Source organism: Cyprinus carpio, chromosome B7 (genome assembly GCF_018340385.1).
Source record: "Cyprinus carpio isolate SPL01 chromosome B7, ASM1834038v1, whole genome shotgun sequence".
In the NCBI taxonomy this organism is placed as follows: Eukaryota; Metazoa; Chordata; class Actinopteri; order Cypriniformes; family Cyprinidae; genus Cyprinus; species Cyprinus carpio.
This window is the reverse complement of record NC_056603.1, coordinates 21,641,262-21,785,440: the sequence shown is the minus strand read 5'-3', so window position 1 is coordinate 21,785,440 and position 144,179 is coordinate 21,641,262. Positions and strand designations below refer to the sequence as shown.

Below are 144,179 nucleotides of genomic sequence, written 5' to 3'. Positions count from 1 at the left end.
ACTCTTTCATCGTCCCAGACTCCACAATGGGTTTTTCTGAATGGAGCTTGATTAAATCCTCTGTGTATCATGGGTCCAGTCCACACAAGCTCAAGATACTTTCATATGTTTTAGTCTATGCATATAAAACACACCAGTTACACCCCCACTTGATTTTTCTTAAACTGTAAAAATTTCTTTAAAAAACACGGCTGCTAACAAAGTTAAATGGGACTACAGGCCTGTCAGAGACATCATTAAAAACATCAGCACCGTAACAGTTTATCAATTTACAGTATTTTCCACCAGTGTATACTTATGTAGTACAGCCTCAATTGTAGAATAACCAATTAAGAAGTTTCCCGTGATTTTATATTGTTGTTCAACAATGTTTTTAGCTTTGCCCCAAATGCAACACAGTCTTCGATGGAAGATGCTCGCTTATCACTTTCCGCACTGATGGAGGTTCCTGAAATAATTTTGTATATCCACCCTAACAAAACGATGTGGTACTTTATTCACCAAAATAAGCTTAATCTTACTCACCATATCCAAAAAACTTACTCACTCTCCTGTTATTTAATAGATTAAAATGTACTCAGAATTTTATTTAGCCAGTTAGTGGAGACACAGTTTTTAATTAAAAAATATTCATATTAATCAAGGATTTATTGACTTTTAATGCACCTGTATTTCAAATGTACAGAAATATGTGCTTTCTATGTAGTTATGATTATTTCATTTATACACACTATACTATTTATAAATTCAATGTCTCAACTCCAGTTTTTAGTAGCTTGGCTCTTTAGTTTTGTATTTATTCCAGTTTCTTATTTGAAAAGGTTCGTAGCAGCATGGATTAAAAATTCATGCAACAGAATAAATCTTTTCTCACCAAAATGTAAGCTTAAAAAATAAGTTTGAAAAAGCTGTGGGAAGTATGTGGTGGTGTGGTGGGGATTTACTGCAAAGTGAGCCACTGTGGTGCTGTAGCTCGTTTCTATAGCCTAAGCTTAGCTTTTTAAGTTCTAAAAAAAAAAAAAAAGTATTTAGGCCTTCAGAATTCATCAAAGCTATATTATTATGTGAAGATTACCTTGACAGACGTAAAAACGTGTAAGCTCTTTAAACTATAATTGAACATATCTTACTTTTTGAAGCATAATCCAAAAGCCTAAGTGGAAAAAATCCTGGTTGGCCTTTGGCTTCCAGGGAACCAGTGTCATGTTAACAGTCCCCCCCATTTTCAGAGGCTCTAAATGCACTTTACCAAAATAAATATAACTATAAATGAAACGCCTCATTTTATTTTATTTCGCTGAGAATCCTTTGCAGGCAAATGACTGCCTTCATGGTGCTTTTAAGCAATTTTTTACAAAATTTTGAAATCTCCTCGCCTATAGGCAGGTATACAACCATGGCAAATGATAACTACCAAACTGGTTGATTTGGCTAATTCTGTATCGTTCTCTGATGGATTTGGTTTTATAGCTTGAAGCCTCAACAAATGTTCTTGCCTTTCTCTGCATGGAGAGCTCCTTTGACTGCATGATATAGTAGTTCACAGCAACAGCTTTTTAAATGCAAAATGGCACACGTTAGAACTTCAACCTGTGACCTTTTAACTGCTTAACTGATGTGTAGAAATAATGAAGGGAATGTACTTTACATCTGTCTGCATGGAATGGCTTTTTAATCAACTGTCTCAATTACTTATGGTCCCCTAGAAAAATTGGTAAGTGAGGTACATATTAAAGAGCTGTAATTCCCTTAACCTTTCCTCCAATTGTGTTGAGAAATACCCTCAAATTAAAGCTCATTTCATAAAGCCCATATTCATTATACAACTGTAACTTCAATGATGCTTTGGTCAACAGCTAAAATAGTAGTAAAAATTGTTCCTCCTGTGTCCAAATATATATGGACCTAACTAAATATATACAGTATACATGTATATGTGTGTTGAAATAAGAGATAACACCAAAAGATATGTGTATTATAGAGTGAGGATTTGTAAGGAAAAAGTATAATTTTTCCTAAAAACCTAGATATACCTGTAAAACTTAAAACTTTTTTTTTTTTTTTTTTTACTTGGTGGTAAATCAACTTCATTTCCAATAACTAGTACATTTATTTTATTGTTTTGAACATATTTGTTTATTATTGCCATAAGCTACATACAGGCAGGTTACAGACAGGCATTTAAAAAAACTGAATGCATCGTGGTTCCCCTGGCTAAATGCCAAATATTCTCTGCCTGATAACTTGCTGTGCATAATATGGGTTTGGAAAAACATGAGGGTGAGTAAACGATGACAAACTTCAACTAATCCTTTAACTGATCTTAATATGACCCATTTGTGTATGTGTTTGTATCGGTATCAGATGTCTGACCACACGCGATTGGCACTGTGAGAGACTCCGTTCACCCTTACTAGGAATGCAGTGAGAGAGCATACCATCTGCCATATAAAACATTCACAGTCAGATGGAAAGAGGGAGAAAGTAACCTGCTTCATTTATTAGACTTTATTAATTTATTAATTATCCAATGTCTCATTGCTCTCTCTGTTCTGAAAACTATTTTCATAAGAATCCTGCTTTTAAACTTGATTTCAGTTAAAACAGATCATATGTGACCCTGGACCACAAAACCAGTCTAAAATGTGTGACCCTGGACGTAGCAATAGCCAAAAATACATTGTATGGGTCAAAGTGGTTGATTTTTCTTTTATGCCAAAAGTAATTAGGATATTAAATAAAAATCATGTTACATGAATATATTTTGTACATTTCCTACTGTAAATATACATCAAAACTTAATTTTTGATTAGTAATATGTATTGCTAAGAACTTCATTTTGGACAACTTTAAAGGCGATTTTCTCAATATTTAGATTTTTTTTTTTTGTACCCTCAGATTCCAGATATTCAAATAGTTGTATGTCAGCCAAATATTGTCCTATCCTAACAAACCATATATCAATGGAAATCTTATTTATTCAGCTTTCAGATTATGTATAAATCTCAATTTGAAAAAATTTACCCTTATGATGACTGGTTTTTATGGTCCACGGGGTCAAATCTGACTATCTTCAAATATACCTGTGAAATATCTTCTGAGCTCTTATACTGTAAGCCATGACAGCTGGGGGAACTGTGCTCCAATAATTTAGTTTATAAATATGTAAAAAATTTATATATATATATATATATATATATATATAATATATATATATATATATATATATATATATATATATATAAAACAAATAGATTTTATTGATTTTTATTTATTTGATTCTGTTTATCTATTCCATTTCTATAGGGTTTGCAGTAATATAATAGTGTGGGTAATAGAGTTACATTTTTGAGTTTAATAAATGCAGTGACCCTTATGTCATTTAAAGCTGTATGAGTTTAGTTCTGAGACATTTCTGTGTCCCGATTGAAGTCAATACAGCGAAAACTTAACTATATTTTTGGCAGTATTATTTGGACATTTCCCAATGGCAATTTTACCTAAGGCCAAGAACATTGCATTGGATTTACATCGAATTGGCCAGAGAGTTTACCCATGTATCTGTGATGGAAAACATTTTGACTATACATTGTTAATCAAAACAGCCATTCAAAAGTGTGGGATCAGTAAGATTTTTTATTTTTTTTTATGGAGTCTTGTATTCTCACTTTTTTATCCATTTAACACATCCTTGGTATTAATAACTAAAAGTATTAATTTCTTAAAAAAAAAAAAAAGAAAAGATTCTTACGACCCAGACTTTTGGATAGTAGTGTATATTTAGCAACACAAAAATTCTATTTTGAATAAACACACTGTTCTTATTAAATTTTTATATCAAAGAATCCTGTAAGAAGTATCAAAAGTTCCCCAAAAATATTAAGCAACAAAAACTGTTTCCCAGCATTGATTATAAATCAGCATATGTGATTTCTGAAGCATCATATGACACTGAAGACTGGAGTAATAAATTATATATTAAAATAAGAAAACTGTTATTTTAAGAAATTGCAATAATATTTCCCCAAATTGTTTTGTTGATCAAATACGCTACAGCATTGGTTAGCGCAAGAAACTTATTTAAAAAAAAACATCAAAAAATCTTATATTTATTTTATTTATTTGATGTGATGCGATTTCTATAGGGTTTTTGATAATATAATAGTGTGGGTAATAGGATTACATTTTTTAAGGTGTAAAGTACATTGACCCATGTAATATTTTAAAACTGTATACTGACTTTTAGTTCAGCCATAGAAACATAAATGAAGATATTTTTCTGAGACATTTCTGTCCCGATTGAGAGTCCATGCAACCAAAAGCACGTCACAATTCATTAAAGTTCATTAAAACATAAACATAGAATGGAGTGTCCATTTGTATGATGAACAGATTTTAAATTTAGGCTTCTATTCATTTATAAACAGGTTGAGGCACATTAATCAAAGTGCAGCTGATGCACAAGAACTATACCTCATTGATTCCGGCTACCATATTTTTATGTGACCAGTGTATTGTATGCGATCTGCGTTGATCAATGTTGATATATGAATAAATCTTAAATGTAATCTATTTCATCATATAAATCATTTTTTGAGTTGTCAGTTTTAGTTAAATGGACTGGGAATGGATGGACTAGCGGGAACCTGATTTTAGCAAGTGTGATGTTCCTAGATCAACATCTGTGATTAACCTGGAAACAAGATGTGAAGAACCAATCAGATGTGAAGAACCAGTTTTTTTATGAAGTTTGAAGCTTACAAGCGGTGTTTGGTGCTTGTACATCAGTCATCATTCATCCATCATTTCCTTTGATTTTAGAAATTACTAATAGGTAAAGGTTGAAGTTTTTTAAAGGTGTAGAGATATGGTCAAAGAGACTACATTTTTGGATACAATGTTGTTCCAGAGTCAACAAAATATGCTGACCTAGGAACACATCTAATTCAGGACATGGGACCGCAGTCTATCGCAAAAACTTTTCTGTGTGTGTTTGGAAAATAGATTAAGAAAGCCTTAAACAAGGGGGGCTACAGATGTGACAGTTCCATAGTATCAACAGTTTGGTACACAAAACAAGTGTTAAAGAGATGGATTCTCATGCGAAACATGCCAAAGAAAGTTGTAAAAATTATTTGAACCGAATGAAGACGAATTTCTGTTTCCCGCCAATCTTACTTCCAAGGGGTTGGTACAATGGTGCCAGTTCAAGTCCTCACCCGGGAATGTTTCGAGGACAGTGAAGCTGGATCCGTGTTGTGAGTCGAGTCGGGTGAAATTGAGGTCGAATTCCAGTCAGTTTCGGCGGCGGTCGGATAGCAATACTGGCAGCAAGGCATACTATACTCTCGATATGGACCTTTGCTAAATGATGCAAGAAAGGTGCACAAATGTTAGGATTTTTAGGTGTAATTCATTAACTTGCTGCTTATAAGAAAAAAATGAGTAGTCATGATAACGGACGGTTATAGACTAGTAAGCATCTAATGTGCAGTTAAAATGTACCGTGTTAGCTACAGGCGATGGATCCATTGATTCCGCCATGTTAATCACTGGCTTGCTGCTTCATACAGATCGGGGCTTAAAGAAAATCGAGCTCCCCCACTGGTATTGCGATATTGTGGTGGCGTTCATGTGCATTCAACTAGTAAATACGATCAATGCAGAGATGATTTAGGCATACCTGAAGTTTTCGGCTGTGGTTTTTTTGATCGTGGATCTAATGGCGTAGGCGATGGTGGAACTCCGCCTATGAGCATTTCTCTCGGAGAAACCGCCCAGCGCTTCACGCACGTCGACCAGAAGGAGAGAGAGACCCGCTGCCAGCCCATCGAATGCGCGCTTCATCGGGAAATCCTCTGCAGCTGCATAGGATTTGTTGAGAATCAATCTCCAAATAAGTGTGTTACGGGATGTGATGGAAGAGGTTTACCGTGTTCAGCCCCCAAGAGAACCCAGCGTTACCACGAACAGCAGCGGAGTGTAGCAGAGTCGCGTTTGGGTGTTCTCGTCGGCATTGGCAGATGGCGAATTTTTTATAAACAAGGCCCAGGTTGAGTGCTGATTTGCACATGGTTTGCTATTAAAACATGGGCGGCGTGCCAGTGATAAAAGACCCCCATTCATGTAAGGTACAACTGCATCGAATTTCTGCTTTTGTTGTTGGGAAATCAGCAGCATAGAAAGTGAATATATGTTAATGGAAACAACACGAAACATCAGTAGTATAGCTCCACCCATGGCACACCTCCAGGAGGCGCTCGACCTCCCCACAGGCTGGTATTTACTTATTGTTTGTGGTCGGTTCAATCCATGTTGGCACTCAGATCAACCTAGTAAATACGAATCAAATACAGAATGATTTGACGCACCACCAGTATTCGGCTCGGTTTATTTTTTTTTTCGATCGTGGATCTAATTAATGACGTAGACGATGGTGCACGCCTTACAATTAACGAACATAATTCTCTCGGAAAAGCACGCCCCCGCGCACGAGACGTCGACCCGAAGACGTAACCGGCAGGCACCATCAATGCGACTTCTCGGGAAATCTCTCTGCGCAGATAGGATTTGTTCGAGCCGGCCTGCAGTCAGAGTGTTTTTGGATCTGAATAACTGAATACTCACTCCCAATACAGTGTGCTTTTGGATGTGAGTGGAAATTTTAAAAAACAACGCGTGTTCAGCTTCCCAAGACCCAGTCGTTACCCGAACAGCAAACGGGTGAGCATGGTGAGTTTGGTTTTTCTCGATCATTTCAAGTGACCCAGTGTATTAAAGACCCTACTTGCATGATATAGTTACAACTGCATCATATTTCCTAGTCTCTTTGGTTGGACAAAAGCACATAAGTATGAATATATGTTAATGGAAACAACCACCCGAGCCATCAGTGTACACCTCCCATCAGGAGCACACGTCCAGGATATTTTTTTTTTCCCCGGAGAGGAATCAGAAATGCTCGTATTTTTTCTTTTATAAGTATAGATAACAACTCAAGGATGTCATTACGTACTCTCCAGGTAACTCCAAAAATACCCAATGCACCTGTGTCCAGTTGTTAATGAAAATCAGAACGCAATGCATCTTGGTCGGGAAGGCAGGAGATCCCGCATTGTAGCAAACACCTTTTGAAAGAGGCGTGCATAAGAGGACACGGTACAATAATACTGTACACGTAATTTGAAAACTATGTGTTTTATTTTGCACATTTAGCAGGTCAGACATCTTCGGTTCCCACAAATACCAGGAAAATATAATGATCTTTAAAACCAGCATCCAGATCTTAGAACCCCTTTACAAAAACATTATTTCTTTGACCATTGTGTTCTAAATCTTAGTCTATCTTAATGGACAACGTGTGGATTTGGCGACCCAATATCAACATCCCATCCAAATCTAGAGAAAATCACCGTACTGTGCTTAATGCTGATTTGAGGCTTAGAGCGTAAAAGCTAATCATACTTAGCTAGATCGTATTGCACAGCTGGCCAGAAAACTAGTTTCACAAAATATAACCTCCAAGTATTGTTTAGGCCATTTTGCCCTTGCAAGCACACCCCGCTGAGTCCACCAATAAACACGCAACCAAAACCCCTACTAAAACAAAATGCTCTCCTTTCTACATAAACCATATTATTTCAGCTGCTGCTTTATATCTGCTTTTCCCTTCTCTTTTTGGTATTGATTTCTTTTTGACGCTTGGTTTTGGTCTGATGATAACAATCAGCAAAGAAGCTCTACCACATATCGCTTCGCATACTCCCCGGTGGTTTTATAGTTGAGTATTGGCCATCTTTTCCAGTAAGCACTCCACCTTCTTTTGTACAGTGATGACCGCGGCTAACTTTCTGGAGAGGACCGGGTCTTGAAATAAATTATGTAATCATACAAATGCCTTTTGACATGTTGCATCAGCGTCAACGCAGTGTCCGAACGACAAGACAGTAAGAGAAAAAGAAAGATGAGGTTACCCTCAAATGCTTTTGTTGATTCTCTTAAAAGAAAAGCAATACACCGTCCCTCCTTTGTCCCATGCTTTGACACGCAGTCAACAACCACCATGCTCTCAGTCCACACAGGCTTATCATCATAAGCCAAACTAATTAATATCTATACAAATACCCGCCATTTTGGCCCGCTGTCATGGGCCGCTTCTCATAACACATCTATGAATCCTCCAGAACTTTCCTTCGTGGCCTAGACTCTATGCACTGGGTCAGAATCGAATGTGGTCGCTGGCTGGTGGCGTGCGGGGTCACCTGGGGGTGTATCGATTCTCTTTCATGTCTCAGAGGCTATATGAAGACACCAGCAAGAGTCTTGACCATCAGGTGCCTAGAAACTCATGCAAGCTTCAAAACGCAAAGGAAAAAAAAAAAAAAAAGAAGAATATATTTTTTCACGTGAGCTTGCCCCTTTCATTTTAAATCCACTATGCTAACAACCTTTATCTTATTGAATCTAAATCTTCTTAACGTTTATTATATTAAATGCTGTGAGCCAGCCACTTCTTGAAGTGTCATAGTCTGTTCCAATCACTGTATATCCTGATGGATTTCCCAGTCAGAATATTTAAATGAAGCAAAGATTTTGACTCTTGTAAGTATAGAACACAAACCCGAGATATGCTGTCATTCCGTGACTGCCCTGTATCATTGTATAATATTCAGCAGTGTGTATGTGTGTGAGAATGAGGCTGGGTGTTTGTTGGAGTGTTTGCATGTTTGCGACGCAGTTGCTAACTGCGACTCACGCAAAGAATGTGTTTTCTCTCTTCCTCTTATGTAGGTGATCTCTTTGTTTTAGTCCTCATATTAAAACAATAATGGCCTATCCTGCGATGTTAATGGGTAGAAGTTAACTTAGCTAACAGACAGCCTGGGCACGTTCGTATCTAGGCATGCTATCCCGTGCTAGTCCTTTCAGGTGGTTTCGGGACTAGGGAGGTCTCACAGCTATAGGATGTCATAGCTAGAACTCTATGAGTATTTCACTCGGGGTTTAAAGTACTAGGTCTCTGTTGTTTTTTGAATACCTTGAGTATAGTCACAATGCCTTGCTTGGTGTGTCGTCTTTCTGTGTGATTAAAAGATTTAAAACTTACAATAAACTTCTTTTTAATGTACTGTGATGCAACCCATTGGGCAGTAGAAATGCTCTGATATAGCTCTCAATTAGAATGATGCGAAGCATTTGAGTGACTAAATGGATAGCAACAGACTATTTGCTATGTCACACTGCCTGTCACTTTATTTTCATTGGGCCTTTGACTCACATGTGCCCCATCAAATTCATTGTATTCTAAAAAACAAGTTAAACACTATCTTAAGACGTAACTTCGTCTTCTAATAATTATTTAGTAATTGGCGGCATATAGACGAAAGCTATTGTAAGGTTCTTGCTAATAAATGTGTTTATAACAAACCGTTTTTATACTACATTTTGTCAGTTATGTCTCTATGTAGGTTTCATTTAGATCATTTAGAACTGAAGTATAATTTTTTGGCAGTATTATTTTTGACATTTTCCCTGTATTGCCAAGTTTTACCTAAGGCCAAGAATATTGCATTGGATTTACACTGAATTGGCCAGAGAATTTAAGGGATTGTAGCAAGAGATAGAAAACATTTTGACTATACATTGTTAATCAAAACAGCCATTCAAAAGTGTGGGATCAGTAAGATTTAAGTTATTTTATTTTTATTTATTTCTTTTTTTTTTACGTTTTTGATTATTTTTTTTTATTTTTATTTTTTTAATGGAGTCTTGTATTCTATTTTTTTCATCCATTTAACACATCCTTGGTATTAATAACTAAATAATTAAAAACTGTTTCCAGCATTGATTAAAAATCAGCACATTGATTTCTGAAGTATCATATGTAACTGAAGACTGGAGTAATAAATTATATTAAAATAGAAAACTGTTATTTTAAATTGTAAATATTTAATATTTCATAAAATTATGGATATATATATATATATATATATATATATATATATATATATATATATATATATATATATATATATTTATTTTATTTTTTTTTTTTATTTTTTTTTTTTTTATTTATCAAATAGATACAGCATTGATTAGCATAAGAAAAAAAAACATGTTAAAAATCTCACTGATACCAAACTTTAATATATTTATGATGAAATAATGTATGAATTTTTAAATCCAGTACTAACTAATATAATCCGAACATGATATTAATTTAAATTAGTCTAAAGCTTTTCCTCAGTGAGATCTAGAATTTAGATACTGATCGCATACAGTGCATGTGGCTTACATCCACATGAGGTTGCGTTTGTCAATCAGCTTCTCAGAACAGGTAACTCACAAACAGATGCTTGAAGACTTCCTTTAACTGTGTGTGTGTGTGTACTTTTGAACTCCCACTGCAGGAGCTTGCTGTTTACTGTGACTGCTCTTGACTGAGTGGTGTTAAATGGCTTTCTGTGTCTGATAGTGTGTGTGTATGTGTGTGTTTGTGATATTCTGTCATTGAGCTGTGGGTTCTTTTTGTGTTGTCTCTCTGGGATCTCGCTCACCCACTCTGCTGCCTTTTTCATCTCTAAAGCCACTTGGCCTGCGGACAGGCAAGGAGAGAGAAAAGAGCAATGGACAATCGCGAGGAAGAATGAATGAGCTGGAGAGGGATTCCAGGCAGTGAAGGGATCTGCCATGGCCACTTCCCCTGTGGGATCGGGCCTTTTTTCTTATTTTGTCCTCCCACCCCTTGGCATTATCCGGCATGAATTCTTTACGGAATGCTTTGGTACTGCTTAATTTACATGTATGCAAAAAGGCTTTTAATGTATTTAAATCTTGGAAGATGTCTCAAAGGAAACCCATAATTCCTCTGAAATATAAGCCCTTTTGAAGGTTTTATCTCGCTCTTTCTCTCCTAGCTAATCTCACAGACCCCTCAGCATGCCACAGCAATTTTGCTTCTGATGCTCCAATTAAGCTTTGCATTAGCATAAAAACAGCCTTTAAAGTTTTGCCCTTTTCTATGTATGAAATAAAGAATAATATTGAATGCTTGACCATTTTACAACCTTAAAACAACAAATGTCTTTGGAGCTTTTTCACTTACAGCCTACTTCAGGGAAATAAAAGCGGCTCTTTCTTCACTGTTTCCATCAGCTTTCGGATTGAACGAGAGGGAAAAGGTGGGAAGAAATCCCTTAATAAAGAAGACTCAACAGATTTCCCTACTAATGAGCAGAAGCTGTTTTGAGACATCTCAAATTCTTCTTTCTTTTCAAATGAAGGTTATGCTATAAATGTTGTACATGCCGTTCTTACCGGACAGCAGCTCTGCAGAAATGTTGTAATTGCCATGCAGTTTTTGTTAGGAACCAATTAATTAGCATTAGGGCTGCACTCCAAAGCACAGAGCAGCACATGGCAGGATTTCATTAGCCAATAATGTGCAAATGCCACTCCAGGAGAGGTCGCATAATTCTTTGCAGATTTCTTGCATGTTTGTGTGGAAGTTTAAAGCATTTCTTTTTCTCTTTGCCCCTATTCTCTGGCATGTGGGAGGCTAGGGAACATTCCTGTCTCACTTGCTCTCCATTACTGTCTCTCTCTGTAAAATGGAAAACTGTGGGAACCACGGACCACTCCCAAAAAAACACTCAGCCTGAGTAAAATCCTGTCCACTGCTTAAGTATCATTAGTATGCTTACATATACAATATATGGGCATTAAAGTCATCGGATGCCCATTTTCCACAAGTTGATATGATTCTTTAGGGTCTTATTGAATAGTCCGTAACATAGTTTGGTTAATTTCTCAATGGTTGTGTAAAAAACACCCTTTTTACCCTGTCAAAAACAGCTCTTTTCAGAGCAAGCTGTTTTGTAGCATTTTCCTTTAAATGTTAATGAGCTCTGCTGACTCTGCCCCTCTCTTCTGAGCCACTCTCAGAGAGACTGTTTACTTTAGCCGCATTCATCGAGAAACTTGCTAATTAGCACATTATTAGGAAAAGCGATTTGCAAAAGATTCGCCAAAAAAACCTTATACCCACTTTTTCTGTTGGTGAAGCTGGACCACGAATGATTCATGTGAAGATAGACACATTTAGGTAGACCGGGGCACATTCCAATGTAATCTTGCTCTTCCGCTCACCATCAGGTTCGATGGGGGGCCAGGACTGGTGTGGCGGCCTGTCTACATCCAGCTCTACGGCGCCACTTGCTGGAGACTGCTGCCCGGATGCGGGCGGGGCCGGACACAGGGGGCTGCCCTGCGGCGACGAGCAGGCGCTGGGGCACTGCAGCTGGTGGATGGGTGGATGCAGCAGCTGCCCACTGGGCAGAAGGTTGGACTGCCTCAGTCTGCTCCCTGTGCAGCCGAGAACCGCTGGGCTAGATTCTCGACCATGTCACCCAGAAGAGGCCCGGTCTGGGACACAGGGGCATTAAAGGAACCGATCTTTGTTGGCGTTCCTCATTTCAACCAGACTCAGCCAGAGATGGCGCTCCTGGACCACAAGCGTGGACATTGCATGACCCAGAGAACCGCGCTGTGACCAGGTCCGCAGCTTGGAGTCGCGAGGTCAGTGGCGGTTCGGAGTTCTTTCAGAACTTCGGATCGTGACAACCCTCGTGCAGGTCCTTCAGTGCCTTGGCCTGGTGCACCTGCAGTAGCGGCATACCGTGTAAGGCGGGAAGCTTAGCTTCCCGCCCAAGCCATATAGGCACTGCTGGTTAGACCTCAGGCGCACGCCTATAAGCCGGAAGGAAGCACCGGGTCTCCCCGCCAGCAGGAGGCAGACTTAGGACACAGTGCGTCATTACTGCCGGGCTCCACTGGGGAAATCACCGAATACCTCTTAAGCTGCACCGCCCGTCGAGGGTGGGGGCGGGAGGAGGAGCCCACCGGCGAGGAATCTGGCAGTAAAAGGTGGCGTCCATGACCTGGTGAGCTTCGTCATGCACTTCCAGGAAGAAAGGCACCAGGATGGAGCCACCTCGAGAAACCAATCATCCCGGCTCGAGGGGCTCAGGGATGCGGTGGAAATTTCCACTCGATCCCTACCATCTCGGCCCGGCCGGAAAGCATAGCGGTCATCTCCGCATCCGATTCAGGCTTTGCCACCATTCCAGAGGGCGGCAGCGCCGCGAGAATCTTCATCGGACAGCTCTCCCAATGCTGAGATCGACATCTGGTCGGGGGAGGCCCACTGGATGGGATACTATGCCCTTTGAAGAGGGCCCAGCACGTTCTGTGGGTTGCTCCACTGGATCGGAGCTGCAAGAGGAGTGATGGTCCCCAGAGGGTTGGTTCCCTGCGCGGGGGTTTGCCACCACTGTAATCCTCAAACCACCCGCGCTACTGCTGGAAGTGGTTCTCATCTGTCGGCCGCCAGAATGAGCCCCAGATCACGGCAGCAGCAACAGGACTCTGCTTCCCTGGAGGTAGCGGGAGCCTGGTTCGCAGCTCCGAGATGGTCATCTTCCCTGCAGTGGGAACATGACTCATCCACGAAGGCCACCTCAAGCGTGCTTGATGCCCTGACACGCGGAGGCGGCTTGTCGCGGACTATCACCCGCTGCCAGGTAGCCCACCGCTTTCCAGAAGCGCCGCGGGTGAAACGGCATCCTTATCAGGGCGCATCCGCTGCCTTTACAAAGGCGCGACCGATGAAGCTCTTTTAGAAATTTGCTCTTTAGGAAATGCTCTTTTTTAGTGCTGATTAGAATGGGGAATTGCCCGTATAGCTAGCGACAGGGGGGTAGTGTAGCCTGAACTCGCCCAACGCGCTTGACTCGGGAGCGACCGCTGAAGCACTGTCTGAGACACAGCGGCTGAACCGTGCAGGGCTTCGTAGTTCACACCGGGCCACGAGTTAAAGCAGAGCGATACTGGCCTTCGGCTCCGAAGCAAAAAGCTGGTATGCATTGCACCTGCTGACTTATTATACTCCACGCTGTGATCACGGGCAGATGGATGCAATACTTGCGTACCAATGTGCATTGGCTCGCGAAGTTTACACTTTCGAAGTAGATTGGTCTATTGAGGCGACATCCCACCCGCGTCGGTCACCGGCGTGATGCTCCGGAAGTGATGACTGACTGAAAGGGGAACCAGGCGACTTGTGGAAATCAACATTGTCAAAAGTACTGTACCCAGCTTAAACCTTGCATTGAACATTGAATTGACCATTTCTTTAATCTGGCAGAGTTGATTCAGAATTATGTTCAAGATTTACTCCCGCTAAAACAAGTGAACAGCCTGGGTTCCCTGGTACTTTGTAGTCCAAAATAAAGGGGAAATAAAAGTGATGCATTAAAGCATAAACACAAAAAATATATACTTTAGCATCTAGTTTAAAAACCCATGCGCCGCCAAGTGAGTAATAAAGAACAATAGGTTTTGAAATGTTTTAAAACTGGGTTTCCAGAAAACTGCCAACCGGGCACTACCTTATAAATAATCTTATCAGCTGAGGATGTTCCACTTTTTTTCGCCAAGCTGTTGTCATGTAACCCCACTTTGTCATTTATTTACTTGCGCTTTTATGCAGCCTACAGCTTAGTGTGAAAAGAACCTCAAAAAGCACCAAAGTAGAGAAAAACAGAGGAGAGAATGAAATGTTCAACCTATTATTAGCAGCTAGTCACTGCGGACTGACTGTCTGCATAAGAAAGTGATTTCAAGCTGCGCTGGCTGTCAGCTGGCATGGCGGCTCATTTGTAGATGAGCACACTCTCTGGATTTCTAACCCTGTGCTTCAGTCGGTATTGGATGTGAAATCAGTCAGACTCCCAGGATTCTTTTTAGGATCTGTGAAGGAGGCATGGAGGATCAAAGCAGGCCAAGTGGCTCAAAATTACCTTGACCATCCAAAGCAGAGCGGACTCTAAAGAAGGTAATCAAGATGCTGCTCCATGGTCGCTGAGCAGACCTCCAGTTAAAGAATCTCACATCAAAGAGGATTGGAAATCTTGTCCCTCTCCTCCCTCCCCTCTGTGGGCTCCACCTGAACATTTAGCCTTTGGTTTCGGCTCTTTCTCCTCCCATCCTGTTCTACTCCTCATTCTAATGTTTTAAATTACCCATCCTTTTAAGTAAAAAGCTGTGCTGATGGAGGCCATTTAGATAAGTAACCCGCTCTTCTTGTCCCTATAATGTCTCTCCTGCAGCATAACATGCTGTTTCTATTTTAGCATTCTGTTGTACTATGTAATTCCTCTTCTTTTATGGTTAATACATGCTGTTTATGCGGAAAAATAACACACCACTCATGGTACTTTTGATATGAGGTGATCATTACTGCAATACACTCTATTCTTAATCTGTTGTCTTTTTTTCTCAGAGATTCCTTTGTGTCCCTAGCTATGATAGAAAAGATGCAAATAGCCAATAAGAAAAAACAGGACGCAGGAAATGTCCAGGTATATATTAGTATACATTCTTTCACATACTAAATCTTGTTTACTTGTCATCGAAGCTTGCTGTTAAACATGGTGCGTTCCTCCTCTTTCAGTCGGGTCACTTCCGACGCCACGCCGGGTGACCGAATTTAATTGGGATATCGGGCCGGGCTAGACCAATCTACTTCGGAAAGTGTAAACTAGATGAGCCAATGCACGCCATACACTCATTACATAACTAGCTGCCGCTTGATCACAGCGCGAGTATAATAAGGCAGCAGGTAATGCATACCAGCTTTTCACTTCGATCCGAAAGCAACAATATTGTTCTGCCTAACTGTGTCTAGTCGAACTACAAGTTCAGCACGCCTCAGGAAGCATCGTGATAGTTACGCAGGACGGTGCTTCCAGCAGTGGTCGTTCCCGAGTTGAGTGGCTTGCGGACTTTCTAGCATTTCCTAAAGAGCAAATTTCTCTAAAAGAGCTCCACGGGTGCGTCTTTGTAAAGACGACGGATCGTCCTTATAAGGATGCTATTTCACCCGTGCGTTTCTGGGTGCGGTCATTACCTGGCACCGGGTGATGGTCACGATCGCTGCCTCATGTGTCTGGGCATCAAGCACACTGAGGTGGCCTTCGTGGATCAGTCATGTTCTCACTGCGGGAAGATGACCATCTTGGAGCTGCGAACCAGGCTCCGCTACCTTCAGAGAGGCAGAGTCCTGTTGCTCGTTCTGGTGGCCGACAGATGAGAACCACTTCCAGCAGTAGCGCGGGCAGTTTGAGGGTTACAGTGGTGGCAAACCCCGCAGGGAACCAACCCTCTGGGGACCATCATTCCTCTTGTACCTCCGTTCCAGCGGAGCAACCCGTGGAACGCACTGGGCCTTCTTCAAAGAACGTATCAGCGGTATCCAGTGGAACTTCCCCCGACCAGATGTCAATCTCAGCATTGGAGGGAGAGCTGTCCGATGAAGATTCAGTCACACTGACACCCTCAGGGACAGTGGCAAATCCTGAATCGGATCCGGAGATGACAGATATGCCTTCCTAGGCCGCCGAGAGGGTAGGGCTCGAGTGGAAACCTCTACCGCGTCACCTAGTTTCAGTTTGCCTTGGTCTGATGAGCTTTGATTTCTGCTGTGATATTCAGATGGTAGGGTCAGAATTGACCCTTTGCAAAGACCCCCTTCTTCCCCCCTTAGTTATTGTTGCTATGTCCGACAAACCATGCTGCTCTCATGACACACATCATTTTCTCATACAGTGAAAAATACATTGTAGAGCAAAGAGGAGACTGACAACGTGCCAACAGACACGACAGAACAGGTTACTTCTTGTATGAAACAAAGTCTTAGCTTTCAAATTTTATTACTTTTTTAAGAAATTAAAATAATAAATACCATTTTGTGGCTCTTTAATGTGTCATGACAGATCGCTGTAGCGCCTCAGTTCAAGCGGCATGTTAAATGAACATCTTTTCTTATTTACTTAAGCACAAAATAAACATGAATGAACATCAGAATGTATTTTATTTCGACTGTGGAAAGACGTCAGTACACACAATTTTTCAAGTTTACATCCACCTACGTTAATCTGCTCTCCTGTCTGGTTTGTTTGTCAATCATGCTCCCTGCGAAGGGACAATTTGGTGAAAAAAAGAACATACCTTGTGATGCTGTCACAAAGCCATTTAAAACAATCAGTTCACTAATCAAATGGCCTCCACAGTTACCAGATCCCAATCCAACAAAACACTTTTGGGTTGTGGGGGAATAAAAGATTTGCATCATGGATGTGCAGCCGAAAAATCTGCAGCAACTGCATAATATTTGTCATGTCAATATGGACCAAAATCCCTGAGGAATGTTTCCAGCACAATCTATGCCACAAAGAATTAAGGCAGTTCTAAATACAAAAGGGTGTCCAACCTGGTACAAGCAAGGTGTACGTAATAAAGTGGCCAGTGATTGTATTGTGATGCTTGTGAATAGCAGTTAACTTGCTACTAAGTGCATTAAACTGAATTCTGAGTATCTTTGGTTTACCCTTACCTTTACATATAGTGGTTGGGAAAATTCAGCCAATCAGATTAGCGTTTAATAGATCAAGATTTTTTTTTTTTTCCAAATCAAACCTTTATCCAACTCCCCTTTTTAAAAGTGAGAACAGTCTTGCATGCACACAAATAGACACACACCCCATGTTTTTATCACTAACAAAGCATCACTCCCCATTTTAATAACCATGTATTAGTTCATGTAATCATCCACAGAGGTCATTGTACTGGTTATGTGTGGTCTATAAACAGCCTGGCCTTTAGTCTGTATAGAGCTGTGCTCTAAAGGGTCCCGTGTTAGAAGCCGCAGAAGTGCCATTCAAAGCTGCAGCTGTTTTGGCTGCTAGATGATGACAGCTATAACTGATGTTGATGTTGGCATTTATCTCCTGCATCCTCTCATGCAAATGATCCAGAGCATGGTGAAATGGGTCAGGGCAGGAATGGAAGATGATATGTGCTGCACGCTGGGAGCGCGTGTCTGTCTAGATGCATGTTCATCTGCATGTTGTCTGTGTGTGTGTATTAAATGCCTGTAACAGTTTATGCACTGCAGTCTTCAGAGAGCCTAATGAGATATTTAAATTTAAAAATCACAGAGTGAAAACAAGAGAGAGAGTAATTAAGACAGTGTTTATTGGTACCCCTTAAGGTCTGCTCCACTTTGCTTATTTGAGGGGGTTTGTCACATTAAGGGAATACCAAAAGCTTGGCTGTATGTATTAATTTTCTTCACTAATCCCACTTGTGCATAGTGGAATAATATCTTGTATTACAGTGAAGTATGTGGAACACAAATATCCTAACAGTAGCCTGATTTACAGCCTCATGGCAGTCAAACATAATTGCCCTTAATTTGACAAGATGCTCTTTCCAAACAACTGTCAATTGTTGTGTAATAGTCTACTCAGCCTTTTCTTTTCAAACAAAGTAAGGTAGAGATAAAACAGAAGAATGTGTCAGAGATTAACTTGTTTGGGTTCCACTGAGACAATGAGAGATAAAATAGAAGATATAGGAAACAATACAACCCTACAGCGAGAGTGCATCCTCCCAGACATTCCGCTCTGCCGCACATTTCCCCATCGCCAACAGACTGCCAGAGCTGACATCACTGTGGAAACACGCAGAGGCCACAGGCCCCTCATCGTCTGCTCTCAATTACACACACATTCAGTGAAAAATCCTCTGCACACTCATGGTTGGGGAAAGGGTTTCAGAAGGTTATTAAACCTGCTAGAAGACCTCCTCTAAATAAACCTGCTCATGTGGGTCAGCCACAGCAGCCATAGAACTAGGAGACCCTGGACAGACCAACACACTTTGATGGCGCTTACAGCCAGCTTTGCTTATTTGTAAACTTGTAACAACGTGTGTGCTTTTTTTTTTTCACAACACAGAGGCCAGACTGGGGTCAGTTTATGGGCAAAAATACTATATAGATTATATATAATATATTATATTAGATATATAATAGATATATTGATAACGCAGAAGTGTGGAATGGCAAAAAAATGTACACCGTGCAGTTCAATGTTTGAGTTTAAGATTTTTGAATGTTTTTGAAGTCTCTTATGTTCACCAAGGCTGCTTTATGAGAACAAAACACTTAAACAATTCTTATTAGTTATAGATATATATATATATTGAATAATATATATATATAATATTTTTTTTTTTTTTGTTTTTGTCTTTTTTTTTTTTTTTATTTCCGTGCTCTTATCTTTCAAAAAACTATGTTTTAACTTTAGAACTTGTTGGTCCTTTCCTGATTAGTTACTCTGCTAAACATCTGCTAATTGATAACATACCTTTGTTAAGGTTTCTGTTGCACACAGGGTTCTCTTATGAACAGATACATGCAAGTGAGAACAGACACCCAAAGATGCACAACTTTAATTGGCTCTTTGATGTTAGGGTTTCTTATTCAGTGCTTTCAATACTTTGGAGGTAGGCCAAATTGATTTTTGTAAAAAAAAAAAAAAAAAAATACATAAAAAAGTGCCAGCATTTGCCAGTAAGTGTTTCGCCCTGTAGTGTAAGTTAGCAACACATCGTCAGTATCCTTGAATCTGGGTGTAAATACACAAAAACAAAAAAAAAGTAATAATTATTTTTGTGTTTTTCCTTCCATTCTGCTCTCTTGGTCACACACTCGCTCTCTTTCCTGCATTCTTTATTTTTCATGGCTGACTGGCTTCCATTTTCAGTTTGGCAGGGAATGATGTTTTGAAAAGCATCTCTGATTGAACATAAAAGTAAGAGTGGTTTGAACTCATATCGGTACATTAGAATATTCATCTGGGATTATGGAGTTAATGGGGAAGGATCAAAGTTCAGAAGCCTTTGAAAAGAGAGAACATGGGCATATTCTTGAGGATAACTACATTGTTATTATAAACAATTGGAAAGGTCAACTACTGCAGGAAAGTCACATACGTTTTTATTAGTCTAAGAGTACTGTTTCAGTAAAGACCAAAAAGGCAATAGACTGCCTAAGATAGAGTTTCGAAAACTACTGTAATTTTTTGCCTTATTTGCATACATAAAACTAGGACCCGGAAGCACATTGTAGTTGGTTGAAACAGAATTAAGTAATACCTAGCCTATACATTGATGCATATAGAATAAACTGCAGACTAATTTTTATTTTGTTTTATTTGTGTTTTAAGTGTTATTTTATTGATGATGTTTATTTTTTTTATTTTTTTTCAATATTGAAATAGAAAATACACCTATTCCAGCTTAATATACATTGGTTTAATTGATTTCTGCAAAGAAGGCCTCCATGCAGTTTTTTACTGTTATTTCCAATTATTTTTGGAATTCCTTTTTGGTGACTATATAATAGCATAGAAATGACACTGCTTTAACCTTTAAAACAGATCATAAAAAGGTTGATGAAAGTATCTCAAAACTCTAAGGCTATGCTAACCTTTAACTTAAAAATCTAACTACTTAAAAATGTTGTGCCAAAGTACCAACAATGTTGTTGATTCAGGAACATTTCAATCACATTATACATCATCATATCAAATTCAGCTTTGATGCCATTGTTATTTCTGCTTAACAGTATTGTGTGTGGTGTGTGTGTTTGAAGTAGATGATATATGTTCACAATAATTTCATTTGGTGTTTCTGTTCTGTCTGATAAAACAGCAGTAAAGAGAGGAGCTGGGAGCTAGGAGTGATCATGGGAAAGAGAAAAAGAGTGACAGTAAGAAAGAAGGAAAAAAAAAATCGAAAGGCCTAACAGAGGGGAGGCCCATTATCGCTTCTCCAAGATGTTCTCCTACACACAACTGAGACATGAAGGAGAAGCGGCTTCTAAGAAGCTCTTGACACACACACGTATATTCAAGTTCTCTTTATGGTGGTAGAACATGGCTGGTTAGCATCATGTCTATGTCAGAAAAAAGAAGCTAAGAGTCAAATTCCTCCCTCTTTCTCACATGTGAAACCCTGGCAAATACAGACTTCGCCTCATTATTCCACACATTTCATGAAGTCATCCCAAACATGCTTGGATTTACATTTTTTGGTCTGGTATCAATTTTTTGAAGCATTTAATAATAAACCCAACATCTGTATGGGAAAAAACAACCAGCTCTCAACATCTCACAGTAAACACCTACATCCTGCATACCTCATTTTCCCTTTCTCTTGCCCCTCTCTCTCCCTCTCTCGTTTTCAGGGAATACATTGAATAACATTGTTTCTTTGTTTTCTGTGCTTTGTTTTCTCCCTTAGTGCAGGCAAGCACACACACTCCTAACAAACACATGAGCTATAACACACACACACACACACACACACACACACACACACACACACACACACACACACACACACACACACAGATGCTGTCGCACTCCGAGGAGCATTTTCCCAGGCCTTGAAGGGGCAATACAACACCAGCCTGATGCTCGGTTTCAGATGACATCATCAGGCCCTTCAAGTGGGATCATCCACACCTCCTCCCCCCCTCCATTCACATGCACTCTCTCTCCTGATGCATCCCTCCTGCCCTCATCACTTGCTATAAACACCATGCCATTTCAACTCTTAGTTCAGATCATCACAGAAAAACCAAATCAATCAATCAATCAGCCAGCATCCCTCCTTGTCTCCTCTCTCTTCTCTTCTCTTCTCTTCTCTTCCTCTTCTCTCTTCCCGTCTCTTTTCTCTTCTCTTCTCTTCTCTTCTCTTCTCTCTTCTCTCTTCTCTTCCCTTCTCTTCTCCTTCTCTTTTCTCTTCTCTTCTCTTCTCTTCTCTTGTGAATGTATTGTTAGGATGCTTCAGTTTGGTGGGCCCATGCTGGACAACATCATTGGCATCACATGGTGGCCTTTTCTTTCAAGGGTCAGTGAACCCCGTGGTATGAGCGAAGCCCTAGTGGAGACTATCCTCAGAGTCTTTATACGAGAATGAGAGAGTATCGGTTTAGAAGAACTGTCCAATGTTCTGTCTGAAGCTTAACAAATGCAAATTATATTGGTGGAGGAAAATCATGTAACCATTTCAGCAACATTGGTTTTCCAAAATAGGGCACCATTAGAAACAAGCACCCATTTCAAATTTTGTGGGGCTGGTTTTTATTTTATTAATTTTTTTTATTTTTTTTGTCATTGTTGCTTCGGAAAACTGGATGTGCAAGCCAGATCAAGCACTTTTGGAAACCTAAAAAGAATAAGAGTGCTTTTGTCTCCAAATAGGTGCTTCTTTTTATATATTTGAGCAGAACAGATTTAATGAATGATATTATGTTCCCCACTTTATATTAAGTGGCCTTTAACTACTTATGTACTTTGAATCAATAATAAGTACAATTTACTCTCTTGTGTTCATATATTGTACTTGCAAAAAACACGCCTGGGATGTGCTATTGAGGTGGGTTACAGGTAAGGTTAGGGGACAGGTTTGGTGGTATGGGTAGGTTTAGTGTGGGGTTAAGGTGTAAGGTATTGGTCAACATTGTAATTATAAATGTTAATTATAGAAATTAAATTACAGATGTAATTACATGCAAGGTATTTTTTAAAATATAAGTACAAACGAGTACACGATAACTGCATTGTACCAAATGATGATATTCTAAACATGTAAAGTACAGAGTAGCTAAGGCCCTCCTAAAGAGGGACCAATATTAAAAATAATACTCGTCAGCCTTCCACATTTTAAACGGGCTGGTTCCTTGTTGATTTTATTTATATAGTGTTCTATTACTTTAGCTAAATTTGTACATACTTGATCTATGTAATTTTTTATTTTCCTACATCGATGTGAACCAAATATATCACATCACAAACAGTCAGAGATCCACAATCAAACATGCTGAATTTAACTTTTTGTAGAAGGTTGGGTTTTTTACAGTGAGCAGTAAAACTCTCAGTCACATTCTGAAACATGCAATGAGACACATAATATCGTTTGGTTAGTTATAGTCATTATGAAGTGAGCCTGCTCCCTTCTTGTTGTCCAATGAAGAACAAAACATGCCCTGAATGAATGATTCTCTCTAGGCCATGAAACAGCTGGTTCACTAGACCTTTGCTTCCTCTTATGCTCATACATCTGTCATTCCCCACCATCTGCCTCTTTTGTTCACTGCTGTCTCTCTTCTCTGATTCTTTGACACCTCCTCTCCTGTTCTCTCTTCTCCCACTGCCTAATGTTTTCCATTCTTTACCATGTATCACTATATAGTTTTTATGAACCCATGAACACCTGGGTTGTATTTAATGGTACTGTAATAATAGGAATTTAAAAAATGTAAAGTTGTCTACTTCAAGAGATCAAGGAAGCCATACTTACTTATACTTTTATCATATATCTGTAGTAGAAAGAATATTGTTACTTGATTGTTACTTCTGAGGGATAAGAGAGAGTGGATAGTCATACAAAAATAAATTGTTTTTACTCCTATACAAACCTCTGAATAAAATTTACGAGAAAAAAGTGTATGGCTCCTTTTAACATTATTTTCCTAGGGTTAAAAGGTAGCAACTTCCTTCTTCATCATCCATCCATGTCATTCAGTTGTTTTTCCCCCTTGTTAAATGCCTGCCAGCTTTAGAGAGAATTCTGTGCAGCTGTGCAAAGGCTTTCCTCCGTCATCATGGCCAGACAAAAGAAGAAAAGCTATCAAAATCTACCATTACATTTAAAAAACATGTTCCAGCAGAGACCTGTTTAATACATGTATTGATTATGGGTCACCCCAGAAAAAAGCAAATAAGAGAAATAAATATACCTGAATTGCTGCAGAGTGTGCAACGCATGGGCCACCGCTCAAAGTTTAGGATCCATTTTTTTATTATTTATTTATTTATTTATTTATTTTTAATTTGAAAAGAATTTATACTTTTATTGGAAAAGCGTCATTAAACTCGTCTGTTTTTTGTTTTAAATCAGCTTTCTATAATGTAACACAATAATTTGACATAACATCCACAATGTTAACAAAAAAATGTTCTTAAGCATATCGACACTGATGTCTGGAATCACTTTTGAAATTCCTTTTGTTGCAGAGGATAAATACACTTGTAAAATATATTAAAGAGAAAAGCCTTATAGATAATGATATTTACAATACTAGTGTTTTTACTGTCTTGTTTTTTTTAATAAATGCAGCCTTGGTGACATACATAACACTTTAACAAATAACTGTACGTAATTATTATTTATTTTATTTTTTTTATTTTTTTGACAATAATGTGCCTTTCTTCTGCTGATGCATACAGAACTTAAATCAAGACCCCCCAGCATAACATCAGGATTAAACAAATGTTTCCTGTTTTGAATATGTGATGGTTCAATGTTTTAGCCTGTTTTCACACTGAGTAACAAAAAGACAGTCTGGGTAAATATGGGGTGAAAAGGTAATGCAAAAATTAAACACAAATTGGGAAGAGTATGTTCTAAAAAAAAAATTCTCTGCACTCCCCTCTATAACTTCTCTACAATATTTAAAGTAGAAGAGCTGCATGTGCCCATTGTTTCAGTGTAGTATGGCAGAGAGTGTATAGCCCTTGCTGCCCTACTGCGTGAGACTGAAAGCATGTTTTTCTTCCTCAAGGTCCCTTCTGAACACTCACGAGAAGGCCCATGACAGGTACAGCATGTGCCTGTACACACTCCGACAGACAGTCACACAAATAGTCAATTGGTTTAATGAAAACGGAAGATGATGTCCGCACGCAAGCAAAGGAACACACACATCTGCTGAATGTAGTCAGGTGGTGCAGGGATTCGGGTAGAGGTGAGAGAGTCCTGCCAGGCATTTTACCATTAAATCCTAGATGGAATTGTGACTTCCGCTTGCAAGGACAAGGTCCCGGATCAACACACACACAAAACTAAGTGTATGAAACCTGTATCCACCCTTCAGTTTCAACCTTCAAGACACAAGTGGAGAACAAGTCAAACCGTTACAGAAAGAGATGACCGGTTTGAAATGCCAATATGGGAATATCATGAAGAATAAAGCTGTTGTATCATTCTCACCATTTCCTACATCTTTGCTAGTTTCTCTGTCACTACCGTGATCTCTGTTTGTCTTAACCTCAAACTCAAATCAATATTTTATTGCCAATTTTGCTAAATATAAGTAGGATTGTATTTAATCAGCTAGCCATTATCACAAAATTATTAGGCTAATTTTATTATAACATTGCTATACAACCTTTTTCTCTTCAATCGAGAATTTAAGCCTGTTGGGTGAGACTTATGGTTCATATAAGCCGCTATAAGTAAATAACGAGAAAATAACAAAGTGCAGTTAATGGTAAAACTGTTTGCACTACTAAACAGTTTGGTTCATAATTAAGATAATATATTAAAAAAATTTATAAAGAGTTTTAATTAATATCAAGCAGCAAAACGAACTGTTTGTGTTTTATCAGCGAAAAATAGCTGGACGCAATGATGGACTGGGAAGCCAGACCCATAGAATTTACAAATGGCCACTCCCTTTTACGGCAAGAAAAAGGTGATACTGTAATACAATCCCTTACATTAGTTTTTCAGTTGCCCGCCCAAATGTTCCATTTTGTGTCCAGTTTTCCAGTTATTATTTGTCTTTGAATTATGACATGACAGACCTTGGTAGTATGCTTTCAAACTAAACTTTAAAAATTTGTTTCAAGCCACCAAACATTGTTATTAGATTTGTTGTCTACAATAGTATGGTTGCTGTAATTTACAACAGAAACAGAAAACAACTGAGCCACAGGCCCTTTGTCCTGCATTGCAAACGCAACATGAGAATAAAAAAAAGTTATAATTTGTATTTTTAAGCATATGTTTAACAGTGGTTTCTTGTAGTGGTCTGACACCTGCAGGAAATAGGCTTTCAGTTTTAGACAACAACTGTGTCTTGTACATGAGCTTTTGATTCTGAATGTGGTTCATATAACAAGTTAAAGCAACAATGCTGCCGAGATTATCATGTTAAGAAAAAAGTCTCTTTGTAGTTAGTTTTGTTTAATTTGTGCATTGATTATAAGATCATTGACCATAAATTCAAGATCATTTGTTTAGAATTTATTACATGCTTTATTTAGAAATCAAGTTTAGGAGTGCAGTGGTTTGTGTTGTGGGAGTTTGGTCAGAAGATTTTCACTTAAATCTGTTTCTCTTTTCCTCTGTTTGCTTTTCATGCTATAGTAAGCTCATTATAAGGACATTCAACGCACACACACACACACACACACACACACACACACACACAGGTTTTGATTTTTTTTGTGTGGGACATTTCAATAGACATAATTGTTTTTCTAATGTACAAACTGTATTTTCTTTCCGTTACCCTTACCCTAACCCCTACCCTCACAGAAATACTGACAGTTTTAGTTTTCAAAAATCTTCATTCTGTATGATTTATGAAGCTTGTTTTCTCATGGGGACCAAAAAATGTCCCCTTAGGTAAAAAAATTTACTGGTATTACTATACTTGTGGAGACATTCGGTCCACATAACGCACTGTATAATACCAGTACACACACATTGGGTTTCCATGTTTTATGGGGACATTCCATAGATGAATGGTTTTTTACACTATACAAAACTATTTTCTATCACCTTATCCTGGAACCTACCCTTCACAGAAAACTACTGACATTTTTAGATTTCAAAAAAAAAAAAATTTTGTATGATTTATAAGCTTGTTTTCCACATAGGGGCCAAAATGTCCAAAAAGGATTTTGGATATTTTCATCTTTGCTGGGACATTTTGTCCCCATAATGTATTGTATACCTGATTCATTTTCATTTGTACTCACACAATATGCAGTTTTCCATGAAGTACAGTACATATGGGATATATTATCACCCTCCCTCTCTTTCTTCACGTATCTATGGTTGACTGCCATCTGCACCTCCATTTGACTCCTCTGAGAACAACCTCTCGTCTCTTCCACACAATGCCTTCAATGTAGTAAAAGGTTAAAGGTCAAATATTGTACTTCATATAAACCATCAGACTGCTCACAGTATTACACAAACCTTTGATCGCAATAGACATGTTTAGGCTTTCATAATAACTCTCAAGGCCTGTGTATACTTCATTTTCTGTGCAGGACTGTATGCACTGACATCTGCGTACTGTGCTGATTACGAAAATGATGTACTGTACTATGTACTATTAGTCTAATACTAGGATAGAGACAATAAGAGTAATCATTGGTTCATTTCTGCTATTTTCAGATCAGTATACAACCGAACATTTTCTTAGCATTTTAGCAGTGTGTGGGTTTTGTCTGACTTTGAGTGCTGTGGATTTTCGAATGTTCTCATTATGGATATACTTTTTGTAGTTTGTGTGCCGATCTCAATGTTTTATTTACTTTATATGCTGCGTGGAAGGATTCATGTCACGTCATTGGAAGAATAAAAAGAGAGAGAGAGAGATGGAGAGAGAGAGAGAGAGAGAAGGGAGGGTGCTACAGGATGGCCAGTGTTTGGATCAGGTGCAGGATTTGTCTCTGTGCCATGGTTAAAGGTTTACATTGCAGCAGTCCCCAGGGAGCGTCTCACACTTTAAAGCTTCGATTTGTCTTGGTGGCACCTCTCATCTCAGGAAACTGTTTATCTCTAGCTTCCCTTTCTCTTTGCTTTGTTTTCTTCCCTCCACTTTGCTTCCTGTTTAGTCATTGTTTGTTGTCATTATTTCTGGTTTTCCCTCTCTGACCATCTGCTCCATTTAAAAAAAAAACACCAAATTCTATTTAAACTCGTACTAACCAACATTTATTTCATCATCATGTCTGTCTTTCTCCTATTCACCACATGCCGTTTTCCCTCCAGCTGTCTGCAGTCCACCACTCACCTACATCCACCCACTATGCCATTACAGTAGCTTTCTTTCATACTCTGTCCTTCTCTTCCTTCCTTTCTCCTTTCTCTCTTCCTTTCTATGGCCTGTGACAGAAAGGATAATTAACGAGCATCATAAAGCGCTCTCTCTATTAGCCGTGCTGTGGTGAGTTTGCCAGCTCTGTCATTCTGAACAAAACCATGCGGCTATCTTCTATTTGATCCACACTTCAAAGAGGGATCCCCACTGTTCTTCGCTCAGCGCTCTAATTGTGTCCTCATTTTGGATGGGGCAAAACCCCCAACTGCTTCAAAACCAGCCAGTGCAGGGCACAGATAGCACAGAGAGGGGACACACACTCAGATAACCGCTGTGGAAGAAGTTTTACTTTTATGCTGCCCAGTGATTGATTTCGTGATTTTCCTAGTAATGCTTAAAAAGGATTCTAAGCTGCAAAACTGGTCTTAGATCAGTACTCTTATTTGTCCACACAAAGCACACAGTGTTGAGTGTCTCTGTGACCTATAAGAACCAAAAGGCCACTGATAACCACGAAGGAGACATTCTCAAATGGCCAACTGTATAGTCCGATTAATGTGTATACATCCTGGATGAAGCAAGTTACAATCACATTATCTGTTAGTTCCAGCCTTTTTCACAAAAAAACCAACACTCACAATACAATTTTCTGTCAGACTAAAGAGTTTGCCATGTTTAAAAAGTTGATTTATTGCGTTTAGTCCAACTGAAAATCCAACTTTTTAAAGTGCGTATATAATGCATCTGCATTATAAGCTGTGTTAAATGCTACTCAGCTGTGATGCCTGATGATGAGAAGCTACATGTGTTTTGAGTATGTGTATGCGTCCTGGATGTTTGTGTGTGCTTCATCAGATTAAAACGGCATTCTTAAGTGGGACCCCCACCAGTTTCCTCCTCTTTTTACACCAGGAGCCCTTAATTATAAACACGCACATCAGCCTCCTTTTTTTTAATTACAGGATGGAACCTTTAAAAAAAGCTTACTCCAGTAAGATACTTTACTCCTAGAGCACAGCATACACTATATTGGGCTTCAATGCATTTTTAATTATTGTCTGTTTTTTTTTTTTTTAAAGCAATTTTATCAAGTCTGATAGGACAATTAGGTTTGTGTTGTAAACTTTCTTAAAGGGATAATTGATTAATTCACCTCAAAGTAAGTATTGTCGACATTGTCATGTTGTTCCAATTACTGCAGTGGAAGACATAAAGAAAGATTTTTTTTATATCTTCTTATATCTTCTTTATATGCTTTTTTTTATAATCTTTCCTTAATCATCGTTCCTCCCATATAATGATATAATAAAGGTTTATGGGGTTAACAGTGCTGTTTGTAGATCCTACTCTGGGCTTAACCAATATATGGAAGAAAAAAAAGTTCTTAAATTATCTTGAGCAGACAGATATATAGGTTTGGAATGACATGATAGTAAATAAATGATTTTTTTTTTTTTGTATTGAAAACTATCCATTTTAAGTTTTTTTTGTTTTATTATTATTATTAAAGTAAATAATATTCTTGCAGTACACAGGATGGCTTTTTTTTTTTTACCCATCATGTGAAAGCCCGTCTTTGACTGTCTCTGCACTCACTGCACAACGGGGTCATGGTGCGAATCTGCTAATCTAGCGGGGCATACACACTACACACATGCCCAGCCTGCGTCTCTCACCACCCCCCCTCCCACACACACACAACTGTCCCCACACTCCCCTCCTTCTGACACACAGCATGCTGGGTCTTTACAACAGGCAAAGCCCATTCTGCAAGCCGTCCCAGGGACTCTGCCACTGTACTGCAGGACTCGTTGCCCCCTGCCCCTCTCACACACCCAGCACTCCTTTGTCCCATAAGGAAAAAAGCAAGCAACGGTCACATGTATGTCCACTGAACACCCCACAGTTGCTGCCTTGTTTAACTCTTCTTGCTGTCCTGATTATCTGCTGAAATGTTTACAGGTGATTTAAAATGCTAAAATATTATGTATCATTCCCAAGCATGTTTTTGGTAATGTAACCTTGTTTTTACTTGCACGGGACATCATGAGAGGCAGAAACCACAGGATGTGTGAGAGAAAATCATTTATTTTCGATTAGATTGTTTTGCAAAAGAACAAAACTTTCTCCATGCTGCTTTAATCGTTTTCGCAATTGTATAAAAGCAACTGATGAGACCATTACAAATGTAATTTTTAATTGTTCAGTTACCTCCGTCCCCCCATACCATGTATTAACACAGAGAGCCCTCCTCCTCAAGCAGGCTCCACAGGCGATGATGGGATAACAAGCCATCTCTCCACTGGCCGCTTCAACGCACAGAAGTGTGTCCAAAGCGACTAGCCGGCTGGTTCCCAGCCCTTGCGTGGTGTGTTAGTGTGTGAGCAGAGAGAGAGAGAGAAAAAAATATGTGTTGTATGCAAGGGTAATAAAATAACATGCTCATCTCTGTGCGTGTATATGTGCGTGTATGTCTGGGGAGATATCAAAAGCCAGACAGAATCCTCTGCTTTGAGAGGCAGGATGTGAGATCTGCTGTGGCATTGATGTGCACCCCCTCTGGCATATGCACATTGTTTGTTTGTAGTTGCACATGAGTTTTTTTCCAAGACCTCGGACACGCACGACTTGTCCTGCAAAAGATTCTTCTCGAAGAGAGAGTGATGCACTGGAATGTTTTTTCTTTGGAACTCTCTCAATCCTCATTCAGCCCCCTTTCATTAGAAAGATTTTAAGGAGTTCAGTTGACTTGTTTGTTTATGTTTGGCACCTAATATCAGTGCTTTTTATTCACATCACATCTTTTGCTCGCTTACTACGGCCAGTTGTCTGCACCTTCACTGGCTGTGAAGGTGAAGTGTTCTTTAGATACAGAATTGCTAATACATGTTTTATTTTTTATTTTAACAAACATCTATTTTCTTTGGTGTTCATACTTTTGGGTGCTGCAAGTAGCCTCGCTTAATTTGCTTTGGCAATATAGTATATGTTAACCAATACTGTCAATAAAGCATTGTTGTGTTTTAGTGGATAGATAGATTAGATAGAAGATAGATAGATAGATAGATAGATAGATAGATAGATAGATTAGATAGATAGATAGATAGAGAGATCTGATAGATAGATAGATATAGAGCTTTCAGGATGCAAAAAACCTCTTAAAAGTGCCCCGTCTGAAAAATTTCTTGTCTTCTAACATGGGCATTTTTTTTTATCAGGCTTGCTATATTTATGTTTCAGTTTCTTTCACTTTTAATTGCATACAAAAGGACCAATACTTTGCCATTAGAGTAAAATTACTGAACCTCTAAAGAGCCTGATAAAAATGTTCATTATGATATAATGAAAATTTCAGAATTCACTTTAGAGGCTTTTGCATCTGAACTCTTCAATGCTGCTTGTAGGCTAAACACTGTCCGTGGGGTTTTGTGGGGTGTTTTTTTTGTGTGTCACCGTTACTGGGTGTAGGCTACATATTAACTACTCTACATGCTAGCTACATTACATAGCTAGTTTTTAAAAGTGTTTTTCAAAAAAGTTTGAAGCTAATTTGTTACTAGAGTGGGAGTTTACAGTTTATCCAGACAATCGTTTTTCACACTTTAATGTTTATTCAGCGCTCTTGTCCAAAGCAGCGATTGGTGTCCGCCTCGGCTGAACCGTGTTTAGCTGACGTCCTGCTCATGGCGCCCACGGGGGGCTTTTGCGCTGCTCTTTTTTATTGGAGACTCCAAAGAAGTCCCGCTTCCCTTTCATGTGCCGCCTCGGGCCAACACAGACTGAAGGAGAGGCGCCATCGTGCGAAGGCATCATTCACGCTTTCGCTGAGTGGGCTGCAGCGCCTCGCGTCTGGTCCGCTGGAGCCGCAGGAATCACTCGAACCCTGCGCCCGCTCTCTGGATGTGTACGGACCCCCGCGCGCTGTTCTTCACGGACGCCTCACAAATATCGCACCTTCTTTCTGGATTGGTTTTTTTCTTTCTGATGTGTTTTTCTCACTTGCTCTCCGATGCAGAGAAATGGGTAAACTCTTCATTCCAAACATGGTAAGACGGCACCTATGGTGTCGAACAGCAAGTCTTTGATTTTAAAAAGCGCTTGTGATATTAGCTCTTTCGAGTAATCCATTTATTCGACGTCTTTTTCTTTTTTTTTAAAGCTGCTATTTGTAAAGCGAGGGAGAGTCCTGAAGGTGAGTAACTTTATTTGTTATACAAATAATAACTCTTTTATTTGAAACGAGTGAACTGGCTAAATAACTAAGAAAACAAAGCTGCATCTTTGAACATTAGGCGTAAACAAAAAGAAAAGCGCTAGAAGCAAACTTGAAAGCTGTTTAACTGAGAAATACACAATATTATGTATAAATTGTAATTTCTTGCTCTTTTAGGCGATAGTTTTGTAGTTAACGCGTGTTTGGCGAGGAAAGGACTGGATGACTGGATGGTTAAACAGAAGTATTACTGCCCGAGCTCTCGTGTAGACCAGCAGGACTCCCAGCAGAAAAATACCTGCGGACTCTCTCCACGGGTACGTGGACGCTTTTAATGACTTTTTATCACACGTGCATGTTAAACGTGTGAAGATTTTGGACTTTGAGATAGTGAACTTGTCTGCGCTTCACCTTCATTTCATCCCAAGACTGTAGGAATCAACTGTTTGGGTGTTAAGTGATTATTGACTGGAGAAATATTGCGCACTTTGAAGTAAGGGGTGCATGCATGGAGCTCTTTAAAGCTTGGCTTTCAACTGATCAAAAACGTTGTTTTGTTGTGATAAACATCGTTTACAAACTGCAATACAACTCTTTTCTTTCCGTTGTTCTGCATGAATTCAGTTCATGGGTAGATGAGATGAAATATCAAGCATGCAGTGTCAGCGCTGTGACGCGCTGTAAGTGATCTAAAACTATTTTAATCAAAGAATTCCAGTTATTCTGTAATTATATACGTGGGATTTTATGACCTCATATTAACAGAGAGAATAAATTGAATAGCCTATTTGTAAATTTAAGAATTCAGTTGTTGCATCACATAACTGTTTAAAATGATCTAGTCAAGTCGAAAATGTGAATACAATGGTGCTAAACTCGAAAGAAATGTTTACGCGTAAGAAAACATACATTTATTTACGCATGCGTACATTTAAAGTCCATGTTGAATAAAAAAGTTAAAAGTCAACTACCCTTATTGGGTTATAGATGTTATAAGCGTGTATAAGCGATATTCGCGTTGCAGAAATGATCGTTGCCTGCTTCTAGAGGCCACACGCGCTTCCAGACCACCCAATTCACGCGCTTTGAAAACGAGCGTGCCATTGTTTTGTGACGTCACCAAGAACAATAGTTTACTCTCTGGAAACACTCTGTAGTTTGAGCCCAACTATAAAAGCCAAAGGCGTTATTACCAGGAGTGATTAAAGGAGAAACACTCTCTGAATACACGTTTCCCTTTAATGATGTCTGTTAAAACGCTCTCCACGGTTTCAGCTGCTGCCTTTGAAGCCAGAGGAGGAGATTTTGTGTTGTTATTCCTTTGAATGATAGGAAGAGGAAAAGTCAGGTTTCCAGACAGGTTCAGGCTGTTTATTTCTGACAGGCACATCATTTTGAGTGGAAATAAATATAAGTAGGTTTGGGATCTTAAAGGCGGCATATGTATTTGAAAGCATATATTTGGATTTTTATCGCCTTTCTTCCTGCATGCAAAAAGTTATGCGTTTCTATCTTGAATTTGCCCAACAAGGAGAATGTTTTAGCAGTCATGTTTAGACAAAAGGCGTGTCAACTTCTTCACTAGCGGCTCACATGGGTAAATGGTTTATTTGAACGTGGTGGGAAGAACTGTGTGAGGGCTAGGAACAGATGCAAGTTCTCTCTGTAGGTAATAGATCACGGTGGGTTGAAAGCATTGCAGGCTGACAGGCTGGTGACAGCGCTGTATTGTGAAGTCGAGAGAGGGGTGGAGGGAGGGCCAGTCTGTCTCAGATTTGGCATCCTAGTAAACACATAAGAGCACTGTCGTTTAGGAGAGGAGAAATCCTCTGGAAATACCTCAGAGTAAGCCTCTTTTGGCCAAGGGCTGATGCAGAGTCTCAAAAGACTTTTTTGAGGGTTGGAGAGATAGTGAGAGACGCTGAGAGTGACAGAAAAAGCGAAAGGAAATCCAGAAGGCTGCTATTAAAGAGCCGTCTCAAACAGCAGGAGAATGCAGCCACAACTTCTTAAACTCAATCCTCATATGTGGACATCCAAACACAAACCTGACGCTCTTAAACTTTCAGAGTCCGGAGTGTTGCTGGAGAAATGCTGCATTTCTTTTCTAACTCTCTAAGAAAGTAGTGGCAATAAAGATTTATTTAGCATGTAAGATGCATAGTACTGCACTGCAAGTAAAGAAATTGTAACCACACTGGTGTGGATTTTAGATCTTGTGGTGTGAAGGGGAGAAAACATGTTTAAGGAGAATGGAACACATAGTTCTTGCCTGGTTCAAAGTTCACACAGTTTGAAGTTTATTACTTTTTTCACGCTTTGCTGTGAGAAGGAGGTTTTATTGTGGCTGGAGAGATCATAATGCACTGAACAACAGTTACAAAGTCTGAAATGGCTTCATTGAGTTACCTGTTTTATATTTATTCAACATTATAAAGTCATAAAGTTTTCTCTTTTCTCTTTTAACGTTGCCTTCATTATTTAAATATGATAATCTGACGCAGGGTTTGTTTTAACACAACCTGATTGTTTTCCCTCTGATGTACTAATGAGGAGTTTAAGAAACAATAGCACTACTGAGGAGTGTGTGTGAGTGTGCGCGTGTGTGTTTTTCCAGTTGGTGTGAAGTGATTTGGCCAGGCTGGGAAAGGATCCCTGCTGAACGAATTCAAACATTTGAACAATTTTGAATAACTCAATGGTGTGTGCTTAATGGAGTGTTGTGAGAATGAAAGAATGAGAGAAGGTATTTCCATAAATATTTATTTGGAAATACTCATTTTGTTTTGACATAAAGCCTCTCTGGGACAATTTAATATTTTATGTAGTGATGAAATTTGAGGCTGGTTTAGCTGGAAAGAAGATTTGCATCCCCTTGTTAGTTCTCCCCTTTTGTTTTTTTGATTGAAAGTGAACTATTTGAAGATGTTATTTTTGTTATTCCATTGAGAGATATTGATTGGATCAATTTATGGAGTCTTGAGTTTTAATGTAACCACCACTTTTTCCTGGTCTTTAGTGGTGCTTTAGAATAATGTTGATATAATGCACATCTTTTAATACCAGCTTGTCACAAGTTATTAAGTTACACAATCTATTTTTCTTAAAGGGCCGTACACACCGGGACGAATATCGGCGCGCGTTATTCGCCAGCGTTTTTCAACGCGTTTTTTTGTGTTCACACCCAAGCGATTTTCGCTGACGATGAGCCGAGCCGAGTGAACATGCAAATTCATTCCCTGACATTAGATGGCGCTTAATGTAAAACAGAAATACTAGAAATACTAGTTCTCTTTTATCAAGATTTTTGTAATCGCTGTCGCGTTTGTCATATAGTTTTTTGTGTTCCGACACCAACGAGACCAGCAACTCTACATTCATCTTGCCTTGCATCTTCTTCGTCTTATTTCTTCCGCCGGCAGTGTAGACGCTACTTGGCGTACACTTCTTCGCCGTTACGTATGTGTGCTCAGCAAGACAGTTTTGTGTTTGAGCGCCCCCAAGTTGTGTTTTACTGTAACTTCAGAAGCTCCAGACACGTGTGCAAAAGCGCCATTTCATTGGTCGTATAGTTTTTTTGACGCGGTGCGTCAAACCAAAAAAAAACGAACCCGAGGCGTTTTTAAAAAATGACGCTTTTACGCGTGGCGTTTTTTCGTGTCGGTGTGCACACTCACATTGGCGCCCTTTGTTTAGTCACGAGGCGTTAAACGTCGGCGAATATCGCGCGCGCGAAATTCGTCCCGGTGTGAACAGGCCTTAATACTGATGTTTCTTATTGAGAAAAGCCACTGAGTGGAATTCAATGAATTACCTCACTCCCTAAGCACGAAGAAAGCATAAACCTCCCTCATAAACACAGGCTGATAATACTGGGGCTAATAGAGGCTACCTGGAGAGTTAGTTATTTATAGCAGCTTTGGTTAAGTTCGGACAGTTGTATGTGTCTGTGTTGTAAATGTGGTTCAGATGGTATGGACAGTGGGAAGTCTGAGTCAGGAATCTGTTTGATGAGTATGTTTGTGTTGTGCTGTGTTAACTGGCCTTCACACACAAGACTTTATGTAGCACTGCCTATTACTTTTTCCAGTCTGGTTTGCATAGGTCTTGTGCTATTAGTAAATTACACTATAAGTTCTTGTTCAAAAAGTGGTAGGAGTCAGATTTGTGGTCTTGCTGATAGTATGCTGCACTGTGGCTCTCATGTGGGCAATGAAAATTAAAGTCGAGCTCCATTAGTTGTCCCTTATATGAAGCCTACTGTTTCCCTTTTTATATTCAAGTTTGAAGTGAGTGCAGTGATTCGCTTATTCCCTTAATGGTGATTGATTGATGTTGTGTCACATGGTGCAACTTTGTTTAGTTGTGTTTTGTGTAACTTACAGGTGCACACTGTAAAAACAATCCTGCCAGCTGTGGTTTTAACTTACTGTTAACCAATTAATGGGGTTTTACTATAGAATTTCTGCAGACTTTTACAGTGATTTACTGGACTTTCTGTGTGGGTTAGTCCCACTACCTAGCTGTTTTAAACCTATGCCACTATAAGTCATCAGTCAATCTGAGATCGGACTTTCTTAACTAATGTCCACACTGCATTACATCTTTCAGTTAGTTAGCACCTCAGCGCTAAAACTAGTCCGAATTACACTATCAAAGAAGAAACTCAACATCATAGCTCTAAAATCAGTCCGAATCAAAGTGCCAAGACCAGACGATGTTACTGCTTTGAAATGTGGCTTTTGAAATCCACTCTGAAACCAGTTGGCACAACAGTTCTAAACTAGGGCAAACCAGGCAACATCACAGCTTTAAACACAATCTCCGGAACAGTCAAAAGCGGCCAATAGGTCAACTATAAACCAGGCTTGATCATGACTTTGAAAGCATTCTGTATCACTCTGTGTGTAGTATCACTTAGAGACCAAACACTTTGAAGCTTAGATCAAATAGAGAGCTGTAATTCTAAAAATAATTTCTTTTGGAATTTCAGAACTTTTTGGGGGAATTTTTTTTTCATTCCGAGGCTTGCTATTTAAACCTTTCCTGACAACCAACACACTTTTTCTTTCTCTTGCTGTCTTTACTACAGAATGTTCTTTTTTGTAGCACAAAGAGTGACAGTATATGCACTATATCCTTTGTCTCTTTTATTCCCTTCCCAATATCCAAAGTATTTCTTCCACTTTAAGCTTCAAGTGTGGTTGTCACGCACTTACCCTCAGACTTCTTTCTCTTTCTGTTCTAGACGTCAGGTTTACCATGTCTCTCCAGGGCTGGTTGAGAAAGGATGACAGAAAAAGATTGAAAGACAGAGGGTGGGGGCGGAAGGGAAAGGCTATGTTTCTCTTTAAAAGAGAAAGAAAAGGGAAGAGGGTGCCTCTGGGGAGTGGGACAGCACCTGGCTCCAGTGTAGGGCTGTTGAAGGGAGGAGGGGAACAGAGGAGAAGTAGATTGTTCTTCCAGGACAGGAAGAGTGAAGGGACCCGCTGGTGGCTGCTCTGTCACCTCCTATATCAAGCGGTGAATGAACTAAAAAAAAAAAAAAAAAAAATTATATATATATATATATATATATATATATATATATATATACACACACACACACACACACACATATATATATATATAAAAAAAAAATGGTTTTCTATTGAATATATCTTAAAATGTAATGTATTCCTTCAGAAATCAATCTAATATGCTGATTTGGTGCTCAAGAAACATTTCTTATTATCACTTAAAAGCTGCTGTTTAAGGGAAGTTTAAGAGCAGAATTTGACTGGGTTTTTTGTGTGACTTTTTTGGATGACTATAGAGTTCAAGAGAACAGTAATTATTTGAAATGGAACGTTTGTGGAACATTGTCAAGGCCAACTGTAGTCTGATTAGATGTAGTCTATTAGTCCGACTTCGCAAAAAAAAAAATGGACTGGCAAAGTTTAATTTGGACTAAAGCATTTAAATCACATTTTATAAAGACTTTATGTAAATACACTGACTGTCGTTGACTCAGTCTTTCATTGGGGTTTTTGAATGAGTCTGTATCCAGGAATAGCAGCACATGCACTAAATCTAAGTTGAGATAACCTGTAATGAGATGGGAAACTTGAAAGGCAGGTCTGAGGTAACTGGACATTCCTCTCAAGTTACTCTTGGTTAGAACACATGCAACGCTGGCTTGTAGTACAAACAGAAAGCATTGCAGTCATGTCAGTTGTAGGTGATTTAAATGGTTTGCCTGTGTTTTTATGTGTTTTCCCATTTAACTATGTGTAATGCAAGTGTGTAAATATGTGTGTAAAAATAATCCTTAGGTATGTGTGGCATGGTGGTGTGCTAAGGGCAAGGATGGCGCCTGGCTAGGTGCATCAGAGAGAGAGAGAAAGTGTGTGTGTGTGTGTGTGTGTGTGTGTGTGTGTGTGTGTGTGTGTGTGTGTGTGTGTGTGTGTGTGTGTGTGATGTGCATTAAAGTACGTCTGTCCGGATGTGCTCTAGAGATCAAAGTGCATGGTGGGAACGTGTGGACTGAGTTGCCAGGATTAACAGCTGAGAATTGGGCTGTGTTTTCTAAATTTCCTTAAACACACACACATACACCACAAGCAGCAGAGCTCAGGACAGCGTTGTTCCAACCTCCCCAAAACCCTAATTTATTCAGCTGCTCTGACACATTTTGGTTCTTCTGTATTTCAAAGGGTATGATTGAGATTCTTGAATTGTTATATGTAAATAAACTTTTTTTACTGGTATGTATATACTGATAAACATGCAAATAAAATCCTCAAATCAAATTTTCACAGTTTCCACAAAATTGAGCAGCAGTTTTCAACACTGATAATAAAAAATGTTTCAAAAATGTTAGTATCATGTGACACTGAAGACTGGAGTAATGACTGCTGAACAATCAGCTTAGCCATCAGAGGAATATACTAAACTACATTTTAAGCTTTAAAATAGAATATTTTAATAACATTTCATAATATTTCTGAAGTGAGTAATAAAGTGAATACTTTGGTGAGTATAAAAGACTTAAAAAAGACCCCCCCCCATAAAAAAAATCTTACAAATCCCATATTTCTTTGATACATTTTATAAATTGTTAGCTCATCACATTAAGATACAATAATAAGAAAAATCACTAAAGCTCTTTTTTTTTTTGTCACCGTGTTTAATTCATGTTTTTATCACTGTCTATCTGTGTTTTGAGTACTTATTAAATAGTAATATTGAAGGATTTGGTAAATCTCTTACTTGATGTTTCCACAAATCTGTAGCTCTCTGTTACTCTGGTCTTTAAAGTCCTTCAGAGAGGAACAGGCTGGAGTTTCAAACAATGTTTGAAAAGTCTGTTCTCTGTATTTTTGGGCCAGTTTAGTTATTCCTTTTCTCTGCCTTTAAAGAGAAAAGGAAGAGGGGAAATAGGGAGAGGGTAAAGGAGGGATCACCTAAGGGGAAGAGAGAGTAGAACAAACGGGGAGCGCTGCTTTATTTTCAAGGCTTCAAAGCTCTCTCTCACTCTGCAGCTTTCATGCTTTAAAGGTGTCTCTAGTAAATGAGAGCGTAGCCGCACCAGTACTGTATGTTTGCTTCATTTTATCTCAGTAAGTGTCCTGTTGTTGCCTGCAAAGTGATAAGATTGATGCTTTTATCTCTCACTAACTACTCTGCAAACAACATCTTTCAGTTGAATGTGTCAGTGATACTGATACAGGATGTGTGTGAAGTGTGTGAAGTGAAATATGGCCAAGTTTGCTGACCTATACTTGGAATTTGTGCTCTGCATTTAATCCATCCAAGTGGACGCACACAGTAGTGAACACACACACCCACACAAACACACGCACACACACACACACACACACACACACACACACACACACACACACACACACACACACACACACACACACACACACACACACACACACACCCTCGGAGCAGTGGGGAGCACTGTGTTGGGATGTAAAGGCTCTTGTATCTGAATCGACTGCAATATTCTTCCTTAAGCCTGAAGTCCTACCCCAACTTTCTGTTTCATTAGGAAATACTGCTTTTGTTAAGCATTTTCATGGTTTTTGATGCACAAAAATACAGGATCAAACAGACTTGATAAACACAATCATGTTCACATCCAGTTTAATAAATCTGCATTTTGTTAAGCTTTTTGTATTTACATTAGTGGATATGATATCTGTATCTTTATAGAGACAGAGGTTGTGTATGTGAGTGCATGAGAGGCTAGAGTGCATGTGTGTGTGTTTTTCTATGGACAGTAAGTGTGTGGTGACATCAGCGTAGAGCGCTTTGATGTGGATGAGGTAATGTGTGAGGAAATGTTTGCAATGTTAATCTCATCTGAGAAATTACTAAGGAGCCTTTACAGACACTTACACAAGCAGCTGCCCACACACACACTTTAATGATTTCTTTATGTCCACCTTAAAAAAAGAGCATAAACCATACAGACGCATGTGTAAGGTTACAATCTAATCACCAGTATCGAGGATACCAGACACAACACCTTCTCCAAACACTGCAACTGCCAAAATGGAGCTGATATTAAGCAGTATTTTGCTAATTGCTTGACTCCTTGGCCGTACTCAATATCTATAAACCCCACACAAGTGAACTGTTCACATGGACACACTATAATATGCACATGCACATACTTAACACAGTTAACGTGTATGTGCATACATGTATGTACTTTATTTGACTTAACATAATAAATTTTATCTATTAAGCCGGAAGTATACTTCATGTGAACACTTAAATACATAGCATGTGTATGGCTGACGCATAGGCCTAGTCTTGCAAAGTATACTGCATTTAACAGCTTACAGAAACACAGGTGTTTATCCCATACATGCTAAAAAGTTTCATCCTTGGCCAGTGTGTGCTATGTTTCTTCAAACGTTATAAGTGACAAAAATGTATTTATACCCTCTTAACTAGAGTTTTGCGTATCTCTTAAAGTGCCCCTATTATGCTATATTTAAGGTTCCTAATGCTGTTTTGGGAGTCTCCTACAATAGATTACCATGCATGATGGTCAAAAAATTCTATTGTATGGTCAAAATATGCATTTAATATCACCTCGTTTTTCAACGATTCTCAAACAGTAATTTGAAGCAGTTCTAAGATTCAGTCTATCTAAACCCCTTCTTTGCGTGAGTCTACTCCGTTCTGACAACAGTCTGTTGTGATTTGGGTACAGCACATGTCGGAAATGATATGCTCATTGCCATAGTTATGTATTTTGTAAACATAAACATCTATTATTTATCATACTTACAGGTTGTGATTCATTGGAGCCAGCTGGTCCAAATAAACTGGGTACTGAGCCTTCTTTCAAGCATTTTGTGAATCCTGCGTTGAACCTCCCGAGATTAGAGAATCAGTCGTCAGTAAAATGGCTTGTTTGAGTTGGTGATAATAGCCTTGTGGGCTGCGTGCTGACATATTGCTCTTTTGCACTACGAGCATCCTGAGTTCGAATCCTGCCTTGAAGACTTCTCTTGATCCCGCCCCCCCCTTCTCTCCCACTTCGCTTCCTGTCCCTTCTACACTGGCCTATCAAAATGCAAAAAATATATCTTTAAAAGAAGATATGTTTGAGAGTGGGTTAAGATGTTTGTGGCCAGTCAACATAGAACGTATGTTTAAAAAAAAAAAAAAAACAGGGGCCAATCAACATAGAACGGTTACCCCGTGATGGCTAGTGGGATTCAGATAACTAACGACTTGTTTAGGCTGTTCAGAGTAGATTCTTTCTTTTGAGAGACAATAACTTTATTTACTGTGCACTTTTGGCTTTGCAACTTTGCAGATCATTTGCATTCACATACAGCTACATTACAAATTGCATGAAAGGCAATATTCGAAATGGCATAATAGGGGCATTTTAACCATCTCACACAAATGCTCATCAATGTAGGCATCTATTGTATTTACTTCTCCAATAACCAGCACTTTTTTTGGTGTAAATAGTCCCTCTCTCTCTCTTTCTCTAATCTGTCCCTGTTTTCTGTTGTGGCTGTTTGATGAGAGGAGTATATTGAGACTACATTTTCCGTCCTAGATAAAGACATCAGTGATACATAAAATGCTAAACATCTAATAATGCTCTAATTCTTCTATTATCTTTGCCTTCAGGCAAACTAACCATCTGAACAGACACACAGATACACAAGCTCATTCACTGCCTTCTGTTGCTCAGCTTGACTTGATTTAGAAACCTGTGATTCAGTAAATTAGCAGCATGTGTTTGGATTCTGGATGCGTGGAATTAGCTTTTTGTGCCAGGGCGGGTATACGATTATCAGACCTCGTAACTTTAAAATGCTTGAAACATTGAATCAAGGGCTATTTTACACACAATTACTAACAGTCCATCTTCTGCCAATCTCTCCGCAGTGTTCTCTACACCAGATCATCTGTTTTCAGTCCAGCCAGAAGGTTTTTTTTTTTTTTTTTTTTAGATTTTTACAGTTTGAGCTCACTAACTGATTGTTCCACTGACTTTCAGCCATAAGTGGCATCATATACCTAATTGTTCAAAGCAAATCGAAGTTTATGTGCATGACCGTGTCTGTCAGCAGGTGAGCATTTACAGACCCTCCGACTAAACTTCCTGCAGAGTTAATGGCCCAGCTGACTCTTTTAGGGGTTCAGTGGGCTCTCATGGCTTTGGCATTGACCACTGATCTTATTTCACCTCCAAATCGTGCTGAAGAATTGATGAGCCATATTGTTTGCAACCTAACATGCACAAATCCATCACAAATGTTGTGTCACTGAACACTTTCCTGGCATTCGCTTAAACGTGAATGAATAATAAAATAAGAAAGAAGAATGTAAATCTTTTTCTCTGTGAAGCTGACAAGTGCTCCCGGCACACATGAGCTTATACTTTCTACGGCAAGCCCCGAAGGGACAAATACACATCACACGCATTCACAGGGTGAAGTCGCTTCATGAATTGCATCCTAATACAATTGTCTTCATTTGCACGGTGCTTCTTTCTTCACATTGATAAGCTGCCAAAATGGGGTGTTGCAATACATGACAGGGAATCCGAGAGGAATCTTAGAGAGAGTTGTTTAATTTGTTTTCTCTCTTCCTGTCTTTTTCAGTGAGTGTGACGGAACCATAAAATTTTAGTAACAGCAGTGAAGACATTGGTTTTGTTTATTTCTCTTGACTTTTTCTTCTGTGGAAAGACGAGTGTTTTTGTCCAAATAATCAAAGTCAGTTGGGTCCAAAACAACATATTCTTTCAGTCTATGGGTCAAAAAACTAAAACGTTTTCATAAGGCAGAAGAAAGTGACAAGTGTAGAAAAACATAAAGGTGAGTAAATAATGGCAGAATATTGGGTGACCTGTCTTTATTAGCGTGAAATACTGACACTCCAGTCAGTAGTTCAGGTTGTCTGGGTTGCCTGTTCTGCTCATTATAAAGTATGAGGTGCTTATGTAGGTCACTTCACTCCGGACTCTTTCATCCTCACATGTAGGAAAGTATGTAGGGTACTGGGGGGAGTGTAGGGAGTCATTTTTGGATTGGCCCTGTAGCTAGCGAGGACCGGTTTTGACACGCTAGCATATACATCCTCTCTCCTGAGATCCCGCGCATGTAACCGTATACGCTTAAGCAAGATAACAGACACGCAAGATTAAACAGGAATTCAGTTGCGAGTCTTTTTCTGTCTACGCTCGTGACTATATGTCCGTAGTTGATTGTCTCACTGGTGAAATATGGCACCTGTAGGTGTATGTGTCTTTGTGAAGGCTTAAATTGTCTTAAAAATGGAGTGGTTCTGGTTGGCTGCGGTTCACAGCGCTGAAACCCTCCATCTTTCATTCCCTGTTTTAATATGATTAGAACTGTGGTCTGCGAGTGTGAAAACCGAAGGTGACAGAGAAGGAGTGAGAAGGCGACAGAGAGAGACGACAGTCTTAATTAGGTTTTCCCAGGTTTGATGACATTCCAAGGCTGTGGCCTAGTGAAGGCTTGGCGACTGATCAAGTCTGTGTGTTTTATGTGTGCGTGTCTGGCCCGTGATCATGCAGAACTGTCATCAGCTGCGTAAATTGTCCATCAGCCTTGTGGCGTGGCGAGCAGACAGAAAATACAGACACAGAGTTGTGTGGGACTTTCCACAACACACACACACAAACACACTCCCTTACCCACATATATTCAAGTGTACAGATACAGACACGCACGTACCCTAATGACAAAATGAACAAGGCCACATTCATATGTGTAATTTAATTTAGACACACATCCTTTTACTTAACTTGTTTGAGAAATCCCCCTGGCTTTCTCTTTGCAATTTTCGCTGTGCATTTTTTTTCATAGTGCTTACATATTAATGTGCCAGACACTTGGGGTTGACCCTTATACACACTTACAGACACTTGGCAATGCATTTGAATGTGTTTCCAGGTTAAAACTGGCAAGAACCAGCATCTAATCTGTGCTTTGCATTCTACACACAAATCATTATCTTCAAGACGTGGTTATATGTTAAAAACAGCTAGACCAAGCGTCTCCAACTCTGGTCATGGGCAGACTGGGCACTATACTAAAGCCAGGTGGTGTTTTCTGTCGTTGAGTAGTTGAACAGTTTAAACAGAAAATAGTTAAATTATATATGTATTTAGTTATATTCCCTCCAGAACTTCTGCTTGTTTATTTATTTATTGAATGAGCACGAATTCATCCAGAACTGGTATTTATTTACGCATTTTTAGATCAATGGGAAGTGATAGTCCTATTAGAAAAGCTATTATGTTTTAGGTCTGTAAGAAGCCATTTGGAAACGTATGTATCTTATATTAGACTATATGGTATAACATTCCAGGCCAAACCTAAGTGAAAAGTGATTTACAGGAAGGGTTTAAGTAGAGATGCACCGATTGCAATTTTCTTGGCCAATTCCGATTTCCGATTTTTTTTGTTAGTGTGATCTGCCGATACCAATTTTTGCCGATTCTGTTTTTTTTTTTTTCTAAGAGATATGATTGACAGCATATACAAACAAAAATCTACTTTTCTACAACACAAATTTTCATAAAAATACAAGTAAAAAGTCAGTAATAAAATAAGAACAAATAAAAAAATTGCAAACAAAAGCGCAAATAAATGCAATAGAATAAGGAGAGCTATGAAACTAAGTTTTTCAAGTAAGTTTTTATTCAGGTAAGAAATACTACAGAAATTAAAGTAATCAAATGTAAATTGGCAAGGTAATTTCTGTAGTCTTCATTATAAAAATTAATGCTTACCATTAAAGTAATAAAACTTATTCAGTCAAGAGCAGAAAGTGATTTTCTTTGTCTTTTGTTCTTTGATTAACATGACAGACAGCAGCAGGAATATTGGACTGCGGTCCCTTTAAGAGTTTATCCACGGACCCAATATACTGTTACACAGTGCGTGCATACAGTATAACGGCGCTTCTGATGGCACGCAATCCCGATAAATATACACATATACAGAATTTTAGAAATATGGAAGTCTTAGAGGTGAAAGAACATGTAAACAGACAGCCAAAAAAATCGGATACAAGCAACAAATGAGAATTGGGCATCAAGACCTACAGTGTAAACGAGGCCAAAATGGATCGGCTCGAAATCGAAAAGATGTGAGACTGATCTGCCAGTCACCGATCTGGGCCGATCATGAGGAAGATCGGCCGATTCCAATCCCTGGCCGATCGATCGGAGCATCTCTAGGTTTAAGGATAACCTATTAACATCTGAGAAGTTGTATGATACTTTTTGGGCTGCAGTACAGTAGTTGGAGACCCCTAATCTAGACAGGCACCACAGACTTGGACAAAAGGATCTATAAAATGAGCATTATAATGAAAGGAGTTGTTCAGAAAAGCTATAAGTCTATAACATTAGACATATGCATACTCGGTGCACACAAGATCATGATCCGGTTCCTAGATAAATCCATTGTTTTTAAATGCTTTTAAAAGTATTTTCATCACTGTGGCACAATATGGAAGTCTGTCTAACTTACTTAGACCAACAAAAAGCATCCTTTGTGAAAAGTTCTTACTCTATGTCTCTCTCCTGCTCTTAGTTTGTTTTTAATTCACTCTTGTATTAGTCCTTTCATAATGAAAGATTCATTTAGGCTATTTCCACTGATCACAGGGCCAACAAAAACATAGCACTGGAGTGCTTGATGTATGTGTTTATGTGTTTTGGCAAATCAGTTATGTTGCACTGGGTTCTGTGGGCATCCATTTGTAGTAAAGTACTCAAACTTCTCTTCTTTGCTGTTTTGGCTTGCGTTAAAACAAAAAGATCTGGTTGGTTTTCCGCAGAGTGTGAAACATGGTGTCTGGGAAAGAGTTTCTGGTTGCTGGCACAGATTGAGTGAAGCCCTTGTTTATGTTTCACAGGCCTTTTCATGATGCTGCTGAGGCAAAAGACCCACAGCAGAAATGTCATTGTTCCATCTGTTATAAACATTTATAAACACAAGCCAGTAACAAATATGGACATGAATGTGTTCGTACCAGGAGTTAGTCACAGGACGCAAGTTCTCTCAGATGTTTTTTATTCTTTGTTTAAAATGTCGCTTACAAGACTTCATCTGTGAAATTACAAGATAATGCTTTTAATCAAAGCCCATATCCTTCTCTCCTACTCTTCGCACGCAAACTCTGTCCATTTTTTTCTTAGCGCTATAAATGGCACTTAGTCTCCATAAATTAGTGAGTGACCTGAAGCACATGGTTACCCTCACACACGCTGAGTGTGTACAGATCCCTCTTCAGCCTCTCATTACACTGCTGAAGAGAGATCAGCCTCTATCGATTACACTCCCCACAGCCAATTAGCCTCTGATGTTATCTGGAAAGTGTACAAAAACATGCATTTAAAAAAAAAGAAGGACCATCGCAGAGGTTAAGGTCACTGCAATGCACTTGGCTGGATTTCATTACTGAATGGTTACGTGGACATTTACCATAAATAGTCTTATATAAAATAGTCTTATACAGTATATTTAAATAAATTGTATATTTTTATGTAATATATTTTAGTATTTTGTTTTATTCATTGTTATGTGTTTCTGATTTGTTTGTTTTTTTAATACATTGTGAGACATTCTTGGGTTTTTGAAAGGCAATATTTAATTAAAAATGTTTATTATTATTGTTAGGGCTTTGTGAGACATTTTCACATATATTGCACTGTGGTGGAGCAAAGACGCAAGAAAAGGGGCTTTAATATATGGGATGGGTGGGACTCTATAGAGCTTTTTAAGAGTGACTGAGAGGGGTGGACAGACGCCACAGTGATTGTGCTAAACGCCACTTAGAGGTGAAGTTCAGGGATTAGTGAATTTCTCACAGCCCTCAATGTCCTTCGCAACAACACATAGCCACGTATCCACACTCTCAAACACAGCACACTCATTTGAAAGGGCAAAGTAGTGCTTTAGCCAAACTTGACCTTGAATGATAGAGAGAACAAAAAAATAAATAAAAGAAGAAGAATTTCTGCTGACCGATTCTCATTTCAACCAACTGAGAAGAACTCATATTTAAAATGCAGCCCATCCATCATCCAGACAACGCATAATTAGCATGTTCCCCTCACATGCTGTCGGCTAACCTCTCGAGCATTATGGTGAACGTGTGTGTTTGTGTGCGCGGCTTTGTGTCTCTAGCGGCCAGTGTTTGGCTTGAGGCACTACAGCAAGACGTTTAGTGCGCCTGTCTAATGTGGATGAAGACAAAGCAGCTCCTCATTGGCAGAAGCAGCATGTACACACACGCAGCTGCAGAGCTTCAGCGGAGGCTGTACGGTCAGTCTTTGGGCCAGAGAAATGAATTGTTAGTATGCAGACAGCTGGAGTGTTGAAATTAGACAAAGGTAGCAGGTGTGTTGAGACAATAGACTTCTTCTAGACTGATGGTTGGTTTGGAACTTGACAGAAGTGTTATAGACAGCTGCGTGTGTGTGTGTGTGTAGCATGGTTTAATATCTTAGATGAGACACTTCCAGTATCCACACCTGCTTATATTGTCTGTTATGGGATGTGCAGACAGAATCGCGTCAGTTTGATCTATTACTCTTTAAGATTTTCAATCACTCTATAATGTCATTCATCTAGTCTTTGGATATGTTCACACCCATTGTGAGGTGCTCAAGTAGGGGAAGCAAGTTTCAACCCAGCCTGCATCGTATCCTCATCAAATTCATCCTTTTCACTGTAATTTCCTGTCTTTATAATACAAATTGCACAAAAATTCATTTTTTGTCTCAAATACTGTCATTACTTGTCTGAGAAGTGTCATGTTATCTTCTTACAGTCTTTTTTCGTTTAAAGAGGCCTAACTTACTTTTCCACTGTCTCTGCAGGACCTGTTGGATGAAGGTTATGCTGAAGGTATCAGTGACGAACGTTATCGTTTAGAAGGTAAATTATCTCACTATATCCCCTTAGCAACATTTGCACAATGTTGTATAGTATGAATTGTTTCTTGTCGTTTTTATTTAAAATTTGGCTAAATTGATGGTCGTAATTTGCTAATTAAACTTTAAACGTTAAAAAACGTTAAAAGATTTATTGTCAAAAATCAGATAAGGTTTTTAAACCGATACTTCATCTCCTGTAGTTGTAATGAAAGCATCTGCTTGGGGATCAAGATTCTTATCTAGGGTTTAGGCAAAAGAAAATCTAATCATTTGACTGTGAATTGAAGGTCATCATCAAGAGGCAGCAACAGGTCAGATTCCTTTACAAAGAACGATTACAGCTTATAGGTGCTTGAAAGTGGTCCGCTCATATCTGTGTGGATCAAAGGTCAATCAAGGAGAGATATGATTGGCCAGGTGGTTGAGTTATTATTGTTGCCTCATAGTCATAAATTAAATTGTACCATGACTAGTAACTCTGGAATTCGATATGGCACCTTTTTTTTAATGGCTCTGTAAAAAAAAAAAAAAAAATGTCATCATTTGTGTATACATACAGAGACAGCATATAGCGGTGTTTTTAAATTTATGGAGGAGAAAGATATCTTAATAGCAATACAGTTGAGTCTCTAGACAGCTTTTTCATTTTAATGGGAGCAATATAGTTTTGTAGTTTCCCCCAAACCTGATGGATTCGTCATCAGGATGTTATAATTTGCTAATTAAGCTTATAGCAGCATGTTAAAAGATTGTTTAGGCAAAATCCTACTTTTGGAGGCAAGGATATGAAGTTTTGACCAAGGAACTTGAAAAGATTAGATCACTTGTTTTTACAGTTATACTGCACTTTAGCCTGTACCAAGCATCCACACTTGAGGAAACACACTAGGCTTTAGCTATTAACCAGTCACCACACAGTTTACTCTGAACTCCAGGTGAACCTTTAGATTCAAAGCCACCTTTGGGACGCTGCCAAGCTGCCCTCTGTGTTGTATAGCGTGGTTTTTAAGCTCCGTCACTGGAGCTCTGTAGCGGGTTTGGCTGTCTCATCACTCTGTGGGGAAGGACTTTGACCATTGCTGTGAGAGTTAGCACTTCCTTTGTGTGTATGGTGTGTGTGTGTGTGTATAGTTTATTTGTGACCATTTGTTAGTCCTCTAGATAAACAGCTCCTGTATATTGTGAGCTTGCTGGCATGCAGGCTTTGGCCCTGGAGCTCAGCGTTGCCTTTGAGTTTCTGGCCCTGATCAAAAGCCCTGATCTGACGCTGTTTCCCTCCAAAAAACCTGTAAAAGCTCCCTGGGACGACTGCTCTCATCCTCTGGTGCTTTTCTTTTCTTTTTTCATCCTCCCTTGCCTCTCGCTGCAGAGGGACAAGACAGGTCCTCTTTGATCTGAGCGGATCAGCGGAGGAGAAGTGAATGAGAGAGAGAGAAGACAGAGAGAGATACTGTTGTGTCTGCCTATCCTTTTGGCTCATACAACAAACACTGTTTCAGATTTGACTTCGCTTAATTAATTAGAGATTCTGTTTTACAGACGGACTGATCCTGGGCCAAAAGGTTTGAGAATGGAACTTCAAAGCGCAGGGATTTGGGGCAGGGGGGAGGATTTAGCCTGCAGGACCCAGCCTGGTGCTGAGCCGTGTCCTCACTGAGCTGCGTTAGATCTGCTCTGGTTTAAAACATCTCCATCTTATTACCCACAATACACAAAGAGACAAACTGCCTCTGAAATTTGGGTATTGAGATCAGGATTAATCCTGACAGGCATTCTCTACATCAGAACGGGCTGCAGTTAGACTTCATCTTTCTCGGCGACTCGCTTTAAATTTGCTTGTGATTTCAGACATAGACACAAATAGGATATTGAGGATGTTTGTGAAGCCTGGCCTTAGGATGTGATGGTAGCAGTTAGGCCTGTTTATGCATTTATACTTGCAGCTTTAGCAAGGCATAGCACTGATTTCCCATAGTCTGCTCTTAAAGGAAAAATTTAGATTCTGTTGTCTTGTTCCAAACCTGTATAACTTTTTTCCTGTGGAACAAAAAAGAAGGCAGTTAGGCTCAATGTACAGACACTGTGAAGCTTCAAAGGTAAAACAGCATTATAATAACTCTATATTCCAAGTCTGACAATAGTTTTGTATGAAAAACAGACCGAAACTCTCAAGTGGCTATTGACTGAAAATCTTGCCTTCAGCTAAAGAACCCAAATCTCAGTTGTGACATATTAAACTGTATGGCATGTCACGATCAGTGCTGTTTAACATCATTGACATCATTACTTTCACATTGTGTCTTAATTTAAACTGTTTACATTTTTATCTGCTGTCTTGGTTCCTTGGGTTTCTTCCTCATCCTACCTAACTATCTTATGGCACTTTTCCACTGCATGGTATGACACGGCACGGCTCGATACCATTCACTTTTGGGGGGTTTTCCACTGGGTACAGTACCTGGTACTTTTTTTAGTACCACCTCAGTTGAGGTTCCAAGTGAACTGTACCATTAAAAGAAAACGTGACGTGTAAACTCTGCTGATCACGGTTTGGCCGGAGAGAATCGTCACTGAACTTGCGTCACAAACACAAAAGAACCGCTAGATGTAAATCAGCACAGCCAGCGAAGGATTGAACGCAACTGTTTTGAACGAGTGCACCTTTTTTGAACAGTGATAGGGCGATATGGAATGAAAAAGTTTTTTTTAGGAGATGCGACAGTAGAGGCAGCGCAACTATAACGACATGTGAATAATCTCGCCCACTCTAAAGCGATACTAAACTGCAGTGGAAATGCAAACCATGCCGAGCCGAGCCGTGCCGTACCGTACTTAGCCGAGTTGTACCACGCAGTGGAAAAGCACCATTGGAGAGTTTTGCCTCACTGTTGGCTTTGGCTCACTTAGTGGGGGATGTAAGCGTGCTTTCACACCTGTAGATTGATTGCTTTGTTCCAAAAGAGGGATTAAAATTATTACAATGTTGCTTTTTATATATAGACCAAAATTGTTAATACAAGTCACGTGTGAGTAAACTGTCCTCTCATTGGTTTATTTTCTGGAATTCCGCTCATAGCTGTCATCCGTCAGCATGGAACCAGCTTTGATGGCTTATTGATTTTTTATTTTAGGTTTTTTATAGCAGTCTTTATATTAATTTATCATTTTGAGCAGGAGTCCAGGATCCTTCGGGAAAACATTTTTAAAATGCACCTACCACGAAGAGGAATAAGACTTTGTTTTGGCACAGATCTGAGCGCGATTGTCATGTTCACATATGCCCTAATGAACCGAGTTAAGGGCAAATACGCGCTAGGTTCCAAAACAATGGGCCAGGTGTGAAAGCAGCCCTAAAGCCTCGTTCATAATGGGATGATTATCGCTTGCGCTTATTGCCAACATTTTTCGATGCAGCTTTTGTGTTCATGCCCAAGCAATTTCTGCTGGCGATGAGCAGAGTGAACGTGCGAATTCACTCCCTGACATTAGATGACACTTAATGAAAGACAGAAATACCCTAGTACACATTGAATCCTATTTGATCTGCAATTCCTCTCCATAACAACTCCCTCTTATTGAGATTTTTGAAGTCACTGTCACATTTGTCATAAAGCCCTTTGTGTTCAGACACCAATGAGACCAGCAGCTCTACATTCATCTTGCCTCGATGCATCATCTTGGTCTACTTATTTCCTCTTCGTCTTTAGGTATCAAGTGTACTCAGCGTGACCATTTTGTGCTTGAGCGCCAAAAAAACTTCAACAGCTCCAGGCATGTGAACAAAAGCGCCAATCTCATTGGTCGAACAGTTTTTAATGTGGCGGGTTTTTTTTAATTATACTTTTACGCCTAGTGTTTTGTCCGTCGGTGCACACTTACTGTACATTGGTGCCCTTTGTTTAGTCACTAGGCATTAAACGTTGGCGATAATCGTGCACGATATTCGTCCTAGTGTGAACAAGCCTTTAGACACAGCTTTACGACAATCCATTATGAAAGTGCTGCCACTGCACTAAAAATGGTCCTGAATTGTGATGTGGACATGAGCTATGTGTGTGCCACATGTCCATCATTGCTTTCCAAGACTCTAACAAAGTGTGTAGAGGAACATGTACTTCTGAGATTAATATTCAGGGTGTGACTGCAAATTTTGCCTGAAGGTTTATATCCCATACTATGAGACTTTATGAGTGTCTTCAGTGTAATATGACTGCAATAGCAGAGATGACATGGCTACATTCAGAAATAGCTGGGTGCTTCCTAGGCATTCTCCTTTAACTCTTTCCCTTCTCTCTTCTGTCTATTTTAGTTCATATATATGCCCATAAAGCTGCATCTCAATTTTTTTCCTCATTAAAACAATTACAAATAAAGAAATGAATAACACTTCTGAACAATGTTCAGAATGAGTTACAGTTACATGAGATGAAGACAAAAAATAAAAAATAAAAATAAAATACAATAATATTTCTTAAGTATGACATTGCTTACATTTTTTTAAAGCATTTGATGGTTTCCTTACCATTATGTGAATGTGTGCCCCCCTGCAGTGGCCCTGCCCCCTGAGAAGACCGACAGCTGTAGTGCGGAAGAGAGAATGCAGGACACTGAAGGCTCTGCCACTGTCGGCCCACACAAACAATTACAGTTTGAGGTCAGTATAAAACAAACAAACATATTTTGTTGGCTTTTTAAAGAAATTAATATGTTTATTCTGCTAGGATTAAAGCATTAAAAGTAAATTGATTAAAAGTCACACTAAAGACATAATGATACAAAAGATTTCTGTTTCAAATACATTTCTGTTCTATTGAAATTTCTATTAATCAAAGGATTCTAAAAAAAAATATGGATCATAGTTTCCATAAAAATTATGCAGCACAACTATTTTCAATTGATAATGTTCAGAAATGTTACTTGAGCACCAAATAACATGATTGATGAGAATGATTTCTAAAGGATCATTTGACACAATGGCTGCTGGAATTTCAGCTTTGCTATCACAAGAACAAATTACATTTTAAAATGTATGAAAAAAGATAAAGGAGTTATTTTAAATATAAGATTTCACTGTTTTACTGTATTTTAGATCAAAATAATTGCAGCTCTGGTAAGCATTAGTGACTTTTTTTTTTTAAATCCACAAAATCATGGCAACCCAAAATTTATGACCAGTCTTTTAAATGAGTGTTACTGAAACAGTGATTATCCATTGTTGTTTATTAATCAGGAGTTGGAGTGCGCTGTATCAGTTGAAGAAGATAACAGGCAGGAGTGGACTTTCACCCTCTATGACTTCGATAACAATGGCAAGGTCACTAGAGAGGTAAGACTGAGACATCTGTGCATTAGGGACAGCAACAGAGATAACACTAACAGGACATACTAAATGTCTTTTTTCTTCGGCCGTACCACACAGTTATTGTTTTCCTCAGCTTCATAGTTGCTCTGCATTTACATTTCATTTCCACATGCTAAATAGCCTCAGATGTATAGCATGTTTCATGTTTGTGCACACATGTGCTCTCCACTGCTGCTAGCATCTATCTTCCCTCCCCGAGGCTAAGGAGACTCTGATTAACAAATTATTATGGACACGACTGTGATTGAATTATGAATAATGCATATATCTTATCATATATCACGTACAGGCTTGCACAGAATATAAAAGACCGTCTTGTGTCAGTGAAGATAATTTCATGTTAGTTTTCCCTCTCTATCTCCCTATGTTCAGGACATCACCAGTCTACTGCACACCATATATGAGGTGGTGGACGCGTCTGTGAATCACTCCCCAAGCAGCAGTAAGACCCTCAGGGTGAAGCTCTCTGTTGCTCCAGACTCCAGCCAGAAATGGAGGAACTGCACCCAGACCAACACAGGTACATAGAGAGAGTTTGCTCAGAACAACAGAAAATGAGTTGAGGGATATCAGGGAGAGTTCACTCAAAAATGCAAAAAAAAATGTTGTCATCATTTACTCACCGTCTTGTTGTTCCATACCTGTATGACTTTATTTCGTCCATGGAACACAAGAGGGAGTTTAACAGAATGTTGATGCTGATCTTTTCCAAACAGTTATAATGAATGGTAACTGGATCAATCAAATTTGATCAAAAATACATTAAAAAGCAGTCAATATGACAAGAGATTTGTGTGATGGTCAAACTCTAATGTATAGATGTGACATGTAATTGTATTTTTTTTTTTTTTTACTTGACTGTCTCAATTTCATTAGACAAGTACATCCTTGACATTTTGTTAAATACCACATTTTGTGTTCCCTTATAAAAGAGAAAAAACATAAAAACAAGGACATGAGGGCAAGTAGAAGATTACAGAATTTTCGGGAGAACAGTTCTAAGTTCTTGTTATGCTGTCTCCTATACTATTGCCCTCCTCCTTTCCCCTGTCTTCCATGTCATTGCATCTCTTGTAAGATGAGTTCATAGTCAAAGGCAGAAGATGAGAGAAAGAAAAAACCCAAACCTCTGCAGCTCTGAGCTTTTGGATTCCTTTTGGAAAGTGCTATCTTATCCCTCTTTGTTCAGATAGTCTTCTGCTGTTTGAAAAATAAATAAATCCACATTTAGCCACTTTCTAACTGTGTTACTTGGTAAAAAACAATGTGAAGGAGAACAGAAAGTACTCTGAAGAAACAGAAGTGTTTCTGTTTGTTTAGTGCTGTCATTTGAGCTATTTATACCCGTCATGTATTTGAAAGAGAAGAGCCTTTGAACAGCAGCTGTCTTCATGCAAATTCACAAGTGTGTGTTTTTTAGATTTATATGAGGCCTGAGGTTCAAAATAGAATAAATTAAGCATTGTTGTTTTTTCTTCTTTTATGAACCTTCAAAGTAAATAGAAAGCAGGGAACAAAGGTTTCTTTCTTATTTTGGTTGGTCTTTAAAGCTGCTTCAGTATATATGCGTGTGTGTGATGCTGTGCAACTCAACGCCGTTCTCTTTGATAAAGACCCTCTCTTCTCTCTCTCTTTCTCTCTCTCTCTCTCTCTCACTCACTCTGTCTCCAACAGACACTCCCCATCCCAAGCATAAGGGAGAAAAGTGCATCGAGGACTCCAAGACTTCAGAGAAAAAGTCAAGAGCCTTTCTTAGGTACTTATGAAATTAAGATGCATAAACAGACCACATCATATGTAAATCAGTTTTACACATTAGTGTCTGTAATTGTTAGATAAAAGTACAATATATAAACTTTGGAGGAACATGTCACAGAATCTTTAAAGCAATTAACATGTAATGGACAATGATTGGTTCAAGCCCGCTTTGTGTTCACAATCTCAGAGCAATGTACTTGCAGTCATGACTATATGATGCTGTTGTATTAGGCGTTACCATGCTGATCACCACAACCAGCAAGCTTGCCAGCGGCACTGTGTGGATGAGAACTTGGAGAGAAGAAACCATTACCTTGACCTGGCTGGCATTGAAAACTACACATCCCGCTTCGGAACAGGTACAATCTTAATTACAAAAAGTAAATAGAGCCAACAGAGTTTTCTCATTGGTCCACACCTGGTGATTAAATCTGTCTTGTGTGATCCAGTCTCAACCATTTGGCGCAAAAACATTGATGTGTCTTATGCATCAGTAGCACCTTTCTGTAAGATAGAAGAAGATAAGTGTTTTTCTTTTTCATAAGACAGAAGTTATTAATCAGTTAATGTTAATTTTTGCATATAAATTTTTAACATTTTAAATTGTATAACATTATTTCATGTTTTACAAACTGAACTGTTAATAAATAAAAGTATATTTACACATTTTGCAGGTTTTATAAATATGAATGATTAATTTTTTCTTTAAAAAAAAACTGCACAATAACCAGAAAAGTATAAATCCCCCAATTTATAAATGCCATTGACTCGCAATTTGATTTAAGTGTTCCGGTCATAAAAATGTTTTCGACCACTTGATACGTCTGTATTCAGTACTGACCCACTTATGATAACATGCACCTGAACATATCATATAATTTACAAGAGATCATAAAATGACTTGACAATTAAAGGGGTTGTTTAACCAAAAATGAAAATTCTGTCATTAATTACTCACCCTCGTGTCATTCCAAACCCATGAGACCTTCGTTCATCTTCAGAATACCGATTAAGACTTTTTTGATAAAATCCGAGAGCTTTCTGACCCTCCCATAGATAGCAACGCAAGTACCACATTCAAGGCCCAGAAAGGTAGTAAGGACATCAATAAAATAGTCTATGTGACATCATTGGTTCAACCGTAATTTTATGAAGCTAAGAGAATATTTTTGTGCACAAAGAAAACAAAAATAAATAACTTTATTGATGCAGAACCTGGATGTGCTGCATCTTGCTTGCAAGCAGAGGAATACACAAGCATCAGTTCTTTCATGAACATGCATTGAAGACTGACATGGAAGAGAAGAAATGATTGAATAAAGTCATTATTTTTGTTTTCTTTGTGCCCAAAAAGTATTCCTGTTTCTCATAGCTTTATGATTTTGAGGTTTGATGTCTGATGTAATATTTTATATTTTTTCTTTGTACTTTTTTGGTTCTTGTGTGTTTTGGTTGTGTTTTTTTTTTTATTGTGTGTGAGGGGTCTGAAGGATTTCATCAAAAATATCTTAATTTGTGTTTAGAAGATGTTATCCCTCAAACAATGTTTTTTTTTTTTTTTTTTTTTTTTTTTTTTTGGTAAAGGCACAATTATTTATATAGTAATAAACATATTTATAATAACCCTTAAAACAAATTATTTTGTGCTTCCTCTAGCAGCTCCTGCCGCAGAACCAGCAAAACCCAACCATACCACACGTTCATCCAATCAGACACGTTCACGTATCAGGAAACCAGAGAATGGGCAGGCGTACTCTGCTCACCATCGGCGCTCACAGACCATCTCCACAGACCCTCCTGCCATCCTCTCCCGGCACACACACGCACTCCGTTCCCCGAAAACGCACCGCACGCCACCAACACAGGCCTCTGCCGGTCGGGTGATAAGAAGAGGAGCGCCCCCTCCCCCAGCGGTCCCCAACCAGACCCCTCCACACCAAAGCTCAGGCCCGTACCGACGACACAAGCAGAGGCCTAAAGAAGGCCTGCACTATCGGGCTCTTGGGCCGACCGTGACGTCTGGCCCAGTCGTGGAGAAAGAGCATGTGAGGGATCTGCCCAGTCTGGTGCTATATGAAGGAGGACTAGCTCAGGTGGTCCAGCGACATGAGCATCATCATCATCATGAACATCATCATCACTACCATCACTTCTATCAGTCCTGAAGAGTAAAACACAGATGGGCTACATAAAGGATCTAAATAAGAATAACAACAAGGAACGTAACAATTGAATGATCTTAAATATTCTTGCATGGCCACATTGAGGCTGAGAAGGACACAAAGCATCATGTTCATGCCAAAGTGGCAGACAGTATGTACGTATTTGTATATATAAGTGTGTGTGTGTGTGTGTGTGTGTGTGTGTGTGTGTGAGAGAGAGGTTGTGTGGGTCAGTTTGAATGTGTGCTGATGTATTCAGTCCTGTCTTTGGCAGCAGGAGAGGTCTACTTACTACGTAAGGGCTCTATCTTTCCCTTTTCTCTTCTTTTTTCTCTCTATCACTGTCTGCCTCCTTTGTTTTTCATTTTACCTCTCTTCATTCTTATCTGATTGGTCTATTTGGTTGAAAAGGTGGTCAGCCCTATTAAATGAAGAATTTTGAGTTGTCAAACCACTTTTAAAGGAATAAAATTCCTTGGTTTTGTAACTTACATTTTGTGTGTGCATGTGTGCACACAATCTGCACATCTGTGTGCCTAAGGTGTCTTTTTTACACTTATCCTTTTTTGTTTTCTTTTTTTCCACTGAAGACCACTTGAAAAGCACTTCTTGTGCCATTGCATTTGAGACACTTTATCTATGAAGAGCTTCTCTCTCCGAAACAACAGATCTGAATCAACACCTTTAAAAATGCAATACAGGACACATCTACATAAAAGAGCCAGTAAAGACACTCAAACCATCAAAAAGGACTTTGTTGAAGGACAGTGTGAGAACTACACTCTACCAATCTACATGAAGAAAACAGAGCATCATAATCAGCTGCTACCTCTAGTATTATTATGATTATCGGTATTATTGACAATTTTATTCAGATTTTATGTTTTATTCGTCTGTCTGTTGTAATATGCCACCAATCTGCAGTCATGTCAAGATGTATTGGATTTAAATCCATTGTAAGCTTTATTACTGAAACATTTCTATTCATATGTGGTTTTTTTTTTTTGTTTTTTGTTTTTGGTGTTTTCCTGTCCCTGTAACTTTAAGCTAATTGCATTCTAAGACCACTAGGCATCATAGTTTATAGTGTAATTATGTGTATCACACAATATGAAATCTTAAAATAATCTTCTGATGACTGTAGAATAATGTTTTGAAGCTTGTTAAAAAAAATAATTTATTTGAAAAACATATTCCTGTCAGGTTTATGGCAAGTCAAAATGGGTCTAATCAAATGATTGGAAAACATTGAATATATAATACCTGGTATTATTGTATCTTTTGCTTGATTAGTTGTGGTTTCAACTTTTCCTTCTTATCAGTTCAGCCAATTCAAGTTGTAAAGTGTAAAGGAATCTGTGCTGCCAAGGAAAAATAGTATTTTTATTTCTCAGGTTCATTTCACGTTTGAGTCATTGATTTGACAAGACAATGTTATTGGTTTTGAAGGGAGCTGTCTACCACTGGACTGAAGTTTTTTTTGTGTTTTTTTTTTTTTTTTTGGTACAGAATCACCATTTAGAGTTTTTAATTCCTTTCAGAATTCAAGAATATGTTCTCAGACTGAATTAGGATCTTTTAGACAGTATGTTAGTGCCTTTAGTTCGGTATTGGCAGAAGTGAGTTAGGTAGCGAGAAAACAAGTCTGGTTTAATAGGAGTTCATCTGTTCCCATGCAGCAGTTTAAAACTGCATTTAAATAGTACATTATGAATCTATTTTAGGCTCGATGTATCCCAAGTCACCTAGAGGGAGTGAGTGAGTGTGTATGGCAGCTGCCTCATTCCTCAGGGGCAGGATGACAGTATCGCCGCCTAGAAGTCTCCAGTCCTCCCATAACTCACCAATACCCCACTGACAGAGAGTTAATGAGTGCATGTGCATCTGAAACCAGCACTATGGAAGATTAGGAAACACAACAGCCTTCGTTCAAACTCAGCAATATAATTATTCTCATCTCTCTTTTTTGATGATTTTATACACAGAAAAAAAAAACTTGTATTGAAAGTTATAAAAATGTGCACTTGTACTTGCAATTTTGGGCCCCAATGTGGACAGCGGTTAAATCGAGAATTTTGTCAGTGATGAGATGAGTTGATTATGTTTGCTTAGAACCTGTTCGACTTGCTGATATGTTTAGAGAGAGATCGGCTGACTCTTCTGCTCAGGAGGACGGTGGAAATGTGAGAGCATCACACTACACTAAACTCTGGAAACCCACTTGCAGCTTCAGGGTGGTCTCTTCACAGCTAGTAAGTTAGTGTCATTCGACCTTCACTCAGTTTTGCTGTTGCAGGGGAATGAATGTGTTATGGAGCTTAGCTCTCCCTCTCATTCTTTCTCTGTTTATGGTGAGATGTTGCCATTTTAAATGATTCTGACCATTTCTTAAACATACATTGCTGCTAAAAAACAAAAAAACGAAACAATATATAGCATCATGAGAAACTGAAAAATGTAAACATGCCTCATGTGCAAAACATCTAAATGCACAGTAGATTCATTTGTTATTTTGTTATTGTCCCACGGTGTTCTTGTTTATCCTTTAACGAATCATCACACTAAAATTGTTTAGATGTTTGATAGGTTCACCTGCCTGAGGGTTGTAAATACATCATGCGCGGACAGCTGTGGTGATAACAGCATGTTAGTTGGAATCTGCGCTATTTATCTGGATGAATGGCTATTTTGTATAGTGCCATTTGTACTTACAACATTTCTTGATTTCTATTGTGCTTTTGTTTAGTGTGATTGAGTGAGTGTGTAGGACAACACACTCAGGCTCACAGCAAATGATTCATGGAGGTGCTTGTACATAAATAACACGATGTGGTAGCATTTCATGCCACACCCGAACCCTAGTCCAGATCATTTGTGACTTTTCCTAATCATTTTTCATGCTTTTTTTGTTTAGTTTATATAGATGGATGGAAATAATTGCTTTATTTATTTAATAGCAAACCTGTGCCAAGAGAAAACCTTTCATTAAAAGCTGAACTGTTGCTTACTGACTGGGTGGCTGTGATTTCTTTAACCGTTGGTTTTGAGAATGTTCTGATGATTTCTTTGCTTGCATGTACACTCATCATGGCTGCATGCAGAGATCTGTTTCTCCTTGTGAGTAGAAGTACTTTCGCATGGCCTTTGTTAATATATGTTGTTTGCATGTCTTGCTTCAAATGTTCCACACAGTTGCAGTCTAACACATGGCCAAAGAAAGTAATGAAGTCCTGTAAGTTTTAAGTTACAGCTAGATATACTAACACATCTCAGTCTCCACACAGACTACCATTTGGAGTCGGTACGATTTGTTTGTTTCTGGAAAAATTCTTATGATCACCAAGAACAAAAATCCTGCAAGTATGGCATTATTGTTAAATGAAAGTTTAAATAAGTGTTTTCTGTTTGAATATATTTCAAAATGTAATTTATTCTTTTGATGGCCAAGCTAATTTTTCATCAGCTATTACTCCAGTCTTCAGTGTCACATGATCCTTCTGAAATCATTCTAATATGCTAATTTGCTGCTCAAGAAACATTTCTTTATCAATGTTGAAAACAGTTGTGCTGCTTAATTTTTATTAAAAAAAAAAATTGAAAGATTTGAAGAAATCGAAAGTTCAAAAGAACAGCATTTGAAACAAATTATTACAGTCAAGTTTGATCATTTTAATCCATTCTAGCTAAATAAAAGTAAGAATTTATTTCAAAAGAATGCAAACTTTAGAAAGGTAGATTACATAATTTAATTTGTGATAGATCAAATTTGCTGTAAGTGAGCAACACTATGAGAATACACCAACTACTGTACTGTGCTTGTACAGTCTTAAATTCTATTTAAGAGCGAATGCTATACAGAACAATAATTTTGATATCCAAGTATTGTCTACACAAGAAGCTAACATTTAATGTATCAAATGTAACAGTGCATTCAACCTAAATTTGTTATCAGCATGCATATTCCCTGGGAATCAAATCTTTTAGCATTGCTAGCGCCATGTGCTAACATTTGAACTTCTAGAGCATGCCTACTTTCCTTTCTCCTAGGATGTTTTTCTCCTCAATTCAAAAAATATATTCCACAAGAGTGTAAAAGTGACACCAGGTTCACACTGGGTGTTGGATTTGTGTGGTGAGGATGGTGGGGACTGTATGTATGAAAGAGCCATATCTCTGTGTCACAAAAACAAACAGACAGCAAGCGAGCAAGCCAGCGAATGATGCTATTGACTTGAGCTTGAGTGAGGAGGCTGCTTCCATATGTGTGGAGTGTGCTTTGTCTCCTGTAGATAGACACAGTGCTTTGAAGTGCGGATTGGCCCAGTGGGGTGCTAGCTTCTGTTGAGAGGAGATGCTAAACACAGAGGATGTGAGGGACACGCGACTACGCGCTACACTATTACCCATACAGGAGCAAAGAGGCGAAAACGCAAATCCAATGATAATGTACATCTGTTCCAGAGTATTTAGAGGCTTTGAATGTTTTTTTTTTTCTTTTCTGCGGGATAAGCGGAGCCCTTTTTCTTACAGTATCTCACAACTTCAAAGCAGATTCTCTGGATAATGCAAATGATTGGAATATAGCGCTTTCTGCAGGCTTGAAAGCATGAAAAGAAAAGAGAGAGGAGAAAAAAAAGTGAATTAAAGCTAATTGGTGTGGCAGGCTTTTATGTATGAGAAGATGGGCGAAAATAAAGCACTTTATTAACTGTCAAGTTCATTGAATTAGGCGAGACGCTGGCAGAGTGCTAAAGTTCACATTCCCTCTATCTGTCTTTGAGGTTTGTTTGTAGCACTCAAGGTCTTGGTGCCCTGTTGACATTTGCTCCACAGCAAGGGTTAAGGGTATGATGAGATAACAGTCATTGAGATTAAGAGCCTCCCATTGTAATCACGAGGCCATGTTTGACGGCTGAGAGGGAAATGGTAATGGAGGTGTGAATGTGACTGGCTGCAAAGGTCTATGAGTACACATTGCAATAGAAGTCTTTGTATGTCTGTGAATACATTTTATTTTATCAATTTAAATTGATTTAAATATTTTAACATTTTCAAATAAAATATATTAACATAAACAAAAACAAAGTAGTGATGAATGAAAATTAAAAACAGCTGATGATTAGTGTTATTGGTTTTATTTTTATTATTACGATTTATGGGATACCTTCCAAATAATGGCTTTGACCAGTGTTGTTGGTGAGACCAGTGTGATATGTTAAAAATTGTTGCTAAAACAAAAACTGAAATCAAATATATACATATATATATGAAGAACTTGAACTTAAAAAAAAAAAAACCTTGCCTTGGCAACTAATTGAAATAAGTTAAAGTACTAAAATAACTAATAATAGAAAAATTGAATAAAAGAAATATTAAAAGCAAAAAATTATATACTATAATAGTATATAAATAGTACTAAAATAACACTGACTGTCTCTCTATCTGACTATTGCGGTGCTGTGGAAACACTTTGATACAACTGGAGAATGCACTTACTTAGTTAACATAAATCATTTAATTTAATTTAAAAAAATCATGCATGTTTAATGCTGATTTCTAACTCTCCAGAAATACATCAGAGAAACATATTCAGATAATGATCTCCAACTATTTGTAATATTGTTTCGGATGGATTGCTCCATCATAACTATCTCCACATCGGCTCAGGGTGTAGTGTGACTGGAATGTGAGGGTGTGTGGAAACATAGAGACATTTTTAAAGCCAGGAACCCAAGGGCTAATGAACTGTAGTGAATTATTCAGAAGGAGAGAGAGGGGGTTAGAAAGAGAAAATGCTTCCGGGCTATTTTTTACAAGACCCCTGTAATTATAGCATTTTAAATGGTAAATTAAGACTGATAAGAGAAACAAAATGACATGATGTCATTAATAGATTAGTTACTTTGCTGAAACCATACTCTAGTCTTCCTATAAGAATTAAACTCCACTGTCACAGCGTAACCACGCCTTTATGGATATTAAAGCCTTTTTTCGTTTGGCTTGATCCAATGAGTTACGAATACTGGACACGAGCAAGTGCCCCAATAGATCAGATCTGGACATTCATACAAAAACTCTCAACTCAGTTTATTGGATTTAAATGAACCCCCTGCTTCAGATTATGTTTCATCTGCCCTTTTGTTTCTTCTGTCATTCTCATGCCACTTACTTTCTCAAAAGTCTGCAGGATCTTTTATGAGTCACTTGCATATCTTAGTCTTGAGTGTTTCCTCCTGTGATCCCTCTATAGAGCCACATCCTTCACTTGTAACTTCAGTGTTTCCTCCCAAGTCACCTGCTCTTATCAGTCTGAGATAAGCAAGATAGTGTTGACTTGCACTTTTTCAGCCTTAACTGCTGCATGAGTCCACTTGAATTGGTAATCCCTGATGTGTACATTTTTACATGACATTATGTGCACATGTTTGTGTTTTTTTGTTTTTGTTTTTTTTGTAAAAATTAACAGAAGAAATTAGCATTTTTACTTTCAAAAGTGTGTTGAATTTCTGTGGTCAGGCTCTAGAGAAGTAAATAAGAAATACAGATTTTTTCCAATGATTCATTTAATTAAATCCGCTGCAGTACAGTGTATTTCCTCTTTGGGGTATTGGGTATTAACATGCTCACACTGCACTGGAAGGGGAGGCTTCATTTAACATATTCAAAAAATGCTGGTGTGTATTTTCTTATTTTGAGGTGCAAAGGTTTTTCAGAAAACATACATGAGAAATGCATCCACCTTATTTGCAAAGTAAGAGCGGGCACAGCTATTTTTAACTTGAATGTGTAGGGCTGTCACCTGCGGCCAACTATTTTAATTGTACAAAAACAGTCTGATGTTGCAAACTTATTTATAATATTATATATTAATAAAATCATAAACACAAATAGTTTAACCGTTTACAGCATTTTGTTCTTCCATTCTTATGGTATAGCGGCTATATGACATATCAGAAGTTCCAAAAAAATTCACACAGAAAATAGGATACGGCCTTTATTTCTGCCATACACAAACATTGTGGAATTCCCACTTTTTGCCATTTTACCATGACACAGTTCATAGTCGGGATGCTGTAGTTAGGTTGGGCGCATGACATTTTCACAGTGTGAGTCTAATTGAATTACATTCCAATTATTCTGCTTATCTGCATCTGACATTACATATAGCCCTTGATATGTTAATTCCATGCATACACGCTGTTCACACTTATTCAAAGGTGTAAACGGGCTGTTGCTATCATAGTTAGCCCTGGTTATCTTCCTCAAACTCAGAGGCAAAATGAGAAAGAGAGAGAGATAGTGTGCGAGTGTGTGTATGGGAGAGAGAGGCACAAAAAAGTTCCACTGGTTTTGAGTAGATCATTGGGGCTCTTTATTTTTGCAACATCAAAGCGCTTGTGTCTGCTTTGATGTGGCAGCATGCTGTTTAAGGTACAGAGTGAATGGAAAGATGTCAAGCTGCAAGGTGCCTCTGTAGTTTGCGAGGAGGGCTCTGCAGAGCAGCAGATGAAAGGACCAAACAGGGTTTGATAATGAATGTCCAACAAGTAGCCCATCTCAGGCAGTGCTCACGCAGCGGGAGCCAGAGCTAACCTTCAACGACGCACACAACGCCCCACACACTCCTCCTCTAACTACTACTATCGCTCACTCCCTCACTCTCTCTTTTTAGCCGTCCGCTGAAAACTCCCGAGAAGTGAGCTTTAATCTTTGTGTCAATTAAAACTCAATACAAAGCAACCTCACAAACACAGATAAAGGCGCGTGCCTGCGACTGCGGTCGCAGATGCGCTGCAACACGCGCTGTCACTTCTTCTGTTCCATTCTCCCTCTCTGAAAGACATTTGATCTCTTTCTTTTTGACAGAGCATGTCTCTCTAAGCTCTGCACTAATTGGCTTCCAATTTCACCAAGACTCGACTCAATTAGGACATCGCTTACCGGCTTGCCTCCCCGGTCTGTTTGAAGCCATTGTCCACCGCTGTGCTGACAGAGTTTTACATCAGACTCTCAAACAGTGTCAACTCACCTATTTCTTTGATGTGCTATTTCAGAAAAAAAGTGCAAACTGACAATGTCCTGCGATGCATGTGTGATGAAGTGTTGTTAGGTTGAAACGCAGCTGAAGTCTGATCAAACAGAAGAACAAACTAGTTTGAAGTGAGACTGCGTATCTTAACTGATGGTTTTTATGAAACCAGATGTCATATAAATTGTGTTGTCATGAAGGTGTGCCAGACAGAAATACAAATTTATGGCTGTTTTTATGGGATGAAAGAGATGTGCAGCAGACCTCTTCTTTAATAATGTAAATAGCCTATTCCAAGCCGGGAGAACACAGTCCAACACTTTGAGTGCAGAGACCAGGCTCTAGCTTTAAAGATAATCTATACAGAATGCATGAGGGCTATTTTAGACTTGTGAAAAGTGGATATTAATTTCATGTTCTCTGGGGTAAATGTGGTATGGTACCCCCTTATCCCCTAAAATTCCCTGGTGTGCTGCCCTTCCAAGCAGCCGTAACCACTCTGACAAGTGAAGCTCACCAACATGTCTGCATGTGGTAAAATGAGACCCTTAATGAAAATTAAGCTAGAATACAGAACCTTCAAATGAATTTATTAAATTCTTTGTAATTAGAGTACTGTAAACCTGTCAGAGACATTACATGTGTAGCCTACCAGTGTGTCCTGTACCACTTGTTCTTTTAATTAATCCAAAACATAGTGTGACCAGTGTAGTCTAATACCTGAACAAATTACTCTTATCAACCAGTTTTTTTTTTTTTTTTTTTTTTAGTGAGTTAAAAATATATAGCACGACTAGTGTTGTCTGATTCCCGAACAAATGACTTTTACAAACTGGTTCTTTTTAGTGAATCAAAAACATTGAGCATGACCAGTGTATTCTGATTCCCAAGCAATTGATTATTTTGAGCCAGCTCAAAAAGACGAGATTGGGCCGAGAAAAGCACTCTCATGTTGTTCCAAACTTGTAATCATTTCTTTCTTCTGCGGAACACAAAAGAAGATGTTTTGAAGTTTCAGTTCCCATTTCAAGTTTCAACTTCCATGTAAATTTTTTTTTTTTTTGGTCCATACAATGGATGCCAATGGGAACAAAAGTGTTTGGTTACCAGTATTATTCAAAATATCTTGCATTACATTTCACAGTAGAGAGGAAGTCATACAAGTTTGGAATGACATGAGGGGGAGTAAATGATGACAGCATTTCCTTTCTATTTTTAAAATTATAGACTATTGTATAATAAATGTAGGGCAAATGTCAGCTATGTATAGTTGTACGAAATACTGTTGTGTGACTATACACATGTCTGCGTCCACTCCACATGTATCACCCACTAACGTTAGCCTATGATATGATCACACCATCATGCTGAGGGGACAATAAAAATCCCGCATCTCTTCCTGTACTCCATTATTTACAATTAGTGTACAAGTCACAGTTTTACAAAATGTGAAATGACAAGATATGACAAAAACAATTGTGCTAAGGGAGTTCAATTCATGGTACTCTGATTAGGATATTAGCATTTCTGTCAGAACTCTCCTCTCTGTACCCCAACAGTCTTTGTGGAAAATCAACATGACAACACACACCTCACTGTTTGTCATTACATCTGTCATTGTCGGACTCATCAGAGCTTTATATTCTACACAGATAAGATGACAAACTAATCATGGCACATGAGGAAATATGAGATAAAGCAATCATGACAAAACAACAGGCAATAAAGGAACAAAACAACTCTATTTCCCACGTTTTTATTATGTAGATCAAAGACAAAGACAGACTGGAGAAGCCACATATCTCCGACACACACACTTTGGGTTTAAAGAATATTTTTGCATTTCTTTCAACAGTTTGAGTATTATGCCAATAAGCCTGATTTGACCAGGGCGTCTAATTCCAGTTTCATGGCTAAAATCCTTAATATTTTTTTCTAGTGCTCAAGCTTTTTAAATTATTATTATTTTATTTTTTTTACAAGAGTTTTGGGTGTACAATAGTGCAACTTCTAAAAAAAACAGAGATAAAAACTAGAGTAAAAAAGCTGTAGCACACTGAAGGTAATCTGTTTACAGTGTCTGTCTGCACACTGCTGGTCTGTTTCTGAGTCACTGGCTAATTGTGTTGTCACTGTCAGCACATGTCAGCTGGCCACTGCATGACTGTTCTTCTGTGTCCAGTGCAATGCCAGAAATGCACCACATTCTGCATGATAGACACGTTCATTGAGAGATACTAAAGAGAGTGAGTCAGTTAATGGAAGCAAATGACCATTGCTGTTGTGCAGAATTGTTTATCATGGTCTCAATTCTGCCAACCAGGGTTGTATTCAGAAATGAACTGAAAATGTTCCTGAATTTGAATTAAATTCAAAAGCATAAATTGAGGAAGCAAACAGGATGTAAAGTTGCATTTAAAATTTGAACATATGGAGATACAGTTCAAATAAACTGAAATTCAAAGAAATTCATGTAACTGTATTTCTTTTAACTAAAAAAACAAAATTTGTTTAGACTGGCCAAATGTCTTTTACACTGTGGATGACAAAGCTACAAAGAGATGAAGACATCATGCTGATCAGCTCTGGTCTCATCAAAGCCAAACAGCCCCCACACAGGATCAACACCAAACCCTCACAGCACCTCCCACTGCCCACACCGCCATTAATGTGTATATTCCCCAGCTGACTACTGGGTCTCATCATAAGAAGATATCATAATATATTGCTTTATTTAAGGCCCTAAGCCGTCAAGTCCACTAAGCAATCAATCAATCAATCAATCAATCAATCAATCAATCAAACAAACAAACAAACAAACAAATAAAATTAAATAAACTGTTGAAATTGGCAGAAAATATTTCTTTAACATTGTTAATACATTATATGAAATGTGAACAGACAGTAGTATTTGCAAGAACTAAAAAATACATAGGCTGAACATAAGAATTTAACATAAGACTATGAACTATAAATATGAAATATTTATTTAATCTCATTACTGTATTTTTTCCCATGAGTTACTAGTGTTACTACTAGTGTTTCTTATTTAATTTAACCTAATATTTATTGTAATTCATGGGATTATTATGCAATAAGTGAAATCATTCAATCATTCAACATAACTTCTGTTAAAATACGTGAATTTAAATACTTATATATACATATACTTGTACATGGAACACATTTACCTTTCAAATGAATCTCTTTTACTGGAGTTCTGCCTTGTCTGTCATTGATTATTCAATTGTTCATCTAAACTGTCAAAACTCAATTTAAATAGACTAGCTGATTTAGTGTTTTTCATTAATATAAATTATATCAAAAGTTTATACATTATGTAATAGTTTACCCAGGGTAAATTTCTTGTCCCAGGTAGGGGGCCATCTTACCCCAGTAGGGGTAATGGGCTCTTTAAATAATTGTACAATTCGTGAGACCTGTTTTTATTTAATTTCCATTAATAACACATTGGCTGATGCACCATCAACCTTTAAATTTCTAAAATTATTTCTAAATACTTAGCAATTTAACAGCAAATGCACGTTGTTCTTGGGGACATCGTCCCCAAAGTTTTCCATGCTGTTAGACTTCCCTCTGGTGTTTGAAGGGTGGTTCTGCATGCCTCTTTACAACTCTGAAAGGAAAGTTTCTTGTTCACAGCAGAGAGACGCCACATTTACCTGTATTATTTTGTGAGTCATCGAGAGAGAACTCGTTTAACTACAGTATTCACTTCCGCATTTAAAAGCTCCCGAAACTTTGGTTTACGGGACAAAAAGTAATTAGTAACAACTCTTTGTACTTGACACTAACTTTACGCAGTATAAGTAATAAGAAGCCTATATTTCAAAACTTTTAAAACTGAAGCAGATAGTTGTGTGAATATTACTAATTCAGTGTTTCTGGCACATTGTGCAAAACAAAAACCCTTACTGGCGTGCAAACAGAGTGTCACAACACCCCCTGTCTTCTATGTAACAACTTTAAACAATGGCTGGATTATGTGTAACTGATTTGACAGTAAGAACTTCCTGAAGATCGGACAGCAGCGCCTCCTCTTTCACTTTCAGCTTGGACGATCGTTCCCATAACGTGGCTAAACGGTCTGTACGGACAGAGAAGCATGTGTTTGTGGTGTTTTTATATTCTGGGGTATTTACCACAGTTACTTGATATCTAGTAAATTGACTTTTGTAATCGTGTTTCGTTTGCGAAATATGATCGAAAATTTCAAATGACACGCTTTTGTTCTGAAATGATACAGGTATGATCATACCTTCATAGTGGGCGAGCAATGACGTGCAGGAGATATTTTAGTCCTTGTCTGGTAAGTGTTTATTAAAATGATGTTTCCTGTTGACTCTGCGGAGTATATTTATCAAAAGTAATTTTTATAATGTGCCTTGTTTAACTACAAGTAGCCTACAATCATCACACCCTAATCTAGATGTAAATTTAGGAAAATAAATAACGGGAACTAAGCTAGACGGAGGAAATGAGTAACCAAAGGAAATGTAGCTGTTTAGAGTACACAGTGCCATCTCTTTGATATCTAATAAATGCCACAATATACATTTACAAAAGAAGTGGTGATGTTATTGGTCTTCACTATCTCATCCCTTTAGCAGGGTTCTGATTGTGGCTGTTGGCTTTGAGACAAGGCTGAGTACCACAATGACTGCTCACCAGTTGATCCTAAAACAACGAGCAGAGCTTCTGGCGGTCCTGTGTGGTGGAGGCAGTGCCGAACCTCTGGACTGTGTTCTGGACCTGCTCCTGGCTTGCGAGGTTCTTGTCTGGGAGGATTACCTAAGCATACGAGTGGCAGAAAAACCTCTGTGTTCCAATGTCAGGCAACTATTAGACATGGTGTATGATAAAGGAGAAGATGCATGCAGCCTTCTCTTGGCTGCGATGAGCCAGGTCTTACCTGAGGAGCAGAAGGCTGGGCTGTGTTTTGGGAAAGAATGTGCTGTGGTGGGCAAGGACAGACCAGACACTGCAACTTTAACGTTACTGGCTGACAGGCCAGTGTTAGTGAGAAAGCTCAGAGATAATATTGACGGAGCACTGAATGCTTTACTGACAACTGGCTGCTTCACCATTAAAGATTGTGATGCAGTGCAACTACCTATATACACACCCTCACAACAGGTAACTTGTTTGAATACTACTTTAATCCATAGTTTTTTTTTCTTTGTGTTATGAAATCCCTGAAATTTAGTGTGCCCCATCACTAACCGTGACGTAATTTTCCCCATGACTACTCCTTGGTACTGACAGTTGAATTGCTGAACAATTTTCAAACAATTGCCAAATGAAATGTGTCACATTGTGATATATATCTCATACATATCTCTGAAAATGTAACTGTTTTCCTCTAGTACTTAAGTGCAATTCAGTTTGGCATGTAAATATTTCAAGCTTGTTAACAGTAAATGCCCATTACCTGTGGATAGACAGTGATCTTGTTGGATTGTGGCAGGTTCGGAAGCTGTTAGACCAAGTGAGGTTTAAAGGGGAAACTGCTGCAAAGACCTTACTACAATATCTAGAGCAAACTGAGACAACCAGACCAAACCCTGAAGATAAAGAAAATCACCTTTCTGCCAGTATGAAACATTTTTCAGTTGTGTGGACAGGGTATCTTTACATGTCTTTGTCTTCGGTGTTACTGTCTGTCAACTGCTCAAAGATGGGCATAATTATGTTGCCACTCATAATTATGTCATCACTATATTAAATATAAATAATTATGAAATTATATAATATGAATGAATATAATATAATAATTTTGAGATTCCGTTATTTTCTTTATTTCTCATAGTTACATGCGCAACATAAATGTACATGTTCTGAATACAAACTATAAATTTGTCAGTACAATTTGTTTTGTATTTGCATTGTTTCTCCAGATTGTCTGCTCTACCAGAAGAAGTTACGAAGCTCTGTTGCTGCCCAGTCCCATTCCCTTAGCACCTATGGTGGGACAGGACGTTTCTCCTTGGATGACATTTACACCGACGGTCTTCTTGAAGTGACGGATGGCTCTGGTGAAACTCTCACGCTAGGGCTGGAGGATGTGGTGGGTCCCTTGGGGACTCTTAATGAAGATGCTGACACCGTTCTTGTGTCTGGGGAGGCAGGAAGTGGCAAAAGCACACTGCTTCAGCGACTGCACTTGCTCTGGGCAAGAGAAGCTTTGCTCACAAATACTTTCCTGCTGTTCCCCTTCAGTTGCCGCAAGCTGAATGCAGAGCACAGAGAACTGTCTCTGAAAGAGCTCCTCTTCCTGCACTGCTGCTGGCCTGATCGAGGTCAGGATGAGGTTTTCCAGTTCATCCTAGACCATCCTAATTTGGCCCTCTTTACCTTTGATGGGCTCGATGAGTTTAAACAGGGTTTCACAGATGAAGAACGCCACTGCTGCCCCACAAAGCAAGTTCCAATACCTGTTTTGCTTTTCAATCTGTTGCAGGGTACATTAATGAAGGGAGTTATGAAGGTGGCCACTAGCAGGCCACAGGCTGTGGGCCCATCACTGAAGCGCTATCTCCGCAAAGAAGTGCTGCTGAAGGGTTTTTCTCCTGGAGGTATTGATTGCTTTGTTAAGAAACATCACAGTGACCCTGCTATGGCTAGACGTGTCATAGAGTCCCTCCAGGCTAACACGGTGTTGTTAAGTCTTTGCCACATCCCAGTCTTCTGCTGGATTGTGACCAAGTGCCACCAGGAGCTTCTAGGTGGTCAAGATGTTATTCCCCAGACGATCACCGATGTCTACCTCCTGGTCTTACAGCATTTCTTTCAGCGAAAGTCACCTCAGTCCCAAGGAGTCCTGGGAAAGGCCTGGTTGGAGGAACATTTGGACACAGTGTTAAAACTTGGACAGCTGGCGCTGGAAGGTCTTGAAACCTCTTGTTATGTGTTCTCAGGATATGAGCTGCAAAGAAATGGGCTGAAAGAACAGGATGTCAGTCTGGGTTTTCTCATTTACTGCAATGATCTATCTGTTACAGACTGTAAACGCTATGAATTTCTGCACATCACCTTACAATGCTTCTTCGCTGCTCTCTATGTCGTTCTCAATCGTAACAGCGATCGTTCTGCTGTCTCCAGACTCTTTCAGTCCCAGTACAGGCAGTTGTCAAGTCTGTCTCAAAGATGTCTGGGACACTGTATTGACAGTTCTGTAGAGGAGGTGGAATCCCATGTGACAGAGACACCAAACCTCCAGATTACAGCTCAGTTTGTGTCAGGACTTTTATCTCAGCGGCACCATAATCTCTTGCTGGAATGCTGTCCTATTGCTGTGCGGGAACGCAAGGTAAAGCAGGTAGTGAAGTCTTTGTCTAAAGGAATGCAGAGACATTTCAAGTCCATTCCTCGTCCTGTAGAGGGTGAAAAGAAGAGCATGCACGCCATGCCAAGTTTTGTTTGGCTAATTAAGTGTATCTATGAAATGCAAGACAACAGTATTGCTCAAGAGACCATGGCTAAGTTGGACGTTGAGCACCTGAAGCTCACCTACTGTAACATTGGTCCTGTGGAATGTACTGCGCTGGCGTATGTGCTGAAGTACCTGCGGAATCCTGTTGGGCTCCAGTTGGACAACAATTCAGTAGGAGATGTGGGCGCGGAGCAGCTTCTTCCATGTCTACATATTTGTCACTCCCTTTAGTAAGATGAGAGGTTAACTCATTGTGATTTTGTTTGAAATGTTGTTTAAAGGAATTGTTCACCCAAAAATGTAAATGTCACCATCTACTTGTTTTCAGCTACTCAACCTCTTGTCATTCCAAACCTGTATGCAATTCTGTGGAACATGAACAAAGATATTTTGAAAAAGTCTCTTTTATTTGTCCATACAATGCAAGTCAATGAAGTACAATGTTGTTTGGAACCCAAATATAAAATGTTAAATATCTTACAGTATGTTCAGCCGAAGAAGGAGGTAATACAAGTTTGGAGTGATGTGCTGAAAAGTACATGGTGACAGATTTTTCATTTATGGGTATTTATTATTATTATTATTTTTTTTTTTCTGAAAACTGTTTTGCAAATTAATTTATAAGAATGTGAATCCTTCAGTTTAAGGAACAATAACATATCAGATGAAGGAATCAGGAAACTTCTAGAAAAGGGAATGAAGTGTGAAAGCTTCCAAAAAATAGCGTGAGAATATTGAACATTTTAACTCTGCATTTTATGAATAACTTATATTTTATTGTTATAATTTTTTATTGTAAATCGACTTTCATTACTACTTCAAAATTTCTGCAGGCTTTTCAACAACAACCTCACAGATGCTTGCACCCAACACTTTGCTTTGTTGTTAAAATCAAAGCAGAACTTCCTGTCTTTGAGGTCAGTGCTTAGTTGTTCAGGTCAGATTATTATGTGCTTTTTTTTGGCCTGTGGGATGCTGATGATTCTAATAACATTTCAGGTTGTCCTGCACATGTAGAAACATGTTTCTCATGCTAAATATATAATTGCTTTGTAGGCTTGGAAATAATAACATCACGTCGCAGGGAGCAGAACAGCTGGCAGAAGGCCTAAGCTACAACCAGTCTTTGGAGTTTCTTGGGTGAGGTCAATAATGAGAGGAATTAATTTTTGTATTTTCCAATACTATGTTAACCTATATTAAAATTGTATTTCCATTCTGACTTTTCATTTCCAGATTATGGGGTAATAAAATTGGGGACAGTGGAGCTGAGGCATTGGCAGCTGCACTGAAAAATAGCACAACGCTAATATGGCTAAGGTAATCTTGTATAGCCCTATTTTATCATAATTCTGCATTCCATATAGAAAAAAATACTGTTTAGAATAAACTATCAGCTAGTTTATTCTTAACAGTTAAAAAAGGTTGCCCAGTCAGATCAAAGTAAATTCTAGTGCTGAGTTACGCTATGCAGCATGTGTTAACTTCTGTGGGTAGTGATAGTATTGGTTTGTTTCAGTCTGGTGGATAACGGTGTGGGCAGTGCAGGTGCATGTGCTCTGGCTAAACTCATCAGTCAGAGCAAAACTCTGGAGCAATTGTGGTGAGTAATCCACTTGGTTTCTTTTTTATTTTTATTTATTTATTAATTTAGAGATTTGCATGCCTGTATATGCCTGAGATTTACATGCCCTCTCTCTCTTTCACTTAGGTTAAACAAAAACTGTATCAGCAGAGAGGGGGTTGAGTGTCTAATCGAGGCACTGAAAATGAACTCTAGTGTTAAGGAAGTCTGGTAAGGTAATTTTTTTTTAGTATTTTAGCTGACTCTGTGTGCTTGTTTTTACTAAATTTTTACTCATTTTAATAAATTCATTCATTTCACGCAAGCATTCATTGAGTCAAAAGTCAAATCAGACAAATGTGTGTTTTCTCTATGAGTGGTTATGTATGTTGGTTTTACATACCCAGTTCAAACCATTTTAAGTTATAATAATATTTATAATTTCTGTCTGCCAAACCAAATTCACAATCTCATATTTTTTTTTCTCATCATTGTATAAAAAGGTGAACATAATAAAACACAATAGCATACATTCAGTCAAGACTCAACAGGAGTGTTAACAGACACGTTAAACTGTGTACTCAGAAGGTCACATGTGGAAGATATACATTTGCATAATATTTATTCATTACATTATTTCTGGCCAAAACAATAGTTAAACATTTTGAAATTTTTGTATGTATTTTGCCATTTGATTAATTATTCATAGTTGTTTAACTATTAAAATTTAGCTGAAAGGATTGTAGTCAGGTGTTTAACAGCGGGTTCCATTGTGACAACTTACCCCATTGAGTTTCAGTAGAAATGAATCGCTTTATTACATTAATACGCATGCCCGATGAATGGTTTGTGTTGTGAATAATGCTCCTAATACAGAGGCTTTTTGCTTTGTGCTCTTAAAGGCTGAGAGGAAATAATCTGAGCCCAGAGGAAGAGGAGGAGCTGAGCAAGCAAGAGAGCAGATTGACCTTCTGAGAGCAAGATGGCTCTGTAATGCCTGCCATCAAACTCCCAAATCCATAAGCTCATCATTTTACATTAAAAAAAAAAAGACTGGACCTAACTGAGGCAGACACATGCAGGAATCCATGCCTTAGCTAGTCAAAACTGCCTGTCTTGTAGCTGAAATGCTTATATGGAGTTGAGGTATCGCTTAAAAGCTAAATATCCACGGTACCAATCAGGGCAGCATTTCCCAAAAGCATCATAAGCCTAAGCTGATCGTAGATCTAATGGTGGCAATGGGTCTGCGATGTACTTAGGCTTTAGTGCTTTTGGGAAACGCAGCCCAGAAGGTCACATGGGGCTGGACAATGACTGCCTGAGATCCTGTGTTAGCAGTGCGTCTTGAATCTGTCCTATGTTGCTCCACTGAGATAAAAGTACTGTAAAAGTTTTTTTGTAGAAGAAAAACAAAATTAATAAGTAACATTCAAACTGTCAAGCCATGGTACACAAACTGAACTTCTAAAAGTGGGACAGGTAGCACACAAGATTTATTTGGCGCTATCCCTTGCACTCATTCTCAGTTTATACTATCTATGTACAATTATTATTTAGTTTTTTTTTTTTTTGTATTGTATATTCATAATCTATTTAAGATCTGTTACTTGCATCATTTTCTTATGATGGTTTTGAATCCCTTTGCTTTAATTTCACATTATATGACTTATATCGAGCTGCATAATAGCCATAGATGTATTTGTTTTCACACATAATCCATTAAACATTTGTTTACTGATACAGGAGCTTCCATCTAGAATCTATGTAAAACATGCTGTAAAAAGAACAAAATGAATAATAAAACAATGGTTACATTTTAATTAAATATGCATTTATATTTGCCGCATGTATTTGGACCTAAATGCTTGGAAGAACTGAAAGGAAATCAACTGTAATGTACAACCTGTCACATTGCCAGTTCCTTAAACTCCTCGGCCAAATCACTGGAAAACCCCAAGAGGCGGGGCGAAATAAAAGACATCCGAAATGACCAATGAACGCTGTGGCTGCCACTCATTGGCCAATAGGAGAGCAAGTTTCTCTCCACTGATGTAGCATGTGTTTGGTTGAGCCGTCAGCTACACATTCACACACTGTAAATAATACTCACTGATGTCAGATGAAACAACGGCCTCGGCTCTACCAGTATTACTGGATTTTTTTTTTGTTTCCCTCAAAGTCTCGCCGAGATTTTTTCCAGCGGTTTTAAAGTGCACGGAGGAGGCTGCTGTCCCTCCATTAACCGGTAGTATCCAGCGCTGGCTTCAGCTAAGCGCATCCGACAATGTCACATAAACAGCATCATCACTAGAAGCGCCACGAGATCTTCACTGGAATAATCTTTCTCCAAATGCCGTCGAAGACAGACGGGTGAATACCGGGATATTTAAACGTAACGTAAGGTAAGAGCAGTCTGATCTGCTTGTGCTGATGTCACCTGTTTACCTCTAGAGTCTGACTCTGATGCATGATCAGTTTCAGATCTATTACTGTAACAGGACCCACTGATTATACATGACAACACAGCGTTATCCAGCGATGACATTATATCTAAACCGAGCTCTAGGACTAGGAATAACCGCTAAATAGAAAGCTGTTAGTTTGCATCCTGTACCTGATCATTGTCATTTAGTGTAAGGCCTGTCCATCTCTGCTGCATCGTCTTCGCCCAGCAGTCACAGTCACTGTCTAGAGAAAGTGCATAACGCTGATGTGATGTTTACATTGGTGTATTACATAATGAATTCTGTAATTGCATTTCTAAAAGCCTGTTCATATTGCTCATGTATTGGTATTACAGGTGGGTGTTCCCAGCTCTGCATGTTTCTTTTGAGTTGACATGGCATCAACTTCTCAGATCACTGTCTGTTGAATATTAAAGGATGGATGATGTGGAGGGAAAAACAGTCAACATGAACATTTTCGCTCAGAGCTGGAGTCACTCACAGTGATTTACTATTTTTTCCAGAGCTGTGGTTCCCTGTTTTCTTAGGAGGGCCCTATTTAATACATCATGAACATCACAGCTCAGATGATTGACTTAAAATTAGAGGCGAACAAGTGCCATTGAGATGTGTGGGAATGCTATCAGATTGCTTTGTCCAGGTATTATTGACCTCCTTGATCCTTTCGGCCTTAAATCAAGTAGGCTTTGCTTGACTTGAAACCCTTTGACGTGTTTGCCCAGATTCCTAATATTTACCAGCATGGCAGACAATGCATGGATAGGATGAAGAGTTATGTTTTTCAAAACCTTGTTGGCCTTTTTAGGATGTCCCAAATCACTGCCAGATGACCTGAACTGCTGGATTTTTCTTACATTTCAGACAGCAGATGACGTGGAATATTAGTAAAAGGTCATGAATTGAAGTTTTCTCTGTCTCGTCTTGTATTTTCGATATTAGTCATTATGCAGTAGTGGCATTTGTGCACCATTATTGTGCATACAGGAAGCTCTGAGTGAGATTTAATTTGCTGCATGAATTCCCCTGCTGCTGGGGAAAAACCGAACAGTCACACAGTCTGTGTGTTGATACAACTGTTTTCGGCTGGTTATTGTTGTGTTGTGGTCATTGATGAAGTATGCCATCAACCCTAGTCAGTGGCTGTCATGTGATGTTGCTTAAAGGAATAGTTCACCCATAAATTAAGTTCTTTCATCATTTACTAACCCCCATGTTGTGCCAAAACTGCATACTTTCTTCCATAGAATACAAAAGAAGATATTTAAAAGATGCTGAAAACCTGTATGTAATCCATACCTTTCATTGTATGTACAAAAACACAGGGACAACTTCAAAATAAGTTTTTTACGGGTTTTACAAATATTTTTTTTTACAGTTTGGAATGACTTGAGGGTGAATAAATAATGACAGAATTGAATTTTTTTGGGTAAACTAAGATTCACTGTTTTAATATGATGTGTCGAATTGTTTGATGGGGGGAAAAACAGCAGAGGTGGGGTGTAGGTAGAATGTTAATGCTTAAGTCTTGTGGTGTATGAGCGGTTGAAACAGACAGCGTTTCTCTCCGTGTCCTGTAGCAGTCTGTCTGACGCCATGGTGTTTCCATTCAGGTCATTTCACTCATGCATTGCTGTTTAGGACAACTTTGTGTTAGTTAAGAACAGAACTGCATTCAACGTGCTCTGAATGTGTTCCATTTTCCACAGTTCATTTCATTAATTTGCATAAATTACATTGAAAATACTTCAATAATTAACAATCTGGTTTTATTTGCTTTATTTTATTCAAAAAAATGATGACAGAATGTAACAGTACTATTCTGATAGGTGTTGACAGCATTTTTGATACTGAGAAGTTCTTATATTTATTAACCTCATGTACATTTAGGCATATCTGCAGTAGTGGAGTCTGTATGCATCCTTGCACAGTGTTCCCAGCCATGGCCCTGCAGATGCTAATTATGGTATTATTATGGCAAATTTTAGTGGGTCATTGCTAGTTCTCTGGAGGGGAGCAGGAAGGATAGGTCAGAGCTGGTAATTTTATGCGGCAACACATTGGGTACCAAATTCCCTTTAAGGCTAGTCAGTTCACTCGGCAGCCAGAATTGTGACACCCCCAGGCAGACAGCTATTTTCAGCCATGCAAGTACAGATTCAAGATTCAAGATTTTTATTCGTCACATACACAATTAATATAGAGCATATATTAGGGCTGGGCGATATGGCCTAAAAAAAAAATCCCCGATTTTAAAAAAAAAAAATCCGATTTACGATTTAAATCGATTTTTTTTCCCCCTACTTAAAATCAATATTCAGATGACAAAGAAATTGTTCAAAACAAGTTTTAACTTTATTTTGTTTTGATTTTACCTTCTGGGATTTGATCTGGATTCCCCCTTCAGGTTAAATTGCAATCAGAAACAACAAGCCAAAAAGACAAGATGGCAGGTCCTGCCATTGTAAACCTTGAAAACGTTACATAAAATAAAATGTAACATAACATTCTTATCATACTGGATACAGTCTGTAAGACTGTCAAAGGTCTTTACTATTTATTTATTTTTTTTCATGGGAGCCGCACTGATAGGGCAGAGTCAATCAGAGAGCCACTTTTACCGCAAAGTATCAAAAGCTAAATCTAGTCACAAAAACCATGTCTTTTTATCAATCTGTCATCCCTGATATGCAATGCAATACAAAAGGGGCTATCATTCTTTATCATTTACCAGTCAAATTTGTAACTGAGACAAGATGATTTAAAAAAAAAAAAAAAAAAAAAAGCAGTATTACCTTAATGCTGGAAAGATTATACTAGCCCATCATGCATCTAACCATCCATGTGCACACTCGGTGTTAAGAGCTGTTAAGATTAAAACTGCAAACTCCGCAGTGAGTCAGTGTCATGGACGTAGGACAGAGCAAGTGTAAATATATTTTCTAGTCTATATCTCCATCTTGTTGTAAATAGAGCAGACAGTGTCTAACTGTGTCTACACCGTTAGATAACAAGAATAACAACGGCAGCTATTTTCATGAAAATCAAATACACATCTTCAGTTTTTGAATTTTAGGTAGACTATGTTTACTAAGGTTAGATTAATATATTAAATACATTTAATTAGCCTAATTACAATTAATAAAATTAAGAAGAATGTAAGAATTTCGTTTTGAAAAATTGCCATTTTATCTGCATGCATAATTTTAGACAATTATCCAAGAATTTCGGTACAAACAGTAAACATTAGGCCTGCTAGAGACATTTTATGTCGGAGCGGGATCTGAGCGGGAATTGGTTTATGGCGAGGGTGAGCGGAATATTAACGGGGCGCTTGCTTGGTGCTGCTGAGCGACTGAGTGGAGCGCACGTCCATACAGCGGGAAACGTAGTATAAACAAAGGGCCTATTAATTTTTTTTTTTTTGCATTTTCTCTTATTGTGTAAGGCCAAGTTTAAATGCCCTTCCGAAACGGTTGCTTTTGGTGACGTGAATAAGTATATAGCACAGGAATTTAGGATTTCATTGGTTTGTATGTGGCCAATTGTAAATGGTTTTAACAGATCACATAACCATCTGATTAGTAAAAAAAAATATCTGAAGTGGCCAAGTGTAAATATGCCCAAACAGATGATTGTAAAGCGGGACTTTCATTCCTACATTTACGATTTCCCCTAGGGCTGACGCAATTTCTGATTTTTTTTTTATAAAAACGATTATCAAAAGAATTCATGAAAACGATACTATTTTTTAAAATACTATCAGTCAAATTGGCCAATGAATCGCACTCAAAATATGAGCAGGGATCGTAACCATAACTGTACAAAAGAAAACAAAAAGATCTTACTGATGATCGGCACATCCTGCAGACTGGGGTGTCTAAAGGATCGATAAACTCACTGTGAACTTTTTTCCTTCTTCGCTTAGGGGTAAAAAGAAGTTTGAAAAATTCAGTTGAAAGCACTTTACACAATAGATTGGTTTAAAGCAAGCAGCTTTAGAAATATCAAACATGAAAAAACAGTGTTGATATTGCCCTCAGTTAGAATTACAGTGTTAGATATAAAGCATCTTTTCGGTCTTTTCATGTTTTTACACACTTCTGACCTTGACGGACTTAACAGGAAAAAATGGAGAAGATTTCTATGTCAAAGAAGGCAGAGCCCCAAAGCACACCTACCTACTACATAATTGCCACAGACCAGTGGTATTTGGAAGATTTATACCAGCTGGAATAAACTTTTCCGGAAAGTTTCCTTTGGAAAGCTGTTTCAAATTCCCCAGTGGAGCTCAAAACAAACATCATTTTGGCCTGATTTTGTAAGAAATGACATCACACCAGTTAGTTCTCCGGTTTTGCTTGAAGTATATTAGAGCCTTGACACCCTGTCTTTTTTTTAAAAATCAGAATCCAGAAAATTTCTCACACTGGCAAGCTAACTTTTTTGCATATGGGTTTGAGAGTCTCGCTTTTGTCTGTCATCTCCTTTGACATGATTTTATGCAGCAGTAGGAGCTATACACTGTCTTTTTCTTCTTTTTTATGTAAGTGACAGTGACAACTACAATATGTAGAATTATTTTCATATATATATATATATATATATAATATATATATATATATTTAATTTTTTTTTTTTAAATATCATAGTTTACCTCAATACTGGTATATTGTGACCCCCTACTATTTTTTACCATATTGTGGCTCAGGCTTTCTCTGTTACCGGCTGTGACAAAATCATGAGCTAAAAAGACACTAGACACACAAAAACTAGACTAACTTTGTTCTTAAACCTTTATACTCTCTCTGTTTTTTAATTATCCCCTGTCTCTCTTTTTCCAGCTCTTTTTGTCCATTCAGTCCATCCATCCCATTGAAAAGGTCATGAAGGCTTCCTCTTCCTAGTCCCACTGACCCACTAACCTTTGACGTCTGTTCCTGTCATCTTCAAACCTCTCCTGCTATGCAGCCATGAGCTCTGCGCTATGGAGCCAGGAAAAGCCAGCAGGCAGTTTCCGGGACGACTGGCACTTCTACATTGTGGTGAAGGAGTGCACTGTGGAAAAGCCGGGTCAGAAGACTCTGCGCATCCCACGCGGCAGCCTTGGCCAGGCCTGCCAGGAACGCAACAGCCTGGGTCGCACAATCCCACCCAGCAAGGGTAAGCGCAGCCTACGCATCCTGGACCAGACCAATGTGGTAGTGAGCGTGGATGAACGGGACGTTATGGAGCTTGAGGAGAAGCTGGCGGAGCTGCTGTTCCCCATCACCAACTGCGAAGAGCGTTACAGCCTGCTGTGCAACAGAGCGCGTCTGGACAGGGCACGCGACATCAACTGTGGATCAAAAGTTCGAGTGCAGCTGAGGTCTGGTGACGAGCCTCTTCCAGGTGTGGTCCGCTTTAAAGGACCTTTGCTGCCTGACCGAGCACTGAGTGGTATCTGGTTTGGTGTTGAATTGCTGGTGAGCAACACTGTTTGTCTTGTTTGACATTGTTTGTCTGGTTTTGGGTTCACCTGGTCCTTGAGCATGTAATCATTACAGAACAAAGCTACATTTGTCTCTGGGGCTGAGCTGGGAGATTTGGACGAACATAATTTAAGCCTGTAGGCTGCTCGTGTGGGTGAAGGCTAGTCTCAAACCTACCATCACACATCAACAATGTCTTTTGTTTATATGGCACATGCATGAGGTTATTTATGTGAGTTCTGATGTCTGTGTTGGTGTGTGTAATGTCTTTTTCTCCTTTGTCTTTCAGGAGGAGGGCCGGGGTCAAGGTTTCACCGAGGGCTCTTATCAGGGTCAGCAGCTGTTTCGTTGTGAAGATGAATGCGGTGTCTTTGTTGCACTGGATAAACTTGAGCTCTGGGAAGATGAGGTGGAACACGTGATAGTAGAGGGTAATGACCCGGAAATGGAAGGCGAAGGACCGCCACTGGAGATCAACTCTCGAGTGTTGGTGCAGACACGGGATGGCCCGGAACGGGGCACTGTTATTTTCTGTGACTTACTGCCTGGCAATGAGAGTCTTGGATACTACGTTGGTGTTGATATGGTAAATGAATTAGACGGTGATGGTGAATAGCTGTTTTTAGCTGCAAGTTACACTTGCATGCTCTGTATTTGTTTAGGCAATTCAGATATTTTAGAAAGTGCTATTTAAGTTGATGATTAAGTTTATGATTAATAAATTATTGAGGATGCACGATATACATATTCTGGCTGATGAGGTAAGACCTTCGTTCAATTTAGCAAGGCAACTACCACATTCAAGGCCCAGAAAGGTAGTAAGGATATTGTTAAAATAGCCCATGTGACCTCAGTGGTTCAGCCTTAATTTTATGAAGCTACAATAATATTTTTTGCTCGCAAAGAAAATGAAAATAACAGCTTTATTCAATGATTTATTCTCTTCTTGGCCAGTCTCCCAATTCACGATTCAATCTACTATTGTAGCTTCATAAAATGAATGTTGAACCACTGATGTCACACTATAAAGGGGTCATATGATGCGATTTCAAGTTTTCCTTTCTCTTTAGAGTGTTACAAGCTGTTCATGCATAGATAAGATCCCTAAAGTTGCAAAGACTAAAGTCTCAAACCCAAAGACAGGGCTCCAAACAAAAAAAATGAGTAAGGAGCCATTGGCTTCTATAAGAAAAAAAAAATGTAGGCGCCAAATTATTTTTTAGGTGCCACAGAATAAACGTGTTTTTATTTATTTTATTAATTTTATTATTATTATTATTATTATTATTATTTATTATTATTTATTTTTTACAATTTCAACATTTCAGTCATACTGTCATGTGTTTATGTCTGAATTTTTCTTGACTTCATCAGCATTTTAATCCATCTTGTAGATGACCTGGGAATTAAGGTGAACTTGAAATATACAGTAACAAAGAATTGTTCATTATCTGTACCAATATCATGGGCCTTAAGCATCACTTGGCCACTGAGTGTAGTTTGGGCTCCTCCTCAGTGCATCCTGGAAATGTTATCATACACTCTTAAAAATAAAGGTATTTTACGCTGCCATAGAAGAACCTTTTTTGTCTAAATGGTTTCATAAAAAACCTTTAAAATCTGAAGAACTTTTATGTTTCACAAAAGGTTGTTTGTGGCGAAAGAAGGTTCTTCAGATTATAAAAAGTTGAGAAAGAGATGGTTCTTAAAAGAACCTTTGACTGAATGGTTCTTTGTGGAACCAAAAATGGTTCTGTGAAGAACCTTTTAAGCACCTTTATTTTTAAGAGTGTATGTGTTCCACACTTTCAGTCTGTTTTTCTTAATTAGTAAAATGCAATTTTATAGGAGGAGTTGAATCATAAACAACAGGTTAAGTAAAAATATTAAAATGCAATAACGCATAAATATAGCAAAATGCTCCTCTTTATAGTTATTTTTCTAGGTGACTGAGCTTTATTACACCGAATGGTTATTCTGAGGTAATTGTATATTAAGTTGCAATGTTTACAAGTTTTACACGTTTTCCACAGTTTGAAACACTGAATGAGTTTTTACACGAGACATTTCAGTAATTTGTATTGTAGGCTCTCTTATAAAACAGATGTTAATTCATGTTCATTATATACTACAGTAGTAAAGAGAAAGATTAAATCGGTTACTTGCCCCTTGAACTGAGGTGCTAAAGCGATCGCGCCTGCCGCATTAAAGAGTGCCAAAAAACTGTATTTATTGTTTGTATTTCGTTATGAATTTTGAATAATTTTAAAACTGATATTTTATTTATTAAAAAGTAACAAAGCACAAAGCTTTTTGCGATTACTGGACGACAAGTGCGCTTCAAATAATGAAGTTCACACATTAACAGAGCACAGCAGAGACCTAAGATCTTGTTAAGAAGAAGCCATATTATTAATGATTATAAACGAGAATTGTTAACGATATTGCCAATATCCACTCAACTGACAGCTTTACCGGTTGTAGTTTGTTCAAGTTGTGCACGATATAGACGTTGCTTTTCTGCACTTTAACTTGCACGGCTCCGTAATTTCCATCTCTCGCGCTGCACATCTGAGCTGCGTTTATCAGGTGTGTCAGCGCTGCTGTGCTGCAGAGATGAGGACTGTTTGAAACTCTTTTTTTCCACTAAAACTTTGACGCGCATCGTCTATGTTTAATACGTGAACATAGCAAATATGATATGATCGCTAAACAATCAGGAAAAATGGCATTACATGCAATTTTTTTGTTATAACGTGTAAATACATAGGCCTAGTCGCCAGTGACGACCTCAGCAAAAACTTCACTCGCAATTTAATATTTTTGGTCACAAATGCGACCGTTTTAGTTGCAGTTTGGAGCCCTGCAAAGAGATATTCTTCATAAAAGTTAAGACTCGTCCACGCCCTCCTAAAACGCTTCATTTAAACACGCCCCCACGTCTACATCACTGTGTGGAAAGATTTAAATAACACCGCCCAAATGTTCACGCAAAGAAAGAAGGAGTAACTTTTATTCCAGCTGTAGTATTCTTGTTGCCATCGCCGCCATATCATGGAGATACTGTGTTTTTCGTTGTGAAATCGAAACTACTTTGTTTGGCCTTCCAAAAGAGGACACAACTAGAAATCAGTGGTTAAGTTGTATTTACAACACTGTTCCAGCGCAATTCAAATCAAATATTTGTGTGTGTGCAATGCATTTAACTGAGGACTGTTTCCTGAACCTACAATGCTGGCTGTTCTGACTCTCAAAGTATGTTTTCCTATTTAAAGAATTTGCCACTTTCATGATTCAAACAGGAGTTTTGAGCAGTGTAGAGTAGGCTTGTAGTTTGTAATTTTTCCGATCACAAATGCAGACATGGTTTTATGTTTACGGGGTGCGATATGCAACGCAACGCATAAAAATACAACATAAGGCATTATAATCTGTAATTATGTCCCCATTGGATGCAACAAATGCCTCGTTTGTAATGGGTTTTATCGGTTTTGTCTCGTCATGCCGGGACACGGCATCACAGTATGGTAAGTGGCGTAACATTTCCGTCACACACTTGAGGTATTCGGGCAATCACAAAGCACTGGATAGCTGGCCAATCAGAGCACACCTCGCTTTTCAGAACTATGAGCTTTGTAAAAATCAAACGCATTTCAGAAAAGCGGGGCATAGAGGAGCAACAATAATGTACAGTATGTGGAAAATAATGTGTTTTTTGAACCTTAAACCACACAAACACTGCATTACACCAAATACACAAAATAATGTTCTTTTTAGCAACATCATATAACCCCTTTAAGGATGTCCTTACTATGTTTCTGGGCCTTGAACATAGCAGTTCCTCTGCTGTCTATGGAGGGTCAGAAAGCTCTCGGATTTCATCAAAAATATCTTAATTTGTGTTCCAAAGATGAATGAATGAAGGTATTGTGGGTTTGGAATGACATAAGTATGAGTAATTCCTGACAGACTTTTCATTTTTAGGTAAACTAACCCTAAAATTCTCTGTTATTTTGTCTAAATAACATATTTTCGAGATTTGATAAAGATTACATTTAACAGTGTTATTAAATTATGAGTGTTTTTAAACATTAACTTTAAGTTATGGGACCAATATATTGTTTGTCTCTTTAAAATACACTACCATTCAAATGTTTAGGGTCATTAAGATTTTTAAAGAAATATAGCTTCTATTTAGAATGGGCATATTTAAATTTATAATGACATTTAAAGTCTTATGAACGATTTCTAAAATAAATGCTGTTCTTTTGAATTCATCAAAGAATCCAAGGGGGGAAAAAGCAAATCAGCATACTAGAATGATTTCTGAAGGATCATGTGACACTGAAGAGTGTAATGGCTGCTGAAAATGCAGCTGTCATCCCAGGAATAAATTACATTTGAAAATGGATTACAATAGAAAATGGCTAAATCGTAATAATATTTCACAATATTACTTTTGCAGATTTATGCAAGCATAACTTTATAACATTAAAAACATCTTTCTGACCCCAAACTTTTGAATGGTAGTGTATGTCAAAATAGTTTGGATGTTCACCTCCAGTGAGACAGATGTCAGCAAAGGAGAGATGTAGAGACAGCTCAGTTTTCTCTGTGACCACCATAATGGCATGCTGCCAAATGCTCACACAAGACACAACCAACACACGCCATTCCACTGTTCTCGTCTTTTCACCCTTTGTTTTTCTCTCTTCTGTTAAGCTGTCACTGCTCTCTCAGCAGAGCTCAGCTGCACTTGCTATCACTGACATCTAAATAGTGTAGATGTGAAAAGGTTTAGGTTTTGAAGAGTTTACATTATTTTGCTCTTGGTCTTTTGAGTAATAGATTGTATAGATTAGACTTAAAATATATTTGGGTCTATTTAGTAAGTTAATGCTTGTATTATTATTATAACTAATGTAAAATACACTAAGAAGATTTGATGAGGTTGGTTTTGTTTGTTTGAACATACATAAAATAGTGCCTAGCAAAAGGCTATACATTAGAAATCTAGATTAAAACATAACAGTAGAGATCTGGTATGTAAAGGGTGTGGGTTTAGAGTCCAGAGACATCAGTCATTCCGATGGTAGTGTAGGTTGTGTTCTCAGTTAGTGAGACAGGTCCTGTCTGGGTCAGAACAAGAATGCAGATGAAGGTTTCCATTAGGAGATAGAGACAGGCCAGCCTTTGTTTGGCTTGGTTTATTTTGAGATGGAAATTACAGTGTTGTAGATGCAAACGTTTATGAGATGATCTAGGTCAGGTGCAGTAATAGGGTGCTGTACCTCTCGCCCTCAGGACAATCCCATTGGAGACTGGGATGGGATCTTTGACGGCAAACAGCTGTGTAATTTTGCTAGTCTTGAACACACCCGTCTCGTCCCCATCTGTGATGTGATGCCAGGTAAGGGCTCTCTCTTCATACTTCTGTATTCTTTCAGATGAGGGTATTAGATTTTATTCTGGCTTTGAGTTTGCTTACTGCTAGTTTGAGCACCACAGATTCAAAGTACAACAAGTAACTTGGTTGTTACAAAAGTTAAAATGTAATGTTTTATAAAATATAAATGAATTTACAAAATTTAATGCATTCATTGCATTTATTAAAATGTATTTGCATTTTAAAAAAAGAAAATTGCTTTTCTATGGAGTGTTTATGGATTATTGATATTTATTTGTATGTTTTAGATTTCAAATCAGGGTGTAGGCTAAATATTTGTTGTCAGAAAGCAAAGGGCTCTAGTGTGTGTGTGTATGTGTGTGTGTGAGTCATGTTAACACACAGGAAACAGAAGCTCTTTTGTCTAAAGGCCTTGTTTTTTTGTGAGTGGAGTGTGTGGAGCTCTCTTTGTTCCCTCTGTTTATTGATTTGTTTGTTTGTGTGCATGTGTATGTGTGTGGGCAAAACATCTTGTCTTGGTTAATGTCTTAAAGCTACCACTCTTCCTTAGTTTATCTTTGAAACTAAAGGGATCTGTAAGTGCAGTCATCAGTGTGTAACATGCTGCTTTGTTATATTACCAAAAGTATTAGTATTTTGTATAACAGTAAACGTATATATCAGGTTATATTTGTTAAAAGTTTTAACCAAAAATGTTTTATATATTTCATAATTATAAAATAGTACCTATTTTTTTATAAAAAAAAAATAAATTAAAAAAAAAAATACATTTTGTTATTTTTATTTGGAACTTGCACCAAAAGATCAGATTAATAAATTGTTAATGTTATTTGACAAATCCATACAATACAATAACCTTGAAAATCTAAATTTAAGTAAAAAAAAAAAAAATGTAAGGATCTTGTGGATTTTGAACAACATGAGAAAATTGTGATTTTCTTGTCTTTTTTTTTTTTTTTTTTTTTAAGGCAAGCTATTTGCTTGTATTGAAACTTGTCTGTCTTTATTTGTTTGCAGAATACTCCATGCAGGATCAGAGGCTGCCCAAAGTCTTCGCCTGCAGGGGCAGCAGTGACAAACCTGGCAGCCAGAGCAAACCAAAGAGCAAAGGTATTATTCCTGTTATATGTTTATACAGTTAATTGTGGTTGGCATTATGAGCAAACTTTTATGTATGAGTAATTTCATTTCTTTATATAGTTTTATATTTTATTTTTTTGCTGGAAATAATTTTATAACACCAACATTTAGATACCAATGGAATTTCACTATTTCAATACCAGTGCAAAGACTACTCTAACCAATTTGAGTAAAAAGATTAAACAGTCAATGTTTTTCAGTCAAGAGAAATGAGTGATTTTTCTCCTCCAGTTTGATTACCACTAACAGCATAGACAGCATCAGGTATATTAGGCTGATGATGCTTTCAAAACTAATACAATTTACTTTACTTTTAGAAAGTTTGTGGTTTTGAAAACTGCTATTTAAAAAGATTAGTTTTTTTTGTTTAAAACACAAAAGAAAGAAAGAAAGAAAGAAAGAAAGAAGGAAAGAAAACCATAATTTTAAGTACTGATGTACATCCTTTAAGGAAGAAGCACTCTCTCACACACTTTGTCTCTTGCTCTTACTGGCTCTAATGTTGTTTGCTGCTCTTTTGCTTAAATTAGTAAATGTGTCCTAAATTCTGTTCTGATGGATCATGTGAAATCTTCACCAGACATGTGATTTCAGCTAGAATGCCCACACAAATGAGTTGTTGAACATGTAATCCCACATGTATTCCCTCTTGCTATAACTCTCTCTATCTCTATCTCTCTTTCTCCCTCTCTTTCTCCCTCTCTCTCTCTCACACACACACACACACACACACTGTTTACTGTCTTCCTGTTTTCCTATCTTCCTATCGTGACTGTTATTCAGGGTTAGGCCTGCAGCCTGGCAGCAGGAGCAAGTCTGAGTTTTATTATACACTAAATGGCAGCTCGGCTGATCACCCTGCTCAATCCAAAGCCAAAAGCACATGGTACATAGATGAAGGTAATCAATAATCAATACAGATGGACAGACTGGAAAACTCTAATAATAAACATCTTAACAGCAAGGTGCCTTTCTGCTAATATTCAGCCTAAAATTAGACCACACTCAACTGTAGTTACCTTTACTATTCTTGGTAAGAAAAAGACACGTTAATCAGTGCCTTTGAATGCATCAGTGGTGATTTGAAAAGGCAGCTTGCTGCTGAGATCTTTTATTGGGAGTCCGGTTCACTGTGACATGAATGGCGCATGACCTCATAGCATGACATCACTGATCAGAAAATCTCAGGTGTCATTCTGAATGTTCTGTGCTACAGGCATTTCAGATTCAGTTTTCAACTAAATGTAAATATAAGGCAATAAGAAATAAATGAGAATGAATAAATCAGAAATGTATTTACTGTATCTCTGTTATTTTCTTTTTTTTTAATCTTTTTTAGAAAACTTCATTAATTTGCATCACATAAAATGTTTAGTATTTATGTCAGTTTTATGTATGATTTGTGAAATTCATACATTTCACAAATCATACATAAATATAGATAGATATTTGATATATCTCCACTCATCCATTGTGTAATTGTGTGTGTTTGAATGTTTGTATTTGGCACTGAACACATTGGGAGACTGTATTCCTTAAATATTGCTTTCATCTGTGTAATTATTTCATATTTCATGTCACTAAGTGCACTTTTGGAGAATGTTCCAGGGGCGGTATGTGATTGGTTAAGGGGTTTATATTGTGTGTGTGTGGCATTTGCTGCTTTCATTCTCTTTCACCAGACTGTTATTCTTTCAGTGGTGACTTTTTTTCTGTAGTCCAGTGTTTCTTAAGTATCTTCATATTTCATGTGTTGGTGTGTGCTTCAGTGAGGAGAAAATAGCCAGCTCTAATCAGCTTTGAAAGGACATCATATAAGTTATTTTAGTATACATGACCGTTCAAAAGTTTGAGTCAACAAGATTTTTTTTCTGTCAGCAAGGATGCATTTAATTGATCAAAAGTGATGGTGCATGCACACACACACACACACACACTTTGAACTTTCTATTCATCAAATAATGCAGGAATTGGATAAATTTAATTTAAAATGGATATTTTACCCACTTTCCGCATATATTAAGAAATGTTATTTGAGTCCCACATCAGCATTATGCTTTTTTCTGAAGGATCATGTGACACTAGAAAACTGTTATCTTAAAGGGGTCATATGATGCGATATCAATTTTTCCTTTCTCTTTGGAGTGTTACAAGCTCTTGGTGAATAAAGAAGATCTGTAAAGTTGCAAAGACTAAAGTCTCAAATCCAAAGAGATATTCTTTATAAAAGTTAAGACTTGTCCACGTCCTCCTAAAACGACTCGTTCTAACACGCCCCCACATCTCTACGTCACTATGTGGGAAGATTTGCATAACGCAAATCTAATGGATTCACAGATGTTCCGAAATGTTCATGCAAAGAAAGAAGGCGCACCTTTTATTCTCGCTATTGCCGCCGGCGCCATTTTATGGAGAAGCTATGTGTTTCATTGTGAAAGTGAAACTACTTTGTTTGGCCTTCCAAAAGAGCACGATATCCGCTTTGTCATGCCTTGAGCTGATCTTTGTTGGTCGCTGAGGAAATACATCAACTTCACGCTCACCGTGGATGAAGCGGAGTCCAGCCCGGGCTCGTCACATGTGGTTGCCGCAATCCCTGGCTGCTCCTTCGTCAAATCCGCCGGCTGTTCCTCGTTTACTCAAGCCACGGGCCCTTCCTTACTCGAGCCCCTGGCTGTTTTTTGAACCTTAAAAGACATAAACACATTTCATGACACCAAATACACAAAATAATGTTCTTTTTAGCAACATCATATGATCCCTTTAAATTGTAATAATATTTTGACAATATTGCAGTTTTACTGTATTTTTGATCAAATAAATGCGTCATTGTTAAGCATAAGAAGCTCACCAAAAAATTAAGAATGAACCCCAAACTTTTGAACGGCAATATAGCAGTATATAAATGTAAATATACTTAATGACAGATGACTGTTCAATTCAAGACACTATTGTGAACCATTTAGGATCTGTGAATCCATTAAATCCATTTATTAGGATGTCATCTGATCAGTTTATATTCCTGGTCCTCCACACTGATGCAACATCTGGTTATCATGACCTCTTGGTACAGCCTCTTATTTCTTTGGCTTTGTTTCTTGATAGTCGGCGAGGACCCGGCCAAATCCCTGACGGACACGCCCCCAGACCTCAACCCAAGCTCGTCCCCTTCTCGAGCTCCGCCCACAACCTCCTCGCTGTCCAATGATAACAAGTTCCACTCCCTCCCCTTCAGCTTGAGCCACAAAGTTGGCTCCAGTGGGAGCATGAGCCATGGCCCTCTCTCCCTGTCCGCGGGCTCAGTGATGGGGGAGCACCAAGAGGTCCTGCCACCTGCCACCACTCCTGTCCAGAGGCCTCCCTCACCACCACAAGGCCAGCCAGGGTTAGAGGTCGGTTCATTGGTGGAGGTCAAAGAGAACCCACCGCTTTGCGGGGTCATCCGCTGGGTTGGTTTACCTCCAGGACTACAAGAGCCACTAGCTGGGCTGGAGCTGGTCAGTAGATTTATTTGTGTGTGTTTGCTGTAGCTACTGCAACTATATTATAAGTTATAAGCACCAAATCAGCACATCAGTATGATTTCTGCTGAAAATTATGCTTTGCCCTCACAGAAATAAATCACGTTAAATATATATATATATATATATATATATATATATATATATATATATATATATATATATTATAAACTTTCTTTTTTACATTTTTGATTATTTTTGATCAAATGAATGCAACTTTGATGAGCATGAGACTTCTTCCAAAAAAAATGTAAAAACATTTTTGCTCTTTCTCTCTCTCTAACAATATAACTGTTTTACTATATTTTTGATCAACTAAATGGATCTTTGGGCATAAAAGACGTCTTTCAAAAACATTGAAAAAAAAATTGCTGTTATATGTTTCTTTTGTGTGTGTTTAGGAGGAGGAGTGTGTGGGCTGCACTGATGGAACGTTTAAAGGGATTCGTTATTTTACGTGTCCACCAAAGAAAGCTCTGTTTGTCAAACTGAAGTGCTGCAGGCCTGACTCAAGATTCCCATCCTTACATCATTCACCCAACCCCATAGAACGATGCAACTCCATAGGTAAGAAATATACTTTAATTGTCAGTCCATGCTCCTCAGGGATATGTAATGTTAATGTCCAGTGCTATACAAGCTTTATAAACAGCATATGCTACATCATTTTGAGTTTTCTAAAAAAAAAAAAAAATTGACTCGGGTGTTTGTAGGAGCAAAAATTGCAGGTACATTAAAGGCTCAATATGTAAGTTTTCGTCGCTAGAGGGCTCGTATTCAAAACAAACAAACAAAAAGGCGTAGTTTGATGACGCTGTGACTGAGTGTGGAATCGTGGGAGTTGTCGTCTTCATCCCCACAGCTGATGCAATCTGACGGGACTCGGGCAGAAATCATGTCCGTGGATGAGCTAATGATTTATTAATGTAGCAGAATGAAGCAGGGTGAGGCTGAAAGCTGTCAAATCGAAACGAGGCCGCTGAATGAGCGTGACACAAGGCTCGAAAGCAGTGGAGCTTTTATTATGAAAGTGTTGAAAGCGTTACGATGCTTCCGGTCGTGCGTATGTAGGAAAAAAAGCAGCGCTGTTTTATCATACTAGATACGTTTGAGAGTTCTGTTACAATGCTACTCTGTGCGGTTGTCAACGGTCTATTAAAACACACAACATATTAAAGCGTCGTTGGTGTTTCCATGGTTTCTACAAAACAGTCGAGGGGTTATGACGTCATTGGCAGGCGACACAACGACACTATGGACACGGTCCGTGTCACTAGCTAAAATTGCTTATTTCTCTGGATTTAAACATTCTTTGGAATATTGTAAGTACACAAGTTAGCAAAATATATAACACTGTTCTAGTGGTTTTTGGTTATTTAATAAAAAAATCTTACATATTGTGCCTTTAACACACAAAAGCCCTTGCTTCATGCTTCATTTTCTGTGTTCTGCTCTGTCTAGTGCATAATTAAAAACACAAGCCTGTAAATGTATACTCCATTGATCCTGAACGTGGATAGATGCATTCTGTTTGTGCAAAGCGCTTTGAGCACTGAGATCACTAGTACATACGGATGATGTGATTTGAGCTCCACGCAAAAATAAAAAATCGTGCTGCACATGGACAGTGTGTGCAGACAGCAGCAGATTGTTCTGACAAAATTTACATTGCATAGACTGTACATGAGCTGGAGTGAAACACAGACAAGGGAAAAATACTGTTGGCATAACAGTGGAAGTAAATGACCCATATTCCATTTTTTTTTTTTTTTTTTTTTTTTTTAGTTTTCTAAATTCCTTTGTATGCATGTAAGTGGATGAACTGCTTGCATTACAGACATGTAGGTGCAGTTAGCTCCATGTAAACTGCTTTACTGATGTCATGTCTTTTTCTGGTATCTTTTTGAAAATGATGCACGAGCATGTCACCATGACAGAGCAGTTTGACTTAAATTTTGCAGAGATGAGAATAGAAAGTGATTCTTTCATACTAGTATTGTTAACTTGTACAATAAACAAATATTGTGGCTGTATTTTGAAAATAGCATGTTTTTTCATCATTTATATACACAATCATTTTGTTTTGTGTAGTATTAATTAACATTTGCACTGTAGATCCTCCAGTAAATCTTAACGTGTTGATGTCAGAACACGATTTAGAAAGTCTCTGAGCAGTGAAGCTCACACTGTAATTAATCGATATGACTGATCAGTGTTTTTTTTTTTTCTGTAGCTTTTGGGGGTTACCTAAGTGAAGTAGTTAATGAGAACACGCCTCCTCGGACAGAAAATGACAGTTTAGAGGTAATGGTGGGGAAAAAGAAAGGAATACAAGGACATTACAACTCCTGCTATCTGGACTCTACTCTGTTCTGGTGAGCATACACACCCAAACACACACACACACAGACACACAAAGTGTTTAATTTCTCTGTCTCTATGATATCTACACTGAGAGTTAAAAGTAGAAATGACTTTACACATTACATTTGTTTGATACTACTGCAATGAATTTGCTTAAAAGATAATTTCTTAATGTTAAATTTGTCTCTTTCTGCATGTCAGTCTTTTCTCCTTTAGTTCTGTGTTGGATACAGTGCTCCTGAGGCCAAGATCTAAAACTGATGTAGAATATTACAAAGAGACACAAGACTTACTGCGCACAGAAATAGTCAACCCACTACGAATGTGAGTGGCATACAGTTTATTACTGCATATTATTTGGCTCATAGAACTTGTAAACATTCTACATTTAAGTATTCATCCAAATATTCCCTTTTACTCATTCTCTGTGACAGACCTGGTTGTGACCTTTTATTAATCTGTGTGTGTGAATTTGTTAGACATGGCTACGTGTGCGCCACTAAAATCATGAAACTTAGGAGGATATTGGAGAAAGTGGAGGCAGCGTCAGGATTCACTTCAGAAGAGAAAGGTCAGAAAAGTCTCAAAGAAATGCATTGATGAAAAAATACTGCCCTCTAGAGATGCAAACAGAAGCTCTTAGGCACTTGTTTCATTCAGCTTTTGAGATATTTTCATGTTTGTTTGTAATATTGAGGAACAACACAAATGGTTGGAGCATTCATTATTAGAGGTGCGCCAGTTTGATTTTTACAGAAAATGTTTATACTGTACTGTATTGTGTTGTTGGAAAACACTACTCTCCTTTCAAAATATTAAGAAGTAATGATTTCGTCTACACAATATGACAGAAATATAATTATGTCAGACCTGTTGTAATATTATTATGTGAACTCTAGTTCTTAAATAATAGAACACGCCATCTCCTCAAAAATTTATATTATGATACCAAGTAGTTTGGGAGTGATTTTTTTTCTTTTCTTTTTTCAATTACTTCATAGACACTTATAAGGATCTTTTATCTTGAGTACATCCTGCTGTTTTAGGGAACATTGTGCAACCATACTGAAACACAGGTGACACCTATTATGTCCACTTTATGCTTTTATAAAGTTAATCACACATGGCCCTGATATGACACAGAGAACATTCCACTCTTAATAAAAGAAGAATACATAGTTAAAGTTCTACACTTTTATAATAAGGCTCCTAATTTATTGCACTCAAAATTGAATTGTTAAAAAAAAACAAAAAAAACCTCTACACAGATCTAGAGTGCCAAAAATTTATTAAATGCAAAATATTTATTATACTATAAGTTTATATTACGGTAGTCAAAGTTATCATGGTAACACTTTATTTGAAGGTGTCCTTGTTGCACGTTACATGTACTTACTATTATAATAACAATAAATTATGCATAATTACATGCAAGCAACACTAAGCCAAACATGTTTTTTCTACATGTAGTTTATTAATATTACTCAGTACTTAAATGTATAATTACATTATTACAAGGACTGTTATCATTATATGGCCCCACTTTATTTATTGTATTGTACTTACTTATAAACACATTATTTTTAATTTCTTTAACTTCTGTGTACTAACATTTAAATTAATAACTTGATAAGCTGCACTTATGTGCATACATGTTTTTACCTTGTACTTATAATAATAAAAAACTGGATGTATTACGCTGTTAATTACACTGTAATTATACTATTAACCCACCTTTAACCCATGCAAGTAAATATGTCCCTAAACTTACATGTATCAAAAATACATGGTACAAAAACTTTTTATTTAATTTTTTGCCATAAGTACATACTAGTTAAATACACCTAATATAAAGTGATTGATTGCCACAGTTCAAATATCTAAATGTGTTACAGTATATCAAAGCTTCTGTGTTGAGTGACAAAGTAAGGCATTCTCTTTCTGTTTAGATCCTGAGGAGTTCCTCAACATCCTTTTTCATCACATCCTGAGAGTCGATCCTCTTCTCAAACTTCGGTTCGTCTCTAACACACTTCAAATCCCTGCTAGAATCAGCATTCTTGGGAACTCACAAAGCTGTTATTAAAAAGTGGTGTTTTTTGTCTTTGTAAAAACATGATTGTATTATTTGCAGGTCTGCAGGACAGAAGGTTCAGGACTGTTACTTCTATCAAATCTTTATGGATAAGAAAGATAAAGTGTTGGTGCCAACCAGCCAGCAGCTTCTGGAGTGGTCCTTCATCAACAGTGATCTCAAATTTGCAGAGGTATGTACACAGGGTATGCTCTGAATCTTTCCTTTGTTGAACAACATAATTAGAGGAGAGGCCACTTTCACTTCCATGCTCTTTACAGTATATTCTTTTGTTTTTCTGTGAAAAAAAGCAAAAAATAAATAAATAAATAAAATGTTTTTATTTATTTTTATTCATTTTTATGTATTTATTTGGGGTCAGTAAGATTTGTTTAATCTTTTTGAAAGACGTCTCTTATGCTCACCCAGGTTGCAGTTTTTATTTTATTTTTTTTATACAGAATACAGTAAAAACAGTAATACTGTGAAATTGTAATTTAGATTCTTTGGTTTGGAATTTTTTAATTCGTTGTTTAGTTTTAATTAGTTAGTTTTTTGGGAATTTTAAAATTATTTAATTTATTTTATGTTTAATTTTTTTTTTACTTTATGAAGGTTATAGAAAACAAAAATGAAAAGATAATTAAGATGCATTTAGATGAGAATTTCCACATCTAAATATGTTTGTTAGTGTGGTGTAAGGACAAATGAAGGGCACTGTCATGTTCTTGTCTGTTTGTTTCTGTCCAGGCCCCTTCTTGCCTTATAATTCAGATGCCTCGCTTTGGGAAGGACTTTAAGATGTTTAATAAGATCTTCCCCTCTCTGGAGCTTGACATCACAGATCTGTTAGATGACAGTGAGTCAGTTCAATCACTGATTTGATTTGTGCTGTTATTAAAATACCATTCCACATACCAAAATAATATATCAGTGTTTGAGATAAAGAACTAATATTATTGTAATATGCATCATTCTGGCTGTGCTCTATGTTTTCTGTGTTTAAAGTAAAATGATACAACTAATGTTTTTCTCAGCTCCTAGAGAATGTCGAATTTGCGGTGGCTTAGCTCTTTACGAATGCAGAGAGTGCTATGAAGATTGTGACATCACACCAGGAAAGATCAAGCAGTTCTGCGAAAAGTGCAATACACAGGTAGGACACGAGATACAAACAAGGTCTTCCAGCTCTAAGAAAATTCAATTATCTTTATCTGCAGTACCTTTCATATCCACTAGATGGAGACTTTTCCAAATGAATAATGCTCAAACACGCTTATCTATAGCAGTTCCTTTCTGTGCTTAAATATACATTAATGTGCATATTTATATATACGTGTTTTTTTCTTTTCTTTATATCTGTCCTTGCATATGTGTTAATTTCCTGGACCTTTAGGTACATCTGCACCCGAGGCGTAAGTCTCATCGATATGTTAAGTTATCTATACCTAAAGAGCTGCAGGAGTCGGTTTGGAGACAGGGATCTTACCCTCACCAGCAGATGGAGCTGTTTGCTGTGCTCTGCATTGAGACGAGCCACTATGTTGCCTTTGTCAAATATGGATCTGCAGACTCGGCCTGGCTATTCTTCGATAGTATGGCTGACCGCGACGGTACAGAGGACTTTCTATTTGATATAATTTCCATATAATCTATCTAATATCATTTTAATAAAACTCTTACCTCTTGAGTTTTATTAAATTAATTGCTTCACTTTACTTTTACTGAATTGTCATCTTTTTTTTTTCTGTTTTTGGTGGCAGGCGGTCAGAACGGGTTTAACATCCCACAGGTGTCCCCATGCCCTGAAGTAGGGGCCTACCTGAAGATGACCCCAGAGGAACTCCACGCACTGGACCCCAAGAACATCCAGGGCTATGCACGTAGACTTCTCTGTGACGCCTATATGTGCATGTACCAGAGTCCCACCATGAGCCTCTATAAATAGAGAGGGAGAAATAAAGAAGGATGGAAAGGGAATGGCCGAGAAGGAGAGAGATGAGGGAACAGAGCAAAAGGGCTGTGGTGAAGAGAGAATGAGGAGGAAAAAAGTGCCCAGAAAAATGCACTCCCACGTCCGGTTGCCTCATCCTCTGTACTGCATCTCTCTGTACATACTGCAGGGTAAATACGGTCATGAGAGCGAAGGCGAGAGCAAGAGAATGAACAAAAAAGCCTATTTGCACTGTGTGAGAGCATATGTGTTTGTTGAAGTGTCGTTGTTGTTTTCTCTGATTTGTGCCGTCTTGGGCTCAGCTCAAACTCTTGAGTGTTCGGAGCGGTGTTTTGCACGGAGAGAATTCGCAATCTTTCCAGCCCTCAGGTGTTTCGCAGATCCTCACTCACCTGATGGCTTCCCATTCGCCACCTACCGCCAGAACTGACCCCTCCAAACAACAACACATTCTACCCCTGTAAATGAAGCCTTGGAACAACGGGATGTTTCCCTTTTGTGTGACTTACTTTTTATTTTTGTTCAACCCATCTTAATGCACTGCAGCATCCAGCATTAATTATAGTTCAGATGCACTGTGTGTAGTCCCTTGCTGTGAAGTCCTTGTCAGCAGAGCCCTTGACTGCCATGCACTGGTCCCAGATCAAGACTATACGAATGAGATGATTAAGCACACTTTTTTGTTTATTGGACATGAAGAATAATATAATTGAGCTTTTTCTTGTTAAAATAGGAATTATTTCATTTTACTATGATTTGTTTTTTTTTTAATGTGGAAATATTATTTTAAATATTGCAAAAAAAAAAAAAAAAAAAAAATACTAGCAGCTTCCCAGGCCATGCTCTCAAAATTGTAAATTAGTGGTAAATTACTTCTTACAGATACAAGTCAATTTTTGCAAATATTATGATGATATGAAATTCCAAAAGATACTGTTTTGCAGTCAAGTACATGTTCCTGTTATAAAGAACTGATTCCAGTTCCTGTTTGTATATGACATGCTCTGGTTTGAGGCTGAATGGGCAGAAGCTGTTTCATGCTAAACTGCAGTGCTGTTGGCTAATTTGCGAGATACTGGATTGATGTACTGTGCACATTTTTGCTATGGGTTATCTGATTGTTTACATGGCCTGGTTTAAACTGAAAGGTTATGGAAAGAAACATGCATTGGGATTGTTTTTTAATCTCTGCTGATGTAACCGTACACTATGGGAGAGATTCTCCGTGAGCGGCTGTAATGGGAGAAAGGATGACGACTAGTGTACTTGTGTAAAATGAAGCCAGGTGGACTTTATTATCTCTGTGCTGTTCTCTTAAATGTTAACTAAATTAAAACGCCATTTTGAAAAAGCTTTTGTGGTAATGGCTGCACTGCTTTTGATTTGATCATTTGGGATTGTTTGTTAAAATGTGTTTTTTTGTTTTTTAAATAGAAGTGAAAACAAGAAAGCGGAAGGAGTGCAGTTTGTATGTGTGTGTGTGTGTGTGTGTGAAGTGAATATTTACCTTGAAAAGTTGACAGATGTGCCACCAAGGTGTGAGAATCTGTGTCTTCTCATGTCACTGAGATGTGTGCAGCATTTGTGCTTTTATGCCAGCAGTGTTTTCATCTGCCACGGGAGTGTGTGTGTTTGTAGACGGTCTTCAGCAGGCAGACGGGCGAGGTGTGTTTGGATGTCCGTTGCCTTTGAGTGTTTGTGTGGGGATTTGTCAACTGCCAGCGGTGCTGCTTTCACCTGTCACCTGTGTGGATCTCATTAACATGGTGTCACCACCATGGCATGATGTGGTCTCAGACGCAAACATACGCAAACACAAGCTGGACAGATGGGGCTGATCTGTAGTTAAGGCTCAGCAGCTGGAGACACAGACGCGCATGCGCACACACACACACACACCACAAGTCTCCACCCCTGATGACCTCATATGGTCACAGCCATTAAATGTTCAGTTGTACCACTAGATGAAGCGATATTAATCAGACTACATTTTAATGTTTCATTGTTAAGGTCTTTGCAAACGGAGTACGAAATTCTTGCACGTTAAACAATAAATGAGCACTCATTTTGTGTCAGTCACGTTTACACACTGTCTCTGAAACTTTCGTCCGTCAAAAAAAAAAAAAAATCGGACCAGGTTCAGTTTTCTGTGTTTTTGCATCTGTAGCAAGCAGTTTGACAGGAAAAGCTTCGACAAGTACAAAAAAATAAAATAAAATAAAAAAAACGCATACAAAAATTTTGGATGTTCAGTATGCAAGGCGCTTAACAGTGTGATTACACGAACAAGTTCTGAGTAATATTGTGGCTTTAGGTTTAGGATTTGGTTTATTGTTAGTTGCTAGTAATAATAAATAATTTACTCTCACTAGTATAATTAATACAAGTAATGTTTAAGAAGGATACAAAAGTGCTAACAAACTTCCAAAATCTTTACTTGTCCACTGTACATTTGGATACTCGTAATAGGTCTCTTAGTGCTTCTTACATCATAGGTGGTACTTTTTAATATGGTGTCTTTTTTTATAATTTTAATTAATGCGTTATCTAACATTAACTAACAATGCAACATATGCTTGCACTTGTATTAACCTTTGTTAATGTTAGTTAATATGTCAAAAAATATATTAGTAAATGTTAAGATTAATAAATGTTGTATAAGTATTGTCTATTGTTAGTCTATGCACTGTAAGCAAACTTTTTTCGAAGTTCTAAATAAAACAATAAAGAAACTACTATTTCAGTGTTTCTACTTCAAAATTTCACTTATGTGTTGTTTTGTAATTATTTGTGAAATTTACTAGCTATTTCTTAGCCAAAATTGTTTCTACACCATCTTCTTAATTTGTTACCTAATGTTAACAAATAAAACCTTTTTGTAAAATGTTACCAAATCATGTTTCTCCCAAATAAAAATGTATACACTCCACTCTCAGTAAAAAGCACCACTTCCTCTTAGCCTTGTCGTCTTGTGCACTTCAAGCCTGTAAACTGCACAATTGGCATGCTAGTATTTGTCATCACAACAGCTGGCACACAATGCTCTCATGTAGCTTCATGCTGTGGCATATGCCTGCTGTGTGCCACGTGCTAATTTAGCCTGTGTTGGCGCTACCTGACCAGATGGAGAACAGTATTGCCATTCTCACCATTATAGTTTAGCCTTGGGGGTGAATGTCAGATAAAATCAAAGCATATGGATTCCTTCTCTGTCGACTTTGATTCTGATAAACATAAGATCTGCTGTTGTCAGAGGTTTACAGTACCTCAGAGTCTCCCGTTGAGAGTTCAGGAATGTAAGGATTAGTTTTGTGTGTGCTTTCTCTATGTGGATGGATAGTCCATGCACTGTACACACAAAAAAATATTTTTGCTTCTTGTTCAATTTACTTAATAAGCTAATGGAACAGTGTTCTTGAACATTTTATTAGCTTAATTTCACTGTGTGCAATCCACCTACATTTGTAAAATAGAAGTTGACTTAATCTGTTTATGTTTGGATGGCCAGAGGATTTATGGTTCCCAGCCTGCTTTGCATGAGACTGGATGGGCAAAGTAAATGTTGAAATGAAGTTCTATTTTATGTGTTTTCAAGCAAGATGAAAAAGGGTGAAGCCCGTGGTTGCCATAATGCTGAAAAGTGGCACTTGTGCCTGGGTTGAGAATGCTAGCTCGTGACTGTGGTATACATAGCTTTGCTCAATGAGAAATTGGACTCTATAAACAAGCGCTTCCACCTTTCCACTGCCACTTTTGGTGCAGTTCATTGTATGGAAAATGTGAGAAAATTAAGCACAAAATGAGATCTCAAGTGTCCCACAAAAGGACAAAGCAAGAATGTAAATCCTCTGGAATTTATTATTAAGAAGTTATGTTTACTATTATTTCATATCTAAAAAATAATTATTGAGGGTTCACTTTGTTTCACTTAGGTGTTTATTTTTTTCAGTGATTCAATGGACCAGAGGGAATGATAACATGGTTATGACAGTTAAGGAGTTCAAAAAGTTTTTTCAAGACATTTGTTAGATTTTCCTCATACCAAGTCTCTGTTTCTAAATCCAAAACTTAGTCAGTGTCTTTTGTTCATGTTCAGTTCTTGAATATTTGTAAGGACCTTAAATAAAATAAATGAAATATTTTAGCAAAGTGATATAAAAGTGTAATGCAGTTGACAGACCTGAAACTGCTTCATAGCTGTGGATTTACTGCACACCTTAGAACCAATCAACCAGTCAGAAACAAGCATTCAACAGCTCTGTGACAGTTAATAGAAGCATGAGAGTTTACTACTACTAAAATTTGCTATGGGAGAAAGCTATACCACAAACTCACATAACACTGAGATTTTAGTGGAAATATGTTGACGAATAACTGTGCAGATAACTTTTTTTTAGCATGTTTTGCTTGTGTGCGCTATTGCTAGCTAGATTTTTGAGCTGCTTTGACACTTCACACTCAATTCAGCTTGATACAAAATATTTGAGTTGATTATAATTCCATGTGAAGAAAAGTGTTATGTTGAAAATGAATGAAAAGAAACTCAAGAACACTGTGTGTAATTACGCATCTCTCACAGGTTGACAAAACTCATTGTATTAGGTCAGGCCTTAAGTTTTGCCTGGGTCTTGTTTTCCATAGTGAGTGCACATGTCTATAATCTGTGCACTCAGAATGGAAATATACAAACACTGGCTGTGATTTGACTGTTGTTTTCTGATTCACCCTGTCGAATTCTTTACCTATACTGCTAGTTAGTTTAAATTCACTCCTTGAGCTGTTTCTTCTCACGTTCCCAAGGGAAAGCATCCACAGTGAGTGAGAGAGAGAGAGAGTAAATGTTTAACCCTACTCAGACAACAGGAAAACAGTGATTTCCAGCAGTAAAGATGAAAGGGAATCTCAAGACAGAGCAATTTAAAGCCAATCAGTACTAACCCAATATAAACCCAGAGAATCACTTTAACTTTATCCTAACAGCAGCTTTTATTGGCCGTCTTCAAAGCTCAAAAACTGGAGCAGGTAATGCAGGAATGATGAATGATGATAGCATTAACTCTCCTTCTTTAAACGATCTCTTTGATTAAGTTTCATCTTGAGCTCTTAATGATCATCTTGATGCCTGTGATCAAACTTAGATCAAACTTTATCTGTATGTCATTTTAGTTGTAAAACACAGTCTTCACTAATCAAAGGGGAATTTATAAAGGTTTACGAACACCAAAAGGTGTGAGAGATAGGAGAAAAATACACATTGTGTGCTTTTCGTTTAATTCATTTTGGTGTGTGTCTGTGTAGTCATTAATGAGCTGTGTAGCAGACACTGCTGTTGTCTCTGAAGAGCAGGTGCTGCAGAGCTATCCAGCATGCCTGTGTAAAATATTTAACCTCATAACAGGCAGCACACACGCATACACACACACGGTGGCATGTGTAAGGTGCTAAAAGCAGTTAGCATCGGTGTGCGACTTGTGGCAGGACTGGTGTGTCTGACTGCACACCTGCACACCCTTCATTCTCTCTTCTCTCCTTTCGTCTGTCTCTAACACTGCATTATTTACAGGTGCTTACTAGGACACAAGGAAGTCTTATATGTGATTTTTTCAGTTCCAGCTACTTTTTTCCCCCACAAGTTCCAGCTTTTTATTTGAATACATTTCATAAAGCCAAAAGTTTGGGATCCATAAGCTATTTTTATTTTTATTTTATTTTTTTTGGAAAGAAATTAATACCTTTCTTCAGGAAGGATGCATTAAAATGACAAAAGGAACTTTTTCTATTCATCAAAGGACCCTGAAAAATGTATTGTGGTTTCCACAAATATATTAAAGGGGTCATATGATGTTGCTAAAAAGAACATTATTTTGTGTATTTGTTGTAATGCAATGTGTTTATGCGGTTTAAGGCTAAAAAAAACACATTATTTTCCACATACTGTACATTATTGTTTCTCCTCTATGCCCCGCCTTCTGAAACGCATCGATTTTTACAAAGCTTATCGATCTAAAAGGGACGTGTCCTCTGATTGGCCAGCTTTTCAGTGCGTTGTAATTGGCCGAATGCCTCAAGCGTGTGACGGAAATGTTGCACCCCTTACTATGCCGTCTCCCAGGCCAGCAGCACGAGACTCAGTCCTGCTGCTCTGCTCGTGCACATCCCATCATCGTTTCTCTTTTTGCGGTTCAGTCAATGTACTGTTAGAAGTAACTGAATAACTTGGGATATTGGTTTATTTCGCATCAGAGGTAGTGTCAGGCACGATTTGGTGAACTGGTTCGACCGGTTCACTAAGAAGATCCGGTTAAATAGAAAGATTCGTTTGCAATCTGGACATCACTAGACGAGAAAAAAAACAATAAAACCCATTACAAACAAGGCATTTGTTGCATCCAGTGGGGACATAATCACTGATTATAATGACAAATACTGTCTTTTTACGTGCTGCGCTGCGTAATGTTTATTACTTGTATGTTTTTGTGATCTGAGAAACAACAAACAACAAGCCTACTCTACTGCTCAAAACTCGCGTTTGAATCATCATTGGCAAATTATTTAAATATAAAAAAATGTACCTACAGGCATTGAGTCAGAAGCGCCAAACTGTCCTTGCAAAGTTTAAACTGCCCAACTTTATAGAAACAGCCATTGTGCCACAGACGCATTGCAGGCTACTGGTTCAGGAAACATAAAATGCGCAGCACACATCTGAATATTTGGGTTGAACTGTTCTGGAACAGTGTTGAAATACAACTTAAACACTGATTTATAGTCATGTCCTCTTTTGGAAGGCCAACAAAGTTTCACTTCAACGAAACACAAAGTGACTCCACAACATGGCAGCTGCGGCAACAGAGAGAATAAAAGTCATGCTTTATTTCTTTGCCTGAACATTTGTGCGGCATTATGCAAATCTTCCCACACAGTGATGTAGAGATGTGGGGGCATGTTAGAACGAGCCGTTTTAAGGGGTGTGGTTGACCCCTAACTTTTATAAAGAATATCTCTTTGGATTTGAGACTTTAGTCTTTGCAACTTTACAGATCTTCTTTATGCACCAAGAGCTTGTAACACTCCAAAGAGAAAGGAAAGATTGAAATCGCATCATATGACCCCATTAAGGAGCATTCATAAAAAAAAAATTGATGAAAATAAAAAAAATATTCTTAAGCATATTAAAATGATTTTTGAGAATTAATGTGGCCCTAAATACTTTAAGTGTTAAAATTAAAAATACTTTATTTTTTTATGCATATTTGTCACACTTGAATGATTCAGATCATTAAACACATTTTTAGTATTACACAAAGATAACCTAATTAAATACAAAATGCAGTTTTTGAAAATGATTTTAGTTTATTAAGGGAAAAAAGCTGTCCAAACCTGCCCAGGCCCTGTGTGAAAAAGTAATTGCCCAAATCTAATAGCTGGTTGTGCCACCCTTTGCAGCAACAACTGCAATCAAGCATTTGAGATAACTGGCGATGAGTCTTTCACATCGCTGAGGATGAATTTTGGCCCTCTCTTCTTTGCAGAATTGTTTTAATTCAGCCACATTGGAGGGTTTTTGAGCATGAATGGACTGTTTAAGGTCATACCACATAATCTCAATCGGATTTAAGTCCGGACTTTGACTTAAATTAATTAATGTATGTTTTTTTTTGCTATTCTGAGGTGGACTTGCTGGTGTGTTTGGGATCATTGTGATCATTGCTGCATAATCCAAGTGCGCTTGAACTTGAGGTCACAAACTGATGGCCGGACATTCTCCTTCAGGATTTTCTGATAGAGTGTAGAATTCATGTTTCTATCAATTATGGCAAATCGTCTAGGTCCTGAAGTTGCAAAGCAGCCCCAGATCATCACACTACCACCACCATGTTTGACTGTTGGTATGATGTTCATTTTATGAAATGCTGTGTTGGTTTCATGCCAGATTTTAAGGGACACCACACCTTCCAAAAATTTCAGCTTTTGCCTCATCAGTCCACAGAATATGGAGCCCAAAAGTCTTGGGGATAATCAAGATATTTTTTGCCAAATGTGGAGACAAGGGCTTTGTGTTCTTTTTGGTCAGCAGTGCCTTTTGCCTTGGAACTCTCCCATGGATGCTGTTTTTGCCCAGTCTCTTTCTTATTGTTGAATCATGAACACTGACCTTAATTGAATCAAGTGAGGTCTTCAGTTTTTTTTAGATGTTGTTCTGGGTTTCTTTTTATGACCTCCTGGATGAGCTGTCACTCTTGAGCCCCTTTCACACTGCACGTTGGACCCGGAAAATTGCCGGAACATTGCCGGGGTCGCCTTCTGTGTGAATGCAAACACGTCCCGGGATTGATTCCGGGTTGGGGACCTACTGTAGTAACATTGCTGGGTTCAGTCCCGGAATTAGCTCTGTGTGAACAAAAGCCAGAAACTAATGCTGTAAAAGGGTGTGTCGTAGTGATGATGCACGTTATCGAGCGACTCTTTTACCAGGTGTTTTGAAGGCAGATCAGCGTTCGCAAAAAATTTTTATTAAAAAAAATATGCAAACTGTAATGAAGCAGAGATCAGTTAGTTCCTCACTTTCCGCGCTCACGCTGAGATCGTTAGCCAGCTTAAGTGAAAGTTAACGTGCCTAGCGTTTTCGACTCATACATTACATCGTGTCTTTATGGGACCTTAGGGGTTGTGTGTGAACGCACGCACATATTCCGGGTAATCACTGGCAGTGTGAAAGGGGCAAAATCTAGTGATCCGGGAACAATTTCTGGGACACATTACCCGTGTATTTTACAGAATTGTAGTGTTCGAAAGGGGCTTTGGAGTAATTTTGGTAGGCCAGTCACTCCTGGAAAGGTTCAGCACTGTTCCAAGTTTTCTCCATTTGTGGAGAGTGGCTTTGAGTCCCAAAGCCATAGAAATGGCTTTATAACCCTTTCCAGACTGATACATGTCAACTATTGTGTTTCTCATCTGTTCTTAAATTTCTTTAGATCGCAGCATGATGTGTTACTCTTTAAGCATGCTTCACTTTGTCAGACAGGTTCTATTAAAGGGATTTCTTGATTCAACAGGTCTGGCAGTAATCAGCCTTGGTGTGGCTAGTGAAATTTAACTCAGCTTTCTAAAATAATGTGGTTAATCACAGTTCTTTCATGATTTAACATTTAAAATTAATTTTTCACATAGGGCCAGGTAGGTTTGGACTGCTTTTTCCCTTAATAAATGAAATCATCATTTAAAACATGCATTTTGTATTTACTTTGTATTTATTTTGTATTTTGCATTATCTTTAAGTAATATTAAAATTAGTTGGATGTTCTGAATCTTTTAAGTGTGACAAATATGAAAAAATAAAATATATATATATATATATATATATATATATATATATATAAATAAAAAAGGAAGGGGCAAAAACCTTTTCAGGGTGAATATATATGAATATATATACTGAATATATATATATATATATATATATATATATATATATATATATATATATATATATATATATATATATATATATATATATATGTATATGATATAAATAGATATATATGTATATGATATAAATAGATATATATGTATCTCTTAAAACTCTTATTTTGAATTTTAATAATATTTCACAATGCCACAAATCAATGCAGCCTTGGGTGTGCATAAGACATCTTAAAACCTCTTTCAAAAACATTTAAAAATGTACAGACTCCAAACTTTTGAATATTAATGTATGTATATGTATGTTTATATTACATTTAATTTCAATTGTAAAAAATACCCAAAGGCTCCAACGTGGCAGATGTCTCTCCTGGTAGATAGAACATCAAGACCCCTGTCTACAACTTTACGACAGACTAAATCATAACTTAGGGAAACACATTCCTCCTTATGTTATGAATTAGTGTGAATCCTCTATATATGATCCCTATGAACTGTATGAGACTACACATGTGGTGAATTTTACATGTATTAATTTAGCAGATGAATGCAGTGCAGTATCTCGCATGCAGAAGCGGAGGACCACCCAGGGCCTGCAGAGGAAGACAGAATCCGAGAGCAGGAACCTCATCGCCATGCAGATGACACTAGTCTATCCCCTCGACTCAGAGGTAAAACTCATAAAGAGTGCTTGTACACACACAATAGCATCTTCTTCCAGTGCTGGCAGTTCTATTGTGCTATATGGCAAGAGGCCATGCAGAGTGCCAATTATTCGTTTGTGATACATCCTTTTTTCCTGTCATTCCCGTTGTGGCGCGGAAGGCTGGTTTTGTTCCGACACTCGGCGTTCCGGCTGGCAGCTGTCAGCTCCGATACCGTCTACTGCTCTCAGTGTTCCCAGCCGCTCCAGTCGGAATTCCTAATTAGATTTGCCATTTTCACGCGTCTGATTGCCATACATAACAAACACAAAGAGGCCGCGGACATCGCACACACCACACACCTCTAACTGTAACAATTCATAACAATGCTCATTAACATGTATGGTGTGGCGGCATTGATTATGACATTACCATCTGAATGGATGACCTGCCCATGCAATTTCATTACCGGCTTGTAGATATGGATTAATAAACTTCTTATTCTGGTCCAGGGCTGGTTATTAATTACACAAATTAGTGAGGGCAGGGTAATCAACTTAGGGTCTGTTTGCCTTATAATACTTGATCTAAATTTTTAGCGAACATTGCTGTTGGGCAAGGCTGAGAGATCACCTCGTTAGCAAAAGTTTAATTCTGATCATAGTTCATGAGTCGTTTGCCTTAAAGGTCAGATCTGAATGTCAGAAGCGTTTTGAAATTGATTGGTGTTAAATTGAATCAATGTCATGTTCATGAAAAACAATAACAGTTAATGGATGAGGCTGAAACTGCCATCTGCAGAGGGAGGGAGGATAGATTAGAGCAGGAGAGAAATGAGAGAGAGAGAGAAAGAGAGACGTATGGACAGTAAGGAAGGAAGGAAAGCAAACAGAAGCATGGATAGGAAAAGGAAAAAGTCAAGAGGCAAGGAAGTTGGAAAGAGAAAAGACTGGAAAGGAAAAAAGGAAAAGAATGAATAAAAGAATAAAAAGTATTGTTCAGGAATAAAGGGAGGAAGGATCAAAGAGTGTTTCATATTTGTTTAATAGCAGAAAAAAAAAAAACAGACAGAATACTCATAGAGGCCTTTGATAGAAACAAAAACTAAAGAGTTTAGTCAACTTAAGTTCACAGCACTTCACTCCTTTATTTCTCCAAGAGTGGCTGTAGGTAATAACTACTATCAAAGTTTGCAGAATGCAAGCGTCTGTCGTTCTCTCCATCAATTCACTACCCCCCCCCCCACACTCACTCTGTTTCAAGTGACTGGAAGAATGCCAGCTGTTACAAATCCTCCTGATCCTTTACAAAGCTAGCGCACACTGATGGAAAAAAAAAGAGAGAGGAAGAAGATAGAGAGAGAGATTTACTTGTTCTATGAGGTCTTCACAAACACCTGGCTTCTCTCTCTCCACCTGGAAGAACAGCAGTCGTTTTCAGAATTGTGTGAAATTTCACACTCGTTTTTCACAACACATTTTAATATGCACTGTGCTTTTTCTCATTCCTCCTTCCATCCGTCCCTCCCTCGCTCACTCGCTCTCGGCTCCCGAGTATGAAATCCTTTCATTCTCCTTTATTCGCTGTTGCCAAACTCGGCCTCCCTGCCAATCATGGCTGAGCGACAGCACATACAATTTTCCGCCAGCAATTTGCCCCCTTAAGAGGAAAATTGCTTTGGATAGAACCTCTCCCAGCAAGACAACCACAATAAACAGCTACACCTGTAATGGCATTGGTGCTGTCAGCCCCGGGCTGGGACGGGCGTTCTTACACATCGAGGAGAGATGCTTTAAACCCACCCTGCCCTGTAATATCCACACCTGCGCAGAGCCGAGCGCTCCGCCAGTCCTCCTTTAAACATAACTCACTGCCATTGTGCCAGAATGACTGCTATGAAAGGCTTTTGTCAGATATGCCACGGGATGGCCTGTTTGTGCGTGCGTGCGCGGATTGTCATTTATTATATATTGTGTGGTTTTCTGTCAGTGCGCGTATTGATTTGCACACCGGCAGAGAGGCAGAGGTCACTTTGATCGGCGTGAGATGAAGAGAGGGAATAGCAGAGAGCTGACATTCCATTAGCTGAGAGAAAAAAGGACTCCAAATAAAGAGGGAATATGTTAAGGACAGGCGGCGCAGAGGGGTGATATGACTGTAATTAAGAGAAGAGAGAGAAGAGCAGAGTGTCTGCTGCGGGAGGCTATTGTCTGACGGAGACGGCCGAGATCCTGCTCTTATATTACATGCTTGACCTTTCGGCAACCGCACCCCCACCCATCCACTCATCCATTCTCCCTTATGTTCTTTCGCGGGTCTCGCTCACAATCAAACTTTTTGGCTCTCCTCATGTGCCCTTTTACTTCGGAGGCCTCGACCCAGATGGAACCCAGTTGTTTTTATTATGGTCAGATAAGAAAGATTGGTCATCTGGACCATGGGGTTGTCTTTTCCAGCGGTGACCTCAGATGTCAAAACGGTTCATATTTGAGGGTTAGTATTAGGGTGCATTCTGGACACTTCATCTCAGTGACAAAAGTGGCCCATTTACTTGATTTCAGCTTACGCTGACCCTTTCCAATGGCACTGGGGAAAACATGTGATACCTTAATAAACAATATTCTTTGAGAAACACACTGAGCCATCACTAACATTACATTTGATATCTGTGTACACGGGTGTGTGTGGCAGTCAGACAGCGTTTATTACTTAGGCGTTTTGAGGTCTGCATCTCCTCAGAGTGTCAAAGACATAAGAGCACTACTTTATCATTGTTTTGTCTGACTGGGGATCCCACAGGGGCACGGTGTGTGTGTGTGTGTGTGTGTGTGCGCGCGCGCGCATGTGGTGTGTGTGTGTGTAGACAAAGAGCAGGCCCTCTGGATGGGTTTGTATTTTGTTCTGAGCTTTCTATTTCAGGCTTTGCAACAAACTGGATATTCATTTAACATTTAGCATATTTGTGTTATGAATGTGTACGGTTTCAATGCTCTTAACCCTGCTGGAGGAGGGGGAGTGAGAAATTGAATGAGCAAGTCAGCAAGTAAACAGGAATAATAAAGCAATAGAGAAAAGGAAGCATACTGACACTGTGCTCTTATGCCATACCCTGAATTCTGATATGAATGAATCATGATGGAAACTTAATCCAGAGAGTGAGTCATACCCCTCTTTTTGTTTCTTGAAAGGTTCCTGAGTGTAGCAGATTTTGGAATAAAACCGGAAGAAAAAAGTTTAGATTCAGGGCTTGTATGCACTAACAGTACATAATGCCAACCTACTGTAGGGTGGCCATCTGTCCAGTTTTGTCAGAGTTTTAAAATACAATGTCCTCCTACTGACACAGCATTGAGTCCAGACATTTATTTGACACTTTTAGATTTTATCCAATAGTAAATTATCTTTTTTAAAGGCTAATTAAGTTAATATTAAGTGTGGTTTTAGACACAATATTGTAAATACTGACCGTTGCTCTATTACACCAGTGAAAACAGTTCCAAACAGAATCACAGCAGAACATTTGCATCTCTGCAAACACAGTGATGTCTGTTCCTGAATGATTCAGTGTTTTCGAATGAATCAGATGTGGTCTAAATGGAAATAGGGGTCCACGCACACCCCCCGGCTTTTTTATCCCACCTGATTTTTTAAAAATCCTTAAAGTGTCTATTTTCATAATCTGCCAGGTGCCGAGCTGAGATAATGTCCCAAATGGTTCTTTTTTAACCCTTTGCTGCACCCGACCGGAACCCGAAAAATCTAAAAGTGAAATAAAAAGTGGCATAACATTATAAAAGTAAACAACATACAGAGACAAATGAACACATTTTCACATACAATTCTGACCCCAGGAATTTTAATGGAATGGTTATTTTTGACATTTGACAACATATTGACCTTATTCCCGGGACAAAAATAGCAAAAAATGGCCAAAGATGTGTAGAGGATCAACTATTTTTTCGTTTTCTCAAGCACATAGGGTCATTTTTTTTTCCACAACCTGTTATTTCTTTATCATTCAAGTGTCTATTTTAAGATTAAATTGGGTACCAAGCTGAAATAATGTCCAAAATGCTTTATTTTTAACCCTTTGCACCAAACCCGAAAAATCTAAATATGATATAAAGTGGCATAACTTTTGATGTAAACAACTCACAGAGACAAATGGACACATTTTTCAATACAATTCTGACCCCAGAAATTTAATGGAATGGTTATTTTTGACATTTGACAACATATTGACTGTTTTTTTTTTTTTTTAATTTATGGCCAAAAAATAATAAATAATAAAAGTTGACCTAAACTACTCATCATCACTGAAGAGATCTTCTAAGTCTATTTCTACCAGCACTTCATCCTCATCATTATGTTCATACTCTCCATCCTCTTCACCCACAGACAAGTTGTTGTAGTTGGAACCAGCTGGCTGCTCTTCTGACTCTGCTCTCTGAGCCAGTTACCTCAAGAAGAGAAGGAGGGAGAATGGGTCCAATTGTCCAAACAGGGTTCCAACACCTCCCTCCTCTCCTGTCTTCTCCCAGCCCATGCCTGGATCATATGGTTTGGGGCTCTCGATTATTGCCTCGTCTGCTCTCTTATAGCAGGCAACTCTGTAGTTGGCTCTCTGTACATGTGGGATGAGACAGACTTTGGGGGATGGCAGGCGTTCCAGGGTCTACTTTTAATTTTGATTCCAGGACTTTATCAGCACCGGCCATTTTTCTCAGCATCTTGTCTCGTACTGTGTCAACTGATGTCATCCATGCTTGGGCCATACATGATGCACGTGAAGCTCTCCATCTCCTGTTGAAGCTCATCTGTGACCAGCCAGTCTGTACCAAGCTGCCTGAAAGCATTGTGGAGTTTAGGATTCTGCTGTAGCTTCTTCAGGGGATTCACCTTTCCTTTGCCTTTAAAAGTGCTGGTACAGTCCCAGTAAAGACAGTAAAGACATAGAATCCCAGCAGAGTGCTACAGTAGTCAGGGCCCAGTGATTCAGACAGTTCTGTCCCATTAATGAGTATGCGATGTTTGCCAGAGCCATGGTCAAGGTAGATTGAGAGGTTGATCTTGCTGGCATGGTAGAGGAGGATCATCAGAATGTCTGTGTCAGGCGTCCTCACCACACAGGGACTTGTACCCCCATTTGACAGCCTGGTGGAGGTACAGGACAATGTGGCTGTCTGTCTCCTCCTGGTTGGACGGCAGTGCATAGATCTCAGAAGTCTGGACCTGTAACAAATTAAGAAACTAAATACTACATACATATTGTAATAATTAATACATAATACAACAACTGCATGAACTTCAAATGTTTACGAGCCCAAATATGGTCATGTGTGAAGTCGAGAATATTCACACTTCCAGAGCCATTTGGTCTACCTATCATTGTAGAGCCTAAATATTTTTTTTCATAGCATTGTGTGACTGCTTAAGACTTCTGTCAACTTACCTTTCAGTTTGTTGATGTTAGGTCATAGGATTTCCCGTTATCACACAGCACTGCTTTCATACTATTTTCAATCCGGGATGCTGCCTCATTGCTCCCCCAGACCTTGAGAAGCAGGTCACATAGCTGCTTCTTGTTCAGCTCATTATCAAGGAATGACTTAAAGTCATAGGGCTTCCGGGTATTTGGACCGTCAATTATATACTTCTCAGTAAAGCCACGCCTGAGCCTCTCCTGGGCTTTGATGGAATCTGTCTGGTAGCAATCTGTGGAGAACACAAAATGGTGCCTGGCAACCATTAGGTCCAGGACATGCATGCAAATCTCTCCACAGGTTGGTGGGAGGTTGGATATCATGTGGAAGAGGGCATTGCCATCCTGTATGTAGAGGGCACCCTTGGGGTAAGTTACTTCTTCATCCCTGTCCTTCAGCAGATGGTAAAGGATGGTGGCCTTATTTGTTTTGGCAAAATAGCCATCAGGAGAGCCAAGGGCATGAGGAACAGGTGAGAGGGGATACCGCATGAGTTCTTCAAGGTTGATGGGCATCTCCATAATCTGTGACTTTTACAAGTAGCTGATAGGCAAGGTTACTCTGCTCCTGGTACACAAAGAGCTGTAATGGAAAGTAAAGAAATGAGGAAGGCATAAATACAACATAGCTGTAACAGAATCTATTTTGTGTAATGAAATGTGCAATTAGTATAAGTTAAATCAATATCCACCTTCCCTTGCTCAGATGTAAGTTTGACCCTCTTGCTGCAGTGATCCATCGTCTTGAGCTTAAGGTTTCTTGAGGTGGTCCAAGAACTCCTTCTTCTTGGAAACAAAGTGCTCTTGGATGAACTGCTCCTTGGCAGCCCTCCCTGCAGCCTCGGCCCGCAGCACGTCAACCTCAACCTCTGGATTGATTGGAGCCCCAGATGCTAGGGAGTACAGGCGGCTTTTGTCAGGGATTCTCCAGGGATTTGTGAAGCCCTTGATGGCAGCAATGACACTCTGCACCGCCTCCTCAGACTTTTTGATCTGGGCAGGCTCCAGCTCATGGTGCTTGCCTGCCTTCGGCATCTCAGGGTCGTCAATCTCCAGAGTAAGTTCATAGAGCTGAGCTCGGGTAGAGGTTGTGCGGCACCACTTCTAGTATGCACCGCAGTTGTTGAAGAGGCCGAGTAGACCACCTGCAATGTAGAGAGAGAGAAGTCTTAATTTTATCACAACAACCAACACGAGACTGTAATTATGTTTGTGTTCACACATTGACATACCTGAAGACTTCGCAAACTTCATGAATGTCTCCTCCATGGTCTTGTCCACTGCTGCAAGAGCCCCTGGGATCAGAGATCTTGCGACCGATATGGCTCCATGCTTGATGTAATCAAGAGCACCAGGATGAGAGAGGTCAATGTTTGTTAGAAAGGCCTCAAACCAGGTCAGGTACCTGTAGGAAATGAATAATAAATAACGTTTATACTTCAAGTAAGCTCCCACTTACTTATTTTTATATTGTGTATTAAGGGAATGATTGCATATATTACCTGGAGTAGTTGTGGCCATCATATGCAAAGAATCTGCAGAAGATCTGCTGAAGATCTGCCATGGCACCACTGCAGTGGTGGAAGAGCTCAAAGTTGTTGGTTTTCACTGCAAAATCCATCATGAAGACCAGCCTTGCATGATCCATCATGGAGAGCCAGAACATGCCTGTTTTGACCAGATGGACCTTGCGTACTTTATCTTGGTATTGCTTGTACTGATTAATCAGGTTGAGGAGTGAGGGATTCTTCAGAGTGGAGTCAAGGTTCTCGCAAGTGCAGCAGTGGATGAGGTTGATGAGGGTCTCATGTGGGATGTCTGGTTTATCCTCCTCCAGGAAAACATTGATGAGTAACCATTCAAGTGCCTCTGTGAACGCCCTCAGACTGAAGAGAGCCTTGGCGTATGATTAGCCGCTCAGAATGTTTTTCAGGCAACCACTGGTTGCGAGGCCAGCTTCTATGAGGATCTCAGCGTAGCCAGCTCCATGACACTTGTGCCCAGTGAGCTTGCCTATGTAATTCATGGCCTTATGGAACTTGCCAATGAGGATCACATGCTTACTGAATTCCTCCTCATACTTCCATACTATAGGACAGGCCTTCATGACCACTCCCAGGTCAAACGTGTTGATAGTGTATGGCTGTCCAACCTCCTCCATTGCTGCCTCGGACCTCTTGAGTATCTCATACACTACTGCATTGTCTGTAATGGGCCTGGTTGATGGGGGTGTAAAAGTCAATTGTAGATTTCCTAGAAGGCACTTTCCCTGTGCTTGAAATAAAACCACCAAATCCAGGCACCTGCTGCTTTCCCTGGCTGCTTAACCATCAGTAGAGGAAATGGGTGTTGTACTGCAACATTGAGGCATCATATGATTCTTGGTTCTCAGCAGGAGGGGTGAAGTTGGCATTGTTGGGGAATTTGGGGTCAGCTCTTTTGAATGCCAGCTCTGGGAACGTTTCAGGAGGCATGATATTAAGGCTTATCATCTTGGATGACCTGTCATAGAGAGGAAGTGTCCTCTTCTTGGTGCTCACATGGCTCTCTTTCACCTCTTGAATCATGATTCCCCCGGAATCCCCCGCTGTTTACAACATTTGAGCCATGAACGTTGGTTGTGATTCTGTTCAGGTTGTCCCACTTGCTGTGAAAAAACAGTGTTTCCCTCGCCGGTGATGATTTGAGGGGTCAGGTGGGTGGAAATGTCATCAAAAGCCTTGGCCATTGCTGTCTCAAGTTCCATACTGAAGTCATATGTTTCTGAGTGTCCTAGTTGTGAAAGGATGGTTGTGAGCTACAAAGACAGAAAATTGCTTTAGTAAATATCAAAATCAAATACCTGTGCCAAAAAGAGTTCAGCATTGACAATGTAGGGACCTCGAAAGCAGTAAATTAACTTATAACTCACCTGTTTGCTTCGATAGGAGGATGTGCTTTGGGAGTTTCCACTTGTTGTTAGTTGCTGCTCGACACACATCTTGTGTAATCGAAAAGACCAGCCTCTGTGTCTTCTCGCACTTTTCGCCATCAAGTGTCCCAGTCACCACTGAGCTGAGAAATTGTACAAGTTGCTCTGGAAGAAGCACGTCCATCTTCACAGCATCTAGCTCCTGTGCTGTCGGGGGCCATGGTAGATCCTTTGACTCTTTGAATGCCTTTATAATGTGAGAATGGAGGGTGAGTGCTGCTTCTTGAAGTTGGTCAGCTGTTTCAAGTTTGTACGCACATCCAACTGCTTCATCTACAGTAATGCTAGAGCTGTATATGAGGTTCGACTTAATACACCCATGTTGTTGCACCTTGGAGAGTGTGAGTTCATGAGAGATGTCTTTGTCTCCTTGTAACCGTCTTGCCAATTTCTCACTGCGGTATTCAGGATTAGAAAACCTTGATTTTTCCAATGTCTTCATGTACAAGTTGCACATGGATCTTAGCTGGACAACCTCTTTGCATTCAATCACATTCCTAAGAATGTAATCCTTTACCACACAATATGACTTGTTATGTGCTGCTATCTTCTGGGCCTGCAGGCTGTCAATGTTGTCTGCTGCCTTTTCTACTCTCTCCCTTCCACGCTCATGGGTTTGGTACTCTGTGTTGAAGTTGTTTCTGCATGATGGATGATACTTAGCTTCCATTGCAAAAAGGTCCTTGCCCTGCACCTTGCGATAAAGAGCCTCTTTCTTTAATTCCTGTGCCCTAGGTTCAATAACTTTCCAGGCTGGCTTGTGTTTCCAACTCTGAAACTTTGTAAGCTCTTCAGTCTTGCCCTTGAACTTGGATTTTGCTTTGTCACAGAAAATGCACTGATTGGGAAACAAGAAGGAACACCTTCTTGGAGCTCCTTCAGATTGAACTGACAGAGATTTGACATGGCGCTGAGACACTTGTAAAAGATCTATTTTCCCTGTAAAGCTTTTATAGCAGTATTGGTGATAGCCAATTGTATCCATAGACAAGTCCTCTAATTTCAAAATATCCCTCATGTGGTATGGTGAACTGACGTCTTTACAGAGTGTCATATCTCATATACTGTGTAGATATGTTAGCTTCTCGCTTGCCCTCCCCACCTGCATGTGTTGAGTGTTGTAAAATTACCATACTCAGAAAGAGTTGATACATGTAAAATACGTGTTAGGGAACGAATCCTCTTTGGAGGCACTTCAGCTGTGTTACAATGTTTAATTTTCCCCATGGTAAGTATGTATGAAGTATTGAGCCTGAACAAAAAAAAAAAAAAAAAGCTAAAAAAAACTTTAGCTAGAATACAGATTCGATTTCCAACTAGTAAAAACTGTTGCAGTGGGACATGGCGATCTGCAGGTACTTACTGAAACCGAAAGACTGGCGATCTGCAGGTAACCGCCCCTGCAAAGCCCCTTAAATTCAAAAACTGGCAGTTGATGCTCAGTCAACTTTTTTGACCTTTTTGGATTTTTTTTTTAAGTTAATTTGCTTTGTTTTGTTAACTTCAAAAGTAAAGCTATTTTAAATATCTTAAGGTTCAGGATAGGTGAAGTAAATGGTTCAAATAAACCCTATTTCAGGCTGTTAAGTATAATTAAAACGCTGTCAAATTGCGCTTTTTTTTTGCTCTTTTTGACCACAGATGGAAATAACAATTTCTGGGGTCAGAATTGTATTGAAAAATGTGTCCATTTGTCTCTGTGAGTTGTTTACATCAAAAGTTATGCCACTTTATATCATATTTAGATTTTTCTGGTTTGGTGCAAAGGGTTAAAAATAAAGCATTTTGGACATTATTTCAGCTTGGTACCCAATTTAATCTTAAAATAGACACTTGAATGATAAAGAAATAACAGGTTGTGGAAAAAAAATTACCCTATGCGCTTGAGAAAACGAAAAAATAGTTGATCCTCTACACATCTTTGGCCATTTTTTGCTATTTTTGTCCAGAAATAAGGTCAATATGTTGTCAAATGTCAAAAATAACCATTCCATTAAATTCCTGGGGTCAGAATTGTATGGGAAAATGTGTTCATTTGTCTCTGTATGTTGTTTACTTCTAATGTAATACCACTTTCTATATCATTTTTTGATTTTTCGGGTTTTGGTCGGGTGCAGCAAAGGGTTAAAAAAGAACCCTTTGGGAGGTTATTTCAGCTTGGTACCTGGCAGATTCTGAAAATAGACTCTTTAAGGATTTAAAAAAAAATCAGGTGGCATAAAAAAAGCCGGGGGTTGCGCGTGGACCTCTATTTCCATCTAGACTAGTGAGTCAGTTATTCAATGACCCATTCATAAAGACAATCACTTGCTGTTTTCCAGAACGAACGAATGAATGAATGAATGAATGAATGAATGAATGAATGAATGAATGAACCATTAAGACATTGACTTGCTGCCACTTACTGGTGGTAGTTTCATACATGAAGTATAAATATATATTTTTTAACATTACATATTTCTATTTTTAGTATATTTTATATTTAAACCCTTAATTCAAAATTAACCTTATTTAAAATCTTATAACATTTATTATGCAATTGTAACTGCAGTGTACATGCATTCATGGCATCTCTGAGCAGCATTAAACTGTCTTTGTAAATACTTCTAAATTCCTCTTTAAATGCAGCTTCTGTGGCACCTCTCCAGTGAAAAGATTGTTTAAACTGATTTAATTTGTAATAGCTCTAAAGATTTATAATAATGATGTCTTCCTATTCCAGTTGCATTCATTGAATAGATTTACGAATTTACATAAAAAGCACATATTTAAAAAGGTAAAAAATATTCATGCCATAGGTTTGGGTTTGTTTTCAGTTTTTACCCTGGCTTCACTAAATGCTGTGAAGTGTCCTCCTTTTTAGCCACCATGCTGCATGTAAACCTCACCACCGTGAATCGGAACCCAAGAACCTCACTAGCTCCTGGAATATTTGTTAAAATGTCAAAGACAGCCTTTGTGATGATATTGAACATAACTCAATTTAATTACATTTATAAGTAATTCACACAGATGAATCAATTTCATCATGTCACCATTTCTGTTCACTATTGTACAAGGGCCAGACACAACAATAGCTGGGTCACGCACAAAGACCTTTCTTAAATTGTAAAGCAAGCAAGTGCTTAAAACAAGCAAATGTTACAGTCAAACAAAGAAACAAGGATTGCTGGGGGAAGGGTTACATCACGCAAAAGTGATTAATATTTGCTTTCAGAATGACACTGGCATGATGCATGGGTGCTTCAGTCATGCAAATGAATATCTTAAAGAGACGAATCACAGCAGCACCAGTAAAGTTCAACAGGCAGATTTGCATATTTATATTAGCTGTAACAGATAGTAAGTGCATCAGGGAGGAGGAAATATAATGCATTTGTCAAAGTACGCCTCTAACATGGCCGAACGCTGAGCTTATTAACTTCTAAAATTCTGATATCTTCAATTATTCACACAAAGCATGCCTCGCTAGATGTATTGTAGGACATTTTGACAAAAGGAACAGGCATTAGAGAGAACATAATGACCCAAATGGAGCCTGTACTTATTATAAAAGCACAGATATCAAAAGCAATATACCACTGATCCAAAACAATACAGCTATACTATAACTTTACCATTGTGATGTAATCATAAAACAGCCTAGACAGTGGGCTTGTGTCAGAGTTATGGTTAAGGCTACACTCCCTGCATTAAAAGCAACCTAAAATCATTTATTGCTTCCTCTTTTAACATATATTAATCTGAGCAAACCATTCAAACAGAATCTCTTAAAAAGGGGTGTAAATGGAAATCTCTCAGCTTTTGCTATACCTTTTAAAACAATCCAAACATTATCACTACACAGCTTCTGCTAGTATGAAATAACAAAAACACATTTCGAATGATCCGTTTTAAACTTTAAAATATATACACACTACTCTGTAGAAATTAGGATTTGATAAGGTTTTAAATGTTTTTGAAAGAAGTGAAATGCTCACCACGGTTGCATTTATTTGATCAAAATGAAATAAAAACAGTAATATTATGAAATATTATTAAAGGTTAATTGTTATACACTTAAAAATAATGCTTCCAAAAGGGGGTTTTCACAGCAATGCCATAGAAGAACCAGTTTTGGTTCCCTGAAGAACCTTTCAGTGAACAGTTTTTAAAATAACCTTGTATTTTTCTGTGTGAGGAACATTTTAATCTAAAGAACCTTTTTCCACTGTAAAGAACCATTTATGGAATGAAAAGGTTCCATGGATGGTAAAGGTTCTTTGTGGAACCATTAATGCCAATAAAGAACCTTTATTTTTAAGAGTATAATAACTTACAATTTAGTAATTATTACAGTGTGATTTATTTTTGTGATGGCAAAGCTGATTTTTCACGAGCAATTACTCCAGTCTTATATATTAATATCTAATATACTGATTTCCACCTCATGAAACATGATTATGAGCTCATACAGTGATTATTTATTTAAGGAATCTGTGATTACATTTATTTCTGGATTATTTGATGAATCGATTGTTCAAAGGAACAGCATTTATTTGAAGTATACAACTTTTGTAACAATAACTGTCTTCAGTGTCCCTTTTGATCAATTTAATGCATCCTTGCTGATATAAACATATTAATTTCTTGCAAAAATCAAATCAAATAAATAAAGACCTTACGGACCCTAAACTTTTGAATAGTAGTGTATTTAATGTCAAATATAATCAGAAATGCTCTCTTTGAACTATTTAACCGAAATTTCCATCTATATTACAGAGATCGTTTTCAATCTAAATATGGGGTGTATTGTATAGATTTCACATGCTCTCTAACAAAATGTGATATGCGATGAGTTAATCTACTCATCTTCATCCTCCCACACTAATGGCCAACTGCCTCCCTATTCATGATTACAACTGATAATATTATGTGACGCTACATGTAATTTATGGACGGAATAACATATGCAATATGTGAGTGGTTGTATGCTGCCTTGACGAAAGGTGATACACAAAATGAGAGATTGAATATTCAATTAGTAATCTGCTGAGCCATATGTTAAGCACTCAAGCCGTTCCTTATTCTAAAGAATATTTTGAAGAACAACTCCATTTTGAGCCATATCAATGAACGCCATTAGTTTAATGCAGTCCAGAGGAGTGAACTGTAACTTTATCTGTGTGCAGTGAGCCATGAATGGTTGGGGTTAGTGTTGGCAGACACTCAATCTCTTGGGTTTGCTCATTGTTTTCATCAGGTGCACTGTTCCTATTCATAGTGTTAAACAGGCCATTATACAACTGCAATTACAACACACTCCACCGCTCTGCAGGTGCTAGGAACCCTGGCAAAAACGGGAGTTTTAGCTTTGCTCACACTCGAGGTGAATGGCAACCCAGACTTTGTGATTGCCACTTTTGTAGTGTTGGTTCACTGCATCAGTGTTGCCAAATTAGGATAGTTTTACACCACTGCTTGCTTTACACTATGCCATGGCGGTAATGTAACCCTGAGGAAAAGGTTTTAGTGTTGTAAATGTTGTGCGAGTCTCACGTGTTAGTTTGACTTCATTGCAGGATTTTGGCTCTGAAATTTGGCAGCCCTAAAATACTGCCAAAACATGTCATGCTGTTTTTAAATAATGTACACTGTTGGTCTATAAGGGTGCATGCATTTGATCCAAATAGAGTCAAAACAGCACTATTGTGAACTATTATTACAATTTAAAACAACTGTTTTCTGGCGATCAAGAACTATTCATTTTTATTATCCGTGTTGAAAACAGTTGTGCTATGTAATATATTTGTGGAAATGATTTTATTTGTGGAGTCTGTCTGTCTGTCTGTCTGTCTGTCTGTCTATCTATCTATCTATCTATCTATCTATCTATCTATCTATCTATCTATCTATCTATCTATCTATCTTTTTTCAGGAGTTTTTGACAAATAGATGGAAATTAATTTGAAATAGAATTATTCTGTAATGGATGGATGGATGAGGGAAAGAAAGGAACAGAGAGATTCCAGGCACAGCGTGGAAGAAAGTCGTAAGTGACTTGTGGTTTTTGTGGCAATATTTCTTCATCAGCCTTAACTGGAGCAGACAGGTCCCAATTAGCTGGATTTACTGTATGCTTTTCTTCAGAAATATGAACAAGCTACAGTCATTTCAGCACTGCAGTGATGATAACACCAAATCGAATCAGAGAGAGCAAAATGGATTTTAAAAGCCTGTTGCTGTAATGCTTTTACTCATAACCGACCATTTCAACCACATGCTTAACTTAATTCCCCTCAGAGAGACAGGCTGCCTGAAATATAACCGGGTCATACAAAGAGACTCCTTCTCTGCATTTAACAGGCAGAAGGACACTTCAACTTAGTTGTATGATGGGATGAATTACAGCCTATGAGAGAATAACAAACAATGCAGAAATTTCATTACGGTTTCCCACAATAACTGAATTATGGAGGACAAAACTCCAACAGATAAAAAGATGGAGAGATGGATTGATGGGAAGCAGTATGTTGGTTATTGACAGGGACAGATATGGTAGTTCTTGGGATTCTTAGACACACTGATGTTATTCAGCTAACGTTGAACATGTAGACGCCATTTTGCACACCAGTGAGAAGCACACACGAGCAAATATGATGGATTTACATTCAGCAAAGTAACTTTCAGCTCAAATGGATGAAAAAGCAACCAGACACGTTCACTCATGTGCATGTTCTCAAGCAACCAAAACTTGTTCACATTTCTCGCTGATTCACACTGTTGTTGTGATGTAGATCTGCACAACTTTAGCTTATATTCTCTGATGGAAAGGATGCCAAACTCTGGGTAATTACTGTATTGGGTTGTTATGTAGTTTCCATGGTGGGTGAAAATTCACTGTACACTTTATGAGCTCATAAATCAATACAAGAAAAAACAGCAGTTAAGCATCCAATAGAAGCTATTAAATCACTTAGCTGGATATTAAGTCAGGCTATGTCAGCTGCCAATACTTTTTAACACCTCCTGCTAAGCAAGCAGTATAGACCGGTGCTGATTGCTTCAACTTTTACACATACTGAAATATTCACCAAGGCACAGAGTGCTGTCACAACACTGGCAACGAAGAGATGATTATGTGCTATATCACCGGGTGAAAAGGAAAAGAAAGAGAGAGAGGTGGAATTTATTAAGTGGGATTTTAAACTTGGGAGTGTTTCATGCCACATTGTAGGAGATATATGGGAAAAACAGGATAAATCGGTTAAATAATTGTATAGATCCCAAATACACACATTTAGATGCACTTTAAAAGTTTGACTTCAGCAGAGCAATATTTCAGCTTTTTAAAATATTTTGTAGTCTGACTGAAATGGTACCAGAACTAACTGTGCTGATAATGTGATTGTAGTTTGGCTTCATTAGCATGTTTACATGCTGGTCTTACTACAATTAGCATTGTGCACTTGCTCCAAAATACAGAGGTGATGTGCAAGGTGCATTTAATACTTCAATAATTTATTATGTATTGTGTCATATAATCTTTGGCAGCTGAAGACTGTTGTTTGAATATGGGTTAAATGCCATTTTGAATTTAACAAGGATGGACATGCTCTCTATAAAGGTCCTAGATCACATAATTTTCACAAGTCACATCTTTTGATTACTATTTATTATTATTATTTTTCAGAAAGACATTTCATCAGCTGAACAGTTGATATGTTGTTAAACAACAGTACCATCCATTGAATGTACTGTGCTGTACTTCTTCCCTCTCAGCCTCATTTTCATTCCCGTCAAACTCTAAATATGCCACTACTTCCTGTCTATTAAGTCTATTTTAGCTTGATTATAAATGTAAACACATGATGTGTTTGGAGACTGAATCATATCAATCATAATTGCGCTAGATGTAATCAATCTTACCCACAGTGCTCTGGGGTCAGGTAGGAAACACATTCTCATTTACAATCAATTACACCTCATCAGAGAGAGAGAGAGAAAGAATAAAAGCAGGAGGATGAGAGAGCGAGAGAAAGATAAAGAAGGATGGCGTAAGGATGGTTCTTGCTCTACCTCTATAAATACCAGCAGGAGGGCCTTGGCCTGCAGATCAATGCAGTGCAGTTCTTCTGTCAGGACTGTAATGGTGTAATGGCAGCTGGCTTTCTCATTGCTAGCAATCAATAGCCCGTCTCTCCTGGCCTCAGACCGGGGGACACGGTGTATGTGTGTGAGACACTGGCTGGGGTTAAATGACAACCACAGGGCTCCTGACTAGATTTTAGCCTTGTTTTACCTGGTGACCCCTACCGGCTTTACCTCATCTCCGTCTGGAGACCCCAGAAGCACAGAGGTGAGGAGAAGAGCACCTGCATCTCCAGAGCTACTTAAATACTATAAACAGTTATCTCATGCTGATCTAAGATTTTTGATTATTATTATTTAATATTTTTATATATTAACATTAAATGATTTAATACTTTACTTTAGTGTATCCATGAAATCCACTCTGCAGTCAAGGCATTCCTCGCTAATTTGGCCAATTATTGTCCACAGTGAGTCAGTTCACGTCTTTTTGCTCAAGAACAAATTTAAAGACTACCTTCTGTCTCTCTCGCACTTGCAATCTCGCTCTGTTCCACCGTCTTTGCTTCTCTCTTGTCTTTTCACCTATTACCACTAATATGGAGAACATCTCTAAACTTGAGCTAGAATTTTAATGAAGACAATGCATTCAATAAGACTGAGATAGAGAGCAAGAGAGAGAGAGAGAGAACTGAAAAAGCATCAAACAAACAGAGATGGACAGATGAGCACACACTTTGAGAGACTGATACACAAACTGACACAGGCCTTCAGTGATAGACAGAAAGGTACACACACTCGTACTCGCACACAGACACAGATGACAGTAGAGGGAACCTTCTTGATTCCTGACAGAATACTATTTTACAATAATACCTATGAAACAATCTCCAAGTTTGAATGAATGAATAAATGTATACTGTCCATACACACTAAAGTTTGGAGTTAATGAAAACTTTTAGCAAGGATGCATTAAATTGATCAAAAGTGACGGTAAAGACATTTATAATGTTACAAAAAAGATTTTTATTTCAAATAAATGCAGTTCTTTTGAACTTCCTATTTGAAAAAAAAAAAAAATAATAATAATAATTTCTTTGTGCGTGTGTGTATATAAACAATTATCAACTTTTCCACAAAAATATTAAGCATAACTTTTTTTCAACATTAATAAGAAGAAATAAGAATAACAAATTGTCTGAAGGATCATGTGACACTGAAGACTGGCTGCTGAAAATTTAGCTTTGCCATCACAGGAACAAATTACATTATAAAATATATTAACATTTACATTGTAATAGCTTTGAAAGCATAAGAAAAAAAAAATCTTGTGTCCCTAAATTTGTAAGCTTTTTAAGTGTGTGTGTGTGTGTGTGTTTGTATAATATTTTCAGTTATAATTAACATATTTTGTCATCTAAGAAATCTCTTTTCTTTCACTAAAGATGTTGTTGCCTATTCTGAACTTTAAGCGCAGTTTTCCCTCTCGTTTCTGCAGAATGCTGTACACTCCAATGCTGCACTCCTGTAATCCAGTGACAAATATATACCTGTGTACAGGGTAGTTGAATCATGACAAATTATTGCTTTAGTTTGATTTAACCTGAACCTTTAAAGTGCATGCAATCGTACTTGGACTAAAAAAAAAAAAAAAAAAAAACACAATTGAGACTAAATTTGCTCTGATAGCCCGAGGTCTAAGAGGGATAACAAGACATTCAGATTACACCAAACAATATAAAAAAGGTCATTTCTTTTTTTTGGTGCCATTGTGAATCACATTTAGTAAGAACATTTAGTATTTTTAGTGGATTGCACTCACAAATAACTGGCACATTCCTAAGAGGTAAAAATTGTTTCCAAGTGCATATGTGTGCTTTTGTTCTGTCCAGCACCGTGTTCCTGGTCTAAACCGCTCTGCTAATGAAGTTTATTCTTCACTGCTGTCACACATCCAGAATAACACACTCCCCCTTCTTTATATAATGATGTACAGCTCACTGAGTTCCCCACCATATCCTTTAATCCATACACACACATATAGTCTTTGCTACTACCATCACTCTCATGTTCTTACAGCCTTGCTAACACTCACTGTGCTACAAGAGAGAAAAAGAGGGAGTGTGTGTGTGTCTGTGTGTGTGTGTCGGAGTGTTTCTGCAGTGCTCTCTCCACAGGATGTAGACCACCGCAGTGAGTGGGATGACACTTTAGTATGTGTGTGTATGTTTTGAGCAAGTAGCAGTTAAAGTGACACACTTCCAGTCAACAGGTCCTAGTACAGTGTTCAAAAAACGTATCTAGCTAACAAGTGTGTGAAACAGACCGTGTGAATGCGTGTGTAACTATGTGTTTGTGAAAGACTTAAAAGCGTGAGTGTGTCTGAGAAAGATGGTGGGGGTAAGGGGAAAGTAAAAGTAATAAACAGTGTGTCCCTCTTTTTGACATTCAGTGTCATAAGTCAATAACAGTCTTTTTATTTTTCACTTTATGACTTAGATAAGCTTTTTGGGAATGATAAACGTGGTTTCATACCAGGAATAATAATAATAATAATAATAAAGAATATGATAAATTAAATAATTAGGATTTAATTAATTTAATTAATAATTTTATCTAAGGCATTAGACATAAACTGAAAATGGTGTTGACGTGTACAGTTGAGTATGCAGTCGTAGCAGAATCTGTCCTCTGGTAGCAGGTCTGTCTGACTCTACGGCAAGGCAGCATTTGCTGACTCTGTACATTGTCAGGACTTCTCTTTATCTTTCCAGGTATTCTGACAGTTTTAATTCTCTATTCAGAGACGGACAACATCTAATTTACTCCATTTAGTTGTAGCTTTTGTGAAACATTTTTTTATTTTTGTGTTTAATAATTAGACTTGCCAGTTGAGTTTTTATCATGAAGATGTTTTAGTTCTGTCTCACACAAATATATTGAATGCATTGAGAGGGATGTGTGTTTGTTGTCGCTAATTCTTGATAAAAGCTCAAACAAATAGCTTTTTGTCATGTTGTATCTGTATCTGACATAGGAATCATTAATGCATTTACAAAGGAAATTACAAGTGTAGAAATAATGTTATGACATTTTTTTAAATAAACGATTGAATTTGGAATAAAACAATTCATGAGAACATGGAATTATCAGTAAATTTATATATATATATATATAGAAATTTTAAATCATAAATCTATACAGTGGTCAAGTTTCTGTGATGCTGTATTATATTTACACAGAACCAAAGCATAATCAGAGCTGCTTGATAATAGAGGCTGTATGATAATTATTTAAACTTCAGCGATCATTATTCATGAATGTCCAAAATCAATGAAAATTAATTGGAATGGCTATTAAAATAGCTGCAGTGCACACATGAAAGACGCAGCTTTTTGTTTACAAAACAAAAATAAATAAACAACAATAATAATCATTTAAAAAATAAAATAAAATTGAGACTCAAGACTACTAAAATATAGCTCAATAGACAGGACAGAGCCTGCTCACCTTCCACTTTCTTTTCTTTTCTTTTCTTTTCTTTTCTTTTCTTTTTTTCCTTTTCTTTTCTTTTCTTTTCTTTTCTTTTTTTTTTCATTTCTTTTCTTTTCTGTTATTTTCTTTTATTTCTTTTAATGATCTTATTTATAATCTTACTTAAAAGCAATGAGACTAAAGCGAGAAAAGAGACTAGATCTTGCCATTTATTGCTCCAGTCTAAGATTCCCTGGATGTGATGTGGTGGTGTGTCAACATTGGCTACTTCTAGCTCTAAGATCAGGTTGTATTTTAAAAGTTAATACTACCATAGTATCGTTATCTGTAGCTCATCTGCTCTTTTGTACTGTCTTCATCTGCATTACACCTCTGTTCCCTAACGCCGGAGCCTGGCGAAAGCATTTATCAAACCCTGCACATCTCATTCCAGCATACGGACAGTGAGTTTTCTGTCAATTTACCCCACACACAACGTTTTCTTCTGGCCCTTCTGTTTAAATCGTGCTGGATATTATATGTTAAAAACAACAACAACACAATAATACGAGTTTTATTATGTATGATGTGTGTATTTGCACTCAAATGAGAACTCTTATCTACTAATTACATTCTATTCCTCTAACATCTGCATTCCAGCATCTCTCCTTCACACAAACACACGCACATTAATGAAGCTCCCGCAGCGGAACGTTAGATTTGAGTTAACCGAGCATCAGTCATAGCTGATCAAAAGATCTCTCGTGCTTTTATGGAAATTCGCTCTTGATCTCGGTCTTTACGAACGCGCAATTTAAAGACTGGAGAAACGAGGCGCGCTCCCATTAGTAGCCACTAGGAGGCGTTGCACTCCAGTCCACAGCTTGACTTAGTACAAAATGAACAGTGTTTTCTTGGTTTTTACACCCGTGAACACTGAAGTGTCGAGCGAGACTTGCTTTAGACGTAGAATTCGGTTATTTTATTTTTTTATTTAATTTTATCTTTATTTATTTATTTATTTATTTATTTATTTATTTTAAAATGTAATGGCAGGAGTGGGTTCTGTCGAGACTGTCTATTTGTCGTGTGTCCATGTTCACATAGCTGGGAGGATACAGCTAATGTCATTTTAATCTGCAGACAGATGTCATTGTCAGATGGGAATGTGCTTAACTTGGAGAAAAGACAAATAGCATATCACTTGAAAACAAATAAAGGGTTATTCTGCACATTGAAATATCTAGGTTTGCCTACAGGACACAAAATTAAGTAATTTAGTTCACCTGTGCTGATTTTCATTCTGATTTTATTCAGCTTCAGTTTTGTGGATGACAATGAAGATTAGGATTACCTATTTTTTTTATTAAATAAAATACATGAATCATGTTCATGTAATTGTTTGTTTAAATAAATGTTTTAATATAGGCTAAACAGTTTTGTAGAAATGCTTAAAGATGATTATTAGTCACTTAAAGTAATTTTAAATAATACATTTAATAAGAAAGGGGAAAAAATATATATATATATAATTGTAAAAAAAAAAAAGATTAATATTATTTATGTCTTTCGCTAGTGTAGATTGTAGTCTAAACTGTATATTAAGATGCAAAATGCATGCTAAAAATCGCATGGTTATAAAAGAAAAAAAGAAAAAAGTAAAATAACATAAAAACAATACATTTTCTTTACTGTTTTCCTTAACCTAGGTTTGTGGGAGTTTTTATTTTTTTTATTTTGGAGGTAGTGAATGGAGTAATGGCAGAGGAATGGCAGGGCGGATACATGGCCAATTTCAGCACAATTACACTTAGTTGACCTCCCTTCTAGGGCAATTTACACGACTCCCAAAGTGTATGCATGTTTATGCAAGACTGGCATGATGGGTACAAAACCCCAAGAGTCCATTTGTGTGCCTGTTTGTTTGTGTGTGTGTGTGTGTGTGTGTGTGTGTGTGTGTGTGTTGTGCAGGTTTTAAATGTCGTCAAAAACAGGAGGGGCTTTACCGTAAATCTCTCTCTCTCTCTGTTTCCAAACCAAAATACTATGAAATTATTCTCATTAAAAAGGGTAAAATCAGTAAGAATTGCAAGTATTATAAAAGCTGTAAACTTTAACTCATTTTTACATTTAAATAAAACAGTGCAGCACTTTTAACCCTTTCTCACTAATAAATCCACGACGGTCTTTGCATTCATTTTACATTCATTTGATCACAATCAAGCCATGAGTCTTGGTCTCTGATGCTTCTACTAGCATACCAAGGGTTTAAATTCTGTGTAACGAAATGCGTTTGAGCTAAAAACACAAGAAAATGTAACAACATTATGATTTGTTACCCAGCATACTTGTTTTATATTGTATCTAGATTTAACTCTTCACCTTAGAGGACATATGAAATTAAACACTTAAAAATCTAGCATTTACCCATTTTGCTTTGCTTCATATTTCTAAAATCCTGCTCTCGCTCACTCATTCTCTTTCTTTGCAGGATGACGTTGGGAAACAAAGGCGTGTTAATGATTTTCGGAGGCCACGGTCGAGCTGGAGAGCACTTCAAACTCAAGAGCAGGAAACACAGGGTTCCCACAGGTATGAGGGTCTACAAGCACACACACACACACACACACACACACACACACACACACACACACACACACACACACACACACACACACACACACACATCATAACAAACACTAACTCTCACATACACTCACAAACAAAAAAGAACAACAAGAAGAGATTGTTACACAAAAATTACAATAACCAGAACATTAGAACCAATTACATATTTACCCAGATTTTTCTTCCTGGTTTACGAAATTTAAACGAAATTTACGAAATTACGAAATTTAAACCAGGAAATATATATATATATATATTACATGATTTACATGTATTGTAATTGTTTTGAGAATGATATGTTTATTGTCATAGCGGGGCACATTATCAAATGTAATTTGAGTCATGTATTGTTTGGTCATCGCATTATACAGTTTTTTGAATGAGTGTGTCTCTTCACACAGAGTGGATTAAAGAGCTCGATCCTCTTTCTTAAGAATAGGATGGTAATAACAGCTGGCTGGTGTGTGAACTTAAACTAAAGAGTGTTAACAGCTCTTGTTAATTGACCCGACCTCGCTTGTAATGAAAAAGATCCATGCCGCAGCATATGGTAGTGCAAAGAATTATGGGAATCATTGTGCAATAGGGTAAGGGTGGAGTATATGACCGATGTCATTTTATTAGCATTGATTTTATTTTATGTATTTTGTTGCAGCTAATGATATTGATTTGTGCCATGCATATTTAAGGTCCCTGTAAAGGTTAAAGGATTATTTAATAATTTGTGCTGTGCTTCATGGTCACCATTGCTAATAAAATGTGATTTGAGAGTGACAAATAGCTTTGAACTCTTGTTCACTCAGAAAACAAAATGAACAGCCTTATTATTGAATTTAGCATTATATCCCTTGATATATATACAAACAGGCCAACTATGAATAAAAATTAAGTAATGTCTATTACAAAAAAAGAAATCCAGTTAATATATCCAACAACATAAACGGTAGTATGCATTTGAAATCCCTCAATGTATGTGTGTGTTTGAGCTATTCTGTATCGTGTGTATGCAATGTCAGGTCCTGTTCTCCTTCGTATCGCCATGCTCTGACAGCAGGGCAGGGAACAGAGTGTTTGTTCTTATAGGATCGAACACTGGTTCACTCTCCCACATCCTGAACAGCCTCCCACCACGCTGCAGAATACCAATTAGCATGTTGACGCTAAGCGCTAACCGCTCACGCTAACTTAGGCCAAAGTACTGGGGTGTATCAGGCTGAAAAGATGCAACTTAATGGGTCCCACAGATGCTCATAGTGGGCAGTACGGACTCGTTGTGTTAAGGAAAACAGTTAGGGTGCAGGGTATGAAATTTTGGGGGGAAGCGCAAACACAGTGGCTGATCGAATTAAATACATTTGCGCAGTGTGTGTGTGTGTGTGTGTGTATGTGTGTGTGTGTGTGTGTGTGTATGTGTGCATGAACAGCTCAAGACTCCAGAGATACTAAAGAGAGGGACAGCTGACAAATACTGCCATGGTCTACATGTCACCTGACACTAGTCTGGGTGGAGCATGGTATTCACCTGATAATCATCAAATTATACACACAGCGTGCTTTTTTCTCTTTCCTTTCCTCTCTTGTCCTCTCTTTCTTATCCTTAATTCTCTCTCTATCTTTCTATTTCACACACACACATACACATATTCAATAACCTCTGATACCCTGTGGCCCAGCTGCTCTGTAGGAGCATGAGTGTGTTTACTGGACGAGAGAAGAAGCCCTCACCATCACGGCTCACTGGCTCCCAATACTACCAGCATTTTCTTTAACAGAGCCAAAGTGAATAGATACAATTTCAGCCGGTGTAGAGAGTGGCACAGCCAAGACAAAAGAGACAAGATCCTGCAATCTGGAGGTCGCTGACACGGTCCGAACAGTAATTACTACACTTCCCAAAACACTAGCACCAGCAGCTCTACCCCTACACTCACTCTCCAAATGCCAACCTAGGCATATTAGCAAGAACAAGTGTCCACAATGTGGCTATACTGTGAATATATGGTTCAGCCTACACGCGTGGTGATTGCTTTATAAAGGACATGTGTACTCATCAACTGGGCACTAGGTGAGAGAAAGAAAGAAAATAGGAGAAAGCGAGAGCGAGGGGGAGATGTCCATTTCAGTTGTATGCTTTGAATGAAAGAGGGGACTAAAGTAAAATTGACGCTCTCGATTCTCTGGGTTGAGCTGTGGGTCTATGAATATGTCAGAGGCATTTTGAAAAACCATAAGTTATTGTCTGGACTGAGCAGAATTGAAGAAAATGAATGACCAAAAGTGTGCCCTTCTCTCTTTTCTTTTTCTCTCTATTTCTCTCTTACACACACACACAATTTTGCAAAAAATATGTATGGTTGTTTTAAAATTCACTATGTGGCCACCCACATAATTGTCAGGTATTTGGATGGTGTGCTATAGTATGGAGTAAATATTTTAACATTTAAATTTATTTGATCAAATGCATTGTGTTTATTTGAATATAGACTTATTTTGCATTTCAGCTAGTGTAAAATATAATAATTCACAATAAAGATGTATGCAGCAGGAAAGTGATTATATTTAAATGCATATTTGAATATTGTGTGTCGCGCGTGTATTATTTGTTGGTTTCTTTCATTTCATATAATTCAAATATATTGCTTTTACAGTATATCTTTTTTTTATTATTATTTTCATATTTTACTGGATGCCTATATTAAAATATTTCTACTTTCTTGATTTTTTGTGAAATATTTAGTTGATATTTACTCCACACTATAGTATAGCTGTCTGTTGATATCATGGCTGGTGAAATCTTGAATAATTACTACTTCAGACTAAGACAAAGAAACCCCCACAACTGCAGGGAAGCTTTCATTTAGTTGTTGATGCGATCCATTTGTGTGGGCTGTTTTCTCAGAAGTTCCACTTTGGTGAAAAACACAAAGAGCTTGTGTTTCCACCAAACCAGTGACATCCTTCAACACCAGGGTGAGCACTTAAGAGAACTTTGAAGATGAATCAATTTCTATATTATAGCAAGTCTGTAAGGGTGCTGAGCAGGAATCGAACCTCCTGCCTGCACTTCATAGCAGTCAGGCAGCATTGATGAGGTGATTGATCTTGGGATGGAAACGACGGGGAAGAGGAGAAGGATTACGCTTGTCAAATGGAGTCAATACAGTGGGTTGGATGCGCAAATGTTTGCAGTAAATCTTAAATAGTGCCTGTGAAAGCTAAAAAGGCTGAAAACGGCAGCAGACAAATGGAAGAGCTGCTTTAGGGTTTGCTTTCTCTGCTGTCTGCCTAATAAAAAACTGACAGAACTACGAAAGTCGGTGGAGGGACATCAGTGACTGCAGCGCTGTAATAAGCCCACGGCAAAGCGCTGAGTGGCAGCTGCAGCAGCCGGCCACACGCCGCACCATGCATTCATCCTAGCGCTGCGTCCACCCAGTTATTTACAGCTGGCTTTTCTTTTATGGAAAAATCACGACGTGATTGATTCAGGTTAATGTGACGGCCAGGCAGCAGCAAGCTGCATTTGAGAGCTCAGGTTAACAGAAAACACTAACTTCCATAAAGCACTACGGGGATAAATCATGCTTATTCGGGCCGGCCTGACAGCCGTTTAAGCTGTGGCAATCATCGAAAGCACCTCTGCCGCCCCTCCGCTCCGCTCCGCAAAATGTCGAGGGGGGAGTGTGGGATTTGATGGGGGATGAGGGAGGGGGCAGATGAAGGGAGATGGAGAGCGTGAGAGAGAGAGAGAGAGAGAGTCAGATAGAGGTAAATGAGACCAAGGGAGACAGTCATATCAACGAGCCATCAGCGAGCGGGTGCTTTACATAAGCATCTCGGTAAGCAGTAAGCAAATTCTGTTGACAAAGAAACGCAATAAAACAAAGAGGGTATGGAAGGAAGAGACATCCCCAGTGCATTCCTACAGCGCTGCCTCGCTCTCTCCTTCTCTCGCTTTCTCTCTCTCAGGAGCAAGATTATAGTGTTTGCTTTTATCTGTCAGAGATCAATATTTCAAACGTCCGATAAAAGAGGAAATTGAACTGGGAATAGACTGGAGTGCTGTAAAAGTACAAAGCACAATTATCAAAAAGCACTTAAAGAGCTTAATAGGATACACATATTAAAAATGCCCAAATGGATGTCGCGGAACTATAATGAGGATTCTTCCTCATCCCTCCTCTGCCTCTCTCCACCTTCGGCTGCAAGGTGAAGCTTTTGATCATAATGCTGGCTGAGGGCAGGGGGTTTGATGGTCTGTGGGTACGACGCTATATGGACCCCTAGAGGCCTCATGTTTTAACATTGCACCATTAGGTCTGACAAGCCCCACACTCTGTTTATGCGCTTGCCATTACAGCCGCGTGCGCCCGAGATCGGGGAGGGAGATTTGGCAGACAAGGACGTGGCAGACGGAATAGACAACTGAGCCGAAGCCCAGACAGGTGATGCACTCCAGCACACATGGGGGTCAGGAGCTGTTCGGGATCACGGGATGGACATTTTCAACATTAATCTTTCCGTTACTTTCATTACTCGTTCCAGATCAAGCGTACAACAAATCTCAGTCTTTGCTTCGGATGTCCGACCTCCATCCTAGCAGTCAGATCACTCAGATCAGTCTCATATAGTTGGATTTACACTCATCTGAACACCTCTTCCCAGCCTGTAGATGTCTCATGACATGCAGTGGTGTGTTCTGGGCACCGGCTGTTTGACACCTGGTCTGCAGTGTGTCTGGTGTCATGTTTGTAGTGGTCTTCATTCATCGGTTTCATGCACACCCACTCACCATGTGGAAACTGTCAGAGACCCCCTCAATACTGAAGGTTACACGCACGCCCCTGGGATGTCTGTCAGGCTTCCCTTCTGGCCCGGGATGTAGCTGAACCCCGTCCTCAAGCTATTGTATATTCTCTGTTAAACAAAATTTACACCACTTATGGCCTTTGTGTGTTGTGGAACCCAACACCACTCTGGAGGGCCGGCGATCTGCACAAACACACCAGTGCAGATGTCAGCAAAGTCTTGCCAACAGTCTGATGCTCATCTAATGATTATATCTGTCTTATATACAATGCTAAATATACACTATAGTTTAAAAGTTTGGAATTAATAAGATTGAATGTTTTTGATGCTTACTGAGGCTGCAACACAGTAAAACATTACTATTGTTAAATATTATCAATAAACAATTTTAATATGTATGTAATTTATTATATAAAATGTAATTTATTCCTGTGATGGCAAAGCTGAATTTGCAGCAGCCATTACTCTAGTATTCAGTGTCACATGATTCTTCAGAAAATTATTTTAATATTTTTTTAAGAAAGTCAGTATTGAACATTCCTGTGCTGCTTTATATTTCTATTGAAACCGTGATGCAGTTTTTTTTTTATTATTCATATAAAAACTGAAAAATTCATGGGGGAAAAAAGATGATTTTTTTCACAGGTTTTTATGCTGGATGCCTTATCTAATTTTCCTTGCTAATAAAACAAAACTCTTACCCCCGAACTCTTGAACGGTAGTGTAAATTAACTGTATTTTTTTTTTTATTATTATTATTATTGATCATTTTGTACTTTTTTGGGATATTTGGTTATATTTTCTTGGTTTTAATAATGTATTTTTTATATTTTTTAAATAATTTATATTGCCTCAAATTGATGCAATCATCCCATTTATTTATTTATCCATATCAAAACCCTGCATTCTTAAATTGAACTTAGAATGCACTTCTCAGTCAACTTAGAGATCATGTGATGCATACAAAAGAAAACTAGTCATCTTAGGAACAGAAGAAAAGTGCATCTGAGACTGAACTATAGTTTTCTTTTTCTACTTCATCTTCTTTTCTAATTTTACTGCCTGATTCTCTTTGACCTGTATTTTACTTAGCTGTGCTTGTTTAAATTAAATTTCATTTCTCACTGAAATGATTCCCTATCAACACAAGTAAATAAAAACTAAATGGAAAAGCCAGTGTAAAATATAAGAAAGACACAGGAAATGAAACATTTGCTTGGTCAGTCATTTAGCACACCTGTCCGCTGCTTTCCCCCCCTCCAGAGCTTATCATACTTTTATATGCAGAGGAAAAGAGATGAAATAGTGTTGTAATACCCAAGCAGTGGCAAATCAATAGCATTCTAGACATAACAAGAACATTAACTTATCTTAAAGAACAGATAAAATTAGAGAGTGGTTGTAACAGAAGCGATATCATGAACATCTCTTGATTGAAACATCCTATTAGCTGAGAGCTCAGTATGATACGACAGACCATTCATTTCAGCCATATCTTAATGGCCCATCATTAGTCATATAATCAATAAGCTTCTTGATTAAGAGAACTCAAGAATGCACGTTTCATCTACAGGCATTTTTTGCGGATCGATGACAGGGTTATCTCGCAAATGACGAGGATGCAAAAGGAGGATTATGTGCGTGCATGCCCGCGCACACTCAAACACACAAATGCTGCTGAGTAAATCATGAAACACTTTGATCAGTAGGCCAGCATAACTGGAGGCAGAGCTTTTAATCGCCAGCGGTAAGTCATTAACTAAATTAGTTTTTAAAGATTTAGGATGCTCTGCAGATTTCATTCTCAGATAGGCCTGAAGTTTCGTGGCTTTGAAATATCTGTTGGTTCATGTTGATGGATGAAACGCTGCTGAACGATTCCCCTACAAATCGAGGCATTTTTCAAAGTTCCAAACAATCTTCATGCCACCTGCTAATGTCTCGGTTCCTGTCCAATCCCCTGAAGGAAGTGCACTGATTTTTCAAATTTCATTAGCCCATTAGTTGAATAATGTAAGACTGGTGTTCAGATTTATCCAGTGCACTAACTCAATAACCTGTCCAAAGTCCTTGTCCAAGGACATTAGCCATGCAAAAAAAGATCACAAGATCCATTTTTCTATAGCTAAGCAGAAATCAAACATTTAAACATTTATAGGTCGTCCTGTTAAAGATAGGCCACCAAAGTCACTCTCCCAGACTTCAATTAACCTTCTGGGCTGTTAGCCTACTGTCTCTCCCTCCCTTGCTCTTTCTCTTCATCTCTCTCCCTCTCTCAGACATGAGGTCTTCACATAAGGGAATACTGGAAAGAGAGAGGGAGACGGCTCGTTTGATTCCAATAAAAGAAAACTGAATGTGCTGTTGAACGAGTTTGTCATTTTGTACCTTTTTCCTTTGTCCTTCAGGGATAATTTTCCTTGACATTCAAATCACATTTTTGATATTTGCTCTGTATGATGGGAGACAAGATGAAAACAGCCTGTGAAGTGTACTGGGAGCTGTCTGTACCCTTGTGAGGGCGCTTTGGGAGTTTGGTCTTGATGCATTGAAAGAAAAGGTCTGTCTGGTGTTAGAAAGATTTGTGCTGGTGCATTTTTACACGTAAAGGCTGAGTTTAGTGAGTCATCATCAGTGGAGACATATAAGGTGTGCAGCATATGGGACTCCAGAAGGAAAAATCGAGGGTCCTTCTTACACCACTTTACCTCAGCCACCAATGTAATTGTGCATGCTTAAAGATAAATTAGCTACTAAGTGTTTTAGAAATGTTATGGTATGATATTAGATAGTATTTTTAAATACTACTGCCAAAATGAATGTGCACATATGTTCTCAAGACATATTTGGCCCATTTCCTCTGTGCAAGTTTTATAATTTTCTATTTAGCAAATTGTGTATATAAAGATTTGGAGCCTTTAGTTTACATATAGGTAAGCTTATACACTGTGATTTTCATAGTTGTGCTCTCTTGTATATACATTTACAGTATATTATTAATAGGGCTGTCAGTTTAACACTTTAATTTACTGTGAATAATTATATAAAATAATAATAATAACACACAAGTAATCATGCCCCCTGAACCATACGTAAAACCCCTACCATTATCACACTGCTATTGAAGGCAACATGCAACACTTACTATTACTAAGAATAGGCAATGTTGCTCATGAAGGAAGTGTTCTTATGTTAAAAAAAAAAAAAAAAAACACCTGGATGGAGTGCAACCAAACGCAAAGATCTGGAGATGCAACTATTTTTAACTTCACAAATTTTTTGCCTAGAATTGTACAAACCCGATTCCAAAAAAGTTGGGACACTGTAGAAATTGTGAGTAAAAAAGGAATGGAATAATTTACAAATCTTATAAACTTATATTTTATTCACAATAGAATATAGATAACATATCAAATGTTGAAAGTGAGACATTTTGAAATGTCATGCCAAATATTGGCTCATTTTGGATTTCATGAGAGCTACACATTCCAAAAAAAGTTGGGGCAGGTAGTAATAAGAGTCCGGAAAAGTTAAATGTACATATAAGGAACAGCTGGAGGACCAATTTGCAACTTATTAGGTCAATTGGCAAAATGATTGGGTATAAAAAGAACCTCTCAGAGTGGCAGTGTCTCTCAGAAGTCAAGATGGGCAGAGGATCACCAATTCCCCCAATGCTGCGGCGAAAAATAGTGGAGCAATATCAGAAAGGAGTTTCCCAGAGAAAAATTGCAAAGAGTTTGAAGTTATCATCATCTACAGTGCATAATACCATCCAAAGATACAGAGAATCTGGAACAATCTTTGTCCGTAAGGGTCAAAGCCAGAAAACCATACTGGATGCCCGTGATCTTCGGGCCCTTAGACGGCATTGCATCATATACAGGAATGCTTCTGTAATGGAAATCACAACATGGGCTCAGGAATACTTCCAGAAAACATTATCGGTGAACACAACCCACCGTGCCATTCGCCGTTGCCGGCTAAAACTCTCTAGGTCGAAACAGAAGCCATATCTAAACATGATCCAGAAGCGCAGGCGTTTTCTCTGGACCAAGGCTCATTTAAAACGGGCTGTGGCAAAGTGGAAAACTGTTCTGTGGTCAGACAAATCAAAATTTGAAGTTCTGTTTGGAAAACTGGGACGCCATGTCATCCGGACTAAAGAGGACAAGGACAACCCAAGTTGTTATCAGCGCTCAGTTCAGAAGCCTGCATCTCTGATGGTATGGGGTTTCATGAGTGCGTGTGGCATGGGTAGCTTACACATCTGGAAAGGCACCATCAATGCTGAAAGGTATATTCAAGTTCTAGAACAACATATGCTCCCATCCAGACATCGTCTCTTTCAGGTAAGACCTTGCATTTTCCAACATGACAATGCCAGACCACATACTGCATCAATTACAACATCATGGCTGCGTAGAAGAAGGATCCGGGTACTGAAATGGCCAGCCTGCAGTGCAGATCTTTCACCCATAGAAAACATTTGGCGCATCATAAAGAGGAAGATGTGACAAAGAAGACCTAAGACAGTTGAGCAATTAGAAGCCTGTATTAGACAAGAATGGGACAACATTCCTATTACTAAACTTGAGCAACTTGTCTCCTCAGTCCCCAAACGTTTGCACACTGTTATAAAAAGAAGAGGGGATGCCACACAGTGGTAAACATGGCCATGTCCCAACTTTTTTGAGATGTGTTGATGCCATTAAATTTAAAATCAACTTATTTTTCCCTTAAAATGATACATTTTCTCAGTTTAAACATTTGATATGTCATCTGTGTTGTATTCTGAATAAAATATTGAAATTTGAGACTTCCACATCATTGCATTCTGTTTTTATTCACAATTTGTCCCAACTTTTTTGGAATCGGGTTTGTATCTGTGTGATACACCTGCATATGTACAAACAGTTAAAAATAGTGTAGATGGAATGCACTTTATAACTTTTACTTACCAAAGTTATAGAATATTAATGAAGTTCATTGTGTGAAAACTTAAAAGTAAGTTCAGAGAAAATTCATAGCCTGATCCATTCTCAGAACAATAGAGTCCGTATGTAGTGTGCATGCCTGTCCGTTTTAATGAGCAGGGAAATACATTTTGAACACAGCTTATGCAGTTGGGAGGGATGAGAACGGCTCAATAAAATACACACCAGAGGTTGAAATGATGGGGGGAGTAAAAAAAGCTTTTTGACAATGTTAAGCCAGGCAGCTGCTCTGAGGCTACCAGGGGGTTTTTATCATCTCTTCAGATGTTGGATCATAGGGAGAGAGAAGCTTTCCAAGGGTAAGCAAAGTCAGGCAAGCCCTTACAGTAACATCAACATACTATAGCTACAGACAGATTGCTGAAGCGCATTCTCACTGGGGTCTTATTTAAAGCAGAAGGGTACTACAAGACATTGAAAGAGACCTCTTCAGGTTTTCAGGAGACTGATTCACATAGTTCTACTGTTCTTTGCTAAACTTCCCATAGACTATACGGCAAACGTTGAGGTCAACTGACAGCACAACTGTCAGCAAAAAATTTTCAGCACAACTGATTACCACAAAAATTACTTCCACTTGTCCCTCCTTTGCTTCAAAAAAAAGCAAATATCTGAGTGACAGAAAGGCACGTACAATGGGCCAATCCACTGTTTCAATAGTACTGTATAGCTGCAAGATGTAAACAATGTAAGTTAACATGTTTTAAGCGTGAAAATAATAACACTTTTGATTTAGATTTAATATAACATGTAAAACCTTGCCATAAGTAAATGATTTACCATTAAAACAATACACAAGTTGAACAGCAGAATTAGTGAGTGTTTCTTTAAAATTAGAAGCTTCACATTTTTATTATTAAATTACCATACAGAAAGGTTTTTTATTTTATTTATTTTTTTATTGTAAATACACTATATTGTGACTGTAAAAACAGTAATATTGTGAAATAATGCTATCATATAAAATGTCATTTATTCCTGTGATGGCACAGCTGAATTTTTCAGCAGTCATTACTCCAGTCTTCAGTGTCACACGATCCTTCAGAAATCATTCTAATATACTGATCAATGTTGAAAACAGTTGTGCTGCTTAGCATTTTTGTGGAAACGATGATAGATTATTTTTTACATGATTTTTGATTAATTAAAAGTTTAAAAGAACAGAATTTATTTGAAACAAATCTTTTGTAGCATTACAATGTTTTTAATGTCACTTTTGATCAATTTGATGCATCCTTGCTGAATATAAATATACATTTCTTTCTAACCCCAAACTTTTAAAATAATTGGACACATTTACTTCCATTGTAAGTGCTTCTCTTTAACCTCACTATTTGCCTTTTTTACGCTTAAGAAAATGAGGGACGAGTCGAAATTATTCTTTGTAATAATCCGCATTGTCAATTGATTTTAACTTGCACTGAACCCAGAATATTCATTTAAAGTCATTATTTCTGAGATTTCCTCATATAGAGGATAGAAGAGCACCAAACACAAGTCCTACACAACAGCTCACATTCAGCAGCTGCCTATGTGAGCAGGAATTCAGTGTATTGATGCATGCCGGTGTCTAAGAAGTGTGTATTAGGACAGCTCAAGTCACAAAAGCCCCTCTCCCTCTCTTTTTCTCTGTATGGGCATCACCTCTATCCCATAACAGCCCCTTGCTCTCGCTACGACAGAGGTTAATGATTCTACACCTGGCCTCGGATGAGCAAGTGATATTTTACCTCTTGCAGAAAGAGGGTGATATATGGAGACTGCAGTTGTTTTGGGGGTGTATAAATTAAAGGAATAGCCTGTATTGGCGGGCAGGATGATGAAATAACAGGCACTTTAGGTAATTCCTCTGATAAAGCAGCCTGACCCCTGAGCAGGGAGGAGGATGATAGAATCAAATGTTCTGGTAGAGGTCAGCCGGTGGATCATCAGTCTAGTCAAGCCATTACAACAGAATACAAAGACCCAGCACCTGTCAAGAGAACAGGCCAGGTGGGTGAGAGAGAAAGAGTCTCAAGGCATTCTTCTCTTTTTCAAACCAAATGAGATTCATTTTACCTTTGCAAAGAATCAGGTTAGGGTTGATGGGCACAGTGTACAGCACAATTCTCATTACATTAAAAATATTTCTATAGGTACTGCACATGTGCTGAGCCATTGCTATGTAGAAAACAGCATATTAGTTCAGATAGTTTTTCTCTAGAGTAGTCTAAATAATCACATCTACTGAATGTGAAATTCACTGAATAGATTTGAATTTCTGGGCAAAATTACTGAATGGAGATGTGTGCTAAACCCAGAAGAAAATCACTACACAATTTACGTAGCTGGTCAGTCTGATAGATTTTTTATATTATAAATATGTTTGCATTGTGCAATTTTACTATTTTACAGTACTTTTAAAATAAATTAAAAGACATGCACAGTGACAATTTTAGTTACAACTTTATATTGTAACTATTTTATATATTTCTAGA

The 144,179-nt window shown here is 38.3% G+C and overlaps 3 protein-coding genes across 10 annotated transcripts; all 3 read left to right on the top strand.

Moving 5' to 3' along the window:
* The first annotated feature begins 31,834 nt into the window (after positions 1 to 31,834).
* On the top strand, positions 31,835 to 60,769 carry LOC109059257 (protein naked cuticle homolog 1). 3 transcript variants are annotated; one of them, XM_042727900.1, is made up of 10 exons: positions 31,835 to 31,860; positions 31,974 to 32,006; positions 32,205 to 32,344; positions 48,424 to 48,481; positions 53,031 to 53,134; positions 53,711 to 53,806; positions 54,215 to 54,362; positions 55,517 to 55,598; positions 55,832 to 55,959; positions 57,260 to 60,769. In XM_042727900.1, exons 3-10 carry the CDS (start codon positions 32,258 to 32,260, stop codon positions 57,763 to 57,765), a joined length of 1,209 nt encoding a protein of 402 aa, XP_042583834.1. In that variant the 5' UTR covers positions 31,835 to 31,860; positions 31,974 to 32,006; positions 32,205 to 32,257; the 3' UTR covers positions 57,766 to 60,769. The 3 variants fall into 3 exon arrangements, with proteins under 3 accessions (XP_042583834.1, XP_042583833.1, XP_042583835.1); XM_042727899.1 differs by having other exon boundaries at positions 57,257 to 60,769; XM_042727901.1 differs by lacking the exons at positions 31,835 to 31,860; positions 31,974 to 32,006; positions 48,424 to 48,481 and having other exon boundaries at positions 32,219 to 32,344; positions 57,257 to 60,769.
* Positions 60,770 to 69,420: 8,651 nt separating this feature from the next.
* On the top strand, positions 69,421 to 76,631 carry LOC109113603 (nucleotide-binding oligomerization domain-containing protein 2-like). 5 transcript variants are annotated; one of them, XM_042727895.1, is made up of 13 exons: positions 69,436 to 69,572; positions 69,816 to 69,897; positions 70,059 to 70,121; positions 70,420 to 70,948; positions 71,280 to 71,406; positions 71,710 to 73,474; positions 73,886 to 73,969; positions 74,078 to 74,161; positions 74,301 to 74,384; positions 74,481 to 74,564; positions 74,764 to 74,847; positions 74,956 to 75,039; positions 75,711 to 76,631. In XM_042727895.1, exons 4-13 carry the CDS (start codon positions 70,469 to 70,471, stop codon positions 75,781 to 75,783), a joined length of 2,949 nt encoding a protein of 982 aa, XP_042583829.1. In that variant the 5' UTR covers positions 69,436 to 69,572; positions 69,816 to 69,897; positions 70,059 to 70,121; positions 70,420 to 70,468; the 3' UTR covers positions 75,784 to 76,631. The 5 variants fall into 5 exon arrangements, with proteins under 5 accessions (XP_042583830.1, XP_042583825.1, XP_042583827.1 ...); XM_042727894.1 differs by having other exon boundaries at positions 69,816 to 69,946; XM_042727891.1 differs by having other exon boundaries at positions 69,423 to 69,897; positions 70,423 to 70,948.
* A 135-nt stretch (positions 76,632 to 76,766) lies between these two features.
* On the top strand, positions 76,767 to 99,709 carry LOC109044940 (ubiquitin carboxyl-terminal hydrolase CYLD-like). Of its 2 annotated transcripts, XM_042727897.1 has the most exons (17): positions 76,767 to 77,213; positions 82,118 to 82,738; positions 83,034 to 83,330; positions 88,049 to 88,154; positions 89,169 to 89,261; positions 90,075 to 90,191; positions 92,397 to 92,788; positions 93,214 to 93,379; positions 95,046 to 95,187; positions 95,378 to 95,500; positions 95,656 to 95,747; positions 97,126 to 97,192; positions 97,311 to 97,443; positions 98,001 to 98,109; positions 98,288 to 98,406; positions 98,647 to 98,863; positions 99,014 to 99,709. In XM_042727897.1, exons 2-17 carry the CDS (start codon positions 82,247 to 82,249, stop codon positions 99,196 to 99,198), a joined length of 2,850 nt encoding a protein of 949 aa, XP_042583831.1. In that variant the 5' UTR covers positions 76,767 to 77,213; positions 82,118 to 82,246; the 3' UTR covers positions 99,199 to 99,709. The 2 variants fall into 2 exon arrangements, with proteins under 2 accessions (XP_042583831.1, XP_042583832.1); XM_042727898.1 differs by lacking the exon at positions 90,075 to 90,191.
* Positions 99,710 to 144,179: the final 44,470 nt, after the last annotated feature.

What these genes read in the sequence shown, in the direction of transcription:
- LOC109059257 (XM_042727899.1), top strand. Translation starts at nt 32,258, where the DNA reads ATGGTTAAACAGAAGTATTACTGCCCGAGCTCTCGTGTAGACCAGCAG. An exon ending in CGAACGTTATCGTTTAGAAG is followed by an intron (nt 48,482 to 53,030) that starts GTAAATTATCTC and finishes GCCCCCCTGCAG; the next exon opens with TGGCCCTGCCCCCTGAGAAG. An exon ending in ACAAACAATTACAGTTTGAG is followed by an intron (nt 53,135 to 53,710) that starts GTCAGTATAAAA and finishes TTTATTAATCAG; the next exon opens with GAGTTGGAGTGCGCTGTATC.
- LOC109113603 (XM_042727891.1), top strand. Translation starts at nt 70,469, where the DNA reads ATGACTGCTCACCAGTTGATCCTAAAACAACGAGCAGAGCTTCTGGCG. An exon ending in AGAAAATCACCTTTCTGCCA is followed by an intron (nt 71,407 to 71,709) that starts GTATGAAACATT and finishes TTGTTTCTCCAG; the next exon opens with ATTGTCTGCTCTACCAGAAG. An exon ending in AAAACTCTGGAGCAATTGTG is followed by an intron (nt 74,848 to 74,955) that starts GTGAGTAATCCA and finishes TCTTTCACTTAG; the next exon opens with GTTAAACAAAAACTGTATCA.
- LOC109044940 (XM_042727897.1), top strand. Translation starts at nt 82,247, where the DNA reads ATGAGCTCTGCGCTATGGAGCCAGGAAAAGCCAGCAGGCAGTTTCCGG. An exon ending in GGTTTGGTGTTGAATTGCTG is followed by an intron (nt 82,739 to 83,033) that starts GTGAGCAACACT and finishes TTTGTCTTTCAG; the next exon opens with GAGGAGGGCCGGGGTCAAGG. An exon ending in CACAGATCTGTTAGATGACA is followed by an intron (nt 98,110 to 98,287) that starts GTGAGTCAGTTC and finishes TGTTTTTCTCAG; the next exon opens with CTCCTAGAGAATGTCGAATT.